General features: G+C 43.7%; 5 protein-coding genes and 1 long non-coding RNA gene across 14 annotated transcripts; 3 read left to right on the plus strand and 3 right to left on the minus strand.

Annotated features, from left to right (window-relative positions):
• The first annotated feature begins 8,052 nt into the window (after positions 1-8,052).
• LOC121572209 (RAB6A-GEF complex partner protein 2) lies at positions 8,053-13,457 on the plus strand. Of its 4 annotated transcripts, none has more exons than XM_045225549.1 (10): positions 8,053-8,162; positions 8,394-8,465; positions 8,627-8,742; positions 8,928-9,061; positions 9,615-9,698; positions 9,906-10,055; positions 10,290-10,436; positions 10,713-10,840; positions 10,933-11,110; positions 12,834-13,457. In XM_045225549.1, exons 3-10 carry the CDS (start codon positions 8,627-8,629, stop codon positions 13,055-13,057), a joined length of 1,161 nt encoding a protein of 386 aa, XP_045081484.1. In that variant the 5' UTR covers positions 8,053-8,162; positions 8,394-8,465; the 3' UTR covers positions 13,058-13,457. The 4 variants fall into 4 exon arrangements, with proteins under 4 accessions (XP_045081484.1, XP_045081486.1, XP_041740077.1 ...); XM_041884143.2 differs by lacking the exon at positions 8,053-8,162 and adding an exon at positions 8,170-8,245; XM_045225551.1 differs by lacking the exon at positions 8,394-8,465 and having other exon boundaries at positions 8,060-8,162.
• A 93-nt stretch (positions 13,458-13,550) lies between these two features.
• msmp1 (microseminoprotein, prostate associated 1) lies at positions 13,551-19,150 on the minus strand. 2 transcript variants are annotated; one of them, XM_045225552.1, is made up of 4 exons: positions 18,544-19,150; positions 15,114-15,540; positions 14,702-14,810; positions 13,551-14,139 (listed from the first exon to the last, which is right to left on the minus strand). In XM_045225552.1, exons 2-4 carry the CDS (start codon positions 15,226-15,228, stop codon positions 13,965-13,967), a joined length of 399 nt encoding a protein of 132 aa, XP_045081487.1. In that variant the 5' UTR covers positions 15,229-15,540; positions 18,544-19,150; the 3' UTR covers positions 13,551-13,964. The 2 variants fall into 2 exon arrangements, with proteins under 2 accessions (XP_045081487.1, XP_045081488.1); XM_045225553.1 differs by having other exon boundaries at positions 15,114-15,557.
• On the plus strand, positions 17,638-31,336 carry pik3c3 (phosphatidylinositol 3-kinase, catalytic subunit type 3). Of its 2 annotated transcripts, XM_045225547.1 has the most exons (26): positions 17,638-18,089; positions 19,161-19,349; positions 19,642-19,785; positions 20,012-20,141; positions 20,331-20,357; positions 21,215-21,301; positions 21,517-21,615; positions 21,768-21,839; positions 21,983-22,087; positions 22,160-22,252; positions 22,577-22,762; positions 24,526-24,665; positions 24,884-24,962; positions 25,066-25,133; positions 25,227-25,332; positions 25,548-25,664; positions 25,814-25,945; positions 26,165-26,293; positions 26,547-26,616; positions 26,705-26,769; positions 28,962-29,046; positions 29,132-29,206; positions 29,414-29,582; positions 29,855-29,945; positions 30,065-30,190; positions 31,169-31,336. In XM_045225547.1, the coding sequence occupies exons 1-26, from the start codon at positions 18,025-18,027 to the stop codon at positions 31,181-31,183; spliced, it is 2,664 nt and encodes an 887-aa protein (XP_045081482.1). In that variant the 5' UTR covers positions 17,638-18,024; the 3' UTR covers positions 31,184-31,336. The 2 variants fall into 2 exon arrangements, with proteins under 2 accessions (XP_045081482.1, XP_045081483.1); XM_045225548.1 differs by lacking the exon at positions 20,331-20,357.
• Positions 31,337-32,761: 1,425 nt separating this feature from the next.
• On the minus strand, positions 32,762-36,714 carry LOC121572208. Its single transcript, XM_045225554.1, has 5 exons — positions 36,509-36,714; positions 36,120-36,301; positions 35,038-35,209; positions 34,798-34,925; positions 32,762-34,632 (listed from the first exon to the last, which is right to left on the minus strand). Exons 1-5 carry the CDS (start codon positions 36,585-36,587, stop codon positions 34,141-34,143), a joined length of 1,053 nt encoding a protein of 350 aa, XP_045081489.1. The 5' UTR covers positions 36,588-36,714; the 3' UTR covers positions 32,762-34,140.
• Positions 36,715-41,244: 4,530 nt separating this feature from the next.
• On the minus strand, positions 41,245-74,006 carry LOC121572207 (dual specificity testis-specific protein kinase 2). Of its 2 annotated transcripts, XM_041884142.2 has the most exons (10): positions 73,681-74,006; positions 70,511-70,816; positions 58,155-58,276; positions 57,486-57,534; positions 53,116-53,262; positions 51,146-51,228; positions 45,790-45,964; positions 45,395-45,481; positions 45,144-45,240; positions 41,245-43,439 (listed from the first exon to the last, which is right to left on the minus strand). In XM_041884142.2, the coding sequence occupies exons 2-10, from the start codon at positions 70,721-70,723 to the stop codon at positions 42,250-42,252; spliced, it is 2,163 nt and encodes a 720-aa protein (XP_041740076.2). In that variant the 5' UTR covers positions 70,724-70,816; positions 73,681-74,006; the 3' UTR covers positions 41,245-42,249. The 2 variants fall into 2 exon arrangements, with proteins under 2 accessions (XP_041740076.2, XP_045081775.1); XM_045225840.1 differs by lacking the exons at positions 70,511-70,816; positions 73,681-74,006 and adding an exon at positions 66,705-66,780.
• Positions 74,007-78,857: 4,851 nt separating this feature from the next.
• LOC121572206 lies at positions 78,858-81,998 on the plus strand. 3 transcript variants are annotated; one of them, XR_006001837.2, is made up of 4 exons: positions 78,858-79,642; positions 81,499-81,566; positions 81,664-81,736; positions 81,845-81,998. It is a non-coding gene; the product is annotated as an uncharacterized LOC121572206 (long non-coding RNA). The 3 variants fall into 3 exon arrangements; XR_006001839.1 differs by lacking the exon at positions 78,858-79,642 and adding an exon at positions 79,987-80,128; XR_006001838.1 differs by lacking the exon at positions 78,858-79,642 and adding an exon at positions 81,350-81,405.
• The last annotated feature ends 22,471 nt before the right edge of the window (positions 81,999-104,469 follow it).

Consider the following 104,469-nt stretch of genomic DNA (forward strand, 5'->3'; position numbering starts at 1 on the left):
TTAGTCTGTTCTCTATCATATTTTATAGGTTAGGCCCAGTGGTAATTTTAGCATGCAAACTTGGTGGGGCAAAAAAAAAAACAAGTGGGATGCATGCCAGCAAAGCCACAACACAACACTAAACAATACATTAATTGCACTATAACAGTGACAAACGGTGCCCACAAACTGTTAGGGCCTACATAAAGTTGTCCCAACATCTTACCACTGCTACACCTGGCTATCAGCGGAGCCTTGTCTGGCAGCGAAACAGTTAATTCAGCCTCATTTACTGCCTTTAAAAAAAACATAGCTGATATGGCTGACTTGCTTAAACAAATGTGGTTTCTAATGACAATTGAGATGTACAAACTATATCATAAGGGGACGACAAGCGGATAAGAGGCAATCCGTAATTTCGATTAAGACATGAATGAGCGAGCTAGGACGGATGCAGTCAATATAACTATTTGTTTAGCACTTTTGAAATGTACAGTGACAGAATTCAGAACATGTGCCGTTCTTACAGTATTCTCCCTGTACACCAAGTCAGAACCGTAGGATAAATAAAGGGGGCATATAAGCAGACAATGAAAGCTCTTACAATATTCGATGATTACATTTCTCTAAAACAGGTTATAGGCTACATGTGCACCACCAAGTCAGAACAGTAGGCGAAATTAAGAGGGGAAAATAGACCAAATTATTAGGGCGAGGCACATGGGCTACTAACATCTTACTAAACAACATACAGTTAGTATTACTTTCTTAGCTACAGTATACATATCTCCCTGGCATATTACATCATTAATACAACAGCATACAATACATTTTTGGACCCACCATGTTGTGCTGTGCTCACTTGAACAGGAAGGTGGCGCGGCGGTCCCAGTTGTCTTGAACTCACTGAAGTCAAGTTTTCGCAGTTCCGAGTTAACAGTTGTTTTTAGCGCGGCACAAATCACGCTTCATTGACAGCATGGCCAATGTTTAATGTTTATCATTTTAAACTTGGAAAAGAGACCCTTAATCCCAGATTTGGGACCACACAGCCACTCCACTGAATAGCAGGTGAGTGATTGCTTTGTAATGCTTGCAGTTAGCCACTGTCACCGATTCCTTCCAAACCACTCATTGTTGAATTTGCGATTTCCAACTTGTTGTGTAATGTTTATGTCCAATGGCCGATGAGCACCGATACATTTTATCTATAATTTGACTTCATTATTTCTCTTCATATGACAAGGATTAAAAAGGATTTGCCAGTAGATTGTGGACTTGATTCATGATGATGACTGCTAGCTAAGATTTTGAAAGTATGATGTTGACATGATTAGTCCAATCAAAGCTACTGTACATATAACGTGATTTGACGTCATTTTATTTGTGGCCAATGACCTTGAGCCTTCTTGGATGGGCCCTTCTAATGTAAATCTATGGCAGCACCCAAGGGGCTTGAATTTTCTAGCTCTACCCTTAGACTTGGCGGTGACGTAGTGTCCCTATGAGTGACAAAACACTGAGCCAATCACGGCGCAACGCTCCGTATTTTCTGCTGGCTTGCCCCACCACCACAGAAAGCACTGAGCTAGGCTGAAACACCTGCATTTTGGAGCTGCCTTACTCAAGAAAACAAAAAAGAGACCATGTTTGTATGCGGCTTTATTAACTCAATGATATATATATTTTTTACATTGTTTGCAAACTGATATGTGACATGTATTAATACCAAAATAACATGCAAAACAGGCAAGCCCATTTTGCTAAAAATGTGGGGCTCAAAACAGGTGGGGCTCTGCTTTGCAAGCCTGTGTTGCATGTTATTTTGGCATTAATACGTATCACATATCAGTTTGCAAACAATGTAAAACATATATTTTTAAAGCATTGATTTAATAAATCTGCATACAAACATGGTCTCTCTTTTGCTTTCTTGAGTAAGGCAGCTCCAAAATGCAGGCGTTTCAGCCTACCTCAGTGCTTTCTGTGGTGGTGGGGCAACCAGCAGAAAATACGGAGCGTTGCGCCGTGATTGGCTCAGTGTTCTGTCACTCATAGGGACACTACGTCACCGCCAAGTCTAAGGGTAGAGCTAGAAAATTCAAGCCCCTTGGGTGCTGCCATAGATTTACATTAGAAGGGCCCATCCAAGAAGGCTCAAGGTCATTGGCCACAAATAAAATGACATCAAATGACGTTATATCTACCGTAGCTTTGATTGGACTGATCATGTTAACATCATGCTTTCAAAATCTTAGCTAACAAGCTACACAAGCAGTCATCATCATGAATCAAGTCGACAATCTACTGGCAAATCCTTTTCAATCCTTGTCATATGAAGAGAAATTATAGATAAAACGTATCGGTGCTCATCGGCCATTGGACATAAACATTACACAACAAGTTGGAAATCGCAAATTCAACAATGAGTGGTTTGGAAGGAATCGGTGACAGTGGCTAACTGCAAGCATTGCAAAGCAATCACTATCCTGCTATTCAGTGGAGTGGCTGTGTGGTCCCAAATCTGGGATGAAACTTTTCCAAGTTTAAAATGATTAACATTCAACATTGGCCATGCTGTCAATGAAGCATGATTTGTGCCGCGGTCAAAACAACTGTTAACTCGGAACTGCGAAAACTTGACTTCAGTGAGTTCAAGACAACTGGGAAGTCTGGAATAAACGAGCTCCGACTGGAAAACTACGTTTTGAACGGTCATCCAACTCGGAATTCCAAGTTGGACCGCTGCGCCACCTTCCTGTTCAAGTGAACACTGCACAACATGGGGAGTCCAAAAATGTATTGTATGCTGTTGCATAAATGATGTAATATGCCAGGCATATATGTATACTGTAGCTAAGAAAGTAATACTAAGTGTATGTTGTGTAGTAAGCTGTTAGTAGCCCATGTAATTTGGTCCCTTTCCCCCTCATAATTTAGCCTACTATTCTGACATGGTGGTGCACATGTAGCCTATAACCTGTTTTAGAGAAATGTCATCATCGAATAGTGTAAGAGCTTTCATTGTCTGCTCATATGCCCCCTTTATTTATCCTACGGTTCTGACTTGGTGTACAGGGAGAATACTGTAAGAACGGCCCGTGTTCTGAATTCTGTCACTGTACATTTCAAAAGTGCTGAACAAATAATTATATTGACTACATCTGTCTTAGCTCGCTCATTAATGTCTTAATCGAAATTACAGATTGCCTCTTATCCGCTCATCGTTCGCTTATGATATAGTTTGTACATCTCAATTGTCAGTAGAAACCACATTTGTTTAAACAAGTCAGCCAAATCAGCTATGTTTTTTAAAAAGGCAGTAAAGGAGGCTGAATGAACTGTTTTGCTGCCAGATAAGGCTCAGCTGATTCACTCCATAGTACTGAAAAGAAAGCTCTGCTGTTGGGACAGCTTTATGTAGGCCCTAACAGTTTGTGGGCACCGTTTGTCAACGTTATTGTGCAATTAATGTATTGTTTAGTGTTGTGTGGTGTCCTGGCTTTGCTAGCATTCATTTAAAAAAATTGGGGGAGTTTGCCCCACTAAGATTTACATGCTAAAATTGCCACTGCACAGGGCAGCCAAACCCTTGTCCACAAGCTGCATGACACTTTCATGGCATGCTTCCTCAAGACTGAGCATCTCCACACCACACCCAAGAAGCTCATGGAGATGGACTTCATTGACAAGATGCTGCCTTCCAGAGAGTTGTATATTGGATCAGTGGCTGAGAAACTCAAGGCAGAAAATCCAGGACACATTTTTTACATTTACATTTTAGTCATTTAGCAGACGCTCTTATCCAGAGCGACTTACAGTTAGTGCATACATCATTTTTTTTTTGCAAACGCCATGCTCTATCAACTGAGCTACATCCCTGCCGGCCATTCCCTCCCCTACCCTGGACGACGCTGGGCCAATTGCGCGCCGCCCCATGGGTCTCCCGGTCGCGGTCGGCTACGACAGAGCCTGGATTCGAACCAGGATCTCTAGTGGCACAGCTAGCACTGCGATGCAGTGCCTTAGACCACTGCACCCGGTTAGTAAATGTATAAGGATAATGTATGGGTAAAATGTTTTCATTTACAATCTGTATTGTCATAATGTTTTCCAGATTGTGCAGTTGTTTCTTGACATGGTGAAGATGGCATACATGACAACTGCATCCTACATGCAGAAGAAACCCTGCAATCACTCTCTGACCCAGGATGAGAGGCCATTCACAGACTGGCATCCTGCAGAAGCGACTTGCGGGGATGATGGGCCACCTAGAGCCACCCGAATGTGATGTACCACTGGAAGTCGTGAAGTTTAATGTGGGTTCCACCCTTCTCTCTTACAGGGATGGTGAGGACAACATGGTCAAGTGGTGGGCTGAAGTCAAGAACACTGGAAAATACCCAGGCCTGAACCATGTTGTACTATGGTCCTATTGTGGGGTCTTTGTTTAATGTGATGGGAGACATCATAGACCAGAAGAGCACCAACATGAACATGACTACCTTCAATGCCATTCATACCACCAAATACTGTATGTCCTCCGGTCCAGGAGTCTGACTGCCATACAGATGTTACAGAGAGACGATGTCAAGTTGAGCAAGGTTGACAATGGACTCTGTAAGAACATCGGCACTGCAGGAACAAAGGACAAAGCTCAGAGACAGGAGAACCTGATGAATGCAAAGGGATGCAAGGACAGATGATACATGATACATCAAATATAATATTAATGTTTTTTGAGGTTTACAGTGTTAGTTTACAAATACATTGTTTAAGAAAAAACTAATTATTATAAGTGTATATATTTTGGGTCAATGTAGTGCTAGGACAGGAGGGCGCCCAATATGCAAATGATCAATTACCAAAAATACCAAATACATTGAGTTTCCACTAGATAGCACAGCCACAAAGGGAAAATCGGCTATATCTTAAAAATGTATGAAAATGCTTTTTGGTCTTAATTGAAGGTTAGGGTTAGGAATAAGGTTAGCAGTGTGGTTAAGGTTAGGGTTAGCTTTAAAATCAAATTTTAAGAAATTGCAGAAATGGGCGGGGTTTATACGTTTGTGGCTGTGGTAACTAGTGAAGACCCAATAGTTTGCAGAAGTGGACGTATGAGACTGGACCAACTCACAGGGAACAGAGATTTCTGTGTATGCCCCTTCTTCCAATTTGTGCAAAACTAGCTGTATTTTTCTTCTATATGTTCCAAGGTTGATCATATAAGATCACATAAAGTATGCAAGTGTCATATTAAACATGATGTAGCTCAGTTGGTAAGAGCATGGCGTTTGCAACGCCAGGGTTGTGGGTTTGATTCCCACGGGGGGCCAGTATGAAAAATACAACAAAAAAATAATGTATGCACTCACTAACTGTAAGTCGCTCTGGATAAGAGTGTCTGCTAAATGACTAAAATGTAAATGTATGTTATTAAACATACAAGCAATATTTTATGTCCCCAAACACGCTATAAACCCCCACTAGCTACTTACGATATAAATAGCTTCTCCCATATGGCACCGAGCTCTTTTATCAATCAATCAAATTGACGCCCTTTTTATGTCAGCAGATGTCACAATGTGCTTATACTGAAACCCAGCCTATAATCACTGTTTATCAGGGCAGAGGTGAAAAGAGCAATAGGTAAGGCTGGGTTAACTTCACCTGGGAAAGATGTGGTGTGCTATGTTATGTTGGCCTATGTTAGTGATGAGGCACTGGATAAGGTATTGGTGTTGTACAACAGAGTGTGGGAGGAGGGGAAACTACCAGGCAGTTGGAAGGAGGCAGTAGTGGTACCAATCCGGAAGCCCGGGAAGGATCCAACGAAGCCAACAAGCTAACGGCCAATAGCTTTAACATCACATGTATGTAAGATTATTAAACATATGATTACGGAGAGGCTAACTTACTTCCTGGAGAGCAGGGGGCTAGTATTGCCACATCAGAGTGGGTTCAGGAAGGGTAGGGGAGATATGGATCCAGTGCTCTGCTTAGAAGCAGAGGTCAGGAACGATCATGTGAACAAGGAGACTGTTGTAGTTTTTGATGTGGAGAAGGCATATGATATGATGTGGAAGGAGGGGTTGTTAATCAAGCTTGATGTTATGGGGGTAGGAGGAAGAACGTACAACTGGATAAAGGATTTGCTGTTTGGAAGGTCTATCCAGGTGAGGGTGGGGAAGTCTTTATCACGCAGCTACTTGGTGGATAACGGTACACCACAGGGGAGCGTGATTAGTCCTCTGTTGTTCTCAATCATGATCAGTGATGGTAACTCTCAGGTACAGCCGGATATAGGGAGGTCGTTATTTGCAGATGATGGTGCCTTATGGAAGAGGGGAAGAAATGTGCCATACATAGTCAGGAAGGTACAGGAAGCAGTTGATGAGGTAGAGTGGTGGGCATTAATGTGGGGATTCAGGTTCTCTGTAGAGAAAACTCAAACAGTTCTTTACCAGGAGGAAGATGGGTGATGAGGTATGTTTAAGGTTATATGGGAGAAACTTGGAGAGGGTGGGGGCCTTCAGGTTCCTTGGGGTATACTTTGACACTAGACTGACCTGGGCAGAACACATTGAGAGAGTGGTGGGAAAGTGTAAGAAGGTGCTAAATGTGATGCACTGTCTGACGGGGAAGGAGTGGGGGGCTGGGCGTTCCTCATTGAAGACTGTGTATGTTGCATTGATCCGATCTGTAATAGACTATGGCAATATAGCATATGGTTCGGCAGCCCGGACCTCACTGGAAAGGCTAGATGTTATACAGGGGCAAGGACTCAGAATATGTAGTGGGGCGTTTCGGACGTCCCCAGTGGCTGCATTACAGGTGGAGATGGGGGATATGCCATTGCAGATTAGGAGACAGCAGCTGGCAATGAATTTTTGGGTCAACCTACAAGGACATGGGGTGTCTCATCCTGCGAAAGGGAATTTACAGGCATGCTGGGAACATGATGGATACTCCCGCCTCCAGTAGTTGATCTAGAAGTGTTGGAGAGACTACAGAAAGATAGGGAGGGTGTTGATCCAGCTGATTTCTTTAAGAGACGTCTGGAAACTGTGTATCAGGATTTTGTGGCCATTTACACAGATGGTTCAAAAGATCCAAGGACAGGACGTACTGGGTCAGCATTTGTAGTGCAGGAATGTGGGGTGGAAGTCAGGAAACGTATTACAGATCATCTGGCTGTATATACGGCGGAGCTGATGGCCATACCGTTGGCCTTGCAGTGGGTGGAGGAAGTCAAATAAGACAGAGTAGTTATTTGCTCTGATTCATGTGCAGTGTTAATGAGTCTCCAGTCCTTTAGCTCACGTAGCAGACAAGACCTGCTTTATGAGGTGCTACAAACCCATGGCAGGATTAAACAGATGGGTATTCAGATAAGATTTACTTGGGTCCCAGCCCATGTGGGGGTGGAGGGGAAAGAGGCAGTAGATGAACAGGCTAAACAAGCACTTAGTAGTGGGGATGTTGATGTTGAAGTTTCAATGAGCAAGGCAGAGGCAAAAAGACTGATATATACAGTGATGGTGCAGAGATGGCAGGAGCAGTGGAATATAGATAATAAGGGAAGGCATTTATTTCAAGTACAGAGGAAAGTTGGGGAGGGGAGGACGGCAGGAAGGGACAGAAGAGAGGAGGCTATTTTTACAAGATTAATGGTGGGACACAGCCAGTTGAATAAGACATTAAATGTGATAGGAAAGCATCCAACAGGAAAGTGTGATTATTGTCAGGAAACAGAGTCTGTGGATTATGTATTGCTACAGTGTGGGCAGTATCAGAGGGAAAGAGAGAGGATGAGATCTAGTATGAGGGAGAAAGGGATACAGGAAATTAGTTTAAAGAGTATATTGAGTAGAACGTAATTAGATATAGTCTCAAATATTTTATCTTTTTTAAGAGAAACGGGGCTGGCTGGTTGGATTTAGTTTCTCCCTGTATCTGGCCCACACTCCAGTACAGAAGAAGAATAAGAAGAAGAAGAAGAAGAAGAAGAGGAAGAGGAAGAAGAGGAAGAGGAAGAGGAGGAGGAAGTCTCAAGAAGTTTAGTGGGCTGACGTGTAATTCCTCCTGACATTTTCCTGTCAGAGGGGCGCTAGAGAGCTGATGGCCAATAACATGCTATTCTTGAATGGATGCACAGTTGGGATATTTCGTGTTAAAAATGTGTATGTACTAGCTTATTTAAATTGAACTGCTACTTTTTACATTCATTGGGTTCATTGATTGTTTCCACGCTACCGGGAAAATAGTACGTTTTATGGCTTTTCATTTTAACCCCGGGATATTTTATTGTTGTGCAGCTGCGGGGATGGAATGTTTTGTTTATACTAGCTATGTTTGTGTGTTACTGAATTTGTCTCGAAGTTACAATTACTTATTTCATATCGATTTGACAGTTTGACTTTGCTGACTTGGGGCTTGAGTCGTAACCAACTGGCTAGCCGCTGCCACATCTAAGGGCAGCCAAGGTATGGTTTTAGAGCCTTTATTATAGCCTAACATGGTAGCTACCTAACAAACTTACCCTATTTACTAATTTGGCTAGACAATACAATGCGCGTTTCAAAACGTACCTAGCTGTGTTCCAAATAATGTGCATACACTGTTAACATTTGTTCCTCGAGTAAAGATGATCGAGGTGGTGGCCTCTATGGCGCGAGGCCCGGTGTTCCTGGCCGGGGAGATGATGGAGTGTCTCATCACCTTCACCAACCCCATGTCTCACCTCTCCACCTCCGCCAGCAGGTCTCTCTCACTCACTCACTCGTTCACACTCCACACATTTTTCTTCAGTGTCCTCCCCCGTTAACCTTGCCACCACTGCTGAAAAACTCCTAGGGAAACACTGATATTCATGCATTATGTAAGTCTTACAGTTGGGTAAAATGGCTCAACACCACTTAAACCCATGTCCTCTCTCCCTGTGTCAGTGAGATGCTGGCGTGGGCCAGTGCCCAGATCCACTGTCAGTTCCATGGCAGTGAGAGCAGAGTGGCCCTGCCAGCCCAGGGCACCAAACAGGATGTCCAGGCAGAGAGTGACACAGTCCTCATCCCCAGCAGAGGTGAGTGGAGGGATGGACAGAATGGGGAACGAAAGAAAGGAAAGAGAGCTTCGTGATGGAGCGAGATTGGTCGTGTTCCCCAGCTGAGGCATGGCATGGCATTGCATCAACCAATGGTTGCGTATCACGCCAACAACTGTGCAGTCAGGCACCAGATTGCTATAACATATACTGTGGTTAGCTGATATGTTTTACATTACATTTTTTTTTACATTTTAGTCATTTAGCAGATGCTCTTATCCAGAGATACTTATGGATGGACAAGTGTCAAAATGCAACTAATATTTACATTTTAGATACGTTCTTACTTTTACCCATGTGGTCAGTATGAAGCGCCTCCCCGAAGCCTCTAGACCTCTGCACTCCAATGTGTTTCTGCTCCCTGGGCAATCACATGGCTGTTACTGTACATATCCAGTTTGTCTGAGCCACCATGACTGTAAATGATCCTTGTGATGGCGATTAGAGTCCTAAGAACCCCCCCTCTCCTGGGTATGTTCATGTACTGTATGCTCATGCTTGCTTGACACCCTTCAACCACTGTCTTCACCAGGAGAGCGAGGGCAGTGCATGCTGGACACCCCTCCCAAGATACTATTCTGTGACCTGTGTCTGGACCCTGGAGAGAGCAAAACCTGTAAGAGCACACAACCCTGACTCTATAACATACACCGGAGTATAGCTATAATCAGAGTTCAGGGGGGATTCACTCAATCATCTGTCTCTCTCTCGCTTTCTCTGTCTCACGCGCACTTTCTGTCTCTCTCTCTCGCTTTCTGTCTCTCTTTTGCTTTCTCTCTCTCTCTTTCTTTCTCTCTCTTGTTCTCTCTCTCTCCTCCCTCAGACTCGTACAGTGAGGTGGTGCCCAACCATGGCCCCCCTAGTTTCCGTGGCCAGTCAGTGAAGTATGTCTATAAGCTGACCATCGGGTGCCAGAGGGTCAACTCCCCCATCAAACTCCTGCGGGTCCCCTTCAGAGTCCTCGTCTTGCACGGTGAGCTACCCTCTCACTTCGTCTAATCTAACAGAAGCACACCTCACATCAGGGTTGTGTTCAGTAAGGAGAAAATGTTTTGAAACCGTGATATACTGCCTTAATTTGTGCAATAAGAACATTGATTTTCCTTTTCCGTGGCAAAACGCTTTGCCACTCTATGCCCTATGTATGAAATACATTTTACGAATATGTTTTTCTTTCGCCTATAAAATGTTGGTGTCCCCTCTGTAGGCATGCCGGAGCCCCCGTTCCACCAGGACGAGGAGGTGACTCCCTCTAACCCCTTCCTAGAGGAGGAGGAGGGTGGCCGCAGAGACGCCAGACCCCTGGAGATGGCCCTGGACATGTTGATGATCTCCACCTCGCGCCGCTGTCCCCGTGAGTCTCTGGCCCTCCCAGTCTGTGTCATCTAAATGATACCCTATTCCCTTTATAGTGCACTACGTTTGACCGGAGCCCTACAGTATGTGACAGCTCTTCATGTGTGCCTTTTCCCGTTATATCTTATTTGTGTTCCACATCATCTATGTGATGTACTGAGTTTTTTTGGGGCAGACTATGATCCATGGTCTCTAATCTATCCCACTGTTTGTTTGCTTGTTTTTGGGTGTTTACCAGCACTTGACATGCATATGACCTTTGACCTCACCACAGATCTGTTCAACATCACCAACATGCGTGGGAAGGTGGCCAAGTTTTGCATCTTCAAGACTGTCTACAGACTAGGGGAGGATATCATTGGCACCTTCAACTTCTCAGAGGGGGACATTCCCTGTATACAGGTGTGTGTGTGTGTGTGTGTGTGTGTGTGTATATCTGACTCTGTCATATTTTTTACCTGAATGAAGATATTAAGTGTCTGTGTGTGTGTCAGTATTCGGTCAGCCTGCAGAGTGAGGAGGAGATCCAGCAGGGGTACCAGAGGCATCCCGATCAGTCGATCAGTGTGACGGGTCACGGTCGTCACCTAGAGTCCTGCCTCCACACGGCCTCCAGCCACTTCTCCCTCCCTGTCCCCCTCAACGTTACCCCCGGCTTCAGCACAGATATCGGTACGTAACCCAATCTCAACTCTCTACACACACACACACCGTCCCCCTAACGTCATCCCCGGGTTCAGGACAGACATTGGTACGTAGCCTAGTCTGCTTACTTATTTACCTACTTAGACCCATCTCTCCTCAGTCACCGGTTGCGTTCCAAATGCCACCCTTTCCCTATGGGCCCTGGTCAAGTTGTGCACTATACAGTGCCATGAAAAAGTATTTGCCCCGTTTCTGATTTTCTATATTTGTGAATTTTTACGACACAATGTTTTTAGATCTTCACCCAGAACAGAATTCATGGTTCCTTCAATGATGGCAAGTTGTCCAGGTCTTGATGCAGCGAAGCATCACACAATCACACTACCACCACCATGCTTGACCATTGGTACGAGGTTCTTACTGTGGAATGCAGTGTTTGGTTTTCGTGAGACATAACGGGCCACATGTCGTCCAAATATATCCACTTTTGACTCATCTGTCCATAGAACATTCTTCCATGAGTCTTGACAATCTTCCAGGTGACCCATGTCGACTATTTGGACGACATGGGTCCCGTTATGTCTGGTGAAAACCAAACACTGCATTCCACAATAAGAGCCTCCTACCAACAGTCAAGCATGGTGGTGGTAGTGTGATGGTTTGGAGATGCTTTGCTGCCTCAGGACCTGGACGACTTTCCCTCATTGAAGGAACCATTAATTCTGCTCTGTATCAGATAATTCTACAGGAGAATGTCAGGCCATCCGTCCGTGAGCTGAAGCTGAAGCACAGCTGGGTCATGCAGCAAGACAATGATCCAAAACACAAGCAAGTCTACATCAGAATGGCTGAAAATAAACAGATGTAATGTTTTGGAATGGCCTAGTCAAAGTCCAGACCTAAACCCGATTGAGATGTTGTGGCAAGACCTGAAATGAGCAGTTCATGCTTGAAAACCCTCAAATGTTGCTGAGTTAAAGCAGTTCTGCATGGAAGAGTAAGCCAAAATTCCTCCACAGTGATGAGACTGATCAACAACTACAGGACGTTTTCGCTTGCAGTCATTGCAGCTAAAGGTGGCTCAACCAGTTATTGTGTAAGGGGGCAATTACTTTTTCACACAGGGGTATTGGTTGTTGCATAACTTTGTTTTATAAAATAAATGAAATAATTATCAAAATGTTGTTATTTGTTCACTCAAGTTCCTTTTATCTAATATTAGGTTTTGGTTGAAGATATAAAAACATTCAGTGTCGAAAAAATATGCAAAAATAGAGAAAATCAGAAAGAGGCAAATACTTCTTCACGGCACTGTATAGTGAATAGGATGCCATTTGGGACAGGGCCCTCCACTCTCGTCTCCCTGTCCTTGGTTTATTATTAGTGAGTAGCCTGCCCTGCTTTTTGTTTATTATCTGGCTTAGCAGAGAGGGTTTGAGCACTTGACTAGAAGGACCATTGTTCTCACAGATTACCGAGGATGCTGCTCAGTGCCATCACAATAAGATGGTTTCCCAGACACAGATTAAGCCTAGTCTTGGTCTAAGATGGACTTTCAATGGTGAATTTCCATTGAACATGCTTAAACTTTTTCGGGGGGGATAAAGACTAGGTTAAATCTGTATGGGAATCCATCCATAAGAGTAGCTCCTCAACCTTCTCAGCGTCCTTCTGCCTGTACAGCCTAACTATACTTCAGACACTTCTATGACAACCTAAATGAATTATGACATGTTCAACTTGTACACAGTGACCCTGCGATGGCGTCTGCACTTTGAGTTTGTCACATCCCGAGAGCCCATGGAACCGCCTACCGTGCTGCAGAACCAATCAGAGGTCACTTTGTGGACGGGGGCGGAGCATGTTGACGTGGATACGTTCAGTTGGAACCTGCCAATCAAAGTGCTCCCCACCAATCCCGCCCTGACGTCCTACGTCTCCCAGTTCACAGGGACCAACAGCATCAACATTTGAGCGTGTGCGCGTGAGGAGTGAAGGAGGGTTATATTTGCACGAATGGTGATGTAAAGCAGGCAACTATTTTTTTGTGTTTGATATTTTAACATATTATGCAGTGCATCCTATAATTTTGGGGGGATTGCCTCCTTCCTTTTTTTATATAGCTAAAAGATGATGACAACCAATGTAATATGCTACTGTCTGTCTGTGGGGTCATTTACATTTCTGTATTAATTTTTTATCCCTTCATTCAAAACCCCCCCAAAATACAGTCCATAGATTTGTCACGACATTTATTGGTATTTCATATTCAAGAGCTTTGTGCTCTACAACGGTTGTATTCTATTGTATTTTTTCATTGTGAACGAAAGACGGTTCAACGATGTGAATCATGAATAAAAAAAGTGGGTTTTGAGTTTGATGTGAAAATGTGAATAGACTGCTTTTAACCACATACAAATCAACAAAAACTAAGTTTCACTGAATGAGAATTTTATTTAGAGGATAACTGAATAACTGCAATACAGAACAAATACAACAAGAATTGTTATATATTACTATAAGAGCTGATATTTACAGTAGTGCAAAACAATGTGCCATACATGTGGGATTACATTATGTGGGCTCACCTCTGCATTCCAACTGAGTATAATGTTCTGCTTATGGTACAGTATATTGTAATATTCATGCGGTTTAAATGTTAACGGATTACTGGTCTGCAACACGTGAGAATGTAGTGTTTGGAGTAGACAGACAGACTGGGGTGGTCGGTGGTGCAGGGAGTTGATCATCCGACTTCAGTGGAGGCTGGTCCCACTTTAAATCAGAGAACAGGCTCATTTTAATGGCTGGAATTAAATGAGCCCGTTCTTCGATTTCTCCCTCCACCAGCCTCCACTGTCCACCGTGATTCCGTCCCTGTCTACTCCGCTAGCTGCAAGTAGTTGTCCAGTGAGCCGTGGCTGGGGTCCAGGTTGTGTCCATCCCCGGGTCCGCAGGGCAGGCGGGGGTCAGCGCTCTGAACGAGGGTCATCTTACAGGTCAGAGTGTCCACCCGAACCTCACACCACGCTGGGAAGTCCACCGGGTGATGCACCCTGTATGGAGAGAGAGAGGTTGTTGAGCTGGTAGTCTGAAGGTTTTCAATGGCTTGCTTTACATACATTTACATTTTAGTCATTTAGCAGACGCTCTTATCCAGAGCGACTTACATGAGCAATTAGGGTTAAGTGCCTTGCTCAATGGCACATCGACAGATTTTTCACCTAGTCGGCTCGGGGATTAGAACCAGCGACCTTTCGGTTACTGGCACAACGCTCTTAACCACTAAGCTACCTGCCACCCTAAGTACATGTATGCTTTCTCTGAAAGCATGATGATAACAATATGAAGTAACAACGCCACATAGATAATGTAGAACAGCTCTAAGTATTTCAGAGCCTGGGGAATATAGTTCCTTGCATTTATTTTAAAACTATAATTATTAGATCATATTTAGAGAACAAAAAGCAAAATTCCCTTACAAGGACCTCTGCATCTGGACACAATTTGCATGGCTGTATTGCATGGCAAGCTTATCCCAACCATGGCAATCTCGTTCCTATTCCCACCGCTGCAACCCAGAAAGGCACATTGATCACAGGTGCGTAGTGTACTCACGTCTCGCAGCAACCGACGCCGACAGGGTGCAGACAGGTACACTGCAGACAGCCATCCTCCATCCAGGACTCCCCCAGAGAGTAGTGTCTCCCCTCATACACACACATGGCTAGGGTAGAGAGAGTCCCCACCAAAGGTGTTACCCCAATCATACATAAACCAACCTTCATTTATCCAAATAAACTTCAACTTCAATTTATAAATCACAACTTTAACATAAACAAGTCATTTAGCACCAAAAGCAGTCTTCCCAGGCTTGAAAGTGTAGACGATGGACTTTCATTTAAGACGAACAAACCTGAATAATACCCTGAATCACCAGGTAATAAAAATCTACTCTGAACTTGAAATCCATTCAACAGCTCTTCAGATTAACGCTAAACACCCTATCTCAGAGCATGGCTTTGCTTACCTTTGGAGTTGAAGTGGCACTGCATAGCAGCTCCAAGGCAGGTTGTCCAGAGCAGAGTCCCAGCCAGGAAGGTCAGTGGCCAGTTTCTCCCAACAATGGAGTCCATCATCACCATATTCTTAACGTTCTAGTTCTCGTTTTATAGTTCTAGATCTAGTTCTCAAGAGTTTTCTGATTCCTCTCCTCCACCTCGCACCTCCATTTATACCCCAACATCTTTACGACCTCAGCATACAGGGTGGAGGTGGGGTTAGTTAGCTCCATCATGAGGACCGACCAGGGTCGAGGCAGGGGTGTGGGGCACGGGGGAGGGGCATGTGGGGTGTCACAGGGTTGGGTTTGGTGGGGCAAGGGGAAAAAGTCTGTGTCTTGGCACCGCCTTGACAATCCGGAGATCAGCTCCTCTTCGCTCCAGTGGGCATGACCTCTAAAATGATAGAAACACTGACACATCCTAAAATGACTAAGACTGGGAGGCTAAGAGAGAGGTGAGAGGAAGGAGGGAGGTGAGAGGGAGAGAGAGAGGGAAAGAGATAGAAAGGAGAGCGGGAGGGGAGGCCCGTGGGGAACCAGTAACAGAGAGAGAGTAATAAATGGCTAACATGATTCATCCATTGATTAAAATCTGAACTCTTTCTGTATTCATTCACATAAGATTTCCCTATTGGGATTGATGTTAAATATCTTCATCACTATCTTACTAAGGATTCCACCTGAGGAAAAAAGTACCAGCGAGTGACTAGCTGTGTTATCTTTTACTACCAGATGTGTTACTATGTGGTTACTAAGACATTCTTCCATGCAAACACAGATGCATACTGCAGATGAATTCAGCGGCCTACTGCCTCCACTGACCCCTGTCTACCTCATTTGGATGATCTCATGTGTATGATGTCATGGCGTGCTGTCATGTCTCCAATCTGTGACCTCATGTGGGCCCTGTCCAGCAGCAGCAGTCAGTCAGTCGCCCCCAGAGGAGAGGAGACGGAGACAGAGACGCTGGATGTTTGGGAGGAGGAAGCTCATAAAGGACAGGATGAGACTTTTTACTTTTATAGTGGCTGCTGCTATGGTTGCTGCAGGCAGGTGGCAGGTATGCATTTGTAGGCTTTTATACACCCAATCTTCAATTTAGGATGAAATGTGTCAGCCTGGTCTCTGTAATGTCAAATGGAAAAGGATGGAGACTCTCTCACTCTCATGTCACCAATGAACTGCTCGTCCATGAAGACACTAATGGGTGTGACACAAATTCCTTTTGTTTTAAGAGGGTTTTCCTACTCAGCACCTCTTCAAATGGCGTCAATCAAAGGGTGGGAATCCGTCAGCATCCGTCATCATCTTATTGTATAGGACCCATAGGTTCTGGGACAGGAGAATATTTAGTGCTGTGGGTTGCGTCTCAAATGCCACCCTATTCCCTATATAGTGCACTACTTTTGACCAGGCAGAGCCATACAGGCTGTGCTCAAAAGTAGTGCACTATATAGGGAATAGGGTGCCATTTGGGCCGCACTCATAATGTGCACAGGGTACTGAGGTGACAAGGTCCCAAAGTCGAGACATGTTCCTCCTCAGACTGTGACAAGTCAAGCTGTGGAGCTGGAAAGACAGGGGCAACTCTGTCATACACACACACTGAGTCACACCAATACAGGACCAGAGCACATCAAGGCCCTGCTGTCAGTAGCACCCCTGGCTGACGAGGGAGACCTATCAACACCCGGCAGACTTCTGTGGGGGTCGGAGGGAACATGGGCGTAAAACACAAATTGTGAGGCCCGCGGGGTCCATTGTGAAAAACATGTTCCCTCATCACAGGTTTTTCCTATGATCTCTGTCTGTCTGCAGATTGACAGCGAAAGTGGAAGGAGATGAGCTAATGTTTTGTTCTGGCTCAGGGAGCGTTAACTCGCTACTTCAGATAGAACAACTCTACCCGGCCAAATCACGTCCCAAACAAACCCTCCTTTTTTAGGGTTTGACACTGTGTACAGGAGGAGAGATTGAGTTGACTCAAACATATACATTTTAGTCATTTAGCAGACACTCTTATGCGGAGTAATTTACAGGAGCAATTAGGGTTAGGTGCCTTGCTCAAGGGCACATCAACAGATTGTTCATCTAGTCGGCTCAGGGATTTGAACCAGTGACATTTCAGTTAATGGCCCAACGCTCTTAACCACTAGCTAACTGCTGTCATCACCCCCACACAAGACAATAACCCCACAAGACTGCCCCATGGAGATGTAGAGAGCAAGGGATGCAGTTCATTTTAAGAACTGTGCTAGTAGTGCCTATGATGGCATGTGATCCAACAGGAAGACCAACGAAGAGGGTTGGCGAATACACAATTCAAAGTAAACCATTTCATTTGCACATAGATGTGTTGCAAATCTATAATGGAACTCAAAAACCATACATTTACTTCTGTTGACTATCCCTTTAAGATTACACAGTAAACCCCGCCCCCAATGTCCCTTGTCATCCAGGAAGTAAGTGAACTATCAGACCAGCTAAATCAACATTTGAAAACAACGATTGGCAACACACGCTCTCATTGACAGTGACTTAAGAGATTGATTACGTTTTCCTGACGTGAGCTTTAGACTGTTGTGCTAACAAAAAAACATCATCAGGTCCGAAAATACATTTGTCGCTATAATGTCATTACCGTGAATCGACACGATAACATTTCGATCGGACTGATGGTCTATAAACTGACTATATTTCAGTATTTTTTGCAAGCCAACTGTAGAGACTATTGTTTGAGCGCTACCAAGGGGATTTTTGCACTGAGGCCTTCCAAGCAAGCCCACGGTCCGGAAAGGCTAGCTAGCTACAATCCAATTTGCCTCTGCGAATTTATGAGTATCGTTAGCTAGCTTTTTGCTTGTATGTTTTAAATAAGATGGAAACAGACAAGTTTAACTATGTCTACAGTTGTGACTTGGACATTAATGTTCAACTGAAAATGTAAGTATTTTGTTACCTTGGGCTACTATGGGCCATACAAGTAGCAAGTAAACCATCTACGTTAACGCGCTCCTTAAATGTTTTGCATGCTCTTTGGGGTTTTAGGCTGGGTCTCTGTATAAGAACTTTGACATCTGCTGATGTATAAAAGTCTTTATAAATAAATGTGAATGATTGACGTCAACAAACAATATCAGTCAGTGTAGCTATAGCTGGCTACCTACGTCTTATTATACCTTATTGTATATTATACTGAGTCAGTGACCTAGCTAGCCTACTTCTGTCTATAACTGCGTACGGTTGAATGATAGCATGTTGACAGCAATTACAATTCACCTCGAGTCTCCAATGTTGGTTAATACCACTTTGCATGTATGACAAATGATTGCAACACTTGTCCCAAAAGTATCATTATATTACTAGCTACCCAGCTAGTTGTTTGTCTTCTATTTACCTTAGCGAGCATGGCAACACCATGACTCAACTGGTATCACGGCTCCATAACGTTCCCGGTGAGGGCTCTTATTTGGGAACACGGAAAATCTGCTTCTTTTTGACATCATGCACATTCCAACGGCTCATCTACCTCGCGCTCCTCTCGTGAGGTCACTTAACGAGCTATGCTTCGCTGTGGTGGCCCGTAAATAACGTTCATAATTCTCAACAAACCGTTCAGTGTAGCGCTTCCCGTTAGGCCGTTACACACTGGAATAATAGTGTGATGCATTTTGTCACAATTTGTCAGGGGACTGTTAACGTTGTCTCAACACAGCAGAATGCACAAATATATGTTCTGGGATATGCCCTGTCATTTAGCCTAGTGGCAAAACAACTAATTTAGCCAAATGTGAACATACTTGCAGGTTATCATAGATCTGTGGACCCCCAAAGTGTTAGAGCTAACGTTGATCTACTACTTTTGTCTAGATTCTAGAACTTTGGCTGAGCAGAGTGGGTAAGAATACTGCTTCTGAAAGGGGAGGATGACAAGTGACAATAGTGGTGGTGGTGTCAAACTACTTCCCTCTGTCTCACATGATCTCCCTCCTGTCCCCTCTCTCCCCCCTACAGAGGCAGCTTGGAGGGCAAGCGAGAGCAGAAGAGCTACAAGGCCCTGCTGCAGGATCCCATGCTGCGGTTCTCTGGCCTCTACCAGGAGAACTGCTCTGACCTCTATGTTACCTGTCAGGTGTTTGCAGAGGGCAAGCCTCTGGCGCTGCCCGTACGCACCTCCTACAAGGCCTTCAGTACCCGCTGGAAGTGAGTGACACCATGGCTGTGTCCCAAATGGCACCCTATTCCCTACATAGTGCACTACTTTTGACCAGGTTAGTGCACTATATAGGGAATAGGGTGCCATTTGGGACGCAACCATTATCAACTCTTTGGCCTGGTAGGTCTTTGTATCTCACATTGTAGTCCTATCTCACTATAATGGATACAAAATAATATAGTCCTTGTGAACTGTTCTGTAAACTCTCTCCCTGTTTCTCCTCCCTATCACCTCTCTCTTCCTCTCTCCCCCCCTCCCTCCCTCCTTCCCCTTCCCCAGCTGGAATGAGTGGCTGAAGCTGCCAGTGAAGTACCCAGACCTGCCCCAGAGTGCCCAGGTGGCCCTGACGGTGTGGGATGTGTACGGACCGGGCCGAGCCACCCCTGTGGGGGGAACCACCGTCACCCTCTTCGGCAAATATGGGTGAGTCCGTCTCAGCAAATATCTGTCCACATACTGTATATTACTGTACTGTGGAAGAGAATTGGAATTTCAGTATACTTTCTGAATTGAAATGGAGTTGACCCCAACCCTGGCTGACTCTATATGGTAGAAGTATGTGGCAATTATTAGGGGGGGGAGACCACTCCGAAAGCCAACCAGACCATTGACTGACACCATCCCCTCTCCATCTCCCCTTCTCTCTCAGGATGTTCCGGCAGGGCATGCATGATCTGAAGGTATGGCCGGGGGTGGAGGGGGATGGAGGGGAGCCCACCAGCACCCCAGGGAGGACCAGTAGCAGTCTGGCAGAGGACCAGATGGGGCGACTGGCCAAGGTAAGCACAGGGTCAGGGGTCCCCTGGAGGGTTGGGTTTGTGTGTGTGTATTTGGGTTTGTGTGTTTGATGGCGGAGAGAGTGTTTGTGAGCACTCTGTGTGTGTGAGTGAGTGAGCATGCGTGTGTTTGACAGTGTGTGTGTGATGTACTCCTTTGAATGGACCCGTCTAAATCACTGTCTATTCCAGGCCCCTGACCTGGAGTTTCTCAGTGATGTGAGTACTAGGGGTTGGAAGGAGAGGAGAGCGGGTCGGAATGCTGGATGTGTGTATGTAGGCCTGTGTGTGTTTGTGTCTAGGTCTTTGTTGGTACATATATTATGCCCTATAGCTACTTCTTGCTGAGTGTGTGTGTGGCTTGTCCATGTTTGTTAGGAATATGGTGCATCAACCCCCCCTGCCATTTTACAAGAGAAACAACTAAGAAGCACCACCTTTGTCTAATTCGTATAATTTAAATCAGCGTTTCCTAAACTCTGTCCTCGGGACCCCAAGGGGTGCACGTATTGGTTTTTGCCCTAACACTACACAGCTAATTCAAATGATCAAAGCTATAAGATTTGTTGATTATTTGAATCAGCTGAAGTGCTAGGGCAAAAACCAAAACGTGCACCCCTTGGGGTCCTGAGGACCGAAGTTTGGAAACCCAGATTTAATTCTTACACTGTGTCATTAGCCTTTGGTGTGCTGGTTTTCATTTTGTAATAATTTACTAAGAATTAGACCCACTGACCATTTTATCAAGCTGAAGTCAAAACAAAAGGGATCCATGGGTGTGTTGACTGATAGTTTCCAGTATTTACAATCTGTACCAAGTTCAGAGTGAGCTCTAACAGCCCTGGCGAATGGTGTGCTTGTGTGCCCCTGTCACCCACACTGCCTCTGAGCGGATTGGCTGCTGAGTGTGTGTTCAATACTTCTGTTGCACTGGATTGGCCGCTGGCACCAAGCTGCGCTCTGATTGGCCGAGCTAGCTTTCTGCACACCTCTGTTGCATCCTTTATTCCTAACCTCTCCATCTCTCCTCCTCTTTCTTTCCCTCCATCCATCCCTCTTTCATTCTCTCCTTCTAGCTGACCAAGGCCCACCGGCAGGGTCACATGGTGAAGGTAGACTGGTTGGACCGCCTGACCTTCAGAGAGATAGAGATGATCAACGAGGTGAGTTGGAGGATCTGGGGTCAGCTTTAAAATCTTTGACGCCTTATACTGTAAACCATACACACTTACAATCACCTGAATAGCCCCATCACAGATGCTTTATGTGTGACACATAACATGACATACTTTATATGTAAAGGCTATCTCTCGTTTCTGCCGAGACATCTTCTTTTATCAAAAGTCAGTCAGCCTCTTATGTTTGTGTGTTCCCACAGAGTGAGAAGCGTAGCTCCAACTTCATGTATCTTATGGTGGAGTTTCCTCGTGTCAAAACTGGAGAAAAGCCAGAGTACAGTATTGTCTATTATGAGAAGGTAAGTATATATACTGTATACACATACACACACTCATACATTACATGGTTTTGACATTGAGCTGTTGTCAGAGTTCTGAAAGGGATTGATTGGTTGATTGCCGTGGTGATGTGGTAGCTGATTGGCTGACTGACTAACTCCTCCCCCTCCAGGATGGAGATGACGCCTCACCGGTGCTCACCAGCGCTGACATCGTTAAAGTCCCTGACCCTCAGATGTGCATGGTAAGAGACACACACACACACACACACACACACATGGTTAGAATGGAGATTTATTAAATTTTCAACATATCAATAATGACATATGTTAATGTATTGAGTTTAATGTATTCATAATTGATCATGACTCACTGCCCCTGCCATAGGAGAACCTTGTGGAGAGCAAGCACCATAAACTGGCCCGTAGCCTTCGGAGTGGCCCGTCAGACCACGACCTGAAGCCTAACGCTGCCACACGAGACCAGCTCAACGTCAGTACCATTACTCAACCACAACTGTCTGTGTGTGTGATTTTCGCAGTAGACTCAATCTTGTGTCTACAGGTCATAGTGAACTACCCTCCGACCAAGCAGCTGAGCTCAGAGGAACAGGACCTGGTGTGGAAGTTCCGTTACTACCTCACCACTCAGGAGAAGGTGTGTGTCCTGCTAGGTTTGAAGTCCTTTTATTGTTGTCCATTTGATGTGTTTTAAACGATATAGACACATGCACACACAGTATGTGCATGTTTATAGCAGAATACATTTACCTACAAAATGGAAACCTGACCAGGGAAGAATCCTTGTTTAGCATGGTCCCAGTTTTTTCTGGTCAAGTCACGGGGTCAGGAAAAACCAGAGCCCTATTTTCACCGCAACAACATTCAAATACACTCCATGTGTGTTGACACACTTGTCTAAGCTAATTACCTAAGAGCCCGTCCTGTCTCCTCTCCCCTCCTCTCCCCTCTCCCCCTCCAGGCACTGACTAAGTTCCTGAAGTGTGTGAACTGGGCGCTGCCCGGGGAGGCTAAGCAGGCCCTGGAGCTGCTGGGGAAGTGGAGGCCCATGGACGTAGAGGACTCCCTAGAGCTGCTCTCCTCCCAGTTCACCAACCCCACCGTAAGACGCTACGCTGTGACCAGGCTGCAGCAGGCCGACGACGAGGTAGGTTGGGGTGTGTGTGAGTTGGGGGAGGAGGAGTGACACAGTAGAGCCATATATATATATATATATATATATATATATATCAGTGGGGGAAAAAGGTATTTAGTCAGCCACCAATTGTGCAAGTTCTCCCACTTAAAAAGATGAGAGGCCTGTAATTTTCATCATAGGTACACATCAACTATGACAGACAAAATGAAAAAAAAAATCCAGAAAATCACATTGTAGGATTTTTTTATGAATTTATTTGCAAATTATTGTGGAAAATAAGTATTTGGTCAATAACAAAAGTTTCTCAATACTTTGTTATATACCCTTTGTTGGCAATGACACAGGTCAAACGTTTTCTGTAAGTCTTCACAAGGTTTTCACACACTGTTGCTGGTATTTTGGCCCATTCCTCCATGCAGATCTCCTCTAGAGCAGTGATGTTTTGGGGCTGTCGCTAGGCAACACGGACTTTCAACTCCCCTCCATAGATTTTCTATGGGGTTGAGATCTGGAGACTGGCTAGGCCACTCCAGGACCTTGAAATGCTTCTTACGAAGCCACTCCTTCGTTGCCCGGGCGGTGTGTTTGGGATCATTGTCATGCTGAAAGACCCAGCCATGTTTCATCTTCAATGCCCTTGCTGATGGAAGGAGGTTTTCACTCAAAATCTCACGATACATGGCCCCATTCATTCTTTCCTTTACACGGATCAGTCGTCCTGGTCCCTTTGCAGAAAAACAGCCCCAAAGCATGATGTTTCCACCCCCATGCTTCACAGTAGGTATGGTGTTCTTTGGATGCAACTCAGCATTCCTTGTCCTCCAAACACGACAAGTTGAGTTTTTACCAAAAAGTTATATTTTGGTTTCATCTGACCATATGACATTCTCCCAATCCTCTTCTGGATCATCCAAATGCACTCTAGAAAACTTCAGACGGGCCTGGACATGTACTGGCTTAAGCAGGGGGACACGTCTGGCACTGCAGGATTTGAGTCCCTGGCGGCGTAGTGTGTTACTGATGGTAGGCTTTGTTACTTTGGTCCCAGCTCTCTGCAGGTCATTCACTAGGTCCCCCCGTGTGGTTCTGGGATTTTTGCTCACCGTTCTTGTGATCATTTTGACCCCACGGGTGAGATCTTGCGTGGAGCCCCCAGATCGAGGGAGATTATCAGTGGTCTTGTATGTCTTCCATTTCCTAATAATTGCTCCCACAGTTGATTTCTTCAAAACAAGCTGCTTACCTATTGCAGATTCAGTCTTCCCAGCCTGGTGCAGGTCTACAATTGTGTTTCTGGTGTCCTTTGACAGCTCTTTGGTCTTGGCCATTGTGGAGTTTGGAGTGTGACTGTTTGAGGTTGTGGACAGGTGTCTTTTATACTGATAACAAGTTCAAACAGGTGCCATTAATACAGGTAACGAGTGGAGGACAGAGGAGCCTCTTAAAGAAGAAGTTACAGGTCTGTGAGAGCCAGAAATCTTGCTTGTTTGTAGGTGACCAAATACTTATTTTCCACCATAATTTGCAAATAAATTCATTAAAAATCCTACAATGGGATTATCTGGATTTTGAAAAATCTCAATTTGTCTGTCATAGTTGACGTGTACCTATGATGAAATTTACAGGCCTCTCTCATCTTTTTAAGTGGGAGAACTTGCACAATTGGTGGCTGACTAAATACTTTTTCCCCCACTGTATATATATAAAAAAAAAAAAAAAATTATATATATATTCTTCATACACATCTACGTATCTCTCTCCCTGTGCTCCAGGACCTGCTGATGTACCTTCTCCAGCTGGTCCAGGCTCTGAAGTACGAGAACTTCAATGACATCCAGGGTGGGCTGGAGCCAGGAGGCAAGCGGGACAGCCAGGGCCTGGGAGAGAGCTCCACCCTGGGGGACCTGGACAGGTTAGAGGGGGGTCAAGGTGGAGGGTTGAAAGTTTGACCGAATCAGGGAAAACTCTGGGCCTAATTTATAGCCTAGGGCCCTGAGTTTGTTCTGGTCAGGTAGTTGGCCAGTGTTGGACAGGAAAAAACTCCTGGCCCTAGATATGTCTGGTGTTGGTTGTCTACTGTGCTATATAACTGTGTTGTAACAGTGTAATGAACTGTCTGCATGTCTCCAGTTCCCAGATCTTGACTGCTCCAGCAGTGCCCTCACCTGTCCCGAATGGAAAGGAAGGGGTGGACAGCGAGAATCCAGAGGTAAAAGATGTACAGGAAAGAGAGAGGACAGAAGTTTGACTGAAGAGAGAGGCATTGGTTGTTATCTTAGGTAGTAATGAATGTTTGTTCTGTGTTTCTACAGCAGGACCTGTGTACCTTCCTCATCTCCCGTGCTTGTAAGAACTCAACACTGGCCAACTACCTGTACTGGTGAGGATCAATTAGTATGTATGTGTGTGTGCGTGTGTATATAAACGTGTGTGTGTGTGTGTGTGTGTACTAAATGTGTGTGTGCTCCCTCAGGTATGTAATAGTGGAGTGTGAGGACCAGGACACCCAGCAGAGAGACCTGAAGACCCACAAGATGTACCTCAACGTCATCGGGAGGTTTAGCCAAGCACTGCTCAAGGTTAGACTTTCAACGCACCTCATATCTTACTTCATCCTTCAGTTAATTTACACTTTCAGGACTATGAATTTGCATGTGCAGTGAATGATACAGCACAGTAAAAACAAGTGTTTTTGTTTGGTAACCATGAGTATAACTAATTTCCCCCTCTCTTTCACTATCCCACTTTCTTCTCTGTACTCCCTTTCTCTCTGCTCATCTCCCTCTCTCTCCAGGGTGATAAGAGTGTGAGGGTGATGCGGTCGCTCCTGGCGTCCCAGCAGACGTTTGTGGACAGACTGGTACAGCTGATGAAGGCCGTGCAGAGAGAGAGCGGCAACCGCAAGAAGAAGGTACGAGAGACCTATAACACGTACACGTACACTCCTCCCTGTGTCCGTCTGTTTCCTTCCGTTTGGTGCCTAATGAACATGACCCAGGTCTTTCCTGTGACTGGTGTTTATGATTGATTGGTTGACAGTGGCGCCCCCCTGTGTTTCAGACGGAGCGACTGCAGGCTCTGCTGGCGGACAATGAGAAGGTGAACCTGTGTGAGATTGACCCCATCCCGCTACCTCTGGAACCATCGGTCAGAATCAGAGGCATCGTACCAGACACCGCCACGCTATTCAAGGTACAGCACCCACCATCCCTCCATCTCCCTTCGCTGTCTATCCTTCCTCTCCTCTACCTCCTCTTCATCCTCACTTTCTCTTCCGTTTCTTTGGTTTTGTATGTAGTAGTTGTTTGGACTTTCTTGCTGTTTATTTGTAACTGTTATGATTATATGATAATGTACCTTTTTAATAAGTGTTTATCATCTCATTGCTGTATATCTGTGCGTGTATTATAGAGCGCTCTGATGCCAGCCAAGCTGATCTTCAAGGCGGAGGATGGGGCGATGTACCCTGTCATCTTTAAACATGGAGACGACCTGAGACAAGACCAGCTCATCCTACAGATCATCTCTCTCATGGACAAGGTCAGAAACGAACATTATTGCCATGTCATTATCGTATAAACATAATACTGTATTGTTATGGACATGGTCTGAAACAAGCAAATTATTACTGTATTATCATATTACCTTATTGCAAACTTACTGTAAGTCGCTTTGGATAAAAGCGTCTGCTAAATGACTGAAATGTAAATACACAGGCTGTTGTTTATATTTCAGCCTCACCTAGAAGGTTAAGAGGCAGTGTATTGTAAATTATGTAAATTCTCTCTCTCAGTTGCTCAGGAAAGAGAACCTGGACCTGAAGTTGACACCTTACAAAGTGCTGGCCACAAGCACCAAGCATGGTGAGCACCACTGATGTAGCTAGTGATAGAATACTGGGTCAGGACATGTGTGAAGTGACCTCTGACCTGTGTGTTCTCCTTCCTCCAGGGTTCATGCAGTTTGTCCAGTCAGTGCCTGTGGCTGAGGTCCTGGCCACTGAAGGAAACATCCAGGTAAGAATTTACTGTATCTATGGCTAAGAGACTGTTAGCATTATTTGCTATCTAAGGTATTTGTGGCCCCGTGTAGTTCAGTTGGTAGAGCATGGCGCTTGCAACGCCAGGGTTGTGGGTTCGATTCCCACGGGGGGCCAGTATGAAAATGTATGCACTCACTAACTGTAAGTCGCTCTGGATAAGAGCGTCTGCTAAATGACTAAAATGTAAAATGTGTTTGTCTAGCATCTTTGCTCTGTGCAGACACGTCTGTAGACAAGTCTTGTGACGTCTTCTCTGGTCTAACTTGTTGTAAGTGATAGTGTTATTATTATTATTATTATTATTTTTACATTTACGTCATTTAGCAGACGCTCTTATCCAGAGCGACTTACAAATTGGTGCATTCACCTTATAACATGGTGCACACTTTACAATATGTTTTTTTTTTTTCTTTCTTTGGGGAGGGGTAAGGGGGGGGTAGAAGGATTACTTTATCCTATCCCAGGTATTCCTTAAAGAGGTGGGGTTTCAAGTGTCTCCGGAAGGTGGTGAGTGACTCCACTGTCCTGGCGTCGTGAGGGAGCTTGTTCCACCATTGGGGTGCCAGAGCAGCGAACAGTTTTGACAGGGCTGAGCGGGAACTATGCTTCCGCAGAGGAAGGGGAGCCAGCAGGCCAGAGGTGGATGAACGCAATGCCCTCGTTTGGGTGTAGGGACTGATCAGAGCCTGAAGGTACGGAGGTGCCGTTCCCCTCACAGCTCCGTAGGCAAGCACCATGGTCTTGTAGCAGATGCGAGCTTCAACTGGAAGCCAGTGGAGTGTGCGGAGGAGCGGGGTGACGTGAGAGAACTTGGAAAGGTTGAACACCAGACGGGCTGCGGCATTCTGGATGAGTTGTAGGGGTTTAATGGCACAGGCAGGGTGCCCAGCCAACAGCGAGTTGTAGTAATCCAGACGGGACATGACAAGTGCCTGGATTAGGACCTGTGCCGCTTCCTGTGTAAGGCTGGGTCGTACTCTCCGAATGTTGTAGAGCATGAACCTACAGAATCGGGTCACCGCCTTGATGTTAGCGGAGAACGACAGGGTGTTGTCCAGGGTCACGCCAAGGCTCTTCGCACTCTGGGAGGAGGTCAAGGATGAGTTGATGAGCAAGGTGAGATAAGGGAGAAGGTCACCGGAGATGGTCTGGAGAAGAGGCTGGGATAGGGTCAAGCGGGCAGGTTGTTGGGCGGCCGGCCGTCACAAGTCGCAAGATTTCATCTGGAGAGAGGGGGGAGAAAGAAGTCAAAGCATAGGGTAGGGCAGTGTGAGCAGGACCAGCAGTGTCATTTGACTTAACAAACGAGGATCGGATGTCGCCAACCTTCTTTTCAAAATGGTTGACGAAGTCATCCACAGAGAGGGAGGAGGGGAGGGGGAGGATTCAGCAGGGAGGAGAAGGTGGCAAAGAGCTTCCTAGGGTTAGAGGCAGATGCTTGGAATTTAGAGTGGTAGAAAGTGGCTTTAGCAGCAGAAACAGATGAAGAAAATGTAGAGAGGAGGGAGTGAAAAGATGCCAGGTCCGGAGCCCTGTTCTGTGAGCGCGCAATGAGTCGTCAAGCCACGGAGCAGGAGGGGAGGGGAGGACCGAGCCGGCCGGGAGGATAGCGGACATAGAGAGTCAAAGGATGCAGAAAGGGAGGAGAGGAGGGTTGAGGAGGCAGAATCAGGAGATTGGAGGGAGAAGGATTGAGCAGAGGGAAGAGATGATAGGATGGAAGAGGAGAGAGTAGCGGGAGAGAGAGAGCGAAGGTTGCGACGGCACATTACCATCTGAGTAGGGGCAGAGTGAGTAGTGTTGGAGGAGAGCGAGAGAGAAAAGGATACAAAGTTGTGGTCGGAGACATGGAGGGGAGTTGCAGTGAGATTAGTAGAAGAACAGCATCTAGTAAAGATGAGGTCAAGCGTATTGCCTGCCTTGTGAGTGGGGTGGGACGGTGAGAGGGTGAGGTCAAAAGAGGAGAGGAGTGGAAAGAAGGAGGCAGAGAGAAATTAGTTTAATTTAGTAAATATTTTCTTAACTCTTATTTTTCTTAACTGCATTGTTGGTTAAGGGCTTGTAAGTAAGCATTTCATGGTAAGCTGTACATCTGTTGTATTCGGCGCATGTGACAAATACAATTTGATTTGAGTAAGACTCTCCTCTCTTCCTGTGTCTCTCCAGAGTTTCTTCAGAAAACACGCCCCCAGTGAAAAGGGGCCCTATGGCATCAGCCCTGAGGTGATGGACACCTACGTCAAGAGCTGTGGTGAGTCTACTACCACTAACACCCTCCCACCTCACTGTCTGACCAATCCCTGGCCTTGGTGACATTCATTTTTGTCTTGTTCCAGCTGGTTACTGTGTCATCACATACATCCTGGGTGTGGGAGACAGACACTTGGACAACCTGCTCCTCACAAAGACTGGTGAGTCTATAGGAATTATGTGTAATGTACCTCCAACACCCTATGGTTGGATTTGTACAATACATTGTCTGATCATTAGTCCTTTCCTTCAAATGCTGCTCCACTCTGTTCTGTATGACTGAATACACTTTGTGACAACTGCTGTTGTAAAAAGGCTTCATGAACACATTTGATTGATTTGAATACCTTTCCAACTTCCGTTTTCAGGAAAGTTGTTCCACATAGACTTTGGCTACATCCTGGGTCGTGACCCCAAGCCGCTGCCTCCGCCCATGAAGTTGAGTAAGGAGATGGTGGAGGGGATGGGTGGCATGCAGAGTGAACAGTACCAGGAGTTCAGGAAACAGTGTTACACTGCCTTCCTACACCTCAGGAGGTAGGACAAACACACACACTGCGTTTACACAGGCAGCTCAATTCTGATCTTTGCCACTAATTGGTCTTTTGACCAATCAGATCAGATCTTTTGCCAATAATTGGGCAAAAGATCAGAATTGGGCTGCCTGTGTAAACGCAGCCAGAGAGACACGGATGCAGACGTAGATGCTTGTACGAAGGCACTCACACAGTACACACTCATTTATATCAGCTGTGATTTACCTTTTTCATTTCTCTTTCGTTCTCATCCCTGTCTCTTGTTCTCTTCAGGTACTCTAACCTCATCCTAAATCTGTTCTCTCTCATGGTGGACGCCAACATTCCCGACATCGCCCTGGAGCCTGACAAGACTGTTAAGAAGGTGTGTGTGTGTGTGTGTGTGTACTTCACTGTAAAGCAAACGGTTATGTGCATTGTAAGAGTCCCATTACGAAGGAACTCCCCCACTCGTTCGCTGAATATTGTCTCCTCCCCCTCCAGGTGCAGGACAAGTTCCGATTGGACCTGTCGGACGAGGAGGCGGTGCATTACATGCAGAGTCTGATTGATGAGAGCGTGGGAGCTCTGTTTGCTGCCGTGGTGGAGCAGATACACAAGTTTGCCCAGGTGTGTCTCACAACAGGGGTTTGGTGTGTCTCACAACAGGGGGGAATGACTGATTACTTAGTATCTCATGGACAGACTACATAAACATAAATGGTACTGTAGGTCTGTCATGATACAACGGGATGTGTGAGATAACGAGCAGCATTAGTTCCGGTGCTTTGGGCAAATCACAATTTCGCAGGTGTTAGCATCTTTAGAATTTCATTAGGGGACATTTGGACCATATACTTGCAAAGAGAGAGGGTGGAGTTCTTTGTTCCGGTTCCGAACCTTGTTCAATCTCTTCTCTTAACATGTATGTACCCAATACTTAATCGAGCATCTGACCAATTATGCGTGACTTTAGTTCTGGGTTAACTGATTAACTGTAACAGTGTTTATTTCTATAACACTGTATTTGGCAATGTAAGGCTGCGTTTAAACAGGCAGCCCAATTATTGGCAAAAGAGCTGATCTGATTGGTTAAAAGACTGAGTTTTGTTTTTTATTCAACCTTTATTTAACTAGGTAAGTCAGTTAAGAACAAATTCTTATTTACAATGACGGCCTCCTGCGGGGACCGGGGCTAGGATAGAAAAATATAGGACAAAACATGTCAAGAGAGACACCACAACACTACATAAAGAGAGACCTAAGACAACAACAAAGCAAGGTAGCAACCCAACATGAAAACATCATGGTAGCAACACGACATGGCAGCAGCACAACATGGTAGCAGCACAAGACATGGTACAAACATGATTGGGCACAGACAACAGCACAAAGTGCAAGAAGGTAGAGACAACAATACATCACGCAAAGCAGCCACAACTGTCAGCAAGAGTGTCCATGATTGAGTCTTTGAATGAAGAGATGGAGATAAAACTGTCCAGTTTGAGTGATTTTTAGCAGCTCGTTCCAGTCGCTAGCTGCAGTGAACTGAAAAGAGGAGCCAGATGTGTGAGGTTCATTAACGGTGGTGTCCCATCTCTCCCCCAGTACTGGCGCAGATGAGAAGGACAGAACTGTCTGAGACGTGACGGATGGACAGACAGGAGGGGTTGTATCCATAGTAACACCCGGTCCCCCGCCCCTGTGTGTGTGAGAGATTGAGATGATCCATCCATGATGGGCCCCGTGTAGCTCAGTTGGTAGAGCATGGCGCTTGCAACGCCAGGGTTGTGGGTTCGATTCCCACGGGGGGCCAGTATGAAAATAATGTATGCACTCATGTAAGTCGCTCTGGATAAGAGCGTCTGCTAAATGACTAAAAATGACACTGCTGACTGATGTTTTCATTTTGTATATATTATATATAGATATTATTAAACTAATGGCCAAATAAAACCATGTTGATACAGTACAACACTGGTGTTGCCTTGTCTTTGTGTGTGAGTTGTGTTTTAGGTCGTTAACACACATGGCATTCACAAGCGTTCAGTGAATGGTGTGTACAGATTCCCAGGGATTCGGTGTGTACAGATTCGCAAAATAATACGTTGGGACTTGTGTGTGGTACAATGGTTATTGTAGTAGCTCCGGTGTAAACGGGGCCAGTGTCTCACTGTAGAGTATCAACCAACAGAGGACTGGAGTGCCGTAGTCGGCTTTGTCTCCAGGGATGCCATACAAATACATCAATCTTTGACATGATTAACAGTTATGGCTGGCTGTGTCCATTGAGCATCAACACACATATGGGGATGGTTATTATGATGGCTATGCTGGGGGTGAAGGCACCGGGTTAATCCTGTGAGTCAGGGTTTCCTGTACAAGAGATGAACCGCCATTTCTTCTCCTTCATATGTAGCTGTGATTGTCATTTATCATGGTCATAAAGGGCAATATGCAGTTTCTGGCAATTTATTTTCCTCATGAATATGCATGTATTATTCCAACAGAGGACTTTCAAATGGTTACTTTTAAAACCCCATCACCATACAAAGCAATGTTTTATCTTTAAAAATAAGGTCAATTTAGTTTAGAACATGTGGTTGGTTTCATCCTCAATCTAGGTCAGTTGAAGACGCTGTAGTTTGAGGTAACAGGTGGTTAGTTGTGTGGTCATGCCTGTGTGGTTTATCATGTTTGAGCTGATACCCTGACCACGAGCAACACAACATCAATTTGTTTGATGGGAATAGACTTTATACTATTACAAGCGTAATTGTAACGTTTAAGTAGCTTTTTAGATGTACTTTAGATGTCAGATCATTATCAGATATGTTTTATATGAGGTATAAGAAAGGACACTGCACATTGCATGTACACTTCTGCATTTATGAAGGAATCAGGACTTTATGAATTTACCATCACAGGTGCAAATGTAACAACCTTTAGGTTGCTTTTTATTTTAGATACTTTTTAAAAACATATATACACACGAAAGAACAGTAGTACTCAATTGCCCTTCTGTATTTTTGAAGATCATCCATTTACAACATTTACATTTTACGTCATTTAGCAGACGCTCTTATCCAGAGCGACTTAGTTAGTGCATACATTATTCTTTTTTATTTTCATACTGGCCCCCCGTGGGAACAACTGGTAAGGGAAATCAAGAACAATGTAAGATATTACACACAAAAGCACTTCAAATGATAAACATTTATTGTTCACTCATAATTTACCCTCATGGTGTTGGAATGTGAATTATACATAAAGAACATCAGCAATTACACTTATCTAGCATTGTGCAACAAAGTCTTATAAGCGAACTCAAATGGTTGCTCTCATTTAGCAGAGCCTCTGTCATTTCAAGCGTTTTGATTAGGCTTGTTGGTGGTGGATTTTTCAAGCTCTGCTGTACTCTCATATACATTTCTGTCTCCTCTCCGGTAAATATGAAATTTGACATTTACAGAACAGTATGCACTGAATGGAAAGCAAATGTATAATTGATTCACTTTTAGACACTAGCAGAGACTGTTTCAGCTGACACATGAATTAGTCATTTTAGAAAAGGTCACCCTGTCGAACACCACATAAATCCCCCATCCAACTTCACCACCACCACAGCTGCAGAGCCAGCCAGCACACATTAGTGAAGAGCCACAAAGCAACCATCTTGAATCAGGATTCCAGTGAATTGACTGCAAATATAGCAGAACCCATAAAAAGCTGCCCCAAAAGTTCAAGGTTAGATGCTATCTCTGTTGGACGCCTGAGAAGTAACATTTATGATTAGCAGGCAAACACACTGCTTAGTTTGGACTCACTCATGATCCAACCCCCAAGACCAACACTATGAATCAAAATCCCCCTGACACAGTGAGATTATTATGAGCCATATGAAGGCTATGGGGGTTCCAGAACTATGGGGCCAAACAACACTGTTTCCCATTCATTGTCTCCTGTCTCTCCCTCTCACCCCCCTGGGTTTCCTAATGTTCCGGAAGAGTGCACCACCAGCAAAATGAGGCAGGAGCGAGATGTACCACAACCCTCTGCCCTCCTCCCCCAGAATGAGGTGTCAGACACGGGTAAGAGACAGCGAGAGCCAGGCCAGAGATGGGATGGGCCAACAGTGAGTCAGAAGCAAGGCAGAGAGCAAAGGCAATGAAGGGGAGTCAGAATAATAAACCCCCCTTAGAAAGAAATAGGTGCCATCTATAACCTAAAAAGGTTTGTCAGCTGTCCCCATAGGATAACCCTTTTTGGTTCCAGGAAGAACGCTTTTGGTTCCAAAAAGGGTTATTCTATGGGGACAGCTGAAGAACCCTTTTGAAACCCTTTTTTTCTAAGAGTGTATATGTTTATGATAGCACAGTCCAGTATTGTCCTTACTTGTTATGGTTGATCTTGATATGGTGCTGGACCATACCACAGTCCGGTTGGAACTGACAATGTATGCCTATAAACTGTGGACACAATTACAATTTTGGTCAATAAAGTTTTTGAACTCCTCTCAACACTGTGGAGTTCATAGGAATATGTTGAACATAGCATTATGAGTACTGAAGTTCAATGTGCTACAGGTTACACCACTGTAGTCCCTCCAGGTTCTCACCCCCTTCCCCCTCACTCGCCCCCCCAAACCTCACTGAGCACAGCAGGACCCCCTGACCCTCCACAGCCTCTGACAGAGATAGAGAACCAGGGTAGGGTAGTGTTGGCACATTGGGCCCTGGATGTGGTTGTCGAGGTGAATCTAAGCTGCACTGGTTCATATGTAGGCCTATAGGCACAGTGGAGCACGGCAGGGATAGGGTGCTGCCAGAGTTCAGGCCCAGCTCCATTCCCCCAGTGTCCCAGTGCACGTTGCCTGACCTGTAGTCACTGAGGAAGGGCTTGCTGTTGTACCCATCCCCCAGGCTTGGGGCCTGGGCCGCGATGCAGACACAGTTGGAAAAAGAGGACATGAAGGAGATGTGGTCGTCTACAACCTCCACGTGGATGTCACTGGGGTCAACAGGGTCTGAAGAGGACTCTGGGGGGTCCTGGAGGAATGCCTGAAGAGATGCCTGCATTAAAAAAAATACACAAAAACACTGTGTAATGATATACCCAAGGACCATGGACATTCAATATAATACTGCATTTAATATAGTACTATACACATAAATGAAATGAAATACTCAGTGTGTGTGTGTGTGTGTGTGTGTGTCAAGAGGACAAGAACAGTTTACTAGACACTTGGGGAGTGTGTTTATGGTTGCTGCATCTCGTTTTTGTTTCAGCCGGTACAGAGCCAGACCAAGGAGAGGAGAGAAGAGCACAGCACACACTCCTATCCCCAACAACACTAGCTGCAACCCTGGGAAACACAAACAAACGTCCATTGTGTAATTAGGGTCGTATTCATAACCCTAGCTTCATGTCCACACCCCGGCTCAACCTTAACACAACGTAAACCTCTGACCTCTCACCTGGTCCTGGGGCAGCCTGGTGGACACAGTGGGGGTTGGAGGGAGGAGACGAGGCCTGGGGGAAGGTGGAGGGTTCAACTGAGAAGTTAGCCACGACACAGTAGTCCTGTCCTGGGGCCAGGTTTGAGAACTCTGCCCCGTACACCACCTTCTGGGCCGAACCAGTCTGCGTCTGCAACAGGACAAGCCAATCACAAACGCTGTATCAGACACATGCAACAGGATCAGCCAATCACAAACGCTGTATTAGACACATGCCAATCAGAGAGGCTGTATCAGATGGTGTTTCACAGAGAGCCAATCAAGGACACTTGTACTAACCCAAGGCACACAAAAAACATGCAGCAGACAAAGAAACAGCCAGTGGTGGAAAAAGTACCCAATTGTCATACTTGAGTAAAAGTAAAGAAAATGACTCAAGTGAAAGTCACCCAGTAAAACACTACTTGAGTAAAAGTCTAAAAGTATTTGGTTTGAAATATACTTAAGTATCAAAAGTCAATGTAGTTCCTAAAATATACTTAAGTATCAAAAGTAAAAGTAAAAGTATAAATCATTTCAAATTCCTTATATTAAGCAATTCCAGACAGCACCATTTCCTTGTTTTTTTAAATGTACGGATAGCCAGGGGCACGCTCCAACACTCAGACATAATTTACAAACGAAGCATGTGTTTAGTGAGTCCGCCAGATCAGAGGCAGTAGGGATGACAAGGGATGTTCTCTCTATAAGTGTGTGACGTAGACCATTTTCCTATTCTGCTAAGCATTCAAAATGTAACGAGTACTTTTGGGTCTCAGGGAAAGTAAAAAGTACATAATTTTCTTTAGGAATGTAGTGAAGTAAAAGTAAAAGTAGTCAAAAATATAAATAGTAAAGTATTTTTACTTAAGTACTTTACACCACTGGAAACAACATGAGTGTAGTTTCTGGTTTGAGCACTCACTCCTTCACAATTGTACTACTTAGATTAACTTACATAGCAGCAGGTAAAAGGAAAAAGGAGGGAACATGTGAACGAGAGAGAGCAAGAGAAATGGAGGGTGAGCAAAAAGTGTTATTACAGATGGCAATAGGGGTACCATGTAGTCAGAGGGGTTCTGTTGGTTATATACTGTCACGGTGACCCAGGGGTGAATGAATTTTGACAGTGGACAGCAGCTCTGCAGAGGAAGACACTCCTTTTTGATAGAACAAGGTAAGTGCACCTCCACTAACAGCCTCTCTCCAGACAGAGAGACCAAGACAGAGGGGCTGCTGAAGGCTGAAGAGAGGAGAAACAAAGAAGCCACTTTAATTCCAATCACAACAATCTCTTCATGTGAGCGCCTTTAGCAATTTTAGCCCTCTATGTTTGAACTCTGCAGTGTATTAAGATGTTTAAATGCTCTTCTACGTTTTGTTTGATTTGAACAATAAGTCACCAAGGCAAGATATGTGATAGGTCTGAGAGCAGAAGCAGGCTACTGACTGAAATCACTGGGGCCAAACACAAGTGATTCTGTCCAGACTGTACTCCCCGGGCCCTGGTGGAGGCCCAGGCGGATCATGTTGTACAGCTCAAAGTCAGAGAAGGCATCGGACAGGTCACACAGCTGGGAGGAGAACCGCACACAGCTCTCCACATTCTGCCACAAATCCCTGTAACACACACACACACATACAGTACCAGTCAAAAGTTTGGACAAACCTACTCATTCAAGGGTTTTTCTTTATTTTTACTATTTTCTACATTGTAAAATAATAGAAGACATCAAAACTATGAAATGACACACGTAGTAACCAAAAAAAAGTGATAAACAAATCAAAATATATTTTGGATTCTTCAAAGTAGCCACCCGTTGCCTTGATGACAGCTTTGTACACTCTTAGTATTCTCTCAACCAGCTTCATGAGGAATGCTTTCCCAAAAGTCTTGAAGGAGTTCCCACATATGCTGAGCACTTTTCCTTGCTGATTTTCCTTCATTCTGCGGTCCAACTCATTACATTTACATTTAAGTCATTTAGCAGACGCTCTTATCCAGAGCGACTCACAGTTAGTGAATACATTTGTTTTATTTTTATACTGGCCCCCCGTGGGAATCGAACCCACAACCCTGGCGTTGCAAACGCCATGCTCTATCAACTGAGCTACAACCCTGCCGGCCATTCCCTCCCCTACCCTGGACGACGCTGGGCCAATTGTGCGCCGCCCATGAGTCTCCCGGTCGCGGCCGGCTGCGACAGAGCCTGGATTCGAACCAGGATCTCTAGTGGCACAGTTAGCACTGCGATGCAGTGCCTTAGACCACTGCGCCACTCAGGAGACATACTCCTCAGGAGACCAACTCATCCCAAACCATCTCAATTGGGTTGAGGTCGGGCAATTGTGGAGGCCAGGTCATCTGATGCAGCACTCCATCACTCTCCTTCTTGGTCAAATAGCCCTTACACAGCCTGGAGGTGTGTTTTGGGTCATTGTCCTGTTGAAAACAAATGATAGTCCCACTAAGCGCAAACCAGATGGGATGGTGTATCACTGCAGAATGCTGTGGTAGCCATGCTGGTTAAGTGTGCCTTGAATTCTGAATAAATCACAGACAGTGTCACCAGTAAAGCATCCCCACACCATAATACCTCCTCCTCCATGCTTCACGGTGGGAACCACACATACGGAGATCATCCGTTCACCTACTCTGCAGTTGGAACCAAACATCTCAAATTTGGACTCATCAGACCAAAGGACAGATTTCTTGGCCCAAGCAAGTCTCTTCTTCTTATTGGTGTCCTTTAGTAGTGGTTTCTTTGCATCAATTCGACCATGAAGGTCTGATTCACACAGTCTCCTCTGAACAGTTGATGTTGAGATGTGTCTGTTACTTGAACTCTGTGAAGCTTTGGGCTGCAATCTGAGGTGCAGTTAACTCTAATGAATTTATCCTCTGCAGCAGAGGTAACTCTGGGTCTTCCTTTCCTGTGGCGGTCCTCATGAGAGCCAGTTTCATCATAGCGCTTGATGGTTTTTGCGACTGCACTTGAAGAAACTTTCAAAGTTCTTGAAATGTTCAGTATTGACTGACCTTCATGTCTTAAAGTAATGATGGACTGACGTTTCTCTTTGCTTATGTGAGCTGTTTTTGCCATAATATGGACTTGGTCATTTACCAAATAAAGCTATCTTCTGTATACATTTTAGTCATTTAGCAGACGCTCTTATCCAGAGCGACTTACAGTTAGTGAGTGCATACATTTTTCATAACCCCCCTACCTTGTCACAACACAACTGATTGGCTCAAATGCATTGAGGAAAGAAATTCCACAAATTAACAAGGGACACCTGTTAATTGAAATGCATTCCAGGTGACTTCCTCACGAAGCTGGTTGAGAGAATGCCACGAGTGTGCAAAGCTGTCATCAAGGCAAAGGGTGGCTACTTTGAAGAATCTCAAATATATTTTGATTTGTTTAACACTTTTTTTGGTTACTACATGATTCCATGTGTTATTTCATAGTTTTGATGTCTTCACTATTATTCTACAATGTAGAAAATAGTAAAAAATAAAGAAAACCCCTGGAATGAGTAGGCATGTCCAAACTTTTGACTGGTACCATATATAGAGAAACATACACGAACACAGAGATACAAACTATATAGTATTTATTTATTATTCCTATTTATTAAAATGTATGTGGAAATGTTTCTGAAAATATGCAATACCCACACAAGATAACACATACACACTGGTTGTTGGACTACTTGGGTGGTGGTGGTGGTGGTTATGACTGAAACCAGGTGGCAGGGGAGAGGAGAAGCCAGAGTTTCACGGCTGTAGTAGAAAACAATCGTGCCCATCTATCAGAGCCCATCTATCCATAAGGGCAATCAACCATGGACTGGAGTGACTGATTCATCCCTCTGATTAAAACCCTTTGTGGTTTTTCTGCCAAAACCACACGTTTTAAATTCTCTCGCTTTACCGCTCTCACTCTACCCCTCTCACCGGCTCCTCTCCGCATGCGTCATCAGAGCGGTTTGTTCTCACACAATAATTAGCTTTCCCTTTCCTTTCTAGGATAGCTTTCCCCTCACACTCCCAACAGTTGCACTATTCATATTGACTGTCATTGTAAAGTAAATGACTATCAGGATACTGATTACAACTTTCAAACAAACGACTTGATTTAAAATACTCTATTTAAATGACTAGGTAGTAGTTACACACAGAACAAACATTACAGAATAAGATACAGAACATTGTCATAGATCAATGTAGTGGTTTTCTATTAAACAATTCGCTACCAATTCTAGAAAATAGCAGAACAGTAATACAGCATACTATTAGGGCTAGATCGATTAGGTCAATAGAGAGAGCAGACCGAGGCAGACCCCCGAATCTTAGAACAGTAATTTAGCTGAGAGGACATTTAGAGCTAGATACTAGTCCATTAAGTCAATAGTGAGCACTGAGGAATCAGACAGACAGACACACCCCTGAGTCTTAGTTTGGACGGTGTAGGTGGTGGTAGCGTTGGCCTGGGGACAATCCCACTGCAGGACACAGTTTAAGTTCAGGGAATGCACAATGGTGGTACAGACGGCCCCAGATGATCCTGAGAGTTCACACAGAACACTTCAGTCAACACACACACAGGAATAGATAGGCTACCCTTTCCTATTCACGATCTCAGAGAAACAAGGATAACTATGCGTAAACACAACTCACACATACTTAACATGATTGACACTATTTTAACCTTTAGTTAGCCATGTAAACCATTGAGATCAAACCATATATAGAGTAACTCTGTGGTGAGCCCCCCATAGATAGTGTAAATTAGATCAGTCACTGTCCCCAATATGGAGGGATCGGGTTAAGAAAGGTGGGTAAAGAGAGAAACAGACTCACCTGTGATATGGACACACACACACAATCCTGTTAACACAAGGGTCGTCAGTACACCAGGTACCGTCACCATGGTGACACAGGTAAGCTAGACCACAGATTGAGAGGAACAAAGGACACAGCTGAAATCTTTTTCCAAAACAAAATCCCCTTGAGGGAGGGATACCACATTCATGCCAGTACACTGATGCGCACAGTAGTCTACATGACAAGAAAATGCATAACAAATAATTGCTCAAAGTTGAATAGGAAAGAGGTAGCGTAAGCGGTCACTTACCTACATCGACAGAGAGAGAGAGAGGGGGAGATAGATAAAGAAGGGCAGGGGGGTGAAGGGATCAGGATGTGACACAGTAGTCGTGGTTGTGAGAGGAAATGGTATAATCTGAAGCTTAAAGGCAAGAAGCGAGACAAAGAAGGACAGAGTGAGACAGGAAACAGATAGAGGGAAAATAACAACCACCTTGCAAGCTTTGTAAATATATACACAGTACCAGTCAAACGTTTGGACACACCTACTCATTCAAAGGTTTCTTTATTTTTACTATTTTCTACATTGTAGAATAATAGTGAAGACATCAAAACTATGAAATAACACATATGGAATCATGTAGTAACCAAAAAAAGTGTTAAACAAATAAAAATATATTTTATATTTGAGATTCTTCAAAGGAGCCACTCTTTGCCTTGATGACAGCTTTGCATACTCTTGGCATTCTCTCAACCAGCTTCATGAGGTAGTCACCTGGAATGCTTTTCAACAATCACCTGACCTCAACCCAATTTAGATGGTTTGGGCCGCAGAATGAAGGAAAAGCAGCAAGGAAAAGTGCTCAGCATATGTGGGAACTCCTTCAAGACTGTTGGAAAAGCATTCCAGGTGTAGCTGGTTGAGAGAATGCCAAGAGTGTGCAAAGCTGTCATCAAGGCAAAGAGTGGCTCCTTTGAAGAATCTCAAATATAAAATATATTTTGATTTGTTTAACACTTTTATTGGTTACTGCATGATTCCATGTGTTATTTCATAGTTTTGATGTCTTCACTATTATTCTACAATGTAGAAAATAGTAAAAATAAAGAAACCTTTGAATGAGTAGGTGTGTCCAAACGTTTGACTGGTATTGTGTATATATATATATATATATATAAAACAATTGTGTTCAAGTGACTTGTCTTGATTCACTATTTTCAAAAGTTGTGGTACAGTACATTATACACCCACTACTTGATGCTTCCTAGTTATTCATGACAGGTTTGGGCCGATGGTTGGCTAGAAATCCTGCAATCCAGCTAGAGAAAAACCACACACAGTCTGTCCATTCTATAGTTTTATTCAATGCCATTTTTAAATAATATGAATCTGTACATCTTTGTTGAAGCAGGTCTTTGACCATTAATTCTCAAAAATAACAAAAAGTCATCAACTAATAAACAATCTTAATACAGTAAGTGCTTTGTCAGAGGATCACGAGGGCCGTAAAAGATCATACAGCAAGATATCAGTCAACAGAACAGTATGTATCACACACACACACACACACACACACACACACACACATACACACCCCTTTCATTGCCCTGTTCGTGGCCTCTCCAGGTTGCACCGTAAAGCTGTTGTAGCAGTCTGAATACAAGGCAAACTGCTGAAGCTGTCGACCATTCAGACAGTATCAAACATCTAAATCATAACATGAATTTTTCATAACATTTCATAAGTAACACTATTCATAACATTCCTCATCGTAGCAACATCACCACCACCACAATCCTCAGTCATAAAATAGTATTTAAAACTATGACCGTCAGAAAAGGAGCATTAGACCACACCATAGGAGGATATCATAAAATTTGATTTGATACATATCCCATTGGATTGGTCCAATACTAAAGCCATGTTTAGCCTACATTTAAATATGGCTCTGACCAATACAAATGTTGTCATGCTGAGGGAAAGTATTGTCATTGCTTCTTTATGAATCAGTCAGTCTACCAGCCTTCATTCGCTGTAGGGATCTGTGACTTCTCAGCTCACTCCCCTTAACAGCACAACATGATACTGGATTATACAGTACAGCATTATTACAGTCAATACCGCCTCAATCCAGCAGAGGGCGCCCCACCATCACTCATAGGCCACCAGCACCGCAGTGGCTTCCCACCAGCAGCTATACCTCTCACATGTCACTATCTCTATGTAAGAATGGAATGAAGTAGCCCCTAGGCACTGATCCAAGATCAGTTTCCAGTCTCTCCCTCCTAAGAAATAAGGTTAGGATAATGGGGTTGGGTAATCTGATCCTAGATCTGTGGTTAGGGGCATTCTTTGTCTATGTCTGAGCCCCAGGCAGGGCTAGACCAGGGCCAGGCTCGGGGTTGGTAGGGGTGGTGGGGGAGGACGGTATCCCCTTAGGCCCTTTATAGAGCAGCCCTCGGGTGGCCCCAGTACTGTCCCCGTTCCCGTTCAGGTTCTTAAAGGGGTTCCGGCGAGGGGGCGTGCGGAAACACAGAGAGGGGAACCGGAAACCCGCCAGGCAGCAACCGGGACACGAGATCACCTCCTCCTGCTCCAGAGAAGGACCGGCACCATTACTGGACCCGAACAGCGAGGGCGAGTCCCCTATGGGCCTCCCAGAAGGTGAGTGGTTCCGGTTGGTGCCCCCCCATCCCAGAGGCCGACTAATGACCACCGTGGTGCTGTTGTTGTTGTCCATGTGGGGGGAGGGGTGGGGGGGCAGGCAGAGAGGGCCATTGAAGATGGGGGGAATATTACCCCAGCCGTTGTTGAATGTGGTGGAGGTGGGTGGGGAGGGTTTGGAATAAGGTGGAAGAGTAGGGAGAGAATAGAGTGGAGGGAGAGCGCCATCTAGTGTGTCAGGGGAGCTGGTGCAGTCCATAGGTTCCACTTCCTGGTCAGTTTCCTCTTCCTGTTCCTCGCTCAGCTGGTCCAATGACAGCAGCTCTGGATCGAGAGGAAGCCCCGAGTCATCGCCCGTGAGGCCCTCGCTGCTCTTCCTCCTCTCCACATCCTCGTCTACGAACTCATTAGACTCAAAGGTAAACCTCTCTTTCATGATTCTCCTCTCCTCCTCTTTCTCGTTCTCTACATTCCCCTCATCATTCTCAGTGTCTAAGTCCATTGGCAATACCCCCGTTTTTTCTGTGGTATTGTCTTTGGTGGTAGGGGGCAGGAGACCTAGAGGGGGGGTGCAGGGCAGGGACAAGCAGCGTCTGTGGAGCCTTCCTCGGGGCGTACCCCCCTCTCTGTCTGAGGGCGAGGGGGCTGTACAGGGGTCCGGGCGTTTGGGTAAGGTGAACGTTAAAGAGATGACAGAATTGCTGGGCGTGTCGAACAATTTAATCTTGCCTCCGTTCAGGTCCTCTCGCAGGGAGAAGGGATTGACACGGGTGGGAGGGGCCAGAGTGGGGGGCACGGCCGGAGGGAGCATGTCTGATTTGCTGCGGCAGAGGCGAGGGTCGCCGGGGAGACAGAGGAAGCGCCTCCGCAGTGAGCCAAGATCTAGAGACAGGGAGAGAGAGATTCAAAAAAAAGAATACATGCTGGCAATCTGCTGAGACAAAACATGTATACATATCTGGGGAAAGGGGAAAACTAGTCAGTTGCACAACAACGCATTCAACCGAAATGTGTCTTCCTCTTTAACACAAACCCTCTGAATCATAAAGGTGCAGGGGGCAGCCTTAATCGACGTCATCGGTACCCGGGGAGCAGTTGTTGGGGGAGAACGGCAGATTTTATCCACCTTGCCGGCTCCGGGATTCGAACCAGCAACCTTTTGGTTACCGGCTCAACACGCTTAACCACTAAGCTACCTGCACACCCCTAATCTAATCTATTCATCTATCTATATGACTCTAGAGAGCAGAATCCCCTCTCCACTGGGGTTCTCTGCCTCTAACCCTGTTGCAGGGGCTGAGTCACTGGCTTGCTGGTGCTCTTTCATGCCGTCCCTGGGAGGGGTGCGTCACTTGAGTGGGTTGAGTTACTGACGTGATCTTCCTGTCTGGGTTGGCGCCCCCCCTTGGTTTGTGCTGTGGTGGAGACCTCTGTGGGCTATACTCGGCCTTGTCTCAGGATTGTAAGTTGGTGGTTGAGGATATCCCTCTAGTGGTGCGGGGGCTGTGCTTTGGCAGAGTGGGTGGGGTTATATCCTTCCTGTTTGGCCCTGTCCGGGGGTTTCTTCGGATGGGGCCACAGTGTCTCCGGACCGCTCCTGTCTCAGCCTCCAGTATTTATGCTGCAGTAGTTTATGTGTCGGGGGCTGGGGTTAGTTGGTTATACCTGGAGTACTTCTCCTGTCTTATCCAGTGTCCTGTGTGAATTTAAGTATGCTCTCTCTAATTCTCTCGTTCTCTCTTTCTCTCTGAGAACCTGAGCCCTAGGACCATACGTCAGGACTACCGGGCATGATGACACCTTGCTGTCCCCAGTCCGCCTGGCCTTGCTGCTATTCCAGTTTCAACTGTTCTGCCTGCGGTTACGAAACCCCTACCTGTCCCAGACCTGCTGTTTTCAACTCTTAATGATCGGCTATGAAAAGCCAACTGAGAGACCTGAGCCCTAGGACCATACGTCGGGACTACCGGCCGTGGTGACTCCTTGCTGTCCCCAGTCCGCCTGGCCTTGCTGCTATTCCAGTTTCAACTGTTCTGCCTGCGGTTATGGAACCCCTACCTGTCCCAGACCTGCTGTTTTCAACTCTTAATGATCGGCTATGAAAAGCCAACTGAGATTTATTCCTGATTATTATTTGACCATGCTTGTCACTTATGAACATTTTTGAACATCTTGGCATGGTTCTGTTATAATCTTCACCCGGCACAGCCAGAAGAGGACTGGCCACCCCTCATAGCCTGGTTCCTCTCTAGGTTTCTTCCTAGGTTTTCGCCTTTCTAGGGAGTTTTTCCTAGCCACCGTGCTTCTACACCTGCATTACTAGCTGTTTGGGGTTTTAGGCTGGGTTTCTGTACAGCACTTCGAGATATTAGCTGATGTAAGAAGGGCTATATAAAATAAAATTGAATTGAAAAAATTGAATTGAATATCTCCAGGATACCACCCCATATAACCTGCCCCCTCAGCTCAATTCCGACAGCTTTAATGACGCCTGTAGAATACACAATGCTGATATAGCATCTGCTGTTTGTAGAACCCCCCCACTGACTAAGACCTCCCTGTGTTCTTTACCCCCCAGACACACACCCTTTAGTGCAGCTTCGTCTTTCTGCGTCCTCTCGGTCTCTCTCCTCTGCAACTCTGCTACGATCTCTGAGAACGATGGACGGCGCTTTGGATCCATCTGAGAGAGCGAGATGGACGGAGAGAGCGTTAGATGAGCGAAAGAAACAAAACAAAAAAAGAGTCCGTTTCTCAAAAGTCACAGGAGAAGGAATAAGGGGAAACGATAGGAGAGAGAGAGAGAGAGAAAAGGTATAAGAGGATTTGTGTGTTACGTTGCAGCAGCTGACAGCCAGACTCAGGAAGGCAGGTGGACAGTCTCCCACCATGTGCTGAAACGTCTCGACGTCCAGACCAAAGTCCTACAGACAGACAGAGAGAGCATCACACATCCCTCTCAGTGAAACAGAGCCCTAGGGAGACGCAGTCACTCATTTGCACAATAGAATAGAGACGATGCTGTCAGAGACTTCAATTAAAGTACTGCGACTTACTGCCTGAATAACTTTTTACACTGCAATTACATACAATGGGCAGAAGAGGGAGACGTTTTAGCAAAGTCTCTACACTGCACAATAATATTGGGAAAACTGATTGTGTGAACTAGTGTGAGTGTTGCATGTGTGTATGTTGTGTGTGTGTGTGTGCGTGTAGAGTGTGATGACCATACCTCTGTGCGTGGGAGGACGTCAGGGTCAGCCTGTATCCTAGCAATGACCTCACACAGGATGATGCCGTATGCAAATACGTCCACCTTTTCGTTGTAGATCTCTCCTCGCAGCACTTCTGGTGCCATCCAGTAGGGTGAACCCACTACAGCCAAGGGCTGCTGGTCTGCCCCCTCCCTGAGGACAGAGACAGAGGAAGACAGGCCTGGGAATTATGACAGGCGATGACGTTAAGGTTAGGATTGTGGCGGGGGGGGCTGATCCTAGACCTGTAGCCTACCTAGGGGAAAGATCGACCCGGAGCAATTATTACAGGCACTACAGCTCACAGAGGTCAGCAGGTGAGACCGACACAAACAAGACTGGAGCTAGCAGCTAGTTTCATCACGCTCTAGCTCATTAACAACCATACGGGGTAAATGTAAATATGGGGTAAAACTAGTGTGTGTGTGTGTGTGTATAAAGGCAAAAAGGGGCAGACACACAACACTGCAAGGCTCATGCTCTGATGACAAACACACGCACCAAGACACCAACACACCCCGCTGGCAGTCACTTCCTCTCTGCTATTTCAATCTCACTGTGGGCTATGATATTGCATAAATAGATAGGGCTGGGAATTGCCAGGGACCTCACGATGCGATATTATCACGATACTTCGGCGCCGATGCGATATGCATTTCAATTCTCACGATTCTATATGGATTGTGATTCGATAGTGCGATTCGATGTTCCAAACATATTGCTCGCTGCATATTTCTGCTTCAGAAAGACGAGAGCATGAGAAAACTATTTAAAAAGATGGAGAACAAGCTATAGGAAGAAAAATACCGGAGTTATGGCGCCAACGCTACCTACAGTAGCACATTTTTACTAAATCGATAATTGGGCTCAAAATATCGATATAATATCTTCCCAAAATAATATCGCGAAATGTAACTAACAATTCCCCCCCATCACTATAGTAAGGGAATTGATGGGGGCTGAGAGAGAGAGAGAGAAAGGAGGGAGCAAGCGATGGAGAAGAGAGGAGTGGAATGCAGACAGACATTCATAGCGCCCAGTGTAAACACCATATGGGGACGTGGAGGTGGGAGGGAGGGAGAGTCGCCAGTCAGGCGGCGAGAGCGGTAGAGAGGGAGAGAGCGGTATAGAGGGAGAGAGCGGTAGAGAGGGAGAAAGAGAAGAGAGAGAGAGTGTGCTGGAATAGTTTGACCTTATTTGGAAAGCTTTCCTAAACTCCCTTCATCTCTCTCTCTCTCTCTCACTTTCGCTCCCTCTCTCTCTCCCACAAACAAAGGCAGAGCTCTCACACACACAACAAAAAGATGTATAAAGGCAACACAAAAAAATACTCTGACAAGTGTATGCATGTTGATAAACGCAGCAATAGAGAAAGTTAAATCAACACACAGCAGATATTATGTTCACTGGTGCCAAATACTAACGTGTTCCACTGTCAAATCAATTTACTCACACCTAAAAGCATGCACGGTACATAAACAAGAACTTGTTGTGGGGCACCAAAACAACGTGCCTGCACATACGCAAAAACACAAAGGTAAACACTGGGGTGACCGTAGACAGTGCGAGCGGAAACGGTACACACACACACGGTCTGGTTAACGCAACAGCTGCCTCCAGTCAGACACAGGATACAGACCAATTTATCACGGTAAAGAGGCCAGGAGGGTAAGAGTGTTTTATCCAAGGTCAGTTTCGTGTCTTGGCCCTAATAGTTCAGGTTAGGATTTAGGGTGGGTAAGCTGATCCTGGACCTGTACCTAATATGAGCTACAGTGAGGGAAAAAAGTATTTGATCCCCTGCTGATTTTGTACGTTTGCCCACTGACAAAGACATGATCAGTCTATACATTTTAATGGTAGGTTTATTTGAACAGTGAGAGACAGAATAACAACAAAAAAATTAGGGAAATAAGTATTTGACCCCTCTGCAAAACATGACTTAGTACTTGGTGGCAAAACCCTTGTTGGCAATCACAGAGGTCAGACGTTTCTTGTAGTTGGCCACCAGGTTTGCACATATCTCAGGAGGGATTTTGTCCCACTCCTCTTTGCACATCTTCTCCAAGTCATTAAGGTTTCGAGGCTGACGTTTGGCCACTCGAACCTTCAGCTCCCTCCACATATTTTCTATGGGATTAAGGTCTTGAGACTGGCTAGGCCACTCCAGGACCTTAATGTGCTTCTTCTTGAGCCACTCCTTTGTTGCCTTGGCCATGTGTTTTGGGTCATTGTCATGCTGGAATACCCATCCACGACCCATTTTCAATGCCCTGGCTGAGGGAAGGAGGTTCTCACCCAAGATTTGATGGTACATGGCCCCGTCCATCGTCCCTTTGATGCGGTGAAATTGTCCTGTCCCCTTAGCAGAAAAACACCCCCAAAGCATAATGTTTCCACCTCCATGTTGGATGGTGGGGATGGTGTTCTTGGGGTCATAGGCAGCATTCCTCCTCCTCCAAACACGGCGAGTTGATGCCAAAGAGCTCCATTTTGGTCTCATCTGACCACAACACTTTCACCCAGTTCTCCTCTGAATCATTCAGATGTTCATTGGCAAACTTCAGACGGGCATGTATATGTGCTTTCTTGAGCAGGGGGACCTTGTGGGCGCAGCAGAATTTCAGTCCTTCACGGCGTAGTGTGTTACCTTTGGTCTTGGCCATGGTGGAGAGTTTGGAATCTGATTGATTGATTGCTTCTGTGGACCGGTGTCTTTTATACAGGTAACAAACTGAGATTAGGAGCACTCCCTTTAAGAGTGTGCTCCTAATCTCAGATCATTACCTGTATAAAAGACACATGGGAGCCAGAAATCTTTCTGATTGAGAGGGGGTCAAATACTTATTTCCCTCATTAAAAAGCAAATCAATTTATAACATTTTTGACATGCATTTTTCTGGATTTGTTTGTTGTTATTCTGTCTCTCACTGTTCAAATAAACCTACCATTAAAATTATAGACTGATAATTTCTTTGTCAGTGGGCAAACATACAAAATCAGCAGGGGATCAAATACTTTTCTCCCCTCACTGTATGGGCAATTTATACATAGTTACCAGGACAATAACTCCTGTCATCAAGGAGAAGCTGATAGGATTAAAACACACACGTGCTGGTGATCTGTGTTCAACGCAGGCTGAAGCGATGAATAAAATATGAGGTGTAAATGTCAGCATCATTAATAAACTGGGGTTGGGTGGGGGTGTGAACGAACGACACTCCAAAACTTCCGCCCTCCCCATTCCTTCTCCCCTGAAATAGGGGCTTAATCACACAGTTTGACATAGCGGGTAAAGCGTAACTTCTTCAGGTGAAAGAGTGTCTCGCATTCTTTAGAAAAAAACGGACTGTGCTTTAGTGTGATTAGACCTCCTAAGACACTGATCTAAGGTCAGTGTTGTGTTTTTTTTTCTGTACACATACAGTGGCTTGCGTAAGTATTCACCCACCTTGGCATTTCTCCTATTTTGTTGCCTTACAACCTGGAATTAAAATTGATTTTGGGGGGGGGTGGGTTCCGCTAGTGTACAGCAATCTTTAAGTCATACCACAGATTCTCAATTGGATTGAGGTCTGGGCTTTGACTACTAGGCCATTCCAAGACATATAAATGTTTCCCCTTAAACCACTCGAGTGTTGCTTTAGTAGTATGCTTAGGGTCATTGTCCTGCTGGAAGGTGAACCTCCGTCCCAGTCTCAAATCTCTGGAAGACTGAAACAGGTTTCCCTCAAGAATTTCCCTGTATTTAGCACCATCCATCATTCCTTCAATTCCGACCAGTTTCCCAGTCCCTGCCGATGAAAAACATCCCCACAGCATGATGCTGCCACCACCATGCTTCACTGTGGGTATGGTGTTCTCTGGGTGATGAGAGGTGTTGGCATAACGTTTTCTTTGATGGCCAAAAAGCTCAATTTTAGTCTCATCTGACCAGAGTACCTTCTTCCATATGTTTGGGGAGTCTCCCACATGCCTTTTGGCGAACACCAAACGTGTTTGCTTATTTTTTTCTTTAAGTAATGGCTTTTTTCTGGCCACTCTTCCGTAAAGCCCAGCTCTGTGGACTGTACGGCTTAAAGTGGTCCTATGGACAGATACTCCAATCTCCACTGTGGAGCTTTGCAGCTCCTTCAGGGTTATCTTTGGTCTCTTTGTTGCCTCTCTGATTAATGCCCTCCTTGCCTGGTCCGTGAGTTTTGGTGGGCGGCCCTCTCTTGGCAGGTTTGTTGTGGTGCCATATTCTTTAAATTTGTTAATAATGGATTTTAAAATGGTGCGCCGTGGGATTTTCTAAGTTTCAGATATTTTTTTATAACCCAACCCTGATCTGTACTTCTCCACAACTATGTCCCTGACCTGTTTGGAGAGCTCCTTGTTCTTCATGGTGCCGCTTGCTTGGTGGTGCCCCTTGCTTAGTGGTGTTGCAGACTCTGGGGCCTTTCAGAACAGGTGTATATATACTGAGATCATGTGACACTTAGACTGCACACAGGTGGACTTTATTTAACTAATTATGTGACTTCTGAAGGTAATTGGTTGCACCAGATCTTATTTAGGGGCTTCATAGCAAAGGGGATGAATACATATGCACGCACCACTTTTCCATAATTTTTTTCATTTCACTTCACCAATTTGGACTATTTTGTGTGTCCATTACATGAAATCCAAATAAAAATCTATTTAAATTATAGGTTGTAATGCAACAAAATAGGAAAAACGCCAAGGGGGATGAATAATTTTGCAAGGCATGGAATGGTTAGGATTGGGGAAGAGGAAACTGATCCTACTGTAGAGCTGTGTCTACAGTACTCCTGATGGAAACACAACAACACTAGAGCTTACATTAACATAAAACACTGGCTGACTGTCTCAGAGAGAGAGAGAGAGAACAAGGTGAGAGAGAACGAGGTGAGAGAGAGAGAACGAGGTGAGAGAGCGAACACGAGGTGAGCGAGAGAACACGAGGTGAGCGAGCGAACGAGGTGAGAGCAAGAACGAGGTGAGAGCAAGAACGAGGTGAGAGCAAGAACGAGGTGAGAGTGAGAACGAGGTGAGAGTGAGAACGAGGTGAGAGAAAGCGAGTGAGACCGAGTGAGACCGAGAGCAGTAAAAAAGTAAGCTAGCAAGCTGGAGATAGAGAGAACGAGGAGAGAGAACGAGAAGAGAGAGAGAACGAGGAGAGAGAGATGGGGCGAGCGAGAGCAGGCGAGAGCTAACAAGCTATTGAGATGGAGAGAGAGAGAGAGGAAGGTAGAGAGAGGACGCAGCCATTCAAGTGTGTGATCTAATCAGTGCATGCTGATAGATGGATGATATATGGACTCAACTGACCTGTACTCTGGTATTTTCTCTGCCAGGCCAAGGTCCCCCACCACAGCCGTACACTGGCCGCTCTCCCAACGCACCAGGCAGTTCTACAGGACAGACAACCAGGAAGGAGGAGGTCAGGGCCCGTATTCACAAAGCGTCTCAGAATGATCTAGGATCAAGTCCCTCATGTCCATATCATTTTATTCATTATGATCCAGAAGGCAAAAATGATCCTAGATCAGCACTCCTACTCTGACACGCTGTTTGAAAATGGATCCTGGTTAATCCATTTATTATAATAGAGAACTGTGTGTACTTGAGTATGCACTACTGCGTTTTATGGAGTGTGTATGTACGTGTGGCGTGGGTGCATGCCCAAGTATGTATAATTACCAGACAAGTGTCCATATAAGTGAATGTACCTACGTGTGTGCGTGTTTATACACTGCTCAAAAAAATAAAGGGAACACTAAAATAACACATCCTAGATCTGAATGAATGAAATAATCTTATTAAATACTTGTTTCTTTACATAGTTGAATGTGCTGACAACAAAATCACACAAAAATTATCAATGGAAATCAAATTTATCAACCCATGGAGGTCTGGATTTGGAGTCACCCTCAAAATTAAAGTGGAAAACCACACTACAGGCTGATCCAACTTTGATGTAATGTCCTTAAAACAAGTCAAAATGAGTCTCAGTAGTGTGTGTGGCCTCCACGTGCCTGTATGACCTCCCTACAACGCCTGGGCATGCTCCTGATGAGGTGGCGGATGGTCTCCTGAGGGATCTCCTCCCAGACCTGGACTAAAGCATGGAGCGAGACATGATGTCCCAGATGTGCTCAATTGGATTCAGGTCTGGGGAACGGGCGGGCCAGTCCATAGCATCAATGCCTTCCTCTTGCAGGAACTGCTGACACACTCCAGCCACATGAGGTCTAGCATTGTCTTGCATTAGGAGGAACCCAGGGCCAACCGCACCAGCATATGGTCTCACAAGGGGTCTGAGGATCTCATCTCGGTACCTAATGGCAGTCAGGCTACCTCTGGCGAGCACATGGAGGGCTGTGTGGCCCCCAAAGAAATGCCACCCCACACCATGACTGACCCACCGCCAAACCGGTCATGCTGGAGGATGTTGCAGGCAGCAGAACGTTCTCCACGGTGTCTCCAGACTCTGTCACGTCTGTCACGTGCTCAGTGTGAACCTGCTTTCATCTGTGAAGAGCACAGGGCGCCAGTGGCGAATTTGCCAATCTTGGTGTTCTCTGGCAAATGCCAAACGTCCTGCACGGTGTTGGGCTGTAAGCACAACCCCCACCTGTGGACGTCGGGCCATCATACCACCCTCATGGAGTCTGTTTCTGACCGTTTGAGCAGACACATGCACATTTGTGGCCTGCTGGAGGTCATTTTGCAGGGCTCTGGCAGTGTTCCTCCTGCTCCTCCTTGCACAAAGGCGGAGGTAGCAGTCCTGCTGCTGGGTTGTTGCCCTCCTACGGCCTCCTCCACGTCTCCTGATGTACTGGCCTGTCTCCTGGTAGCGCCTCCATGCTCTGGACACTACGCTGACAGACACAGCAAACCTTCTTGCCACAGCTCGCATTGATGTGCCATCCTGGATGAGCTGCACTACCTGAGCCACTTGTGTGGGTTGTAGACTCCGTCTCATGCTACCACTAGAGTGAAAGCACCGCCAGCATTCAAAAGTGACCAAAACATCAGCCAGGAAGCATAGGAACTGAGAAGTGGTCTGTGGTCACCACCTGCAAAACCAGTCCTTTATTGGGGGTGTCTTGCTAATTGCCTATAATTTTCACCTGTTGTCTATTCCATTTGCACAACAGCATGTGACATTTATTGTCAATCAGTGCTGCTTCCTAAGTGGACAGTTTGATTTCACAGAAGTGTGATTGACTGGGAGTTACATTGTGTTGTTTAAGTGTTCCCTTTATTTTTTTGAGCAGTGTATGATTGCTTCCTACCTTGGAGGTGAGGTCTCTATGGAAGATGCCTTTGGTGTGGAGGTACTGCAGGCCCCTAGCGATGTCTAGAGACAGGCCCATCCTGACTGACCACGACAGGTACCGGTCACTGTCCAGCAGCTGCTCCAGGTTACCCCCGTTGATGTACTGGAAGTAACCACGACAACCACACTCAGCCAAATGTCAATCAAAACAGGTGGCTGTTGTAACAATGACAACAGCACACAAGTGTCAATCAAACGACAGGTTTCCTTAACCTTTATTTATACAGGTTATTCTCAATTGAGATCAAATCTATTTTGGAAGAGAGATACAGGTCACTGTACGGTAACCATGACAACGGCACCCGTCAATCAAATGACTGGCTCTACTTCCGATTTTCCTCAGCCTAACTCTAACAACCATTCAGAAGGGAAGCATCAGGTGTTAAAGTATATTGAAAAAATATATAAAACGCAACATGTAAAGAGTTGTTCCCATGTTTCTTGAGCTGAAATAAAAGATCTTCGTCAGGGCAAACAAATGGAGTGCTCACTTCCCAAAATATACACATTTCACCTCACATTTACATTTGACATTTTAGTAATTTAGCAGACGCTCTTATCCAGAGCGACTTACAGTTAGTGAGTGCATACCTACAGTGAGGGAAAAAGGTATTTGATCACCTGCTGATTATGTAAGTTTGCCCACTGACAAAGAAATGATCAGTCTATAATTTTAATGGTAGGTTTATTTGAACAGTGAGAGACACAACAACAACAAAATCCAGAAAAACACATGTCAAAAATGTTATAAATTGATTTGCATTTTAATGAGGGAAATAAGTATTTGACCCCCTCTCAATCAGAAAGATTTCTGGCTCCCAGGTGTCTTTTATACAGGTAACGAGCTAAGATTAGGAGCACACTCTTAAAGGGAGTGCTCCTAATCTCAGTTTGTTACCTGTATAAAAGACACCTGTCCACAGAAGCAATCAATCACATTCCAAACTCTCCACCATGGCCAAGACCAAAGAGCTCTCCAAGGATGTCAGGGACAAGATTGTAGACCTACACAAGGCTGGAATGGGCTACAAGACCATCGCCAAGCAGCTTGGTGAGAAGGTGACAACAGTTGGTGCGATTATTAGCAAATGGAAGAAACACAAAATAACTGTCCATCTCCCTCGGCCTGGGGCTCCATGCAAGATCTCACCTCGTGGAGTTGCAATGATCATGAGAACTACACGGGAGGATCTTGTCAATGATCTCAAGGCAGCTGGGACCATAGTCACCAAGAAAACAAAAAGGACTGAAATCCTGCAGCGCCCGCAAGGTCCCCCTGCTCAAGAAAGCACATATACATGCCCGTCTGAAGTTTGCCAATGAACATCTGAATGATTCAGAGGAGAACTGGGTGAAAGTGTTGTGGTCAGATGAGACCAAAATGGAGCTCTTTGGCATCAACTCAACTCGCTGTGTTTGGAGGAGGAATGCTGCCTATGACCCCAAGAACACCATCCCCACCGTCAAACATAGAGGTGGAAACATTATGCTTTGGGGGTGTTTTTCTGCTAAGGGGACAGGACAACTTCACCGCATCAAAAGGGACGATGGACGGGGCCATGTACCGTCAAATCTTGGGTGAGAACCTCCTTCCCTCAGCCAGGGCATTGAAAATGGGTCGTGGATGGGTATTCCAGCATGACAATGACCCAAAACACATGGCCAAGGAAACAAAGGAGTGGCTCAAGAAGAAGCACATTAAGGTCCTGGAGTGGCCTAGCCAGTCTCCAGACCTTAATCCCATAGAAAATCTGTGGAGGGAGCTGAAGGTTCGAGTGGCCAAACGTCAGCCTCGAAACCTTAACGACTTGGAGAAGATCTGCAAAGAGGAGTGGGACAAAATCCCTCCTGAGATGTGTGCAAACCTGGTGGCCAACTACAAGAAACGTCTGACCTCTGTGATTGCCAACAAGGGTTTTGCCACCAAGTACTAAGTCATGTTTTGCAGAGGGGTCAAATACTCATTTCCCTCATTAAAATTCAAATCAATTTATAACATTTTTGACATGCGTTTTTCTGGATTTTTTTGTTGTTATTCTGTCGCTCACTGTTCAAATAAACCTACGATTAAAATGATAGACTGATCATTTCTTTGTCAGTGGGCAAACGTACAAAATCAGCAGGGAATCAAATATTTTTTTCCCCTCACAGTACACACACATATTTTTTCTTCTTCATACTGGCCTCCCGTGGGAAACGAACCCACAACCCTGGCGTTGCAAGCGCCATGCTCTACCAACTGAGCTACACCGGACTACATGACCATTACGCATGGTGGGCGTGGAAACAATTCAATTCACTTTTGTGCACAATCATAATTAATCACAGAGGTACATATGGTCAATGGATTATATACATACAAATGGGTTCAAGTTAAAACCTAGGCAACAGTAAAAGATGATGTTGGAAACTGTTGGAATACTGGCCCATATGACCATTACGCCAGGAGGTGCGGTGGCCGTAGATATCATTCAAAAACAATTTGTTCATCGCTATTAATTTGATATCAGTGAGATGGGCACATGTAGTGGTTACATAATCTAATATATATATACACAGTATATGTACAAAATGACCAAGTAGGAGACCTGGAAGTCAAGACAAATCAAAGTGACATATTCATGTAAGAAATGGTCTGATAAACTCTTGGGTCAGACCTTTAGGAGACATGGTGCACGAATACAATTCTCTTCTCAATAATAGATGAGCAGTATCTCCCCCCTCCTAGGAGTCTTAACATGTTTGATACCAATGTATCTCAGAGAGCTAATATTGTGACGAGCCTCCATTAAATGCACAGCCACAGGGTTTCTCTGGTCAAGGGTCCTGATATTACTCCTGTGTTCTGCTATCCTTGTTTTCAGAGCTCGTTTCATTTTTCCTACATAGCATAGGCCACAAATACCCTTGATCAGGTATACCACATTTTTTGTGGCTCACGTAATGATGCCCTTAATCTTGATGGCCTTGCCCTTGATAGGGTGATTGAACATAGTGCATTTGTTTGTAAAGTTACACTTGGTACATCGACCACATCTGTAATTACCGTCCGGTACATTGTCTAGGAAGGTGCTACATGGCACCGGTGGAAGATCAGACCTCACCACCATTTGATTGATGTTAGGGGCGCATCTGAAGACTACCCATGGAGGTTCTTTAAATGTATTTTCCAGTTGTGGATCAGTGCTTTAAGATGTGCCAGTGTTTTTTAATGATATGGACAAACGGTTTACCAAGTGGGGAGTACTGAAGGAAGCACTGAACGCTTTGGTCAGGAGGGCGGGGTGGTTTGGGCTTCAGGCTGTCGTACTGGGTCATATTTTTATAACGATCCCTTGCCTCATGCAGCCATTCCTCTGGGTAACCCCGGTGTCTGAAACGCTCATCCAGACAGTCGGCTTGTTTGTCATAGTCACTCTGTGTACTACATATCCTGCATATGCGACTGACTTGTTCTTTCTTTGTTAGCCCGGCACCTAAGTTTTCATGGATGTGCATATGACCAAAAACTTTTCTGAAATAAAAGATCACAGAAATGTTCCATACGCACATTAAGCTTATTTCTCTCAAATGTTGTGTACAAATTTGTTTACATCCATGTTAGTGAGCATTTCTCCTTTGCCAAGATAATCCATCCACATGACAGGTGTGGCATATGAAGTAGCTGATTAAACAGCATGATCATTACACAGGTGCACCTTGTGCTGGGGACAATAAAAGGAGTCTCTAAAATGTGCAGTTTTGTCACAACACAAAGCCACAGATGTCTCAAGTTTTGAGGGAGCGTGCAATTGGCATACTGAATGCAGGACTGTCCACCAGAGCTGTTGGCAGAGAATGTCATGTTATTTTCTCTACCATAAGCCGCCTCCAATGTCATTTTAGAGAATTTGGCAGTACGTCCAACCGGTCTCACAACCGCAGACCACGCGTAACCACGCCAGCCCAGGACCTCCACATCCGGCTTCTTCACCTGCGGGATCGTCTCAGACCAGCCACCGACACTGAGGAGTATTTCTGTCTGTAATAAAGCCCTTTTGTGGGGAAAAAAAATAATTCTCATTGGCTGGGCCTGGCTCCCCAGTGGGTGGGCCTGGCTCCCAAGTCGGTGGGCCTATGCCCTCCCAGGCCCACCCATGGCTGTGCCCCTGCCCAGTCATGTGAAATCCATAGATTAGGGCCTAATTAATTCATTTCAATTGACTGATTTCCTTATATGAACTGTAACACAATAAAATAGTTGAAATTGTTGCATGTTTGTATTTTTGTCCAGTATTCTCTAGATCCTAGTCAGTCAGTCTACCTGAGTTTAAAGATACATCTTACCTCTGTCAATGCATGGAGTTGTCCCTCATTAACACACACCCCTACAAACCTGAGACAGGAGAGAGGAAGAGGTTTATAAAACATTATAAAAACGGGGTCATCATTGATAGCTAGGCTAGATTTATTTTATCATTTAAAACACAATACAACCAAATGTGGATAATGCATTTACATTCAGAGGATGACACAAAAAAAGTTGTGGTCCTCTTAAATAAATGGATTTTAAAAAACATACTATACCTATACTACACAGTAGACCTAGCCTACTAGGCATACTTTGGTTACACATATAACAAAACAAAGGACCACACTGTCATAGTCTAGAGCATTACATGCAGACATGAAAAAAACATTACTATTGCGATCATTATTTTCAAATGAAGTTGTGGTCGGGCATGGCTTTGAGTTGCTGTGGTAGTTTGTTCCACTCAACAGCCCAGGTATATAAAAAGGTGTTCTTACCAGATAAACTTCAATTTTAAACAGGCAATATCAAAGTCTCTGGCTCTGGTGTTGTATTGGTAGACATCATACATGCGCATGACAAGACTTATAATGCGTTATAACTGCATGGTTCAAATTTGTGTGAGGAGTTGCCCTGTTGACCAAAGCTTTTAAATGGATATGGACAGCAAGTGTGTTTTAATAAAAGTCCAAAGACAGACAGACCTGAGTATGTTGGGGTGAGACAGGCGGTTCATCAGTTGGACCTCCCTCAGCATGTTAGCCCTGTTACTGGCCATGGTGTTCATCTTCAGAGCCATCACCTGGCCACTGATACGGTGCTGCACCTACACAGAGAGACAGGATGAGAGAACCATCACTAGGGTCAGACCTCAGATGATAGACATTAGAAGACATTATGACACATAGCTAAGTTCGATACACCATTGGACATCGGGCAGCAGACTGTACTTACGAGAAAAAAGAGTGTGAACTCGTAATTGGCCAAAATCTTTGGTTCCCAGTTCTAGTATGCATTTCCGCCCAACTGTTCTAGTGTCTTGGCCTGAGTGTTCCAGAGTCAGCTCTACTCTGGCCAAGCTGTTGGTGAGTCTGTCTGGTGGTCACCATGGTGATGTGTTTTCTCGTGTGTGATTGAGTTCCGAGGGGCTTTGACTCCTGCCCGTCTAACTAACAAACCATATAGACAACCACTAAGTACTCCAACAGTCCACAAAAACAATCCACTTAGTACTGTGAGTGGGAGTGTGTTACTGTCATGTTTGTCGGTATGTGGGAATGTGTTAATTTGTGTGTTTGTGTGAGTGTTACATTTGGTAGTGTGAGTGTGTGAGAGAAAAAGCGAGAGAGCGAGTGTTCATGTCACGTTTAGTGGGCAGGTAGCTTAGTGGTTAAGAGCGTTGTACCAGTAACCGAAAGGTTGCTGGTTCTAATCCCCAAGCCGACTAGGTGAAAAATCTGTCGATGTGCCCTTGAGCAAGGCACTTAACCCTAATTGCTCCTGTAAGTCGCTCTGGATAAGAGCGTCTGCTAAATGACCAATTTAATTTATTTTTATTTTAGTGGTGGTGTGTGAAGAGACTAAAGGCGTTCGCATACTTCCCAGCTGAAACAGTTTGGAAGAGTTTGTGCATATGACGACATTTTGTACATTTATGTTCGTTTTGGTCTTTGGTAAGGTTTTTTTCGGTTGTTCGGGCAAACATTTTTTTCTCGAGGTAAGCCTAAGTCGGTAGCCTAAGTCGGTAGCCGAAGTCTACGCCCCTTCGTCTGTGATTGGTCAACAGTAGGGATTCGTCAATAACGTCTATCATTCAACGAGACTCATTTTCATGCTTAAAATATCTTAGTTAGATGTAAAATTGCGCGACTAAGACCTCCTCTGCAAAAATGACAAAATTAATGACAGATTTCTTGAGTTATCTTAGATGAATTCTTACTATTTAGAGGAAGTGTCCCAAAATGGACAAACCGACTATAGCGTCGTTTTTGTACGTTTTTTTTTTTTTTTTAGCAAAGGTCTTTTAAGAGAGTATGCGAGCACACTCGTTCGGGTCACAGCCAAACTGAGGCATGCTGACACCTTTACCCCCACACCAGTGTGTCGCCAGTGTTTAATGTCAACTCTAGTGCTATTGTGTTTACATCAGGAGTGTGACACTTAAGACTTGTGGCGAGCAGAATCAACAACCTCTGAATCATTCAAGACTGTTGTTTTGTGAGAAGGTGTTAACTACACTTGGGGCCTTGCTTTGTCCCCAATGAGAGCAGGTCCGCCGGAGCCATGGCCCAGTGAGCCACGGGTGCTGGCCCGCGTATTTGGAAACAGAAAAGTCTGAGCCTTTTGGGTAAAACACTGAGGTAAATCAGTGAAAATGTTGCAAGATATGGTGATATCATCACTATGACAGTGGCTTGGATATAAGCTAGCCAGTAGACCAGACAGACAGACACAAGTCAGGCCTCTTTTCTCTTAATTCAAGGCTTCAGTACTACCAAACTTACAGCATGCAGTCAACGAGAGTCAATGTTCGCGGTCGAGCAGATCACTTTTGTCAAGATTCTAAAACTACAGGGATACAAATAAAAGTGATGTTTGAGACCTCTCTAACCAATTAAATCGTACACGTTATGCTTTCAGTTTGTGAGTGTGTGATATCGGGTTATAGAACAGTTAATTTCAACATTTATACAGAGATAAATATCAATAACAATAGCAGCAATGTTGAATTGAGCCTTGCTGTTGGAAAACCACTACAGTGTCCAACATTCAGCGATCACAGATGCAACTACCCCGACTTTAGGTTTACTGCTCGAACACACCCAATCTCTATTAGGTCCATCCACTGCAGTCCATCCCTCAGGCAGTCAGAGAGACAGATAAAGAGTAAAAGGAGTAGAGAGACTGAAAAAACACTTTCTCTCCCCCCCCCCTCTCTCACAGACACACACACACACACACACACACACACACACACACACTGTTTCTGTCACACATACACAGCTGATGTATTGAGGCAATCTGTGCCTTTATACATCTATAAACAGCACTTACAGTAAGAGCTATGCAGTGTACACTGAAGATGAGCTCTGTTTATTCCCCCCCCCCCCCCATCTGATTTATAACATATTTCTACAGGATTTAACTACATTGCCAGATTTACAGGCCAGTGGCTCCCTCACACAAAGATGCACACACACACACACACACACACCATAATGCAGACATGAGCCAACTGCTGAACCAGCAGAACTGAACTGTATTAGGTAGGGCTGTACTGTCTGGGCTATCCATTTCATCCCATCCTCATGCAGAATTTCAGCTCAAATAAACAAGTGCTCAGTAATCATGGTTATAGGAATGTGTCCAGTGGCCACAAGCTAAAATAGGAGTACCATGGCAACGTGGTGTGAGAGTCTACCTCAGGTGTGTGTGTGTCAGAGCTCCATAATCACAGGTAAACAGTGAGCATGTGTGATATCAGCATTCCAGTGACAGGAACACGGAGACGGCCAATAAATCTGACTCTCACACACACACACACACACACTTGCGTGCAAAGTGCTGGTTTTAGCAGAGAAAAGGTCAGGGGCATCAATGGACACGTGCAGGGCCGTCTGTTATTGGCTGAATGGGCTGATGAGAGTCTGACTGAGTTATGGTGACCTCTAGTCACACTGGAGAGAAACACAGAGCCAGAGAAAGAGAGAGAGCAAGAGAGAGAGAGAGACAGAAATGGGCATAGGCCAAAACCGACAGTGTGGCCTACATACGCCCTCTTTGGTTCTGTTTGACTAAAAGCTTTATTTTCTTGGTGACTTGGAGATGTGAGACCAGTGGATACATGTGGGGCTGCTCGCTTAGAACAGGTCCATCATATAACAGGCAGGGAGGTCCTGACTGACTGTCTTCCTGGGGAGCCTCTAAATAGAACATGATCCAGTGTCTAGACTCTCTAGACCAGGACCTGATACACTCCTTACCTACCTGGGTAAGCCGTTTAGTGTGTTGCACAACATCAGTACTGAGGTTCGCACACACTTGTGTTTACACGGAAAAACACACGCCCTACAACTCCTGTCTCTAATGCTATGACAGCCCTGCCCCCCTCTCGATGTGTGTCTGTTTGGTAGGCCTTGCACGAACAAGTAAGAGCATGAAGCTCCAGGACATCAAAAGAAGCTCTCGCTCTACCTCTTTTTGCTTCACGGTAACACATTTCTCCCACTGCTCCACCCTCCCCACCTCTCTCTGGGCTTACTACCAGTCCCAGTCCCCCTACACAACCACCAGGACCACATCAGAGCAAAACATTTCGCAACGGAAAAAGAAAACAACAATTTCTTATCGGTAAAGTCCAGGTAGTCACCCCCTCATTTCCCCCCCCCCCAGTTTTGAGCCAAATGAACACATCCTTGGCCTATGTATTTACCTACTGTACTGCTGAACGAGGGGCCAGAGAACTGGCTGGGGCGTAGAGGGTATATGAAGCTCCTTACACGCTACATAACGTGGGGACACGGGGCACGTAAACACACATATTCACACTGAGCAAGGAAGAAATGTCAAGAATGGCCAAGTATACTGAACAAAAATAAACGCAACATGCAACAATTTAAACGATTTTACTGAGTTAGTTCAAATAAGGAAATCAGTCAATTGAAATAAATTCGTTAGGCCCTGATCTATAGATTTCACATGACTGGGAATACAGATATGCATCCTTTAAAAAAAATGGGCCTCACAATGGCCCTCGGGATCTCGTCACGGTATCTCTGCATTCAAATTGCCATCGATAAAATGCAATTGTGTTTGTTGTCCGTAGCTCATGCCTGCCCATACCATAACCCCACCATGGGGGACTCTTCACAATGTTGACATCAGCAAAGCGCTCGCCCACACAACGCCATACACATGGTCTGCGGTTGTGAGGCCGGTTAGACATACTGCAAAATTCTCTAAAACGCCGTTGGAGACCGCTTATGGTAGAGAAATGAACATTCAATTATCTGGCAACAGCTCTGGTGGACATTCCTGCAATCACCATGCCAATTGCACGCTCCCTCAAAACTTGAGACATCTGTGGCATTGTGTTGTGTGACAAAACTGCACAGTTTAGAGTGGCCTTTTATTGTCCCCAGCACAATGTGCACCAGTGTAAAGACCATGCTGTTTAATCAGCTTCTTGATATGCCACACCTGTTAGGTTGATGGATATCTTGGCAAAGGATAAATGCTCACTAACAGGGATGTAAACAAATGTGTGCACAAAATTTTAGAGAAATAAGCTTTTTGGGCATGTGGAAAATTTCTGGGATCTTTTATTTCAGCTCATGAAACATGGGACCAACACTTTACATGTTGAGTTTATATTTTGTTCAGTGTATGTGCACACGCATTTAAATACCAAGTATGTGCATATGTATTTAAATACAAAGTATGTGTTACATGCATTTCAAATATCAAGTATGTGCACGTGTATATATAGTCTATAACAACATGTGGAAAGAAAAAGGGAAAACACACGAGACATTTCTTTCCACAGGGCCGTGGGGTGAGACAGGGATGCAGCTTAAGCCCCACCCTCTTCAACATATATAGCAACGAATTGGCGAGGGCACTAGAACAGTCTGCAGCATCCAGCCTCACCCTACTAGAATTTGAAGTCAAATGTCTACTATTTGCTGATGATCTGGTGCTTCAGTCACCAACCAAGGAAGCCCTAAAGCAGCACCTAGATCTTCTGCACATATTCTGTCAGACCTGGGCCCTGACAGTAAATCTCAGGAAGACAAAAATAATGGTGTTCCAAAAAAGGTACAGTTGCCAGGACCACAAATACAAATTCAATCTAGACACCGTTGCCCTAGAGCTCACAAAAAACTATACATACCTCGGCCTAAACATCAGCGCCACAGGTAACTTCCACAAAGCTGTGAACGATCTGAGAGACAAGGCAAGAAGGGCCTTCTATGCCATCAAAAGGAACATAAAATTCAACATACCAATTAGGATCTGGCTAAAAATACTTGAATCAGTTATAGAACCAATTGCCCTTTATGGTTGTGAGGTCTGTGGTCCGCTCACCAACCAAGAATTCATAAAATGGGACAAACACCAAATTGAGACTGCATGCAGAATTCTGCAAAAATATCCTGTGTACAACATAATACACCAAATAATGCACGCAGAGCAGAATTAGGCCGATACCAGCTAATTACCAAAATCCAGAAAAGAGCCGTTAAATTCTACAACCACCTAAAAGGAAGCGATTCCCAAACCTTCCATAACAAAGCCATCAACTACAGAGAGATGAACATGGAGAAGAGTCCCCTAAGAAAGCTGGTCCTGGGGCGCTGTTCACAAACAGACCCCACAGAGCCACAGGACAGCAACACAACTAGAACCAACCAAATCATGAGAAAACAAAAAGAGAATTACTTGACACATTGGAAAGAATTAACCAAAAAACTGAGCAAACAGTGGCAGAATACCTGACCACTGACTGACCCAAACTTAAGGAAAGCTTTGACTATGTACAGACTCAGTGAGCATAGCCTTGCTATTGAGAAAGGCCGCCGTAGGCAGACTTGGCTCTCAAGAGAAGACAGGCTGTGCACACTGCCCACAAAAATGGAGGTGGAAACTGAGCTGCACTTCCTAACCTCCTGCCAAATGCATGACCATAGAGACACATTTCCCTCAGATTACACAGACCCACAAAGACCCATATCTGTTGGGTGAAATACCACAGTGTGCAATCACAGCAGCAAGATTTGTGACCTGTTGCCACAAGAAAAGGGCAACCAGTGAAGAACAAGCACCATTGTAAATAAAACCTACAGTGATGGAGAAAAGTATTTGATCCCCTGCTGATTTTGCCCACTGACAAATAAATTATCAGTCTATAATTTTAATGGTAGGTTTATTTGAACAGTGAGAGACACAATAACAACAGAAAAATCCAGAAAAACGCATGTCGAAAATGTTATAAATTGATTTGCATTTTAAATTAGGGAAATAAGTATTTGACCCCCTCTCAATCAGAAAGATTTCTGGCTCCCAGGTGTCTTTTATACATGTAACGAGCTGAGATTAGGAGCACACTCTTAAAGGGAGTGCTCCTAATCTCAGCTTGTTACCTGTATAAAAGACACCTGTCCACAGAAGCAATCAATCAATCAGATTCCAAACTCTCCACCATGGCTAAGATCAAAGAGCTCTCCAAGGATGTCAGGGACAAGATTGTAGACCTACACAAGGCTGGAATGGGCTACAAGACCATCGCCAAGCAGCTTGGTGAGAAGGTGACAACAGTTGGTGCGATTATTCGCAAATGGAAGAAACACAAAATAACTGTCCATCTCCCTCGGCCTCCATGCAAGATCTCACCTCGTGGAGTTGCAATGCTCATGAGAACGGTGAGGAATCAGCCCAGAACTACACGGGAAGATCTTGTCAATGATCTCAAGGCAGCTGGGACCATAGTCACCAAGAAAACAATTGGTAACACACTAGCCGTGAAGGACTGAAATCCTGCAGTGCCCGCAAGGTCGCCCTGCTCAAGAAAGCACATATACATACCCGTCTGAAGTTTGCCAATGAACATCTGAATGATTCAGAGGAGAACTGGGTGAAAGTGTTGTGGTCAGATGAGACCAAAATGGAGCTCTTTGGCATCAACTCAACTCGCCGTGTTTGGAGGAGGAGGAATGCTGCCTATGACCCAAAGAACACCATCCCCACCGTCAAACATGGAGGTGGAAACATTATGCTTTGGGGGTGTTTTTCTGCTAAGGGGACAGGACAACTTCACCGCATCAAAGGGACGATGGACGGGGCCATGTAAATCTTGGGTGAGAACCTCCTTCCCTCAGCCAGGGCATTGAAAATGGGTTGTGGATGGTATTCCAGCATGACAATGACCCAAAACACACGGCCAAGGCAACAAAGGAGTGGCTCAAGAAGAAGCACATTAAGGTCCTGGAGTGGCCTAGCCAGTCTCCAGACCTTAATCCCATAGAAAATCTGTGGAGGGAGTTGAAGGTTCGAGTTGCCAAACGTCAGCCTCGAAACCTTAATGACTTGGAGAAGATCTGCAAACAGGAATGGTACTAAATCCCTCCTGAGATGTGTGCAAACCTGGTGGCCAACTACAAGAAACGTCTGACCTCTGTGATTGCCAACAAGGGTTTTGCCACCAAGTACTAAGTCATGTTTTGCAGAGGGGTCAAATACTTATTTCCCTCATTAAAATGATAATCAATTTAGCATTTGACATGCGTTTTTTCTGGATTTTGTTGTTGTTATTCTGTCTCTCACTGTTCAAATAAACCTACCATTAAAATTATAGACTGATCATGTCTTTGTCAGTGGGCAAACGTACAAAATCAGCAGGGGATCAAATACTTTTTTCCCCTCACTGTATATTTATTTTCCCTTTTGTACTTTAACTATTTGCACATCGTTACAACACTGTATATAGACAAATGTCTTTATTCTTTTGGAACTTGTGAGTAATGTTTACTGTTAATTTTTTTATTGTTTATTTCACTTTTGTTTATTATCTATTTAACTTGCTTTGGCAATGTAAACATGTTTCCCCATGCCAATAAAGCCACTTGAATTGAATGAAAGGCAGACACAGCAAAACAGACACACAGAGAGACACACACCTTGATTGACAGGAGAGCAAGCCCTGACTGGAAAGAAAAGGTAGGAGGCGAGGGACAATAGAAGCAGGGAAAGTGCTACGCTAGCCAAGCCCCTGAACAGAGCTCCACCCCTCCTCCTCCTTCTCCTAACCCCATACCACCCCTCTCCCTCCTCCATCCCTCCGCCACCTCTTCTCCACCTCCTAATCGCAGATCCTCAGCCAATGAACAGACTCGCTGACTCTTAATGCCCACTTATTATAACAGATCACAAACACGAGTGACAGTCGATGATGGATAGGTGTGGGTGTGTGTGCCTGTGTGCGTTAGCGTGTGAGTGCTTGCATGCATGCCTGCGCATGCGTGGGTGTGTAAAAGTCTGTTTACGGAGTAGTTCCTCAGTATTGTTGTTGCGCTTTCCCAAAAGGATAGACTTTCCAGAACCTGTCTCTTCTCCTCTGATAGACCTCTGTTCAGCTCTGACAACAGGACCCTAGAGGAAAACCTTGCCCATCAGCACTTAATCCAGCCTGTCAATCAAACAAACAGACACACACACACAGTGGTGGCACACACACACAAACGCACTCTTGCACACACCTCTGTCTTGAGTCAGTAATCTCCTCTGTGCAAACGCAGCAGTGATTTTAACCAGACTGACAGATCATCGTTCTCCTCCTGCGTAGAAAGAAAGTGTGAGCGAGACAGAGAGACAAGAGAGAAAGTTTAAAGCTTTTGCAAGAAGCTACAAACACACACACACAGAAACTATCACTCAGTAGGCTTGCAAAGACAATGTGACACAATATAATAAATAGGACAAATTGATGAGAATCAACAATAACTCAATCATGTTGTAGATCAATGAAAAGCAGAGTTTAATTTTAAATACACTACATGACCAAAAGTGCATCTCATTCCAAAATCATGGGCAATAATATGGAGTTGGTCCCCCCTTTGCTGCTATAACAGCCTCCACTCTTCTGGGAAGGCTTTCCACTAGATGTTGGAACATTGCTGCGGGGACTTGCTTCCATTCAGCCACAAGAGCATTTATGAGGTCGGGCGATTAGGCCTGTTCGCAGTCGGCATTCCCATTCATCCCAACATGGTTTGATGCCATTCCAATCGCTCCGTTCCAGCCATTATTATGAGCCGTCCTCCCCTCAGCAGCATCCACTGATCAACTTAACACTACAACTCTAACTTTAAAATCGCCCCATACATGTACCTTCAAATTCCCTCCTCCTACCTATATGTATTATCCTCTCTCTCTACCAATCTTCTCTTCCTATCATCCCTTCATCTTTCAATCCCGATCCCTATATTCTTTCATCCTTGAAAAGGACAGTTGACACCTGAGGAAGGTCTGTGCTTCTTCCCATAGAATTAGAATGTTCCGTTCTAGTCATTCTAATTCTAGTTCTGTTTCAGTTAGATCTGAAGAGGGAAAAACCAGGATCTCTTCTGGCCTCTACAGGAAGTAACACCTACAGTACTGCAGGCAGGTCTAAGGAGTGCTCTCTCTCTCACTTCTTCAAAATATTAAAGAAAAAGATACAAAGCAGCACCTGAAGGATTTGTCTTGACACGCGCACCCTTACTTGTATTGCACAATGTTAGTGTGGATGTATAAATGTTTGTCTGCCTGACTGTCTGAGTGCTGTGAGGAAAGCATTGATTGATCTGGAACGTGTGAGAGAGAACAAGAGAGTAAAACTAGAGATGGCAGGATGCTCTTTGTGGAGCTCCGTTTATATTTCATTATTAAGAGTCAATGCTTCAGAGTGTGTGTGTGTGTGTGCAGAAAAACTCCTGGTCCCTTTATAACGCAGTATCTCTGTGGTCTAACGCAGATGTCCAAGGACAGAGTGGAGAGAAGATAATTTATGGTGTGTGTGCGCAAGTAGAGCTGGGCGATATGGACTAAAATCTATATCCAGGATAAATTGCCTGAATTGATGCGATAACGATATATAGGATGATATATTTATGACATTAATGTGCACCACAGTTAGTTATTATTTATAATCCTTTAAACTACTACTAGTTAGATGTTTCTAGCCATCAATTGTCCCATTAACATTCACCCATATTAGCAAACTTATTTCATTTCAAACTTGACATTTCTCTAGTATATGCTACTTATGTTCTGCCCCTGAGAAAGGCATATACGTGGTCCTCTGTAGCTCAGCTGGTAGAGCACGGCGCTTGTAACGCCAAGGTAGTGGGTTCGATCCCCGGGACCCCCCATACACAAAAATGTATGCACGCACGACTGTAAGTCGCTTTGGATAAAAGCGTCTGCTAAATGGCATATTATTATTATTATTATTATTATTAAAGGCAGTTAAACCACTGTTCCCTGGGCGCCGAAGATGTGGATGTCCATTAAGGCAGCCCTCTGCACCTCTCTGATTCAGAGGGGTTGGGTTAAATGCAGAAGACACATTTCAGTTGAATAACTGACTAGGTATCCCCCTTTCCATAATGAATGATGTCAGCAAAATGCCTGCGATATGAGATTGGTATGGTCGGTGTCGATAATTTTCAGTTCATCTTCCCAGATTTATTGCGAGGCTCATTTATGACTAATTTATGCCTCTATTACTGTCATGTCATCTGAACTTTACAACATTTAGATTGGGACTCATGTAATCACTGCAGTAATACATTTGCATTTATACGCAGTTATCAAAGGGCAGGTAACTCAATCAAGAGTGGCATCTTTACAGCCAGCACCTGCAAACACCAAATCATTTGCATGCAAACGGCCCATCCAAAGGGCACTGTGTGACAGTTGTGTTATTATGCTCCTACTGTAACGAGAGGTCTAGGATCCGATTTTCCCATACCTTAACCATAAACTTTAGTTATCTGTGCTAACCTAGTCCCAGAACAGTTGTTTTAAAGGGGCCTGAGTGTGACAAACTGAATGGTTATGTTCTAACTCTAATAGCAGGTCTAGGATTAGCTCTTGCTACCTTACCCATGACCGTAACCATCATGGTAAACTGTGATTAACTGTATTCAGGTCAGTTATTGAAGGTATAATAAGGGCCTAGAGCTTTTCCTGGTCAGGACACACCATGGTCAAGGAAAACTCCTGGCCCAATGTTATGAACAAAGAAGATGTTTTTATTGTCACATACATTGGATAGGTGCAGTGAAATGTGTTTCACAGGGGTCAGCCATAGTAGTACAGTGCCCCTGGAGCAAATTAGAGTTAAGCGTCTTGCTCAAGGGCACAGACAGATTTTTCACCTTGTCGGCTCGGGAATTCGAACCAGCAACCTTTCGGTTATTGGCACAACGCTCTAACCACTAAGCTACCTGAACATTATAAGGCTCAGTGAAACAGGAGAGGAACCAAGACTAGTCCATGATTGCATCCCAAATGGCACTCTTTTCCCTACGTAGTGCACTAATTTTGACCAGGGATCTGGTCAAAAGTAGTGTACTGTGTAGGGAATAGGGTGCCATTTGGGATGCAGCCCGGGCTGAACCCCCTCACCTTCCTCTCATGTTGTTTAGACAGAGTAGGGTTACCATCTACCTCTGCATGTGCAGTACAGACCTGCCGTCCAGGAACAGGTATCATTTTCACACCAACACACTCCGTTCCCTTCCCTGTAATGTGGGCTACAGGTTTGGGGTCAATTCCGTTTCAATTTCAATCCAAATGTTCCTAATTGAAAAGCATGGAAGAGAATTGGAATTTCAGTGTGATCCCTGAATTGACCCCAACCGGGTTGGGCCACAGTCACTGGGTTCTGGTGGGGGTCAATGTGGTGCTGTGGTCACTAGTAGCAAAATCATCTTCCCTATTATGATCCATCGTCACTATATGTGCAAGCCTACCTTTCCTAATGCCTTGGATGTTAGGTACAGTTTTTAGAAGCTTGTTTTGTACATGCCATTCATTTCAGAAAGAGCTTTTGTGGAAAGTGTCCTTCCAAAGAGGCCCCTATACAGAAGCCTCCTTCATACACACAACCCCACAAGAGTATATGCCAATAGAGAGTATAGTAGGGGCCAACTAATCACTAGCCTACAAAAACACCTGGCGTCAGGTAACATCAATGGTCATTCATGTTTCATGCTTGGTGTCAACGATGACGTCACCAGGGATGCTCAGATGTCCAAAGGCTGTCCTATCCCACACTGTTCAGCACTAAGCCTAGACTTCCTTAAACAAGTCAGTAGGCCAAGTTGAACTATTTTGGACCCATATTCACAAAGCATTTCAGAATAAGGGTTCTGAATAAGAAATATGAATACGAGTCTAGGATTGGGACCTTTCTGTCTTGGCCTATAGCTAATCATATTCATTATGATCTATAAGTGAAAACTGATCCTAGATCAGCACTCCTACTCTTCAAACTCTTACATGTAATTTACCTTACCTTGAACACTTCTGAGAAGAAGCCTGAGCCAATCTTCTCGCAGATGAAGTCATCTATCCGGGCCAGGCTTGACACGGCGCTGCGCAGTGCCCGGTAGGACGAGGGCCTGATCCGGTTCGGCCCGTGGATGAATGGCTCCGCCGCCTCCTGGTCCCGGTCCATCTCGACCCGCTCCATCTTGGTTATCCCGGGACGCGGAGGAGGGCGGGACATGCACGCAGTTCAAAATCCAACGCTGTTTACATTTTCCATGTCCTCCGCAGAAGCGCGAGGTTCCGGTGAAACGGGTGAGCTTCACACTGGATGCTGAGTTTCAGAACGAGGGAGAAACACAGATGAATTCACGGTCAAAGCACCCTCGATCTCTAAAGCTAAAAGAAAACAGCTGTCTGTGTCTTCAAGTTTGCGTATTTCTTCTTTTAGAAAAGAAAGTCTACACAACTTCCATCATTCCTGCTGCATGCGACAGTGGTTGTGCGTAGTGTTTGATTCCGTCATGCTGTAAAGACGTAGGCAGGCTATCCCCCCCTCTCTCTCCCTCTACCCCCTACTGGCAACAGTGGCAGCAGTCAAATTCTGTTTCCTCCGGTCTGCTAATGCAGTGGGAAGGGCACCTATTTTCTACCAAATGAAACCAGGTTTCCCATGAGCATAGCCGTGGGAAGATGTTTGGGGGTGCAGCATTTATTTGGATAAAAGTCACCTTGTCCGAGAGAGATTTACATGGTTATCAAAACATCACGCTAGGGTTAGCCTACACGAAACACAGTCCTTATTTTAAGTGTTTCTAACATCCCCTATGGGGAAAATGAATGGTGGAAAAACGATTGGAACCATTTCCCTGTTTGACCGCTAGGTTTTATGTGTATTATGACAAGTCCACTGTGGGGCTCTATATTGGTCAGCTAGTACAGGACTAGTAAAGGCCCGGTGTACTACAGTGAGGGAAAAAAGTATTTGATCCCCTGCTGATTTTGTACGTTTGCCCACTGACAAAGACATGATCAGTCTATAATTTTAAAATGGTAGGTTTATTTGAACAGTGAGAGACAGAATAACAACATAAAAATCCAGAAAAACGCATGTCAAAAATGTTATAAATTGATTTGCATTTTAATGAGGGAAATAAGTATTTGACCCCCTCTTAATCAGAAAGATTTCTGGCTCCCAGGTGTCTTTTATACAGGTACCGAGCTGAGATTAGGCGCACACTCTTAAAGGGAGTGGTCCTAATCTCAGCTTGTTACCTGTATAAAAGACACCTGTCCACAGAAGCAATCAATCAATCAGATTCCAAACTCTCCACCATGGCCAAGACCAAAGAGCTCTCCAAGGATGTCAGGGACAAGATTGTAGACCTACACAGGGCTGGAATGGGCTACAAGACCATCGCCAAGCAGCTTGGTGAGAAGGTGACAACAGTTGGTGCGATTATTCGCAAATGGAAGAAACACAAAATAACTGTCCATCTCCCTCGGCCTCCATGCAAGATCTCACCTCGTGGAGTTGCAATGCTCATGAGAACGGTGAGGAATCAGCCCAGAACTACACGGGAGGATCTTGTCAATGATCTCAAGGCAGCTGGAACCATAGTCACCAAGAAAACAATTGGTAACACACTACGCCGTGAAGGACTGAAATCCTGCAGTGCCCGCATGGTCCCCCTGCTCAAGAAAGCAAATATACATGCCCGTCTGAAGTTTGCCAATGAACATCTGAATGATTCAGAGGAGAACTGGGTGAAGGTGTTGTGGTCAGATGAGACCAAAATGGAGCTCTTTGGCATCAACTCAACGTGTTTGGAGGAGGAGGAATGCTGCCTATGACCCCAAGAACATCATCCCCACCGTCAAACATGGAGGTGGAAACATTATGCTTTGGGGGTGTTTTTCTGCTAAGGGGACAGGACAACTTCACCGCATCAAAGGGACGATGGACGGGGCCATATACCGTCAAATCTTGAAAATGGGTCATGGATGGGTATTCCAGCATGACAATGACCCAAAACACACGGCCAAGGCAACAAAGGATTGGCTCAATAAGAAGCACATTAAGGTCCTGGAGTGGCCTAGCCAGTCTCCAGACCTTAATCCCATAGAAAATCTGTGGAGGGAGCTGAAGGTTTGAGTTGCCAAACGTCAGCCTCGAAACCTTAATGACTTGGAGAAGATCTGCAAAGAGGAGTGGGACTTAATCCCTCCTGACATATGTGCAAACCTGGTGGCCAACTACAAGAAACATCTGACCTCTGTGATTGCCAACAAGGGTTTTGCCACCTAAGTCATGTTTTGTAGAGGGGTCAAATACTTATTTCCCTCATTAAAATGTAAATCAATATATAACATTTTTGACATGTGTTTTTCTGGATTTTTTTGTTGTTATTCTGTCTCTCACTGTTCAAATAAACCTACCATTAAAATTATAGACTGATCATTTCTTTGTCAGTGGGCAAACGTACAAAATCAGCATGGGATCAAATACTTTTTTCCCCCCTCACTGTACTTTTGTGAAAAAATACCAATTAATATATATATATATATAAATAAATAATTACCCGCACTACAGAGGGCTATTTCGGTCTGCTAATACAGGAAAAGGCCCAGTGCACTACTTTTGTGGGGGGGGAAATATTTTTTGTGTAGCCTACTTATCTGTGGCTGGTCTGTCCTGATACAGGTCATGAAAACAGCGAGATATCGCCCATTCATTGTAGACCACAATTTGCACACACAGAGCTGCTATATATAGCCTAATCTGATCCAATCACATAGCAGTAGCCTTTTCAAATGTACCTTGATTGACCATTCTATAGAAACAAGACTACCAGGCTGCATAAACAAACAGGCAAATGGTCAGGTTGAAAACAACCGGTGGACGGACGGAGAGAGCTTCTTTGGGCACGTTTGATACTTTCGGTAGACAGAAAGCGAGAGAGCAGCGCATTCGTGACCTTTTTCGACCACTGTCTGCTTGACTGCAGGTCATCAATTATAAATGCAGAGCTGGGCTTAGTTTTTGGATTCGTTTGTCACTAGTCTCCCACACAACTAAATATACACAAAAATATAGCCTATGCCTACACTATATCAAAGTGGGAAATAATGGCAAAAAAACGCTATAGGGGCGGAATCATGCATGCATAACTGCACTAAAGCATTGATGCGACTTACCTGCCCTTGATCAAATCTACAGGTAGCCTATCCGATGGTATCCGATGGTATCCGATGGTGTCCTCTGCCTCTCGCGCCCTGACCCGATCGTGGTATTGGATTACGGTGCCTTTTATGTCACTAATTAATCAGCCTTGTCTACCGTCCCGCTCCTGCACTGTCCCGCTGCCTCTGTTTGTCGTAGCTCTGCTCAGCAGTGCACTAAGAAAACAGTGCGACTTTTAGTGTCGCTTCTTATTGGAGGAAAAGCCGTTGGGCGAGTCAACGCGTCATCACCGTAATCACCTTCAAAAACTTCACATGCGGGTGCTTTCAAACTAACAACAATGTTTACCATCTATCTCAGAAACTCATGGTAAACACACCTTGCCTGTCATAGCACGCATAGCCTACCTTCAGTACCCTAAGTGCTACTCGACATAGCCTAACCAGACACGTATTTATACATTTTCCTCGGTTGACTGTAAATATCGCAGACAGGTCTCATAGACTAAACGTAACATAGTAAATGTAAAGCTGGGATACTGAATTTACTATGATACAGTGCATTCGGAAAGTATTCATACCCCTTGACATTTTCCACATTTTGTTACGTTACAGCCTTATTCTAAAATTGATAACATTATTTTTTTCCATCATCAATCTACACACAATACCCAATAATGACAAAGGCAAAACAGGTTTTTCGACAAAGGAATTGTCCGTAGAGCTCCGAGACAGGATTGTGTCGAGGCACAGATCTGGGGAAGGGTACCAAAACATTTCTGCAGGATTGAAGGTCCCCAAGAACACAGTGGCCTCCATCATTCTTAAATTGAAGAAGTTTGGAACCACCTAGACTCTTCCTAGAGCTGGCCGCCACTCGGGAGGCCATTTTGCAAATTCTTAACATATTGTACAAATTGCAATATTGTAAGGATTGCAATTCGTAACATATCATAGAAATTGTAATTTATAACATACTGTATCGTACGAAATGTATGACGGACGTCCATAAATTAATACATACCATACGAAACATAACATATCATACTAATTGGAGCGTCTCGGATTTACCTTTACTATGTTACGTCTACCCCTGAGTCCAGGTTGAACATGGAGGAACACAGCCCAGCACTAGACCTCAGGGCCACCCTGTGATAAATTGCTTCTTACTGTAGCACCATCTCACTCCATACCACATACTGATATAGTTCACATTACAACATGCTGTGGCCACATTCGGCCCCTGGCAATGCTTTGTGCCATTCAGTAGGCTACCCACTGCAAAACTTGAATAGTCTCTAGGCTCTACTATAATGCATAATTGATCAGTTTGTTTATTGGGTCTTTTATCCACATATAGACCCCAGATAGTGACTGCCTGAAACATAATCCTCAAGTCACACCATTGTTTAGATAATGACGTATCCCATGTATTATTTAGCGAAAGTCTCAGAATAGACTGTGCTTGCATCCTAAATGGCACCCTATTCCCTACATAGTGCACTACTTTTGACCAGAGCCCTATGGGGAATAGGGTACTAGGGAATAGGGTGTATTTTGGGACGCTACCTGTGTGATATGGATGGGAGGTGATTGTGTTGACCTCACATGACCCCATATGGTAGTGCGTCATAGTTCTGTATCCAAACAAATATGCATAGGAGAGCATTAGGCTACTACATCTTGGTAATTGATTTGTAGTTTATATGCTCCTGACACATAGGCTATTGTTGTTGACCTTTTAGACTACGTATTGATATAAATCAATGTGAATATAGGTATATAGGCCTACATAAACTAAACATTGGACTATCGCCTGCATCTTACATTTAATTTCCTCTACCAGTGCAGCAACAGACTGTGTACACACGCGCAGTCAAATGTAAGCACCCACCAAGTTATTATTACACAGGGGCCTCCTGCAGGTACTAAGGATCCCACTCACTTCCCCCTAGTTTCTCATTGGCTTTTTGTAACTCACCAGCTGTTTCACACCCCCCCACATGCCCCTCAGGGGTAGAGGGGTGGGGTAGACCGAGGAGGGGGATGCCACATGCTCCATGATGACCCCCCTGCTCATCTCCAGGAGCTGCGGCTGATACCCCAATGTAGGGGACATGGTGGTTACTGGTACCCCCTTGGGGGACAGACAGGGCCAGTCACTAGGGTACACTGAAGTAGCAGGAAAGTGGATGATAAGGAAGGGTGTATGCTCTCATCTTCTCACCCAATGGGAACAGAAAATAATTACTAAAATTGCTCAATTACTAAATGAGCGTGTTTGTGTTGGGGTGTGCGTGTGTTTGTGTGTGTGTGTGTAAAGTACATTCCACTCCATTTACTAAATGACTGACCAACTGACACCTGGAAGGCGTTTATCTTGATTATTGTCCGGTCATATGGTGAAGTGCTGCAAAGAATTACTTCGTTAAGCTGCAGCTGGCCCAGAACAGAGCAGCACATCTTGCTCTTCATTGTAATCAGAGGGCTAATATCAATACTATGCATGCCAGTCTTTCTTGGCTAAGAGTTGAGGAAAGACTGACTGCATCACTTCTTGTGTAGGAAATTGCCAATTGTTTGTATAGTCAACTTACACACAGCACTGACACACATTTACCCCACCAGACATGCCACCAGGGGTCTTTTCACAGTCCCCAGGTCCAGAACAAATTCAAGGAAACATACAGTAATATACAGAGCCATGATTGCACGGAACTCCCTTCCATCTCATACAGCGCAAGTGAACAGCAAACCTGGTTTAAAAAAACCAAATAAAGCGACACCTCACGGCACAACGCCTCTCCCCCATATGACCTACTTTTTGTGTGTATGTACTGACACGTATGTGTAACTGATAGATGCAAACACACACACACACACACACTACATGTTAATGTTTTAAATGTATGTACATTGTAAAGACTTTCGTCTGTAATGTATTTTTCATTATTATACAAAAGGATCCTAATAAAATCTCAATCTAAATGCTGGTGGTGGATATGATCGATTGCAGAATTAGAATCCTTTTGTATTTAATTCCTGTAAACATTATGCAGAAAGTATAGGGTCTTATTACTGTAAAGACCTTATAAGGCAGTCAGTGGGGTATAGATATATTGAGGACCTACAATGAAAAGACTGAAAATAATGAGATGAGATGGGATGAAGGTTCTGGCTTCCATCCATTATTGTCTAAATGGCTTCAAGATAAATATATAAATCAATGGAAAGAGCCCCTTGAGGCTTCTTCTGTCTGTAGTGTGTGTGTGTGTGTGTGTGTGTGTGTGTGTGTGTGTGTGTGTGTGTGTGTTTGTGTGCATCCATGTTATAGAGATAGATCCATATCATATTACCCATTAACACGCATAAAATATGACAATGTGGTATAGCTATCTATGCCTATACAAACAACTCAGGATCTTCATCTCAAGGTTTGTCAGGGACAAGGACATTCAAATACAATGTTCTATCCATAGAAATAGAATCTCATTCTAGTTCTGGTTCTATTCTGCATGTAGATTGTTGATAAAAGAAGTGGGTTGTAGAGACTAGAGACACAAACACAGTAAATTGGCAGTTTTAAAACCCACCCACTGCTCACATTTTCAGTCTGTCCTGTCTCTACACGTCCCAAAATGTTAGTTATCTTTATCCTACAAGAGAGAGTGTGTGGGGTCTCAATTTACAGATGAGGTGTAGAAATGTATTATCTCCTCAGGTTTCTATGGTTGTGTATGCTTGGATTAAAGCCTATTGATATTGCAAATATTGGTTAGATCATTTGATCCTCATAAGCCTGTATGTGGGGGCTTTTTGTAATGCTAAATTGTTGCATTTGTAATGAGATAAAAAGGTCTAGAAATGGCTTTGATTATAGTTGTTGAATTTCACGTCTTTAATAGGTTATGAATCACGTTGTAAGCTATAATGTTGCATGACAGTAGGTTTTACAGGGGTGACTGATTCAGTCCATAAATAATATAGCCTATAAGCATTACAATAAAACAATCTTCTTAATTGCAAATGCAGAAACATTTCATTTCAATGTAATTAAAAACAGGAACGAGAGTAGAGGCTAAACATTCAATAAATGTACAGTATGTCACAGATGAGATATTGATTTGGCCTAGTTTCCATGGGAATTAAAACATTGTTTTCCATTACATGCATCCCTAAAAGATTTGTGGCCTATGCAATTTGGCCAAATGTAGCCTGAGAAAATGCACTGAAATTCATGCAGCAAAATGAACTGATTTTAGACAGAGGCATACAAATGTAGCCTGCCTTTCTAAATACACTGAGTGTACAAAACATTAAGAACACCTTCCTTATATTGATTGTGTTATTGTTGTTATTCGTATTATTATTATTATTATTATTATTAATAATAATAATAATAATAATAGGGGAGGTAGTTCAAAGATTTACGCCAAAAGGTTATTCAAAGGGTTCTTCAAGGATCCATTAAAAAGGGTTATTTGAAGAACCCCTTTAAAGGGTTCTTCAAATAACTTATAGGGGTTCCCTCACAGTTTCAATTTGAAGAACCCCTAAAGGATACTCCAGGAACCTTTTCTTTTTAGAGTGTAGGGCAAAACCAAAACGTGCAACCCTTGTGGTACGGAGGACTGAGTTTGGGAAACCCTGCTCTAGACGATTTTGCAGAAAATAACACATGGCACTTTGAATTCTGTAATAAATAACAGTTTGGTAGGTAGCTGATAGTATTATGGATATTAGAAAGTGGCTTCGTAGGGCACAACGGCAGCATCGGATCGAAGCGGCGGGGAGGGGGAGAAGCCTGCCACAGAGGCCAAAGGCAAGGCCGCTGGGCCGACGCTAATCACTGAGGCCAAGGCCGCTGGGCCGACGCTAATCACCGAGGCCAAGGGTGCTGGGCCGACGCTAATCACCGAGGCCAAGGCCGCTGGGCCGACGCTAATCACCGAGGCCAAGGGTGCTGGGCCGACGCTAATCACCGAGGCCAAGGGTGCTGGGCCGACGCTAATCACCGAGGCCAAGGCCGCTGGGCCGACGCTAATCACCGAGGCCAAGGCCGCTGGGCCGACGCTAATCACCGAGGCCAAGGCGCTGGGCCGAAGCTAATCACCGAGGCCAAGGCCGCCGAGCCCAGCAGCAAAGGCACCTGCGCAACCGTCTTGCAGCCTGGTGACATAGGAGATAACCAACCCGAGGAGGGGCCTGCAGCCGCCAAGACCGAACCTAGCAGCAGTACCACCATGTATATTACAAGCACCGACGCCTCCGTTAGTGCCTGACGACCTCGGTGATGAGGAGCCAGCGCAGGTTTGTCTGGGGAAATACCCAACCCACCTGTACTGTGGGAGAACATTTGCATTTTTAGCGCGTGGTTCAAAGGCAGAGGGTGACTGGAATATTCCTGCAAGGCAGATGCAGTTTGATGAGTTATGTAAGAAATACAAGCACACGGACACCCCCGCTCCAAGCAAACGGCAAAGAGTAGTGAGTAGTAATCTGAAAGAATATGTGGTGGAAACAACAATGGGCCAGCAAGAAGAGGATAATGAGAGGGAGTGCAAAATGCTGTTTTTTTAGCACTCTGGATGCTGTACTGGGAGAAATGTCAGCGAGATTTAACGAACGAAACAGCCAACTTGTTGAGGCCCTGTGTGCCTTGCACCCAGAGAATGAAACCTTCATGGATGTGGAAAAAGTGAAACCCGTGCCTCTAACAGCAATGTCTACTGTGATGATGGCATTGAAACTGGGATTATCATTTGGAGCATCCACGGCAATTTGCGAGAACTCTTTTTCAACATTGAAAAACGTGTTCAGTGAGCACAGACGGAGCATGTTGCACAGGAGGAAAGCGCAACTGATTAAACTGGCATTTGAGAGGGATCTTACAAGCAAATTCCGTGGGGAGTGGAACGAGAGACTGCTGAGGAGGTTCAACACAGCATCAAGGCGGCTACAACTCTTTTGAATCTGGGTAAGAACAGGCAGCCTGGTTGGCCTTGTATTATTTTGTTATTTGCTAGCTTTTGGAAATGCGTGGCAAACGTCAGAAATAGGCGTAGAGGTGATTTTCTTTGTTGGCGTTCCTGCCAAGTCTACTGCTTGATTTCTGTGATGTGATTGGATTGGAAATGTTTGGTTTATAATATAATCGGATTGTTTTTCTTTATGTTTTATAATGTAGAAGAGGTGCTTTGCATTACATTGATTAGGTTGAGCAGACCTTGACCAATGGTTGAGTAATGATGTAGCTATAGTGTTGCCATAAACAACTCGTTGCTATGGAATACTAATTTCTCTGTAATCATACGCAGCGTAGTACGGCACTCTTGTGGGAAGACAGCTTGGTAGCTGCGTCCAAGCTGCATAGTACCGATAAGTCCTGGTAGTGCATTGTACATTACTGTTTGTTTTTCGCGATTGGAAATGCATTGTATTGGCATGAGGAAGTGTTATTACGGTAATTAGCAACTGTTTCGCATTGGATTAATGGGTATTGTGCATGTAGCTGTGTAGCGTTGTCATAACTTGCTATTTATGAATTGTCCATGTTTGTAAAGCAGTGCAGTAGCCTGTATTCTTGCTGCAAGACAGCCGTGCGTGGCTGCAAATACATTGTGTGTAATTGTACTATCGATTATTATCCATCCTGTGTTATCAGCATGCGAAAATAGTTGTGCCCCCTTAGTCATTTCTGATGCCCCCTTGCTGAGTTAATCCTGCCGCCGGGCCTGTATATTCATCAGAGGTTTAGGGAGGGTGAAGTCTGTGAATCCAAACAATAGTAATTATACAGATGATTAACAAAACATGCACATGACAGTATTCATACCTTGGTTTTTGTGGTAAATGTGGATGAATAAAACTATTTTGATAATGGTTTTCATACACATTCCTTGTCCATAATGTAGAGGCCTATGGGATTTTTCTTGAAGAGGTAAGGGAAGAGGATTGTACATGTATGCCTCCTCATCTGTAAACCTGCAGACACAGACACAAAAGTGAGCAGTTCAGTCATCTGCACCCAATACAGCTAGCCTTCAACATATTCTTATAGCCTACATAATCTTACCTCTTTGTTGATTTGATATGGGCTCCCGAGTGGCGCAGCGGTCTAAGGCACTGCATCTCAGTGCTTGAGGCGTCACTATAGACCCCCTGGTTCGATTCCAGGCTGTATCACAACCGGCCGTGATTGGGAGTCCCATAGGGCGGCGCACAATTGGCCCAGCGTCGTCAGGGTTTGGCCGGTGTAGGCCGTCATTGTAAATAAGAATTTGTTTTTAACTGACTTGCCAGGTTACATTTAAAAAATATCCATTGAATTGTCAATTTTCTGTTTTAGAAAGATTTGCATATATATGAAAAGATAGATGGTATCATCATAAAACAATATCAATTTAGATCATACAAGGGACAAACCTTACCTTAAATTGAGGAGATCTTTACATTTTTCAGTTAAGTGCATGCACCTGCTGTCCTTTCAAATTCAAATGTTTCAGTTGGGCAGATAGGTTCCTGCAAGAACCCCCACCAACTAAGGAGGTTCCTCGATGAACCCCACCTCCTATGGGGTTCTTGGACTAACCTTTTGGGGGGCAATTTCAGTGCCAAGAACCCTAAGGTTCTTCAAAGAACTTTGAGGATCTTAGAAGAACCCTTGTTGAACCCCTAACTTTTAGACCCTATACTGGACTTATCTGAGTGCTGACCTCTATGCATGGATAGGCTGATGAGGTAAGTTATGACTGGAGGCTTGTATCTGCTTTTTGTTTTCACATGTGCTTTGATAGTTATTGTGTGATGAACAAGGCCTATTTCTCTTGTCAGGATACAAGGATGGAAGACATGTCAGAAACTCAACTCAATCAAGGCCAGCTGTCACCCAGCAAATACAAGTGAGAACACTGCATTGCAAAAAGGAACATGACACATGCAATGTTATTTTCTTCCTATGAGAACAGACAGTGCTTAACTGATTCATCCTATTTTCAGACTGGAATAAAGCTGGGGTCCTACCTGGTGTCAAACAGTAAGCCCTCATGGATGGTAGGGCTTTCTGCTTCAGGTGAGCTATTCATAATTAAGGTACAAGAAAATAGCCGGGTAGAGGTGGTATTGTTACTGATGTTGCTGTATATGATATGATAACTAATGACAGTTTATTTTCCTGTAGATTAAGGAAGAGCAGCTCTGAGATCTGAGATCCCCAAACAAGAGATGACTATCTGGCTGTAAATACTTATTTGGAGCTCTATACTGCCTTTCCCAAAAGTTATTTTGTTGCATCTGAAATTGTTATTTTGGGCAATAAATCTTGATTACTTTGATTTTTTTGTTATTTCTATGGACTGTCTTAAAGATCTCTTCATTTTCTAAGACAGGTCATGAGACAGGTCTCTATATGCCTCAAGACGTCTTCATTTATATGTATTAAGACGTCTCAAGATGTCACAAGACATGGTGATGGCTGGGTATGATGTCTTTCATTTCTTTCTACCTGTATTACACCATTCCTAAAGGGTCGTGGTGTGTGTGCAGGTATCGACTTTTGTTATTGCGCAGCGCTAGCTCACCTAATTAAGACTTCCCATAGTCAAACTTTGAAGACCATGATTAAGTTAATTATTTGAAAAGGTGTCAGTTATAGGTTGGAAGAAAAGACTGCACACACCGCTTTTTATTCTGTGGTTGAGGATAGAGTTAGGGTTGAACAGGGATGTGGACATGAAGTGAGGGTTAGGGTTATACTTAGCAAGCAGTAATAACACGAGTCAAAGAGACGGGATTTGGAAGGACGGCCATGTGAGACTAAACCTAGCTATATTTTGTTTGACTAGCTTGTTTTGTTTTTCTGTGATCATTGCTTGATCGACTGATTAAGTGGGTAGTCATTGATACAGTCATGTATACAGTAAACAACCAATTGTAGCCAACAAGCAAGGACTGTTAACTTCTTGTATCCAACAAAAAAAGTCCCTGGTAAAGATCACAGGGAATATCAGGGGAATCTCCCAATCAATCTGGTCTCAGAGCATTTTGTATTATTCTGTAGGTAAATCCGAGACACTCCATTTATTATGATATGTTACGTTTCGTATGGTATTAATTAATTTGTCAATGTCTATCACTCATTTCGTATGATATGTTACAAATTGCAATTAATTGTATATGTTTGAATTTGAAAACCGTACAATATGTTACAACTTTGAAAAACTTACAATATGTTCAACATTTTGCAAAACGTATGATATGTTATGAATTCTAGCTAGCTGGCTAACATTAGCTAGCTGGCTAACGTTAACTAGGCTAGGGGTTAGGGTTATGTTTAGGATTTAGGTTAAATGGTTAAGTTTAGGTGAAGGGTTCGCTAAAAGGGTTAAGGTTAGGGGAAGGGTTAGCTAACATGCTAAGTAGTTGCAAAGTAGCTAAAAAGTAGTAAGTAGTTGAAAAGTTGCTAATTAGCTAAAATGCTAGTTTTCCATGACGAGATTTGAACTCGCAACCTTTGGGTTGCTAGACATTTGCGTTATACGCCCGACCAGCAACCCTACTTTCATTTTTGCTTTAAGTAACCATCGGTTTTATGTAACCATACCATACCAAACATAACATATCATACTAATTTGAGTGTTCCGGATTTACTTTTAATATGTTACATCTAGTCTATTAGACCAGGCTTTCCCAATAGAAAGTGAAAGTTGTATACTGAACTGAAAGAGCTAAAGGGCTCAAGCAGCTATATAAATGGGTAGAGGCAGCGTACCTCCATTCAACTTTGAAGAAGAAGACTAAGAAGAATAAGCTATATCAGACAGAGATTCTTACATTTACAAAATGGGCGGAATCTACAGTTATTTCTACCCAGAGGTAAGTAACCTACATTTTACTATTCTTACTATGTTTTTTCTTCACTAAGATCCTTTCTGTTGGCAACTAGTCTGTAATCTGAAATCTATTTTTACAACATCCACAATTTAAGAATTTCAAGGTGCCACATGCATGAACATATGCATTCTCCAAACCAAACCATCAAATGCAAGATTTAAATTTAAATGCATTATTTGTTGCTTTTCAAAAGAGATGCATGATCAGGAAATATAAGGGGAGGGGGCAATCCTATATGACTACTTCTCACTCATTAGAGTGAACTAACTTAGTCTGTTTTGCACCAGTCTTCAGAGGAAATCACAGTTGTCCCTCAGACAGAGACCTATCAGGACACAGACAGGTGAGCCTAGAGTTTCTCTCTTACTCCTTGGTCAAGTCAATCAATCAAATTCATTTACAAAGCCCTTTTTACATTAGCAGTTGTCACAAAGTGCTTTACAGTCTAGGCCCCAAAGTCTAAACACCTCTGTCTAACTTTCACTTTCACTATAAGTAAACATCCCCTTTCCCCACCCAGGTCACCAGAACAACAAGGTGATAAGACTAACACGGGGAATTTCCTGGGGGGATCTCCAAGTGCCTTAGGTGTAAGTAGGCTTAACTCTAACACTGTATTCGCCACAATATGAACCTTTTTAAAATGATATATTCTGACTTTTGTTTATAACCTGTTTTTCTCTGATTATTAAATATCTGTGTGCACTTTTTATTAAGGCTGATGACAACATTGAGGATGTGGACAAGTTCAATGTCTTTGTTAGGTGTGCGGGAAAGACCTTGGATATAGACATGTTCCCTCTGGAGAGAATCACAGTTCTGCTGGAAAATGTATGTCAACAGGCAGGAAAGAAATGCAGCAAAATGAAGCTTGTTTACAACGGTAGGCTATCCATCTATCCACCTGATACATCCTTTATGAGTTAAAGCAGTATGCCAGTTACGTTTATTTCATATGAATTGTTGTTGTTTTGTTGTTTACCGATGTCTAACAAGGTAATGAGAATCTTACATAGGCTAGGTAATTCACAGTTAAAAACTTTGCTGTAAAATAATTTTATACTAAGATATAAATGGAAAGTGTCTTTCTATAATAATAATTTTAAAAAAACTTCTAAAATATGTGTTTGATGACTTGTTTGCAGGGGAAACGCTGGATGAGAACAAAACAGTGAAACACTATAAACTACGAAGAGGAAACACAGTCAACCTCATTCATGCCTAATAAAAGTATGTAGCCTAAGTCAATGTGTTACTTATTCTTACTGTATGTGTCATCATAGCTGCAGAATATAATATTAATTGGCTATAAGATGCACTACACAATTGTATATTCCTGTCAAAGCTGAAGAAAAGTACAAGATACACTACACATAATTTGTATTCTATTGTATCATCACCTACCATTATATAAACTACTCTTTGAATGCTGGTGCCCTAGAATTACATTCTACCATTAGTCCTACCTGCAATTTTGTCCTGTCGACTTGCTTTTAAAAATAAAACTGATATTTATCCACACTTGTGACAATTGTAGGCTGTTTATTCCACAAGATCACAATGAATCTTCAATTCGTATAATGTTAAGAAGATAAAACTAATGCAAGAAATCATCAGGATACAACTGCAAACTAGGGTATAATTCAATATTGAGCTAATAGGCCTCATGGTTCCCTGACAAAAAGGTCTAGTCCTAGACCAGGCTTCAAATGACCGCTAACACCTCGGCAGCGAAACTGTGAAATTTAGCGTACTTCATAAGCCAACTTACATCTAAGACCTAGGAGGCCAAATTATATTTCTTACTTCAAATAACTTACAAGTCGTGTGAACATGCACATGGTGCGTGAACTCACGTGTTTACTGAGACATAAAATGGCAAGCAAAAAAAAAGCATGTGAGCCCTATAGGCCATTTCTAGTGCATCATACACTTCATTTTCTTTGACCAAAATACATTAAACAGGAATGCAATTATGCTATACAATTGTTTGTTTCTAGTTCAAAATGAGTCTACTTATGACTTATTTTCTAATTGCTTACAAGCTTACCTCACCTGGCAGTTTAGGCTACCATATGAACTAACCAATGGGGGGGAAAAGCCTGTAGGCCCTAGGCCTAGCTCATAATTTTTTGGTGCATCAATAACCACAACATTTTATTTTACCAAAACACATTAAAACCTGAATGGAATTATGTTTCTTGTTCAAAATGTGTCAGATATTTTTCACTTGGGTCAAATTTGGCAGATTTCTCTTACCTGGTTGGCTACGTGGATCTGGGGCCTACTCCAGAATGGTGCTCTTCTCTCAATGCGCCATATGGTGGGTTTAATCCAAGAACCGAAAAATTAGTTTTTCATTATGGAGCGGGCCATCTAAGTAGCCTAATTACTATGCCCAAATAAAGACAAATTAAGCTTTCATTAATTAACGCAACGGTGACTAACGCTTCGATCACACTGACTGTGTTATTACGTTTTCGTACACCAGAAGTACTCTTAATGCGCCATGTGCAGTGTTGCCAACTCCTCAGTAAGGAAAGTAGCTATTGGCTGTCCTAAAAGTCGCTAAATGACGTCATCACCTAATTTGCATAATTGGCCATGTGCATGTAATTGTGACGGACGCTGTAGGAGAGAGGAATAACGTTGTGGGAGAGACAAAAAGTGAGTAAAAAACACCCTCAATATGTTTCGAACTACAAATGAACTTTCTTCTGTTGATTCTTGTTTTTTAAAATGTTTTACATTTACATCCGTCCCTGAATGTAAGCCAGGGCGGGATCAGCCAGCGGCGGCTTCCCGCATGCGCGATTCATTTGCAGTCTGGACGCGGAGGGGTGAACATCTCCTGCTCTGACTGCAGCTGGGAGGGACTGCTGCGCGAGGACTGGGCCGCCTGTTAGTGCTTTGGGACGGAGGTGGGGCCCACGTGCTTTCATGTCAGTCTCCAAAGGTCTCCAATAACACAAGAAAATGTTGCTAGATTTGTCGCTAGTCGATTTTTTGAAAATGTGTCGCTAGAGGGGTCTGAATACTTGCTAAATATAGCGACAAAGTTGCTAAATTGGCAACACTGGCCATGTGGTGGGTTTAATCCAAGAACCAAAAAATTTGTTTTCATTATGGAGCGCACCATCTAAGTAGTGTAATTACTATGCCCAAATAAAGATAAATTAAGCTTTCATTAATTAACACAACGGTGACTAACGCTTCAAACACACTGACTGTGTTATTATGTTTTCGTACACCAGAAGTACATTCATTTCCAATGGAACGCTGCGTTTGCCTTGCAGCATTGCGTTGCAGAGGCAGTTGCAGTGCGTTCTGTATGGTGCATACATTGGATTAATCGAACGTATGCATCAAACTGTATGCGTAAAGGGGTTGACAGAAATGGTAGCAGAAGGTGAATGTTGAACTTTTGTTGCACACATACAGTGGGGGAAAAAACTATTTAGTCAGCCACCAATTGTGCAAGTTCTCCCACTTAAAAAGATGAGAGAGGCCTGTAATTTTCATCATAGGTACACGTCAACTATGACAGACAAAATGAGATTTATTTTTTCCAGAAAATCACATTGTAGGATTTTTAATGAATTTATTTGCAAATTATGGTGGAAAATAAGTATTTGGTCAATAACAAAAGTTTCTCAATACTTTGGTATATACCCTTTGTTGGCAATGACACAGGTCAAACGTTTTCTGTAAGTCTTCACAAGGTTTTCACACACTGTTGCTGGTATTTTGGCCCATTCCTCCATGCAGATCTCCTCTAGAGCAGTGATGTTTTGGGGCTGTCACTGGGCAACACAGACTTTCAACTCCCTCCAAATATTTTCTATGGGGTTGAGATCTGGAGACTGGCTAGGCCACTCCAGGACCTTGACATGCTTCTTACGAAGCCACTCCTTCGTTGCCCGGGCGGTGTGTTTGGGATCATTGTCATGCTGAAAGACCCAGCCACGTTTCATCTTCAATGCCCTTGCTGATGGAAGGAGGTTTTCACTCAAAATCTCACGATACATAGCCCCATTCATTCTTTCCTTTACACGGATCAGTCGTCCTGGTCCCTTTGCAGAAAAAACAGCCCCAAAGCATGATGTTTCCACCCCCATGCTTCACAGTAGGTATGGTGTTCTTTGGATGCAACTCAGCATTCTTTGTCCTCCAAACACGACGAGTTGAGTTTTTACCAAAAAGTTATATTTTGGTTTCATCTGACCATATGACATTCTCCCAATCCTCTTCTGGATCATCCAAATGCACTCTAGCAAACTTCAGACTGGCCTGGACATGTACTGGCTTAAGCAGGGGGACAAGTCTGGCACTGCAGGATTTGAGTCCCTGGCGGCGTAGTGTGTTACTGATGGTAGGCTTTGTTACTTTGGTCCCAGCTCTCTGCAGGTCATTCACTAGGTCCCCCCGTGTGGTTCTGGGATTTTTGCTCACCGTTCTTGTGATCATTTTGACCCCACGGGGTGAGATCTTGCGTGGAGCCCCAGATCGAGGGAGATTATCAGTGGTCTTGTATGTCTTCCATTTCCTAATAATTGCTCCCACAGTTAATTTCTTCAAACCAAGCTGCTCACCTATTGCAGATTCAGTCTTCCCAGCCTGGTGCAGGTCTACAATTTTGTTTCTGGTGTCCTTTGACAGCTCTTTGGTCTTGGCCATAGTGGAGTTTGGAGTGTGGCTGTTTGAGGTTGTGGACAGGTGTCCTTTATACTGATAACAAGTTCAAACAGGTGCCATTAATACAGGTAACGAGTGGAGGACAGAGGAGCCTCTTAAAGAAGAAGTTACAGGTCTGTGAGAGCCAGAATCTCGCTTGTTTGTAGGTGACCAAATACTTATTTTCCACCATAATTTGCAAATAAATTCATAAAAAATCCTACAATGTGATTTTCTGGAAAAAAAATGCTCAATTTGTCTGTCATAGTTGACGTGTACCTATGATGAAAATTACAGGCCTCTCTCATCTTTTTAAGTGGGAGAACTTGCACAATTGGTGGGTGACTAAATATTTTTTTCCCCCACTGTATCTAGATGATGCTGCATACTATTTTGCGCAATGACGCAGTCGGTGTGTTCAAATCATTAATTTTACCAATTCAGATCCAGTGGTGGACGCATCACCATGTACACCTATTCCCGCCGTTCCTGTACCATGAGTGATCGATCATCGCTACCTCTATACTCAATAAAGATTCTTGCATCCGGGTAATGTTGACTTATACAATCTTTTTCCTGTTCCCTGCTATCTGGGATCCTTAGGACGTCAGTACCCTATTGAAATTTAAAATGACATTTAAAATTGAAATGTTAAGGTCAGGGTTAGGTAAGGGTTATGGTTAAGGTTAGGTTTAGGGTAGGGGTTAAGGTTAGGGTTTAGGGTACGGATGTCCCAAGGATCCCGGACAGACCTTTTTTTCTACCTTTCCTTATATGCTAGTTTATAAGAGGGCAATTACAACTATTTTAAAATATTACAATACGGCCTACTGATTCAGTCTATGCTATAGGCTACTCATATATATATATTACAGTTGAAGTTGGAAGTTTACATACAATTAGGTTGGAGTCATTAAAACTTGTTTTTCAACCACTCCACAAATTTCTTGTTATCAAACTATCGATTTGGCAAGTCGGTGAGGACATCTACTTTGTGCATGACACAAGTAGTTTTTCCAACAATTGTTTACAGACAGATTGTTTCACTTATAATTCACTGTATCACAATTCTAGTGGGTCAGAAGTTTACATACACTAAGTTGACTGTGCCTTTAAACAGCTTGGAAAATTCCAGAAAATTATGTAATGGCTTTAGAAGCTTCTGATAGGCTAATTGACATCATTTGAGTCAATTGGAGGTGTACCTGTGGATGTATTTCAAGGCCTACCTTCAAACTCAGTGCCTCTTTGCTTGACATCATGGGAAAATCAAAATAAATAATTGTAGACCTCCACAAGTCTGCTTCATCCTTGGGAGCAAATTCCAAACACCTGATAGTACGCAAGTATAAACACCATGGGACCACGCAGACGTCATACCGCTCAACAAGTGCAAATCAATCCCAGAACAACAGCAAAGGACCTTGTGAAGATGCTGGAGGAAACAGGTACAAAAGTATCTATATCCACAGTAAAACGAGTCCTATATCGCCATAACCTGAAAGGCCGTGTAGTATATTAAAATTATGTCTTTGTTAACGGTTTTTCATGAAGAAATGGAAGGTTGATTATTGCTATCAAGAGGGAAGGTTTTAGCGTGACGTCACATATGACAAACAGGAAGTGGGTGGTAAGATACGGGGATTGAACAGTAGAGGGAGCTATTCAACTCTTGGAAGGCTATATAAAGGGGGGAGCAACGACGGAGAGTTAGAATACAGCAAGATTTATTTGGGGTCTGGTTCTCCGGATATTGTGTCCGTACTTACGCTGGAACCTCGTGGTTTGAATAAAGGCCTTTGAACACGATCCAGTCTAAGCAGACTCCTTGATTGACGATAACACCTACGAATAACCTACACTACAAATGGAGGCTCCGCTGAGATATTGATTGCATCGTTGTTGGTCCCTTTCCTGGATTCGCGAGTTGACTACTGGCCAAGCCGGCTCTAAAGGTGAGAGATTACTCACAAAGAAATTTGGCCATTGGTTATCCCGCTGATTCATGAGAGGGCTTTGACGGTGTACAGTTAAAAGTACTTGGGTCATGGTTGATGTGGGGTGTTGTTGTCGATTAGGAGTCTGATAATAAATATTCTAAATTTGGTTTATGGGTAACGGGGAATAATAGCATGTTTAGGACAATGGATTGATAGAGAATAAAGGTTGGAAGGCGTCTGCATAGTTAGGGCACCGTGAATACGGACAAGACCTCTTGATCGAGGCGATTCTTTAGGAATGGGCTACAAATCCGAACTTAGTTAGACTGGGTCAGGTTGATTCCTTAAGCGGGAATTATGAAGTGAATGGTTGTATTTATGTTATACTTCTTCTATAGCCGACGGGAGATATGTTGGGGATAACCGCTTGATATGAGATTCATCTTTCAAGGCAACAAAAAGTTAGACGGAGATAATGGCGATGATGATGATTTGGCCACGGTGCGGGGTGTTCATTTGTATAGCTAGTAGGCTGCAGTTAGCTGGAGGTTGGTGTTAATGCTGGATTGTTTCAGGCCACGTGGTGCCTCGTGGCTAAGGCTTGATTGTATGGTTCGGGACACGTGGTACATCGTGGCTAAATGCTAAATGCTAATGCTAAATGCTAATGCTTAAGGCTAAAGGCTAACTGGGTTTTGTGTCACAGTGTACCTCAAGCTAATGCTAACTGCTAATGCTAATTGTGTTGCATGCTACATGCTAACGGATATCCTTAGAGATTCCATTGCGATGGATTAAAGTCTCTTAAACTTGTCACTGTCTGTAAGTCAGGTTGTATGTTTTGTGAGCGCTGTTAAATGTTGTTTGACTAGGAGGGGAACGAAAGGTACAGCTGGACTGGTATCCGTTTCGTGGAGGTGAAAATGTGGTTTTGATTGGATGTGCGCATGCGTGTGATTTTACAGGGCGAGAGCTACGACATGCGGTCGTGCTGAGTCGACGGAACAAAATGGTGGCGTAAGGTCATATGATTGTTTGGGGTTTCCTTTTAGGGGTTTAATAGCTACCGAGAAGGACAGGTGGACCGAATCTTTTAAAAATCGTTAAAGTAACTGTTATTTGAACGTTAAACTATTTGTTGAGATGTAGTACATTTATAATTTAAATATATGTTGACGAAGTATAATGCATTGAATTGAATGACGGATTAAAATGAAATTGACATGTTTTGGGCGATCTGTTTATGCTTGGGTTCAGTTTTGTAGCAAATATGAGTGGGGAATATTGAATGTAATAACTTGGTTAAGTGTATAAACTTTAAATGCTGGTCTGTACCGTTTTCTTCCCTTGTTATATGAGGCTATAGAACGGAGCGAAGGAGAGAGAGGGGGGCTAACGTGTGCGTGACGTGACAAGGTGTGACGCAGGCAGAGGATCATTCAAAATCAGGCTAGTACTTTTTTGTCTACAAAATCTTTCCCTAGGATGTTGGATGCAATGATACTCTCTTACACGCTTGGCAACGGACTGATCAGTGAATAAAAGTTGCAGTTTTGGGTCTCTGTGCATTACTGGGCCTGACTGGGGGATTCGGTTGGAAAGCAGGTACTGACATTATTCTGTGATATTGAAATATTTGGCTTCATATTAAACAATGGTTTATATTGGTGTGGTATTGTTGTAGATTGGAAGTCTTTTATTCTGTGATATTAAAATACTTGGGTGCATATTGTTTTATTCTGTGATAGTAAAATACTTGGGTGCATATTAAACAATGGAATTTATTGGGGTGATGGTGTTGTAGATTAGAATTCCATGTTGTTTGGATTGCTGTGGAAGTTGACTACTGGTATTCACTTTCCGGAGGGGTTAAGGTAAGTGGGTCCTAAATTGGTAAAATAGGTGTAGAAATAAAAATTGGTCTTAATTATTCATAATTATTCATAGTTGTTAATTAAAATTTTAATTGAATAATTTAATGGATTTTTTTAGGGGGGTTTATTTTTAATTAAAATTTTAATATTCATATTTTAATTTGTTTAATTATTCATATTTTTCAAAAAAAAATAATATTCATATATTTTTGAAAAATTTTAAATTCAGATTTTAGGATTTTTTTTATTTTTTTATTTTAATATTCATATTTTTAAATTTTTAATATTCAGATTTTTTAATTTTTTATTATTCATATTTTAATTTTTTTACTATTCATATATTTTTTTTTTTTTCTCTCGGGTTGTTTAGGTTATATTAATAATTAAAGGGGGGGAAGCCATAGGCTATATAGGCTAAAATAAATAGTTCACAATAAAGAAAGATAAAAGAGGACTTACAATGGGGAGAAAGGATAGCAAGGCTATGAAAGTTATTACACCGGTTAATATAGTCGAACATAGTCATCCTTTAGTTAAGGGTATTGCGAGATTATCCGGCAAATGGAACAAACGTTGGCCTGACATTGAACAACCCTGGCCAGAGGAAGGGACTCTTAATCCGGATGTTATCAACATCATGAAAGTACTTCTGTCAATTTACAAGGCAGATCAGAAGAAGGGAAAACAAAAGGAACGACGTAAAGAGAAGAGACAGAGGGAGCTGGGTGTTCTTAAATTGTTTGAAGAGGAAGGACAAAAACTGATGAAAGATACCAAAGACAAGGGAAGCAAAGGTATGGAGAAAAAGCTAAAGGAAGAGACGTCGACAGAGAAACTGAGGGTAGAGGTCGGTATACCTTTCTCACATACGGATTCAGCGAGAAGACCCCCACCGTATGAGAAGGAAGTTGAGCTTAGGGATGCTTATCCTCAGCTTCCAGTAATCCTCCAACAGGGGGGATTATTACATCAGAGATGAAGATGAACAAATTATAGAGAGAGGACAAGCAGAAACGACCGTAAAAATGCATCCAAGCACCAAAGGTGGAAAGAAAACGAGAAGTCTGAAAACTAAGGGTGGTATGAGGTTAAGTAGGATGGAATTGGAGAAGGACGATGATGATCAGAGTGATTTAGAAGGGATCATGGGTGGATATGATCCGGTCATCAAACGGAGGTTGGCCAGAACGGAGAGAAGGGGTAAGGAAGGTTTGAAGAAGAAGGATACAAGATATTACAGTGCTGAGGAAGGTTTGAAGAAGAAGGATACAAGATATTACAGTGCTGAGGAAGATTCGAAGAAGAAGGATACAATATATTCGAAGTGCTGAGGGAAGCAAAGATGAAGACAGCGATAAAGAGAAGACTGAAGGTGCTGCGTATTCGAAAGGAGTTTCTCCGGCAAAGACTGTTGCAGAAGAAATAGACGGAGATATAGACCAATGCTTATCAGAACTGAAGAGTGCAAGGACTGCAGGAGAAGTAAGAGAGTTACAGGAAGAACTTCAGACGCTGACCATACGGAAGGAGAGACAGCTGAGAAGAGAATCTGAAAAAGATGAGACAAAATATGCATTAAGGTCAAGGAAAGATACCCCGAGCAAAATGGTACCAGTTATCATTCGAGGTCAAAACTTTGAATATAAGCCGTTGCAAAATACCGATATGTCGAACATACTTGAGAAGCTGCCTATTCTTCAGAATGGGGCCTATCCTTGGATTTCGAAATTGGAGGAAATTACGGTGGGAACACAGTCTGCCATAGGAGACGTTAAGAGACTGTTGGCTAATCTCATTGGGATTCCAGATATGGAAGAAGTCTTCCAGAGGGCTGGACTCATGAGATATGTTGGGACGGCAGTGAACGATCCTGAATTGTTGGCTGCAAGTAGGAATCGTCTGTGGAGAGCATTGAAAGATACATTTCCAACGAATGTGCATCCTGATAATATTCTGATTGATCCACTAGGACACCAAGAAAATCCGAGAGCTTATGTGTCAAGAGTTCATCAAGTGTGGAGAAATATTACTGGAAATGATCCAGATGTGAGTCAAATTGAGCAGTCAATTTTGAGAGCTAAACTGCAAATGGGACTGCCCTCCCCAGTAAGAAGCAAACTGGCAGAAGTGGTTGGACTTGGAAGCATGACAAAAGGGGTCTATACAGATCACATAGCTCATCAAGTGGATCTGTACAGGAAGAAGGAACTCAACCAGAAAGAGCAGGACGAAGAAACTCTCCGGAAACTTAATCTAATACAACTGGGAGAGAATAAAAAGGATAAGAAACAAGCTTTGGTTATGCAGAGTCCGTGTGCACCGAACCAACAAGCGCTGCCACAGCTTCCACCAGAACAGTTCCAACCGCAATTGTACCAGCCACCAATGGCGGCACCAGTTAATTCATACCCACAGCCAATTTCTGGACAAACACAGAATTGGAGAGGAAGAGGACGAGAAGGAGTAGAAAGGGGAGGAAGATTTCCATACCTCCCGCCGTCTCCAGAGGTGTGTTATAGTTGTGGACAGGTTGGTCACTTTTCCCGTGAGTGCAATTGGTCAGGAGGAAACATCAGAGGGAATTTTAGAGGAAGATACAGGGGCCAGTCAAAAGCATCGGGAGGACCGGTGAACCCCTACAGGGGTCCGGAGCCAGGATTCTAGAGGTGCCTAGATGATCCGAAAGGGGGGTGTCAGCTGGTAGCGTCAGGATCGGAAAGAGATCCAACAATTGAGGTGAAAATAAACAACCGACCATTGGAAGTAATGGCGGATAGCGGAGCTGCGTTTACCTGTGTTCGACCTGAAGATGCTACACATCTCCCTATGTCCAATCAACTCGTTAGGACAATCGGATTTGAGGGAGTAAAACAGCTGATTCCTCTTACGGAACCAATTGAGCTCTGCTATAAAGATCACAAAATTAAAATACCCATACTGGTATCAGAACATACACCTGTTGCATTATTGGGAAGAGATGCCTTGTGTAAGTTGAACTGTACAATCAGATGTACACCAGACGGCTGTCTGATAGAAATGCCAAAGGAAAGGGTTTACCAATTGTCGATGATGACGGAGATGGATTCGTCTTCAGTATTCTGGATTGGAAATCTCAGTGAAGATTTTATGAAGCAGGCTAAGATATGGGAAAGATTTATTGTTGCAAATATGCCGGATGCGAAGCTTCCGGAATATCCATTCCATTGTACGCTTAAGTATTTCAAGAAGGCTGCTCAACCACAATCAGAGGAATGGTTGAGTCATCAACCGAAGAATGTTCAACTTAGCTCAAGTTGCATTATTTTAGGACCACAAGGAGCAGCTATGAAGATAAACACCGATGATTATCTGAATAGAGAATTTGAGATTGAGAAGAGTGTGCCACATGTTACCTTGTTGGTTTCAGAAGGCTATGAGCAAAAGCAAATAGGAGAAATGATGACAGAAGCAGAGAAACTTACTTTCAGACCAACGAAAGAAAATTTGGCGATCTGGAGAAGTGAAGATCAACGATTTCTTAAAATAATGATTTCGGCTCAAGGACAAGGAGAGCCACAGGCTGTAGGAATGACACATGAATCTATTTGCAATATGAAGATTGATTCAGATCCTATGAAAGAGGAGATGTTGCAACAAGTTCCAGAAGGGTTGTGGTCTCAACATAGTACTGATATTGGACTTGTAAAATCAGCTCAACCTGTGAAGGTTGAACTTCGACCAGGAGCCAAACCTCCATGGAAAAATCAATATCCATTGACAGAGGAAGCAATCAAAGGGATTGAACCACAAATTGATGGACTTTCGACAGTAGGGGTTTTAAGGACAACAAAACACCCTCGGAGTAACACGCCTTTGTGGCCTGTAAAAAAACCAGATGGAAGTTATCGTGTAGCTCATGACTTGAGAGCAGTAAATGAGATAGTGATTGACTTTCCAGCAGACGTGCCAGATCCTCATACCTTGTTAGCTCAAGTTCCTCCAGATGCGACACATTTTACAGTACTGGACTTATGTGGAGCATTTTTCAGTGTTCCACTTAGTGTAGAGAGTCAGGATTTATTTGGGTTCACCTATAAGGGACAGTTCTATGAGTACAATAGAATGCCCCAGGGGTACCGGCATTCACCGCATATCTTCAATAAAGTATTGAAGGAAGATTTGGTAGGGATAGATCAGATATTGCAAAGCACTGTCATTCAGTACGTGGATGATATAATGGTTTGCTCACAAAATAAGGAAACATGTCATAGGGACTCAATTAAATTACTACAGGTATTGGCAGAAAAGGGACACAAGGTGTCACAGAAAAAGTTGCAATATTGTCAGGAGAAAGTGGTATATTTAGGTCAAAACATAACTCATGGCCACAGAAACATTTCGGACAAGCAGGTGGAAACTATTCGTAAGGCTCCAAAACCTAGAACAGTCAGAGAAATTATGACATTTCTGGGTATTGCTGGTTATTCCTCCGCTTGGGTAGAGGATTATACTAGTTTGATGGCCCCATTGAGGGCTATGGTGAGGGGTACTGAGAGTGGTCAACTCCATAGCAATCTTTCCTGGACACAGGAAGGCCATGTGGCATTTGAAACTATCAAACAGAGGTTGCAGGAGGCACCTGCACTTGCACTACCAGATTATTCAAAGAACTTTTTTGCTATATGTGTCTACTTCTACTGGAGGTAGATATGCATGCGCGGTTCTTTGTCAACCGACAGGCATGGGGACGAATCCTCAGCCTATTTCCTACTACTCTACTGCTTATTCAGAGGTAGAACTAGGGTTACCACTGTGCTACAGAGCAATGGTGGGGGGTGTATTCCATGTATGACAAAGCATCATCGGTCACGATGGGCTACCCCGTGACAATTCTTACCCATCATAGTCTCAGGAATCTTCTGAACTATGGGAAGTATACATTGACTATGCCTAGGCTCAGAGACTATCATAGACTCTTAGAGCAGGAGGATGTCACCCTTGTGAGATGTGATACAGTAAATCCAGCCGAGAGTTTACCAACTTCCGAGGATGGTGAGCCACATGATTGTGTCCAAGAAGCAGAGAGATATTCGAGGCTTCGATCAGATTTACAAGCCTTTCCATTACGTGAGGCAGACCTGGAGTATTGGACTGATGGGTCTTGCTATCGGGTAGGAGATAAGTTATGTGCTGGTTATGCAGTAGTTAGAGGCAGAGGGACGGGATTTGTTGTTGAAAAGGCTGAAGTAATACCACAGCCTGCGTCTGCACAACTTGCTGAACTTGTGGGGCTAACAGAAGCATGTTTGTTAGCGGAAGGTAAGCGAGTAACCATATACACTGATTCAGCATATGCACATAGTGTATGTCATTTGTTTGAGGGCGGTATGGAAAGGTCGAGGGTTCAAGAAATCGGATGGTTCTCCGATACAACATCATGCACAAATAATGAAATTGTTGCATGCTATGATGAAGCCTACAGAGATAGCGATAGCTAAGTGTGCAGCTCACAAGACAGATATGTCAAGAGTGACACAAGGGAACAAAGCTGCTGATGAAGCTGCAAAAGCCGTCGCAGGAGCGGATAAATTGGGGAAAGTTTTTCTGGTCACTCATGTAGTGGACTTGGAAGACAAAATTACACTTCGAGATGTAATTTTGATGCAAGAAGCCGCTTCTATGATCGACCAACAGTTATGGCTAGACCGAGGAGCGGTCAAAGATGCTACTGGTCTGTGGAGAAACCATGAGGGGTTGATAGTAGCGCCTCTAGACCTTCTAGGTCTGATGATTCAAGAAGCACATGGCTTAGCTCATGTTGCGAGGGGGGAGGTTCACAGAAAGATCACAAAGGAATATGGTTTTTGGGCTCCATATTTGTTTGAACAAATTGATTATTTGATAGGAAGATGCACTATCTGTCTTAAAAATAATGTTCGAAGAGGGATACCTGTTCATCCAGGTTACATTCCTACACCCAGGGGTCCTATCGTGAGTTGGTCATTGACTTTGTTGATATGATACAACCAGTTGATGGGAAAAGATACATGTTGGTGGTTGTAGATAGATTTTCACGATGGACGGAAGCTTGTCCAACCAAGCGTAAGGATGCTCAGTCGGTTGCCAAGTTCTTATGTAAAGAGGTCATAAGCAGGTGGGGATTACCCGATCGAATATCCTCAGACAATGGAAGAGAATTTGTGGATAAATCAGTAAAATTGATGTTGCAAAAATTGGGAATTAAGCAACGTCTTGGAGCAGTTTATCACCCACAAAGTCAGGGGATGTGTGAAAGAATGAACGGTGTCTTGAAGAACCGCATTGTGAAGATTTGTCAACATACAGGTCTAAACTGGATAGCGGCGCTTCCTTTAGCACTAATGGTGTGTCGCTCAAGTGAGTTACGTGATCTACGTATGACACCCCATGAGTTGGTAACAGGAAGAAGGATGCCAACGCCTTGTTTGCGAACAAGCGGAAAGGGTCCAAGCTTGGCCCTGTTGGAAGATGAAATGAGAGCGTGACGTTACATATATGGCCAATTTTCATAAAAAGTTGTCCACATATGTTTCTGACAGGCAAAGACAAGAAGAGGTGCAGAAGGCGCCTGAGGAGGATAAAAGGAATACAGTACAACCGGGAGACAAAGTATTCGTAAGGTATTCAGAAGGAAGTGGTATAACGAACGTCGTGACGGACCATTTGAAGTGGTTCGTAGTACTGGAACAGCTGTCCAGGTTAAGGGGTCTCCTACGTGGTATCATTTGTCACATTGTGTTAAAGCGCCTACAGAAGAGGTGCCACGCGTAGAGAGAGAAGATGGAGATAGGGGAGAACAGGAAGAGGGAGAGATTGTCAATGTTGGGATTAACGTTGATAATGATGACACTTCTGATTATGCCAGAGATGACTATGCAGGGGATGGAAAGGAAGGAGGATTTGGAGAAATTGATTTCCAATACGTCCCAGAAGCAACAGGGAATATTTCAGTGGGATGTGAAGCAGCAGAGGCCACCAAGGGCAACTCTGGTAAAGGAGAAGCTAGTGATTCAGTTAGGCAAAGTAGGCCTAGACCAGTTAGGAGAAAAGTCAGACCAAAACGTTACGAAAACTAGGAATGTAATAACAACAATAACACCAACACGTCAGTCTGTTAGAACAACAGTGGGAAGCAATTTAACTCTTTCAACATTGACAGTTGGTAAAGCCATAAATATAGCGCATTCGATTACAAGGGATCCAATAGTGTCAGCACCAATGTTAGAACAAAAGACATTAACTAAATCAACTACTTTAATGGTGACTTTGGAAGGATTTGGGGGTACGACGGCAATAACAAATGTAGGAGGTATGATACCGACACCAACAACAACTTTTCTAAAAGTAAACGATGTAACTGAAATGACTCAGCAAGTAGTCATTGAAAACAATATAGGTTCATCTGAAATAGTACAGGATAATATCATGGAAGAACAGGATGGGTTTTTTGGGTTCAACTTAACATCAGAAGATACATCTGATCAATCCCGCTCGGTAGGGAAAAGAGACGCTAAATGGAAAGCATATGGATTTGATTCGGCGGTTTTGAAAATTAAAGATCAATGGGCAGGGAGAAATCTTTGGTTTCAGCAATTAACTCATGCTGTAAGATCAGTGAGGAATCTTGAGGGTCCATGTCTGTTGAGAATTCCAGCACCAGAGACGTGGGGTTCAATTTTACAGACGATCGCTCAACCATTGGCGGGTGGGTGTCAGGCCTATGCGTTGAGATGGCTGTTGTATCATCAACGAGTATTGACAGATAAAGACATGTCGTTGTCACACCATTTGTATAAGCCTAGTTATAAGTGTTCTTGGTTAAATGAATTTCCCTATGTGAATATGGTGGGTGGTAAAGAAAGTCAGGTGACAGTGATCCCTGAAGCATTTGAGGTGAGAGCAGTGAGAGCTAAAACTTGTATTTGTTCTAATAATACAGATGAGGTAAATGGTATGTTCATGGGAATATCAGATTGTGATGGGTATATGTTGACGTTCGGTAAACACGGACGAAAGGGTAAAGGTGACAAATATAATGTAACTTTTTATGCACCAGGTAGTAAGAAGGGCAGGACTTTGATGGTGATGGATCAATTTTTCCCTATCAATGCAACTATTGGGAATTTTAGAGATATTTGGTGGGTTTGTGGTGATAAAGCATATATATTTTTACCCTATGGATGGAAAGGGTGTTGTTACATGTCCACGTTGAAGCTTCCATATGAGGTTTTTACAATAAGAAGAGGAGTAGCACCGACCCCAGATCAATCTGAAACTACTGTTGAAAATAGGGTTAAACGAGACATGGCTAAATTTACTAATCTTGAAGCCTACCATTGGAGAATAAGTCTGGGAGAGAAGTGGGGACTTGGTCTTTTTCCATGGTATGGTGTAACATTCTTAGCAGATCATATTGATAATATTACATATACGTTGCAGGGCTTTGCAAATGAAACAATAAGAGGGTTTCACCTTCTGTCAAATGCTCAAAGAAGTCACAGACTGACGTTGTTGAAACATGACATGGCTCTTGATTATATTTTGGCAAGACAAGGTGGCTTATGTTTGGCTATGAATCTGACGGGGGATGATTGTTATACTTTGATCCCAGATAGTTCCGATAATATCACAAGTGTTATAGATGCTTTGAAGAATATCAGGGATGCATTTGGAAGATCTGAGAAAGCTGGATGGTCGGCGAAGTCTTGGTTGCAAGATCAGTTAGGCCCAATAGGAGCAGTGATGGTTCAGATTTTAATCGCAGCTCTGATAGCGCTGTGTGTGATGTTTTGCTTTTGTACTTTGTTACTGACCTTTGCAAAAGCTATGATATTAAGATGGGTTGGTGTTGTGATGCCTGGAGACAACACTCAGATGCCATTGTTGATTGTTCCTGATCTGGACGAAGATGGACGAGGGGGTCTAGATGGACTACTGATGGATAAATATCCTTTTTGATTATTTGATCATTTTACAATTTTTTTTTTTCAATATTAGTGTGATTTTTAGTATGATTTATGAATCAAGGGGGGAATGGGTTTATGTGATTCATGCATCATTTATATATCAGTTTTATAGTCTTAGTGGATAGTGATGTTTAATTTGAAAGTGTTTTTTTGGAAAAGATACTGTTTGGTCTTTTTCTTTTTCTTCCAGAGGCATTTGGGAGAACATGTGGAGATTGGAATACTCAAACAAAGACAATATGAAGGGACAATATGACTGGAGGAGATGAAACAAGGAGGGTGTGGCCGATTTCATCATTAACAAGTCCATTGGAAGTCGAGACTACGGAGGAGATGAAGTGTAGTGGACTACATTCCAGTGTCTGCAATGAAATATAGACATATTTGATGTGTAATACATAATTGTGTCATATTCTTAGGTATTGATTTTAGTAGAATGATGTTTGATGTTATTGAATGCAGATGAGGATCTTAGATGCTTTTGTTTATTTCGATGGGGTTTAGGGAAAGGACGTTTAGGCAGGGAGAGATTCCCTTTCAGGTCCTATGGGTTGACCAGCCTGAGAGTGGATGTTTCTGGATAGGATTTTGTTTACAGGGGCTTACATGTGTAGTTAATTGTATTATAGTTTCAAATGTATTTACATGGTTTATGAGGTTATCTGGAGTACCGAGGTGGTTGCCTGGGGCAGAGGGACCGTAAGAGAATTTTACTGTCTTGATTGATGGATGGACATCTGAAAAGATGGCTGCCAGACAGTTTTTCGCTCTTACACTCCATAGAGATTTCTTCATATGTCATAGTAATGTATTCATACTTCATAAACAGTTATTTCATAGAAAGGTATTTACACTCTAGAGAAGAATGTTTTTGGTTTAAGGTTAAAGATACTCAATAAGATAAATTGGTACTGGTCATAATCCTATTGTTGTCGAGACTTTTTAGTTTTGTCTCGAAGGGGGGAATATGTAGTATATTAAAATTATGTCTTTGTTAACGGTTTTTCATGAAGAAATGGAAGGTTGATTATTGCTATCAAGAGGGAAGGTTTTAGCGTGACGTCACATATGACAAACAGGAAGTGGGTGGTAAGATACGGGGATTGAACAGTAGAGGGAGCTATTCAACTCTTGGAAGGCTATATAAAGGGGGGAGCAACGACGGAGAGTTAGAATACAGCAAGATTTATTTGGGGTCTGGTTCTCCGGATATTGTGTCCGTACTTACGCTGGAACCTCGTGGTTTGAATAAAGGCCTTTGAACACGATCCAGTCTAAGCAGACTCCTTGATTGACGATAACACCTACGAATAACCTACACTACAGCCGCTCAGCAAGGAAGAAGCCACTGCTCCAAAACCGCCGTAAAAAAGCCAGACTACGGTTTGCAACTGCACATGGGGACAAAGATCGTACTTTTTGGAGAAATGTCCTCTGGTCTGATTAAACAAAAATAGAACTGTTTGGCCATAATGACCATCGTTATGTTTGGAGGAAAAAGGATATGGCTTGCAAGCCGAAGAACACGATCCCAACCGTGAAGAACGGGGGTGGCAGCATCATGCTGTGGGGGTGCTTTGCTGCAGGAGGGACTGGTGCACTTCACAAAATAGATGGCATCATGAGGAAGGAAAATTATGTGGATATATTGAAGCAACATCAGTCAGAAAGTTAAAGCTGTCGCAAATGGGTCTTCCAAATGGACAATGACCCCAAGCATACTTCCAAAGTTGTGGCAAAATGGCTTAAGGACAACAAAGTCAAGGTATTGGAGTGGCCATCAAAAAGCCCTGACCTCAATCCTATAGAAATTGTGTGGGCAGAACTGAAAAAGCATGTGCGAGCAAGGAGGCCTACAAACCTGACTCAGTTACACCAGGAGGAATGGGCCAAAATTCACCCAACTTATTGTGGGAAGCTTGTGGAAGGCTACCCGAAACGTTTGACCCAAGTTAAACAATTTAAAGGCAATGCTACCAAATACTAATTGAGTGTATGTAAACTTCTGACCCACTGGGAATGTGATGAAATAAATAAAATCTGAAATAAATCATTCTCTCTACTATTATTCTGACATTTCACATTCTTAAAATAAATTGGTGATCCTAACTGACCTAAAACAGGGAATTTTTACTAGGATTAAATGTCAGGAATTGTGAAAAACTGAGTTTAAATGTATTTGGCTATGGTGCATGTAAACTTCTGACTTCAAATCTTTTGGTAAATAGTATTGTCCACAGTTTATCATGAGGTATTCTGCACCATCGAGAGCATCCTGACTAGTTGCATCACCGCCTGGTATTGCAACTGCTCGGCATCTGACCGCAAGGCGCTACAGAGGGTAGTGCGTACGGCCCAGTTCCTGCCATCCAGGACCTCTATACCAGGCGGTTTTAGAGGAAGGCCCTACAAATTGTCAAAAACTCCAGCCAGTCATAGACTGTTCTCTCTGCTACCGCATGGCAAGTGGTAGCGGAGCGCCAAGTCTGGGTCCAAAAGGCTCCATAACAGCTTCTACCCCCAAGCCATAAGACTGCTGAACAGTTAATCAAATGGCTACCCGGACTATTTGCATTGACCCCCCCCCCTTTTTATACGATGCTGCTACTCGCTGTTTATTATCTATGCATAGTCACTTTAGCCATACCTACATGCACATATTACCTCAATTACCTCAATAAACCTGTACCCCGCACATTGACTCGGTACCGGTACCCCCTGTATATAGCCTTGTTATTGTAACTTTTTTTTTACTTTAGTTTTTTAGTAAATATTTTTTGCTAAATGACTAAAATGTAAATGTAACTCCTTTATATTGGTTGTTAGCAGACATTAAAGACTAAGTTTATATTGTATACACTTTGTTTTCCCTGAATCATTGCAATAAAATCCTTCAAACTGTACAGTCATTGTTTCATTCATACAGTTCTTATTTTGCAATAAACTACTGAGACAATCCCATTTCAGGTGGAATTAGAAAAAATGTCATCTAACATATTTTTGTATTTTATGTTAAATGACATTAGAATATTATGCTATATCTACACATTACCGCTAAATTATAGCCTATATAAGCATAAGCATACAAGTAACACATTCAAAAGAAAAGCAAGTACAGTTTGATTCCTGTAGATATTGTGGGAAATTCTGGAACGTGGAATAGTGGAAAGCATTTTCGATGGTTAAAATGCAGCCTTCATGGTTTCCTAATCCACTGACATCTGCTCTGGTTGTCTGAGTGCGCATCATGTTTTTACGCATAGCAATACTGCCACCCTGTGTGCAATGTACAAATGACACTTGATTACACTCGTTTAGAAGAGCGGATTATGCTAAACAAATAGTGATTTGTGATCGGTGTCACTATAATCATTTGTTGTCTACTACGTTGTACATTTATTTGCTTTATGTGGTTTGCTTGATACCTTACATTTAATGTAT

Source organism: Coregonus clupeaformis, chromosome 16 (genome assembly GCF_020615455.1).
Source record: "Coregonus clupeaformis isolate EN_2021a chromosome 16, ASM2061545v1, whole genome shotgun sequence".
NCBI classification, from domain to species: Eukaryota; Metazoa; Chordata; class Actinopteri; order Salmoniformes; family Salmonidae; genus Coregonus; species Coregonus clupeaformis.

What these genes read in the sequence shown, in the direction of transcription:
- LOC121572209 (XM_045225549.1), top strand. Translation starts at nt 8,627, where the DNA reads ATGATCGAGGTGGTGGCCTCTATGGCGCGAGGCCCGGTGTTCCTGGCC. An exon ending in CTCTCCACCTCCGCCAGCAG is followed by an intron (nt 8,743 to 8,927) that starts GTCTCTCTCACT and finishes TCCCTGTGTCAG; the next exon opens with TGAGATGCTGGCGTGGGCCA. An exon ending in CACCTCGCGCCGCTGTCCCC is followed by an intron (nt 10,437 to 10,712) that starts GTGAGTCTCTGG and finishes ACCTCACCACAG; the next exon opens with ATCTGTTCAACATCACCAAC.
- msmp1 (XM_045225552.1), bottom strand. Translation starts at nt 15,228, where the DNA reads ATGGTGATGATGGACTCCATTGTTGGGAGAAACTGGCCACTGACCTTC. An exon ending in GTGCCACTTCAACTCCAAAG is followed by an intron (nt 14,811 to 15,113) that starts GTAAGCAAAGCC and finishes TCTCTACCCTAG; the next exon opens with CCATGTGTGTGTATGAGGGG. An exon ending in GGCGTCGGTTGCTGCGAGAC is followed by an intron (nt 14,140 to 14,701) that starts GTGAGTACACTA and finishes CTCTCCATACAG; the next exon opens with GGTGCATCACCCGGTGGACT.
- pik3c3 (XM_045225547.1), top strand. Translation starts at nt 18,025, where the DNA reads ATGGAAACAGACAAGTTTAACTATGTCTACAGTTGTGACTTGGACATT. An exon ending in CCACACGAGACCAGCTCAAC is followed by an intron (nt 22,088 to 22,159) that starts GTCAGTACCATT and finishes TTGTGTCTACAG; the next exon opens with GTCATAGTGAACTACCCTCC. An exon ending in CACCTACGTCAAGAGCTGTG is followed by an intron (nt 29,047 to 29,131) that starts GTGAGTCTACTA and finishes GTCTTGTTCCAG; the next exon opens with CTGGTTACTGTGTCATCACA.
- LOC121572208 (XM_045225554.1), bottom strand. Translation starts at nt 36,587, where the DNA reads ATGATCCGCCTGGGCCTCCACCAGGGCCCGGGGAGTACAGTCTGGACA. An exon ending in GTTTGGCCCCAGTGATTTCA is followed by an intron (nt 36,302 to 36,508) that starts GTCAGTAGCCTG and finishes TCCTCTCTTCAG; the next exon opens with CCTTCAGCAGCCCCTCTGTC. An exon ending in AGAACCCCTCTGACTACATG is followed by an intron (nt 35,210 to 36,119) that starts GTACCCCTATTG and finishes GTCCTGTTGCAG; the next exon opens with ACGCAGACTGGTTCGGCCCA.
- LOC121572207 (XM_041884142.2), bottom strand. Translation starts at nt 70,723, where the DNA reads ATGTCCCGCCCTCCTCCGCGTCCCGGGATAACCAAGATGGAGCGGGTC. An exon ending in TCTTCTCAGAAGTGTTCAAG is followed by an intron (nt 58,277 to 70,510) that starts GTAAGGTAAATT and finishes CTCTCTGTGTAG; the next exon opens with GTGCAGCACCGTATCAGTGG. An exon ending in TCTCACCCCAACATACTCAG is followed by an intron (nt 57,535 to 58,154) that starts GTCTGTCTGTCT and finishes CTCCTGTCTCAG; the next exon opens with GTTTGTAGGGGTGTGTGTTA.